Source organism: Pan troglodytes, chromosome 13 (assembly GCF_028858775.2).
Source record: "Pan troglodytes isolate AG18354 chromosome 13, NHGRI_mPanTro3-v2.0_pri, whole genome shotgun sequence".
NCBI lineage: Eukaryota > Metazoa > Chordata > Mammalia > Primates > Hominidae > Pan > Pan troglodytes.
In genome coordinates, this window is record NC_072411.2 from 65,282,822 (window position 1) to 65,427,000 (window position 144,179).

The 144,179-nt window shown below is 35.6% G+C and overlaps 1 long non-coding RNA gene and 1 other non-coding gene across 2 annotated transcripts; both read left to right on the forward strand.

Moving 5' to 3' along the window:
• The first annotated feature begins 24,820 nt into the window (after window positions 1-24,820).
• Window positions 24,821-90,720, forward strand: LOC107973711 (uncharacterized). Its single transcript, XR_001716104.3, has 4 exons — window positions 24,821-25,012; window positions 82,753-82,826; window positions 84,621-84,693; window positions 89,053-90,720. It is a non-coding gene; the product is annotated as an uncharacterized LOC107973711 (long non-coding RNA).
• LOC112208443 (U6 spliceosomal RNA) lies at window positions 54,548-54,649 on the forward strand. Its single transcript, XR_002942928.2, has one exon. It is a non-coding gene; the product is annotated as a U6 spliceosomal RNA (small nuclear RNA).
• Window positions 90,721-144,179: the final 53,459 nt, after the last annotated feature.

The window sequence follows — 144,179 nt, forward strand, 5'->3', positions numbered from 1 at the left end:
AATGCCCTTTTATTCAGTTTTCTGGCCTAAGTGCCCTCGGTGGAATCTACAGCACAATGTTGAGTAGCAGTGGTGGGAGTGGACATTCTTATTTTTAGAGTTAAACATTAGTTGTCATGCTCTTTGGATGAACACAATTTTTACCTTTACATAAAATACTAATTACCTGCACACAAATTCTGTTATCAGAAGTCAAAAAACCAAGGTAAAGAAAATGGCCTTGGACTGGTTTCATACACTAGGATATTTAGTCAGCCATCCCACAATTATTTACTGTAATATCTAACTTTCAATGTAATAGGCATCTCTGTATAACTGTCTAAGTTCTCAGGCAGCAAGCAGAAGTGTCTTATTCATTTTCTTAACCTTAACACCTGGCAGACCAGTACATAGAAAGTAGTTAATAGTATAATTTAACTGTGTTCTACACAATGTTGAGTAATATAGGAAATATAAAAGAAAATAAGTGAGATGGCCAGGTATGCTACAGATTATCTTTGGATATAATAAAAACTTTATGGGAGAGAGAGATAATTATAAATTATTTTCCTCTGGTAAGATTTTGTAGAAGAGGGAACTTAACCTGTGTCTCAATGGTGAGTAGAATTAGTCATGAGGGATGAGACTGGGGAAACTATTCAGAGAAAAGCTGTTAAGCCAGGCAGGGTCATATATTTGGAATTGGTTGAGGGGAGCAATGGAAGATGAGTTCAAACTGACTAGGAGGTAAATTCTGTGTTAGAAAATAAGAAGAAATATTTTTTAGACAAAAATTTTAACAGCTTTTAAAGTTTTTTCCATATTAAATAGAGGATTCATTTTCTGCTGTATGAGACTGCATGGAATCCCATAAAATTTGGGATTTATTCTGGTTTGATGTTTGTTGTTTCTCTGTGGAAGTATGTGTGCAATCTGGGGAGGTGTTGTAGCATAGTTAGTGTCTCTTCAAAATTTATATCATTTTATACTTTTTATTTTTTGTTTTATTATCTCACATGCTTCTCATTTGTTTGTGGTGGGAATACTTAAAATTTGTAACTTATTAATGATTTTCAAGTAGGTAAAACATTGTTATTAACTATAGTCACCATGTTATATAATAGCTGTCTTAAGCTTTTTCCTCCTAACTAAAATTTTGTATCCTATTCTGTCCCATTGGTCTATGTGTCTGTTTTTATGCCACTAGCATGCTGCCTTGATTACTATAGCTTGAAGATATATTTTGAAATCAGGTAGTGCGATGCCTCCAGCTTTGTGTTTCTCTGTTTGTTTTTGCTCAAGATTATGTTGGCTATTTGGGTTTTTTTGTGGTTCCATAAGAATTTTAGAGTTGTTTTTCCTATTTCTATAAAAAGTGGCATTGAAATTTCATTTTGATAAAAATTGCATTGATTCTGGAAGTTGTTTTTTATAGTATGGGCATTTAAAAATTATTTATTCTTCCAATCCGTCAATGTGGGATATCTTTTCACTCACTTGTGTTTTATAGTTTTCAGTGTACAAGTCTGTCACCTTCTTGCTTGCGTTTATTCCTATGTATTTTTTGTAGTTGTTATAAACAGGATTGTTTTCTTGATTTCTTTTTCAAATAGTTTGTTGTTAGTGTACAAAAATACTTCTGATTTTTTAATGTTTATTTTGCATTATTAGCCTTACTGAATGTGTTTATTAATTCTAACAGTTTTTTGGTAGAGCTCTTAGAATTTTCTATATATAAGATTATGTCATCTGCAAACAGAGACAATTTCACTTCTTCTTTTCCTACTTGGAGCCTTTTATTGTTTTCTCTTGCCTAATTGCCATGGGTAGGACTTCTAGTACTATGTTAAACAGAAGTTGTGAGAGTAGACATCCTTATCTTGTTTCTGTTCCTAGAGGAAAAGCTTTCAACTTCTCAACATTGAGTATGATGTTAGTTGTGGGATTGTCACATATGACCTTTATTATGTTGAGGTTCATGTTTTCCATACCTAATTTGTTGAGAGTTTTTATCATAAAATAATGTTAAATTTTGTCAAATGCTTCTTTAGCATCTATTGAGATGCTCATATGGTTTTTGTCCTTCATTCTGTTAATGTGGTGTATCACATTTGATTTGCATATATTGAACCATGCTTGTATCCCAAGGATAAATCCTACTTTATCACGGTAAATGGCCATTTTAATGTTCTGTGAATTCAGTTTTCTAGTATTTTGTTGAGGATTTTTGCATCTATATTCATCAGGGTTATTTGCCTCTAATTTTATGTTCTTGTCATGTCTTGTCTAGCTGTATCAAGATAATGCTGGCCTTGCAAAATGAGTATGGAAGTATTCCCTTTTCGGTGTCTTGGAAGAATTTGAGAAGGACTGTTATTATTATTTTTTATTTTTTTGGGAACATATACATGTAGGGGCAAAAACAATAATCCTATTATTTACTTCACCCTCATCTAATGCCTCTTAGTAATAAGCATGTTTTTATTATTATTATTATTATTAGACTTTAAATTCTGGGATACATGTGCAGAACGTGCAGGTTTGCTATATAGGTATACACATGCGATGGTGGTTTGCTGCACCTATCAACCCATCATCTACATTAGGTATTTCTCCTCATGTTTTCCCTCCCGTAGCCCCCCCACCCCCTGACAGGCCCCAGTGTGTGATGTTTCCCTCCATGTGGCCATGTGTTCTCACTGTTCAACTCCCACTTGCAAGTGAGAACATGTGGTGTTTGGTTTTCTGTTCCTGCGTTAGTTTGCTGAGAATGATGTTCTCCAGCTTCATCCATGTCCCTGCAAAGGACATGAACTCATCCTTTTTTATGGCTGCATAGTATTCCATGGTATATGTGCTACATTTTTTTAATCCAGTCTATTATTGGTGGGCATTTGGGTTGGTTCCAGGTCTTTGCTATTGTGAATAGTGCTACAATAAACATACATGTGTAGTGTCTTTATAGTAGAATGATTTATAATCCTTTGGGTTTATGCAGCCAACAAACATATGAAGAAAATCTCATCATCACTGGTCATTAGAGAAATGCAAATCAAAACCACAATGAGATACCATTTCATGACAGTTAGAATGGTGATCATTGAAAAGTAGGAAAGAACAGATGCTGGAGAGGATGTGGAGAAACAGGGACACTTTTACACTATTAGTGGGAGTGTAAATTAGTTCAACCATTGTGGAAGACAGTGTGGCAATTCTTCAAGGATCTAGAACCAGAAATACCATTTGACCCAGCAATCCCATTACTGGGTATATACCCAAAGGATGGTATTATTTTTTAAAAAAAATGTTTGATACAATTCAGCAGTGAAGCCATCAGCTCCTAAGCTTTTGTTTGGTGGGAGACTGTTTATTATTAACTCAATTTCTTACTCATGATTGGTCTGGTCAAATTTTCTTCATGATTTATTCTTGATAGGCTGTACGTTTCTAGGAATTTACCTATTTCTTCTACATTAGCCAGTTTGATGGTGTGTAATGGTTCATAGTAGCCTCTTAGGTTCTTTTGTTTCTGTGGTATCCATTGTAATATCTCCTCTTTCATTTCTGATTTTATTAATTTGATTTTTTTCTTATAAATGTTTATTTTATCTTTTCAAAAAATCAATTGCCTTATCATTATTTTCTGTTGTATTTATAATTTCTATTTCATTTATTTCTACTTTAATTTTTATTTTTTCCTTTCTTGAACTTACTTTCATCTTTGTTTGTTCTTATTTTCCTAATTCCTTGTGATGTGATGTCAGGTTGTTTGAGGTCTTTCTTCTTTTCTGATGTAGACATTTATTGTTATAAACTTCCCTTTTAGATCTGCTGTTGCTGCAGTCCATAAGATTTGGTATGTTGCGTTTACATTTTCATTTGTCTCAAGAGATTTTCTTATTTCTCTTTTGACTTTTCTTTGACTCATTGGCTTTTTAGGAGCATGTTGTTTAATTTCCATATATTTGTGAATTTGTAGAAATTCCTCCCATTATTAATTTCAGTTATATACCATTGGGATCATATGTACACTTACTATGACTTAAATCTTCTTGCATTTTTAAAGAATTGTATTGTGGCCTAATATATTATTTATCCTGGAAAATTTCCTGCTGAGCTTGAAATGATTGTGTGTTCTCCTTCTGTTAGGTGAAATGTTCTATATGGGTTTAATAGGTCCATTTGGTCTAAAGTGTACTTCAAGTTCATTGTTTCCATATTGATTTTCTGTCTGGATGTCTATTATTGAAAAAGGAGTACTAAAGTCTCTTACTATTATTGTATTGTAATCTATTCCTTCCTTTATATTTATTAATATTTGTTTTATATATTTAGGTGCTTTAAGTTTGGGAGCATATATGTTTACAATCATTATATCCACTTAATGAATTGGCTCCTTTGTCATTATATAATTGCCTACTTTGTCTTATTTTACAGGTTTTGATTTAAAATACATTTTGTCTGGTGTAAGTATAGCCAAATCTTCTGTTTCTCGGTTTCCATTTGCATTGAATATCTTTTTTCATCCCTTTACTTTTAATCTATGTGTATCCTTAATGGTGAATTAAGTCTCTTGTAGGCAGCATATATTTAGGTCCTATTTTTTATTGTATCCAATCAACTATTCTATGTCTTTTGATTAGGAAATTTAATTCATTTGCATTCAGTATAATTATTGATAGATAAACCCTTGTTAATTCCATATTGTTCACTGTCTTCTGGTTGTTTTGCAGATCTTTTATTTTTTCCTCTCTTGCTCTTATTTTTGCCATTAGATGATTTTCTGTAGTAGAATGTGCTGATCCCTCTCTTTTTATCTTTTGTATATCTACTATAGGTTTTGGCTTTGTTGTTACCATGAGGATTACATAAAAATCTTACAGCAGGCTATTTTAAGCTGATAACAGTTTAACTTCAATCATATATAAAAATTATATACTTTATTCTTACAATAAAGTAAGCTAGAAAAAAAGTTACGAAAATCATAATTAAGGTAAAATATGTTTACTATTTATTAAGTGAAAGTGGATCATCATAAAGATCTTGATTCTCATTGTTTTCACATTGAGTAGGCTCAGGGGAGGAGGAAAAAGGAAGGGTTGGCCTTACATTCTTGCAGAGGTGGAAGAAATTGGGTGTATAAATGGATAATTGCAGTCCAAACCCATGTTGTTCAGAGTCAACTGTATTCTGAATTTGACAATGTACTTAATTTTACCAGTAAGTTTTATGCTTTCATATCTTTTCATGTTACTAATTAGTATTGTTTTTCTGTAAGCTTGAAGGATTCCCTTTAGCATTTCTTGTAAGGCCAGTCTAGTTGTGCTGAACTCCCGCAGTTTCTGTTTTTGACGGGAAGCCCTTATTTCTCCTTCATTGCTAAAGGACATCTTTGCTGTATATAGTTCTTTTTTGGGAGTTTTTCTTTCAGCAGTTTGAATATATAACCCCATTCTTTCCTGGCCTGCAAGGTTTCTGCTGAGAAATCTACTGATAGTCGTATAGGACATTCCCTTGTGTGTAATAGATTACTTTTCTCTTGATGTTTTTGGAATCCTTATTTTGTCTTTGACTTTTGAGAGTTTGATTACAATGTGTCTTAGTGAAGATCTCTTCATATTTAATCCACTTGGGGTTCTTTGGGCTACCTTGATCTAATTGTTCATTTTCCTTTCCTGATTTAAAAACTTTTATGTCATTATTTCTTTAAATAAACTATCTGTATGTTTATTTTTCTCTGTCCTTTCTGGGACACCAATAACATAGATATAGATATAGATATAGATATAGATATAGATATAGATATAGATAGAGTCAGTTGATGGTGTTTCATAATTACCATAGGTTTTTTGAAACTTTTTACTTCTTTTTTGTTTTTTGTTCCTTTGACTGAATCACTTCAAATGACCTGACATCAAACTCACTGATCCCTTCTTCTGCTTATTCAAGTCAGCTGCTGAAATTGTCTTTGGAATTTTTCAGTTTAGTCATTGTGTTCTTTAGCTCCATTTTTTAAAATGGTTTTTGTGTCATTGCTGAACTTCTAGTTTTGTTTGTGCATTATTTTTCTGATATCATTTAATTGTCTATGTTCTCTTATAGCTCTCTGAGCTTCTTTGTTAAAATTATTTTGAATTGTCAGGCAGTTTGTAACTTTTCACTTCTTTAAGGTTGGCTATATTTTCTTTATTTAGTGGTGTCATGTTTCCCTGATTGTTTGTGATACTTATGACCAGGCATTGGCATCTGCGCATTTGAAAATGTAGGCACTTATTTTAGTCTTTATAGACTGGCATCTATAGGAAGGACTTTGACCAGTCAGCTTATCTAAAAATTCTGGACAAGTCATCTGATATGGTCCATGCATAGGCTTGCTGGTAAATTCTTCAGGCAGGCTGGCATGGTAGCTGGGTAAGCAACTAAGTGGGCCTGATGCTTGTGTCTGTGCAGTTTGGCCTGGAGCCTGGGTTCACTGGGGCATACCTAGTGCTTGAGTCTGATGGGCTGAGCCTAGATCCCAGATCCACAGGGGGATGGTCTGGCACCAGAATCCACTGAAGTGGGCCTGTGACTGGATCTGCAAGTATAAGCCGGAAGCCTTGATCCATGAGTGTTGACCTGGTGCTAGGGTAGGTCTTAAACCTAAATTTTTAAGTGCTGACTAGATGCTAAGGTGTGTATGGTGCCTGAGTCCACAGAGATAGCCTGAAGCCTAAGTCTATGGAAGCTGGTCCATGCTGGAGTGAGCTTGGAGCCTGATTCAATAGGGGGTGGCATTTGAGCCTTAACCTGTGGGGCACAGCCTGTGTTCAGAGGTATATTGGTGTGGGCCTGGACTCTACATCCACTGGAAGTTGGGGACACAGGGACCAGCCTGGACCCTTGGGCAGCCCTGGAGTTGGGGCAGCCTGGAACCTGGGTCATAGAGGCCAATACAGAGCTTGGGTCTTTGGGGGCTGGCCTGGTGCTATAGAGGCTGGTCTAGAGTTTAGGGCCATGATTATCAGCTTGGCTCTGGGCTAAGCTTGAAATCTGGGTCTGTGGTGTTGGGCCTGAATCCTGAAGTGGATTACAACCTAGATGCTGTGTCCACATGTACTAGCATGGTACCTGAGGCCATAGATACTAGCTTGACGCTGGGGTGGGTCTGTGGACTGCATCTGTGGGGCTGGCCTGGCATTGGGGCAGACCTGGAGGCTATTCCTCAGGTATTAGCTTTGAGCCTAAGGCCATGGAGGCCTGTGCCTGCCTGGTGTTGGTTATTACTGGGGTGGCCTCAGTGTTGAGGTCCTAGGCAAAGTCTGGTGCTCACTTCACTCTTTTTCCCATATGTAGAGAGGATCTTTTTGCTGTGTTGCCTGGAGATAGGGGAGAAGTAATGTAGGTAATGTAAAACTGTCTTTCTTACCATTTTCAATATGCCTTTTCTTATTTATGTTTAACATCTATATGCTGTAATCTCTCACCTTGTTTCCTTAGCTCTTGTGGAGGTATTTTTAAGTGTGGATAGTTGTTCAAATTAATGTTTCTGCAAGGGACAAATACTGGAAAGTCTTATTCTACCATCTTGCTGATATCACACTCTAGAACTTTAAAAAATGTTTATAAGTTTTCTTTGACTATTTTGGATTATTAAAATTATCTTGTATTTGGAGAAAAAATAATATTGGAGGTGTTTATTCTAGAGAGGAAGCATATGGTAATGCTTAGAACTTGGACCTTTTATCAGACTGCTTGAGTAAAAAGTCCCAGCCACTAACTGTGTGACCTTTGACAAATTACATAAGCTATGTGTGCATCAGTTTCCTAACCTATAAAATAAGAATGATGGTATTCATCTCAGGGAGTTGCATTGAGGTTTAAATAAGTTTATACATGTAAAGTACTTACAATACTGCATGTCATGTAGTATGAGTACAGCACAAGTATAAGCTATTTTAATATTTGTTTGAAAATAATAATTGCAGATGGTTTAAAAAGTTTAGAGAATCAACAAGGCATACATTGAAAATTCCCATCTCTGACTGAGTTCCTCTTCCAAGAGGCAACCACTATTTCCATATTTCTGTATACCTGTATTCATATCCAAGAATTGCATAGCTCTTTGTTTAATTTTTATGTCTCTCAGAACATGTTAGTGTTGTTCATATAGATCTTACACACTTCTTTTTAGACTTACTTCTTGCTGTTATATCTTTATGTTAATATTAAAAATGACAATCAGTCATTATGTTTTTTGATCCAATATATCTGCAATATTAAAAAAATCTATTGACTTATGTACACTGACTTTATAATCAGCCAATACACCAAATTCTCTTAATGTTTCCAACAATGTTCAATGGATTTTTGACTACCTTCAAGTAGAAGGCGTAAGGGAACAAATACCTTAATAAATTCTAATTCTTGTAATGTCTCCATTATCACTTTCATGTTTGATAATAAAATTCTATTTAGATTGCTAGCTTTCCTATGTATTCTCACCCCATCCTGTTGTTGTTGGGAATGCTGGCCTCCCAAGTAGACAAGTCATTTTACTAAGACATGGAAAAATATAAAACCTTATAGTGAAATTCATTTTAATTTAATAAACAGACAGAAATTATTATTTAATAGAGATTGTAACTTGTCCATGTGGAAGAGGGTCATTTGCTGCATATGCAGGAGACCATCCTGAGGGAAGCATAGTGTTCCACAATGTGATTGACAGAGATGGTCTTTGTCAGTTGTTTTTCTTCCACATATTATAACAAATTGCAGTTTTCAACCTGTAAGATAAAAAGTGGGTTAATTTTTATAAAAGCAATCCATTTTTATAGTAGTTTTGAATAACATGAGGAAGGCGTTGAAAATCTGTACTGGTTATCTGACAAGAAAGTTCTTAGAAGAAATGTGTGTTTTTGTTTTATAAAAGGGCAAGTGTTCCAAATGTGTTGATCTTTTCTATGATCACAAATGGCTTCAGTGGTATAATAACTAGCAAAGCTTATTTCCTAAAAAAGTAAACACAATTATTATAGCTTTTAAAATACAGGCATTTTATATCAATGAATAATAAAGAAATTTTATTTTGAAAGAATATTTTATAAGTCCATTCTCGCATTGCTATAAGGAAATTCCTGAGACTGGGTAACTTATAAAGAAAAGAAGTTTAGTTGGCTATGGTTCTGCAGGCTGTACAGAAAGTATGATGCTGACATCTGCTTGGCTTCTGGGGAGACCTCAGGAAACTTACAATCATGGGGGAAGGCAAAGTGGGGAGCGAGCACTTCGCATGGCCACAGCAGGAGGAAGAGAGAGAGGCAGGATGTGCCACATAATTTTAAATGAACAGATTTCAGGAGAACTCACTCACCATTATAAGAACAGTACAAACGGGAAACCCACCTCCATAATCCAATCCCTTCCTACCAGTTGCCACCTCCAATATTGGGGATTACAATTGATATGAGATTTGGGTGGGGACACAGGCCCAAACCATATCAAATATATAATGAAAATGAATTTTGAAAATAGATATTTGGAGAGGATTTATCTTTCTGAGTTTTTGTGGCCAAAGTGATATATCTCCCATAAAGATTTATACTTGTCCATATTAGAAAATAAATAAAAACATGGAAAGAGAATTTGATAACATATTTTGAAATATCCTAAACAAAGAATTTCAGCAATGTAGAAGCTACTTGTTAAAAATATTAAAATGCTACTCAATCCAAATATGCAACAATAATTGTTATTAAACAGATGGAAATTTAAAAGCAACATTCAAATGAAAATTTTTGTATATGTTTGGATAGAATTATAGAACTAGTACAGTGATTTTATAAATGCATTTATTGGCCAGGTGCAGTGGCTCACGCCTGTCATCCCAGCACTTTGGGAGGCTGAGGTGGGTGGATCATCTGAGGTCAGGAGTTCGAGACCAGTCTGACCAACATGGTGAAACACCGTCTCTACTAAAAATAGAAAAATTAGCCGGGCATGGTGGCACATGCGTGTAATCCCAGCTACTCAGGAGGATAAGGCAGGAGAATTGCTTGAACCCGGGAGGTGGAGGTTGCAGTGAGCCGAAATTGCACCACTACACTCCAGTCTGGGCAACACAGCAAGACTCCATCTCAAAAAAAAAAATGCATTTCTTACGTAATAACTTTGTGAGGTATTATTTTCAATTACAGTAACAATTAAAACCAAATACTAAAATAAACTGAATCTAGAGCCATTCTTTGGAATTGCTATACCTCTAAGAATTTAACCAAGATTTCAAAAAATAATGAATATCATCTAATTACATGCAGTTTACCAAAATATTATAGTTGATACTATTTGTGGAAGCAAAATATGTCTTGCCCTATTGAGAAATAAAATATTAAAATATTTCAATTATCTCTCATCTTTCTTAGCATTCTCTTTATATTTTAGAATGTATATTAAGCATAATAGTATATACATAATTTATATCTAAATACAAATATATTGAGAATGCTTGCTCAGATATTTTACTGATAGAAGTAGGAAATCTAAAAATTTCAATTGGTGTAAGGCACCAGTCAATGAGATCCTTATATAATGGAACCCTAGTGGCTCAAAGGATAAACATTTTTTCCAAACAGCCTAACTTACTGTCAGGAGATTCCCTTGCTTAGAAAAGACTATAGCTTATCTATTGTAGGTTAAGATAATAGGGTACTTACATTTCTCCACAAGCTCAGAGTAAGAAAAATAGAAAGAAAAGGCAGATTTTCTATGGTTTTAGTTTGACAATTTATTAGGCACTTATTTAGACTGAAATATTTGGCCACAGAATGACAAAGAAGTAATACTAATCTAAAATGAGAGAAATGTTAAAGAGAACTTTATATGTATTTTGACAAATAGCTGAGATTAAAAGATGACACCTGATATTAAAACAAAATTTTACATATGAAATGTAACATTCCATAGGATAATGGCAATATTATATGTATTGAGCCTGGGTCTCTCAGCAGGCATCAATAGGGCATTCCATGGTATTTCAAGATCACTTCTTAGTAAGAAATTATTGCTAATTAAGGATTTACTTTTCCATTAGACGTGGACATGCAATGACAGAATTACACAAAGAGGATCATAAATGAAGACTTCAATATTTTACCACTACAGATAGTGAAATTCTAAACTTTTTAGCAGCAGGTCTCATTATATGCATATCACCTTTGTTCATAAGCTAAACTCTTTTCTCTCTTTCCACTTAGATTGTCAGTTTCTTGAGAACAGGAAGTTATTTTTACATCTTGGGTAGCTCTGTATAGAGTTGAGATTTGCTCAAAAACCTTTGCAGATTAATCCCCATTTCCCCTAGTCTTTTAGCAAATTGTTTAGCAAACACAGTATTAAAATTTGTTACTTTGGAGTATCGCCTTTGAGAAGGTAAGGATTTCTTGGCGATGAAGTCCACATAAGCCCTATTATAATATAGTTGTTACCTCAAAAATTGCTATTATTTGTATTTCTGTCTAGATTTTTTAAAAAATGTACTTCTGTGCAGCTCAGTTTCTCTGGGACTTCATAGATTTCCTGGCAGGAAACATGTATTCCAACCTCTTCTTCACGTTGTCAGAATTGGGTTCGGAATTCTCATTGCACCATATCCAACACCAAGAAGGGTTCAGGGGCTGAGATGCAGTTAGATGCTCCCTGATTTTAGTTCTGCCAGCTGTGAAGTCGGGCTAATACCTATCTCACGGGGGTATCCAGAGGATTAAAAAATAGATTTTTATAAAGCTCTTTGGAGATCCTTGGATAAAACAGGCTGCTGAGGCACACAGTTTTCTTATCTCCCCAGTTGCCACGGAGTCTGCGATTTCCCATGGTATGTTGTATCAACTGGAGAAAAAGCAAGGGTGAGCTGTGGAAAATAGGAGCATTGGCAACTGGAATGGACAGATAGCACTAGCCCATGTGAACCGTACCGGCTGCCTCCTGGGAGGCTAGGAGATAGTCAGGATTGTAATTAATGGATGGAGATGTTGATTCTCTTTCCAGGATAAGTGTGGCATTGCAAATTGGTGAAATTACACAGTTGTATTCTGTAATTTTGTTTGACTAAAAAAAAAAATTAACTAGTAAAATAGCCTCTAGGAAAACTCAAAGGAAGCATAGCATCAAAATGTGTAATGTGAATAGCTTAGCATTGAACTTGAAAGGTATCCTGCAGTTAACTATTTCATTTATAGGCCAGGAATTTCTACAAATCAAGTTAAGTAAGCGTTTTTTACAAAGATCCTGCTGGGTTTGCCTATGGATAAAGATGTTGAACAAGGCATTGCTAGATGAAGAAAAGTCTTTAACTTATCCCATGGACATTGTTTTAAGCGTCAAAAGATGTGCCATATTTTGAAATCCTTTAATTCAAATAAGCCACATATTGGCTTTTAAAAAGCTATGAATTTCAACTATCTCATTTTATAAACACCTCTAAAAATCACATATTTCTCTTTCATACAGAAAAATTAATTAGGTATTTCCTATTGCTATAATATGACATAATGAAATTAATTTCATATATATATGTGTATATACATGGGTGGCAAAGTAAGATGACAGAAGGAATAATCCTTGTTCTTTCTTTTTCTCTGATGGTGCTAGAAATCACTGAAAGAAAATAAAAATCAGGGGCTAAATAAAAATATGGGGATAGAGAGGAAAAATCAATAAATACCTAAATTATTTAAAGAAAAGCTACTACCGAGTGTCTTACTGTCATGCATCATACCCTGGATCTGAAAGCAGACAGGTGAATTGTCTCCAGCCTGCATTGGTTTGGACACTCTCTCCAGCACGCTCATTAGCAGCTCCCAGTCTAGGCTCCCTGTTAGTAGAAAGGCAGGGATCACAGCAGGGAAGTTATATCTCAGGCTTCTCACATTCCTGCTCTATCTTAGCAAAGCTTTACAAAGCCTTTTCTGGCAGCTCATTAGTAGGTGCACTGATGCATAAGAGACAGTCATTAGAAGTGTTTTTCAACATTGGCTTTTGATCAGGTGACTAGTAGCATCGTGAAGACATTTACTTACATTGTTTTCCATAAGAGATTCTGTTGCTATATTGAGAATGACATATATAAAAATGTTGAAAACTAGCTTGACCTTTCTATGACAAAAGGGGAGGAGAAAAAGAAATTCCATTAGTTTCCTGAATCTTGCCTTTATACTGTCAACTATGACGTAATAAATGCGTGGACTATTCCCTCAGCAACTGCTCTCTTTTAGCTTTAATAATCTAACCCAAGTTCAAATCTATCATTTGATTTAGGCTTATGACAAGCGAACACTAGTGTGAACAAATAGAAATAAAACCCCATAAGCTTTATGGTAGCTCTTCTAATGCTAGGCATTTGTTTTTTCACCATACAGGCTGAATTTCCAAATAAGGGCAAAATCCATCCATACACAACCTAATAAAGCATTGTTAAAAAGTTAGCAGACCAAATTCAATGGCTGATTAATCTCTAAAAAGCACTTCCATTGTAAAAAAAAAAAAATGTTAAGGCTTCAGGGACAATGTTTTTGTAAGGAATAACTTAAGACACTGCATGTAGTGAAAACACGTGGTCAAATGAACCACTGCTTATAAAATAGCACTGACTTTGGCTTTCTTTTATGAGTGTTCTGTTTATAAAAATAAAGCATATTTTATGGCTGATTGTACTTTTTCTACTAATTGTTGTTTCCTTGATGATTGTCTTTTACCACCAATATTCTCTCCCCTTCTCTCCAGAACACGAACTTTATCAGGCCTCTATTTGCTAAGAATTTTGATTTTATCAGTTCATAGAATACACATTTAGCCATTAGTTCCTTGTGAGGGGAAGAAAATCATGTTAAGCACATACCCTGACATGCAACTCAAAAGGATGAGAAAGTTTCTTTGTCAAACTTTACTGAAACAAAGTGCATCAGCTTAATCAGGTCTGTTCTTGGCAATGTAAGAACATGACATGCCAATTACATAAACTTTCAACTAAGTGAAGACTCCTGCTGACTAATTCAGTGTTGATTGTTTTCCGCTACTTGGGTTTGAGTGCTTGTTAAGACTTAAGAAAAAAAAACAGGGGATGGAAAGAGGGGGTAAAATTGTAGGAATTCTCTCCTTCCGTCAAACACTCTTATGATTGCCAGCAATTAGTTAAGCTTCTTGGCGGTAAAATGACAAGATGGAACTTGACCAAACACAATGTGTGGAGCTCACAGGCATCTGCCCCAGCTGAAAGACATTACAATGTTTGTTAACCTTGCAGGTCATTCCTGATTCACTTCTGCAGACAGAAAACAAGATTTATATAACACAGATCAATACTGCCCTAAGACTTTCGCCATTGAGGATGCTAGATTGAGGCACTTCTCTTTATCAGTTTACCATGACACTAATGTATTTTGCCTGTTTTGCCTGGGCAGTGATGAATCTGTTGGCAAGAGAAAACAAATAAGTTTTGTTGTTGAGAGACACGTTGTCCATGATTTGTCTCAGCAGACATGCCAACTTGCTGGCCAATTCATTTCCTATTTAATTTAAGTGGCAGATCTGTCTTCCCCTTTCAGGTATGTCTTTTATCTACTGCACAACCACACTGGCAGTGCTCTGAGACAGTCTGCAGTGGATCTCTGCAAGGATATTGACACAGCAGAGCCAGGAACCAAATCTACTATAATTTTCAGAAGAATTTCTTTGCAATAGAGAGCTACTATCTAAGCCAGTGTCTGACATGAAAGCTCTTTTGGAGAATATTTTAACAGCATTTTACAAATATTCATGAATTTGATGTTACTGTCATATAATAAGTATATAGCAATTGTCCTTTTTAAAATCAGAGCTTATTTCATATGTGGATAAATATTTGGTTTACTTTGTGAAACCAAGCAAGTATTAGTTAATTATGAAATATATGTGGCATTATATGAAAATATATTATTATGATGTGCTGTATGAGGGTCCAGTTCCCAGTTTTTTCATTACCTCCATTAGTTTTACTCACCTTTAAGACACTACATAATATTTAAATAGCAGAAAAATAAACCTCAAGGTGGTTTATTTTAAAAGCAATGCTTATAAAGTTCAATTTTAAATGAAGCTGCTTTTAAAAAGAAGATAACATATCTATCACCAGGCACCCATGACACCTAACTAAATATTAATAGAAAAGCCATGGAAGAAATGACTTTACATTTCAAATCACGACAAAGCTGATGCATCAGGAAAATGTGTCCAGCGTGGAAACCATAATATAGGCACTCCTCAAACTCTGACAGTCCTCAAGCAATGGAACAGTTAACATAGCACAGCAGAGTCCACAAATGTGCCAGCTACATCTCTGTCAGAACACATTAATTATAGCAGTCAGTTTACCTTTCTCCTTCATAACATTTTTGATTAAAATTTCACACATTACAATGGTATGTGTCTTTTCTACAAGCTGTGAAATTTACTCAGTCATCAATGGGTTTGAATTTTATTTCTAAGAAGCTTACAGTACATAAAAAGTTGACTTATGATTCCTAAATAGTGAAATCAAAGCCAGTTTCTTTTGGAGAGACTTAGAATTTTATGCCAGCAGTGGTGTTGCCAAGCAAAACATTCATTAGTAATATTGTACCCCCAAAAGCAATAACTTCTCTCATAATATGTTGGCTCAAAATTTATAACTGCAAGGCTTAATTAAGCTGTAGATTATGGTTTGAAAGGTATAGTCAATGTAATGAATCCCTGAAGATGAAAAATAAACAATAAAAGATAATCAAAACATTTATCTATTTAATGGATTTATATAGTTATGTTGTAAATGTTATTTAACAGATGTGCAAATAATAAAATAATGCAATGATCATCGTGAACACATTCAAATCATTATTATCTAAATTGGCATACAATACTTCCTCCATGTTAACTCTTACAACTACAGAATATAAGTCCATCAACTTGAAATTCAATTATTTATAAGGATGAAGCACTATAGTTTTGGTTTCTATACTTTTCTGAATGGTTACATAATACAAGACTGTTCTCTACTTAAAAATCAAGGATTTATTAAAGTAATCCCAAACCAAGATTTCTCCAGTGTATCATCATTTATCAAGTCTAAAGATTTCATCTATGTCAATTATATCCTGGAATTACTCTTCTTGAGGGATTCAGTTTTTAATAACTATTTAAAAATTTGAAATATGCATATACCTATCTACCTCCCAGCTACATCGACAAATGTGAATGAAGTTTCAGCTACCCTGGAGTTGCTGAAGAATATCAAGCATTAATAGGTTTTTTTTTCACTTAAAAATACAATGAATGCCAAACATTTTTCTTACTGAAGCAAGTTTGTGATGAATTTAATAAATTCCTCAATGCCTGTGTTATATGAAAAATAAGCTTAAACACAAAAATGTGTAAAAAATAAGTACAAACACATTTCAGATTTTCTATTGAGCTTAAAAGTTCTTTGGACTTGAATGCCAGTGGGTATTTGTTGATCCTTCTTTCAGACAGGACACATTGCCAATCTTCCCATTATAAGAAGAACACACCTTTTGATAAGGAGCTATTTGGATCCTAATCAATGTCTTTGAATTTCAACAACAGTTTTACAAAATTTAGTAATCAATTTTGAAAATGGAACAATTTCAAAGGGAGAATATTCAAACACTAATGTTTGATAATGATGGCTATTATAGTATATCAAATTTAGAAAAAAACGCAAATATTTGGTTGAATGGTAGGCCATTGATTCAAAACCTCCTAAGTGAAAGACTGTAAATACCTTTTAACCTCCATGAATAATTGGACTTGAATAGTTTATGAGGTAGAACTGGTCACTTCCCGTAATACCTTCCCATTTATAGACTTTCTAAGAGTGGTCATCCACAGTAACACTCCCCTACCTGAACTAGGAATGAAAATGTCTAGGCAGCCTTCTCTACAAGTCACTGCCCAGTTTTCTGTGGAAGAAATCTTCCATTGTTAACCTAATTCCAAAAAGGTCACTCTAGTTAACCTATATTCTACATATTGAAATTTCAGCTCATTCTTTATTTTCTTTTCCTTGAACAAGATGAACTGCTAGTGACTATTCTCCGTAAACTTGAAGGAAAGTGGTAGGCTACCCTTCAGTCTTCCCTTCTCTAAATCATTTAATCTGAACTCCCTTTACCCTTCTTCATCAAGTATGCTTACAAATTCTCTGTTTATTTCCACCTTTTTTGTTCATATTTTCTTCATTTTTCCACATTTAGCTTAATGTGAAGATCTCAGATGTTAATACAGTCCCAACTTTAATACCACAGTGTACAAGCACTAAACTGGCCATAGAATACTAAGTTTAAACATATTAACAAGTATTAAAACACAATCGTAAATACAAATGAACTGCCATATATCCAACTTTCATATACTTTTCAAATATAATAGAGAGATTTACTTATCGAAGAGCAAGTGTTTATTAAGAATGTTAGCAGTCACCACAAACAGAAGTCACACCCAGACATTTACCAAGCAAAATAACCAACATCAATAATAATATGTGATATTCTTCATTTCCAAGAAAATGATACGTTTGGATATCATTGGGATAGGTTGGGGGAAAGAAGCTGTACATTAGCAAGGCTATTCTTTTGCTGTTCACACAGCACTAGGAAGGTATCATTTCCTGACTGCTAACTGTGCCACGGTCATTTAGGAGAGACACATCCTTTCCCACTGCTAACTGAACTTTGTTCTCCTTGGGAAATGTACACAGACTACTGCTTTTCCTTATTCTCACCAAGTTATACATGACCTGATTTCCCAATGTCCTATTCAATGAAATCCTGAATGCTTCCTTCTATTGCTTTGGTACCTGCAATCTTGGATAATGTGACTCAGATCTCCAACATTAGATGATCTAATAACACGTGGAAGCTTTGGTCCAATAGAATTTCAAGAGACTAGACTGGTTCCAGGACTCTCATTAAACCCAGGGCTTCGTCAATGAACTCAAAGAGATTACTATGGGTGAGTAATTCTAAAACTTTGATGTGTATCAGAATCACCTGGGAGGCTTGTTAAACCACACATTACTGAGCCCATAAATTCAGAGCTTTTAATTCAATAGGTCTGGGGTGGGGTTCAATAATTTATACTTCTAATAAGTTCCCAGGTGATGATAATGCTTGTGGTCTGCAGACTACACTTTGAAAACAATGGTGCAGGCTATTCCTAAACAGTCAAAATTCTAGAAGAGAGGAAAGTTTCAGGCCTTCATGGAAAACCAATGAAAACGAATTGAGTTTGTCTCTTCCTTCATTAAATTTCTTGGTTTTAACATATCCTTGGAGAATAATTTGGCCTCTAGAAATTCAGAATTTGTTTATGTCTTTGTGTTGTCCTCAGGGCAATATTTATATAGGTAAGGGTCAGTATAGATGAGGATTTAGTTTTACCTACATTATCTTCCCCTTTAGATGCCTTCCTTTCCCCCAGTTTTGTGTTATACCCCTACTCTCATAGAAACACAGAGGAAGCTACAACTCAGTAGCAGCATCTTCTGTAGATATGTGACTATGAGGACAACAAATGCCCTTTTATTCTCCAAACAGTTCAGGTAGCCAAGTAAGTGTCAAGAGTGCTAGCTTAGTCTTTCATTTTTCCTACAGACATTTATTAAACTTCTCTATTTTGATACACCTGCCATATATATTAGGTAGAAAGATCAGTTTGGGGTCTTAAATGCATAGTTTTGGTGGAGGAAACTGAATAACTTCCACTTGTATCACTTTACTATTAACAAACCATTTTTGCTTGTATTATCAAACGTGATCCCCAAATATCCCTGTGAGGTAAGAATCAAATTTAATTACTGGGATTCCAGTGTCTTGATTTAGTCTCATGAAATAGACTTAAGACAAGGATTTTCACACAAATAATTTATTCAGAATGTCATCTAGGAAGTATAGTGAGAGAAGGGAAAATCAAGACAGATACAGCAGGAAAGCCAATAAATTAAAGTGCATAAATGAGCAGGCTCCTACTCTAAAATACACAATATCAATTGGTCAAGGAATGATGATAATATTTTATCAGCAAAAGGAAGATTTTTAACATTTCTTAAATGCTCCAATAATGTTACTTTTAAAAATTAGCAATCGTTTTCCCCTGCCAATTTTTGCATCAAAGCTGACCAAGCCTCTCCCACTCTGGAATTTTAAACAAAATCTAATTAAATCAACAAAGTTCACTAGATGGGGTTAGGCTGTTTCCTGAATGCACATTACTCTGCTGCTCTGCCTGGAAGAGCTCTCAGCCTTGTTTTCGGCTGACTTTTTCTCCTTGCTGGCCCTTGATCACTCTTAATGATCCCCAGCTGTATCAGTTCCCTGCCTGCTTTAACCCCAGTTGGCCTGGCCTCACATCTCTGCGGCATCTGGAGGACAAATGAAGCCAAGCTGACCAGCACCTCCTTAATGCAGTCTCAGATAATAGGTGGTAATAGACGTTTAAATGATTTCTTTTGTTCTTCTATATGGGCTAAGAAAATTAATAATTCGTGCATTTTTAAAAAACTAGAAATTAAAGAGAACAATGCTGTGTGCTGTTAATCTGGTTGCTACAGTATCACTACTCCCCACCCCCTCACTCACTTTGTTACTTAAAGATGTTTACAAAACTGGCAACATACAGCAGTGTCTATGGCTGAAAGGTTGTAGATATCTGTTCCGAATTGGCTACAGATGTGCAACAGCTTTCTAACCTACTTATTTCTAAAACTGACTCTTTTCCCAGGACACCTATTTAGGAAATTCGTAGACCATATTAGTAGTAGACCATATTATTTTATTTTAAAGTAAGTAGTAAGAAAGTATCAGAAAAGCAAGTGTTAGACATAAGATTGGCAGGGAGGGTAAGCTTGCCATATTTGACTATCATCTCATTAGCAAAAATGAATCAGCACCATTTATCCTATGTACAAATATTAACAGATGTAAATTTTGCTAAAGACTGGTAGGTAGTCAGGCATGGTGGCATGCACCTGCAGTTCCAGCATTCAGGAGGCTGAGGCGGGAGGATCACTGAAACCTAGGAGGTAGAGTTTGCAGTGAGCTATGATGGCACCCCAGCCCAGGTGACAGAGCAAGAACCTATCGTAAAACAAACAAACAAACAAACAAACAAACAAAGGATGGGAGAGTTATTTGCAGTTAAGAAACTAATAAAAACTGGCTAGGCATGGTGGCTCATGCCTGTAATCTCAGCAATTTGGGAGGCCAAGGCAGGAGGATGACCTGGGGTCAGGAGTTTGAGACCAGCCTGGCCAACATGGTGAAACCCTGTCTCTACTAAAAATACAAAAATTAGCCAGTTGTGGTGGCAGGTGCCTGTAATCCCAGCTGCTCAGGAGGCTGAGGCAGGAGAATCACTTGAACCCTGGAGGCAGAAGTTGCAGTGAGCTAAGACCGAGCCATCGCACTCCAGCCTGGGCAACAAGAGTGAAACTCTGCCACAAAAAAAAAAAAAAAAAAAGAAGGAAGAAAGAAACTAATAAAACTATTAATAAGTAAATAGTCAACACTCACACAGACATACCTTGAATGTTATACATCTCAGCTAATGTCAATCAACTGCCTAACTTAGGTCAAATTATTAGTTTCTACTTGCACTGTCACACATTTCCCAACATAGATTCTCATTAGAAATTGTTATTGTTAAGAACCATTTATGTTTCTTAATACATCACCAACAAAAAGCAAACAGATACACTTTGTCCCTTTCCTTGGCTCAGGAGAGAGTTTTGATTTGCCAATAGTGTCATGAACAATGTAATCATCAACTTAAAAAATCAGTCTCTCCATGACTGGCTTAGTCTCAATATTAAAACATGTTTACAGAGAAAGGAGAAACGACAGACTTGAAAATAATGTTTTAAGGTATCATCCACTAACTTTTCAAAGAATTTTGGTCAGCATGAACAATGGTAATATAATAAACAAAACTTAAAATATTTTACCTGACAGATACTGTTAATGTTCTCTAGTCAACTGAATATTGATTTTTTGCAAAAATAAAGACACAAGTGTGTTTAATTCAAGTGTCACCAAATTTATGCTTTTATTTCACAGGAAGCTGCCCATGGTGTGCATCTATGTGTGTGTGTGTATGAAGTCTGTGCATTAGTGTTATTGTGTTGTATTCTAAAAGTATAAGTGTGTAGCTATACATATAAATACATACAGTATAAAGCCACATTATACTCTACTGGCCAAGACTGAGTTCCAAGGTATGTCTGTTCTTACTCGCTTTGAAAAAATCTTAGAGATTAGTATCTTCGAACTATGGTTTCAGCTGGATATACACTGATTTTGTGATGCCCTGTGAATTTATTTTTGTTACTTTGAGTTATGTGAAAAAACATGGAACCATTAAATAGTTATTGCATATGAGTTTAATCATTCCACTGCCTTTTCTATGGAAACCAGATCTTATTTCATATCCTTATGCCCCAAAGTCAATTTTGCACTTTGATATTTCTGCCAAAATACCCCTGTGAGAACTGAGTTGAAATCACCAAGAACAGAATTCAGTTTGAAGTTTTCACATAACTGGATGGCAGAAAATTTGCCTATAATCTTATGCTTATGATATCACAGTGGGCTTCTCTGTGAAAGATTATCCTGTCAACACTGATTTCTACCACTGAGGAAGAACTGGTGGGGTTTTTTTTCTCTTCTTCTTTCTTTCTTTCTTTTTTTTTCTGTTTTTGTCATTAATAGATCAAGGTTGCTTTGCCCCTAGCCTCTGAGATTTCATTCTTCTGCCCACTTAAATCAGGTGTACGATGCAAAGCACTTTAGGACTCTGAAATGCAAAGACCTATGTAAATGCAAGATTTATTCATTCACCATAAGCTTATGAAGGCCAATGTCTGAACTTGAATTGCTGAAAGAATTTTTGCAGCAAATGGTTCAGAGTGCTCTTCCCTCAGGTCTGCTGGGGATAATGTGTCCAAAGTAAATACCAAAAAGGCCTTTCTTCTACTGAGTTCACCACCTGAATTATTCTCTCTCTGTGAAGAATTAATTTTCTAAATGCCTATGAATTTCAAATGAGAAATTGCATGGTACAAATTAATAAAGAGTTTAGCTGTAGGGCAATCAGTAGCACTTTTTCTAATCACACTCAATATACCCAAAGTACTCTTTTAAGATTCTAATAGTTCGTCAAATGTATTCAAAGTCACATGGGCATGTCATGACACAAATACTTTTATCAGAAAAACAATTCTGAATTAATAAAATCAGAGACTTTCATTGCCAGGATGTGCATAGGGAGCCTGTGATGAATGAGAACGAGCAGCATGTTTGCCGAAAGCACAAGGGAAACTCTTACCATTCCCATCCCCTGAACACACTGGTGTCAGTGGATGTTCTGAGAAAGTTGACTTCACTTTTGCTTTGAGTTAAACATTTACCTAAAATGATATCCTTAACAATTTACGCAGCACAGGATTAACATATTTGCTCCTGCCTCTCTTCTTCTTCTTCTATAACTTCTACCTTTTTTTTTCCTCTTCCATTTTCTTTCTCTTTTATAACCTCAGATGTAAAGGAAAAAGTTAAATTTCTCAGTTTATGACACACTATCGTCTTCCATCTCTGTTAAATCTATTTGTTTTGTTCTTCATTGTCTACATTTTTCTTTTTCTTTTCCTCTTCCCAATAGGCATGCACTCTAAATATAAAGGTAAATAGGTATGTAAGAATCCTTAAAAAGATTGTTTTGAGTACATCAAGATATTACATTTATGTAATGACTATTATACTATAGTCCTTATTTTTTTTATTTTCTAGGTTTTGTATGTTTGTTTTTTCACTCAGCCCTAAGTTTTAAAGTTTTTTCTCCCTCTAGTTACTTCTAGTTAATTTTTTCTGATTGCTGCATTATATTTCATTCTGTGCATCTACACATTTACTTACCCGTCTCCTTATTGATGGACTCTTAGATTGCTTCTGCCCTCCCCGCTCAGCACACAGTAAACACCCTTGTATATATCCCCTTATGAACCTAAGCAAGCAAGAGTTTGTCTGGAGGACACTAGCAAGGGTAGGATTGTGAGGTCCCATGGTAGGAAACTTGCACAATGCATTTAATATGTAGTAGCATATTACTACAGGTAGAGGATCGCTTTCTTCTTCTTCCCTTTTTTTTTTGAGCCTCTGTATAGTGGCACCATCATGGCTCACTGCAGCCTTGAACTCCTGGACTGAAGTAATCCTCTCACTTCAGCCTCTCAAGTAGCTGGGAATACAGGCACACACCACCACGCCCGGCTAATTTTTATATTTTGTATAGAGAAAGGGTTTTGCCATGTTGCCCAGGTTAGTCTCAAACTCCTAGGCTCAAGTGGTACTCTCGCCTCACCCTCCCAAAGTGCTAGGTTACAGGCAGGAACCACTGTGCCCAGCTGAGGTATTGCTATTTTAATTTGCATTCTTCTCCTTACTAATAGCAATGTTCTATCTGCCCATTTTTCTAGTTTGTTTCCTATCTTTCTGTTTTTATTTCATAAGTTCTTTATTAAGTGTAAAATATGATCCTGTTTTGTATTTTTGGAGACGTGTGTAAGAAATACTTCATTACCACAAGGATGTTATCCTATTTGGTAGTGACATTACTTTTAACATTTACATGAAAGCTTGTAGATTAATATGCCTAAGTAATACTATCTTAATAATCTTATATTTAGACCTTCAAAATTTTATTTGCAAATTTTACTCTGATTTACTTATAAACTATTATTTGGGTCTGGAGCTATTCCATGTCTTTTTATTCGGAGGCTTCCATTCCAGCACTAACCAGTAACTACTTTTTTTTTTTTTTTTGAGACATGGTTTCATTTCTGTTGCCCAGGCTGGAGTGCAGTGACATGATCTCAGCTCACTGCAACTTCTGCCTCCCAAGCTCAAGCAATTCTCCTGCCTCAGCCTCCTCAGTAGCTGGGACTGTGCATGTGCACCACCACACTCGTTCATATCATTGGTTATTTTCGTGTTTATATTTTAAAAACAAGCATCTCTAAATTATATTCCCTGAGATTATATCTAAATGGTGATGGCAGGCACGGTTTTATAAAATCATCTTATAAGTGATTAGAAAGAACAATTTCATTTTTGACCCCTATAATTTCTTTCACAATGTATGAGAATTTCCTGCGTTTGTGGAGTTTATGACTCTTGATTTGAGAAATTTTGTATTCTTAAGGACATTAATTAAAACTCAAAATCCATACATAAAGGCTGGAAGAACAAAATTCGTAATAGTTACGAATAGTTTTACATTCACCCTTTCATTACTGTGGTTGTGACATGCTGAGACCAGCTGGGTCAGGGAGACCCTAACCCAGTGGCGCCAGAGGAATTAAAGACACACACACAGAAATATAGAGGTGTGAAGTAGGAAATTAGGGGTCTCACAGCCTTCAGAGCTGAGAGCCTCGAACAGAGGTTTACTCACGTATTTATTAACAGCAAGCCAGTCATTAACACTGTTTCTATAGATATTAGATTAACTAAAAGTATCCCTTATGGGAAATGAAGGGATGAGCCGAAATAAAGGGATGGGTTGGGCTAGTTATCTGCAGCAGGAGCATGTCCTTAAGGCACAGATTGCTCATGCTGTTGTTGGTGGTTTAAGAATGCCTTTAAGCGGTTTTCCGCCCTGGGTGGGCCAGCTGTTCCTTGCCCTCCTTCCCCTAAACCCACAACCTTCCAGCGTGGGCATTATGGCCATCATGAACATGTCACAATGCTGCAGAGATTTTGTTTATGGCCAGTTTTGGGGCCAGTTTATGGCCAGATTTTGGGGGGCCTGTTCCCAACAGTGACAGAGTGGGAGAATGTGATTAGTGAGTAGTTCTTTCCACCAACTTGAAGAGTCCCATCAATGTCCTGCTCTGAGGGATGGAGGAAGGTGGGAAGAGTCTGTGAAAAAAGAACAGCAGGAATTCAGGGTGAAGAAGATGTGGACTGTGTCTCCAGTGAGTACTTACTGAGTGATTTTCCCAATTGTGCATATGAGTTTGCTTTCATCCTTCCAAACACCATCACATGGATTTCCCTTGTGACAGCTAACATATAAGTGCAAGAAAAGTACCTGTGATGTGGGGTGTGATCCATAACCATTGCATACAACAAAGCAAATGGGTCCACACAGTAGTGAACTCTTGACCTTGAGTTTACTAGCTATGTGTTCTCATCAGTTGAGCAACCAGCCATGGATATATACAGGAAATGTGTCCTGCTGAACTTCAATGTCACTTCTTGGTCAGAACTCAACCTGAGAGATTAGCCAGACAAATCTTACACCAGAGAGCATGAAAGAGGGATAGCAATACAAGATCATTTTCAGATTTGGGATAGCAATACAAGATCATTTTCAGATTTCAGTTCATGTATATAACACTGACTAATAGCAGCTTCATCTCTTAGAGTATAACACTATTTGTGGTTTGTGAGTATCTAATTTGTTTAAAATCATTATGTGTTTTCAGTTTAAATTCATTATGTATTTTCAGAATCAGTTTTTTTCACGGATCATGGATGAAAAGTCATCAACAAATAATTTTTAGTAATAACAATATAAAAATTGTTCACAGCTAGATTTGTTTCATCAACTCCAAAGTGCTTCAGAAATTATAGATGAACCATGAAAAACATCATGATTTTATTATATTTTACATGTTATAAATATTGTATTAAATAATTTTAATGCAAATATAATTACTGAAATATAAAATATTATGAATATTCTCTCTTCTTACAAATGAAATTTAAATTACATTATACAAAGCAAATCACAATTAGACATATCTTTCTAAAACTAATTGTTGAGCAATATCAACATATATTCTAGAAGAGAAACTAAAATATACTATGGGAATAATTGTACTTTGAATAAACTAAATTTTATTATAGTGACATAGAAGACAGTGTTATTTGGAAATCAAGATATATTATAGAATACTCTTCAAATTTTCAAAGGTACAGTTGGTATCTTGACTTATTAAAATGGTAATAAAAATTGTGAGGCTTTTGGGAGTTCTTTCATTATATTATACTGCCTCCATTAACTGGAATACAGAGGAAATGAGGAATTCTTACTCCAACCAGAATAAAATCAAGTTAAGTCATGTTAAAGAACCATTTGTGTAAGACAGAAATAGTTAAATATTAGCTATTTTATATGGTTCAATGTAATAACTTTGGCTTTGATTTTTGTTGGCTATTGGTCACTTTCCTATTTAAATAAACATAACTTCTTACATACAAAACTTGTTTATTTTCATATAACTTTGTCTTTAAAAATCAAGTATAAAAGAGAGGATCTTAGTTAGTGAAGCTGTATGAAAGTTAATTCTAGCTATAATTGAGAGATTAATGTATCGAAATCCGGATAGAAACTAAAGAAATCATTTTACACATTTACAATGTTTTGTAACAAACGTGGAGGACTGAGTATTGGTATTTGATGTGAAATTTTTATTAAAAGTTCAAATTTGCAGATTTTCCAAGCTTTTCAAGAATATCTGAGCATTCTCTCAGTACTAAGTTTAAAAAAAGTTATGCACATAACACAGACAGGTAAGTTGACAGCTGTATAGAAAATATTATTTTATCTGTGTGCACATAAATGATTACTACATAAGTTTATATATAGAGTATGTAAGAAAAGTTGTTGTCAAGTAATGTAAACACATAAAGGTGGATAAAATAAGAGTAGATGACTTTCAAAATGGGATTTTTTTGCAGTATATTTAGTACTGTTCTCTTTCAAATGCTTTTTTTGTTTGTTGCTTTTGAGGCTGGGAGGTTTGGGGCAAGAAAGATCACGAAATAGAGGTGTGAAAATTCAGATAGCAGTTAATTAGTTTAGTTAGACTGTTAACACAAACATAATGGATTTTCAGCCTTTTCTCTTTTTTATCCTCTGACTTCAGGCAATTACACACCATCACTTCTTGAAGAAATTATTGTGCATTATTTCAGAAAATGGACTACTTGCACACTTAAGCCCAATCTAATTAATTCAATTTATTAAAATTGTTTATTCATCTTAAATCTAATTGAGCCTACTATAACCATAATTGAGCTCATTCATATAGTATTATCTTTGATGTCAGTGTAATTCATCTTTTCCCCCATTGGTACTAGTAAAAAAATGTTGGACAATATATAATTTAAAAACACTAATGTTACCAAAGATAGATTACGTGTAACCATTCTAATCTGCCTCTGCCTGGCTCTGAAAAGTAATCCACAATTGGATTTTGTATTTTATGTGAGTGTTTAAAATTTCTTTTTGACATTTTATGATTTACCTTTTATTTTTTTCTACTGGAAACATCAAAAAATTGGAACTGATTAAAACAATATATATTTTTGAAAAATAAGACAATGGGGTAAAGATGGGGACTTTCAGGAGTGATTCCTATTTCCTTGTATTATGGAAACGTGTATAGAAACTTTCCTTATTCAGCATAAGGAACTCAGTTATTACCAAGAATGATAACTCTACCTTGACTTTTCCTTTTTTTCTGAATTTCAAAACACTGCCTTGCTCAAACCCATTTGTATCCAGTGTTGTTGTTACAAACTCACTCCTAGAGATGGGTATGAAAGAGATGCCCTAACATTCCTGAATCTTAGGAAGTCTTAGACTTCTGCAACAATTCATTCTGGCAACATTAATTTATTCAACTTTGTTACTATCTAAATTTTTAGTATTTAGTTTTGGAGAAAAGAAATCATCTGAAATACTCCTCATACTGTATATGAAAAAAAAGAAATGCATAGTCTTACTGGGGAAAATGAACATGACATTTAAGTAAAGACACAAATATAATAATATTCTTGACATTACTACAACTGTCACATAGCTCTGAAAGAAGCACACTGTTCTCTAGTTTTCACAGTGATTGCATCAATAAACTAGGAAACAACTAAATATTTGCAACCAGCCAAAGGATACATGTATAATCCTTGAGAGGGAGATAAACATGGCCATCTACAACTAGAGATACCCATTACTTTATGAGAATCACTTTCTCTTGGCTCAAAGTGTCAATAAATCTTAGAATATTTCTAAGATATACAACAAATATAACTTATTATGGTTGGCTGGTTTTTCTATATACTAATATAATTGGCCACAATGATCAGGAGGAACTTTAATAAAAGGAAAAAAAATTACTCTTATGCATGCTCAGTGTTCCAAAGTATTTTTATCACACTATTAGAGGACTCATATGGATTATATTTCTTACTTCTGAAATAAATTACGGTTTGGGTCAGGAAGGAAGCAGTAGGACTAGAAAGGGTAAAACTATAAGAAACATTGCAGAAAAACAAATACTTGTATAAGACTAGGTGACTTACCAAGTCATATGCAGGGGATGAAAAAGGACATATGAGAGATGATTCCAAATTTTCTCCTATTAGAGTGTGCTTAAATCTACTTTCTTTCTCTTCCCCATTTGGAACTAGGCAGGTAAATACAGTTTAAACTCAATTTAAACTTCTGCATGATAATGTGCAAAGGCATTTCCACTAATTTTTAAAGGAGAAATTTATATATTTTATTTAAGGTATATTGAATTTGGAATGATGGTGTTACCACCAGCTGGATATATCCAGCAGGCAGGACTGAAGCTCAGCAGAGTGTGTGGTCAACCACCTCTTAGAGTTATGAGGAAGCAGATGTAACAAGACATTCAATAAGACACAGTGCCAAAGTTCACCGTCACTTTTAGGGCTATTAGTTACCTAATTTAAGGCTTCTTCTTGGATTAATATTATGCCAATGACTAATATATTATTACAATTTTTCTTTGATAAACAGACTTTTAAACAAAAAATAAATTATCCCTAAATACTTGATGTATATGAAAACCTTTGTCTAAACTCATATTCTCAAAAGCCAGGAAAGACACAATTTGAAAGAGTGTTGATAGTGACAAACTCAGTTATCTGAAAGACATATACAGGCTGCCCAGGTCTTGCAATCTATTACCACATACCATAATGCTGTCTACATTGACTGGGCCAGAAATACTTCATTTCACTAGATCACAATCTTATAAGACAGACTTGTCATTTTAATTTGTCACTCTTTGTCTCCTATATCTCATTGAAGTCTCATCTCTTAGCCAAGTGCCATAGGCTACTTCTCTTAGAAAAAAAAATCCCATCACACTGAATAAAAAGAGGAAAGTCAGTAAGAGAAAGTTTGTGTCTAAAGACGCTACTATAGATTCCATTCCCACAGGCATAGCAGGTGGTATAAATACAATCTAAACTGAGACAGAAAAATGAATTGTTGCTTCTATTTCCTGTCTCCAGAGTCTCTGGGAATGTTATATCTTCTTCTTCTACATAGCTATTGATTTCATCAATAGCTTATCATCCACAGAGCAAAGAGGAAGGGGAAAAAGGAAATAAGAGTATAGGAGGGCTAACGTCTGATATGTGGTCTGAGCCTGAAAAAAAAAGTGTAGCAATTTTGAATTAATAAGGACTAAAAGTCTACCTACTCTAGATATTCTTCCTGTTGATGTAAAAAATAGGTCATTATTTTTTATCAAACTTCCAACCGTTATCAAGAAGTGGCATACAAATATGAGGCACTTTTATTAAGCATTTGTGGTATTCAATAAACACAATATAAATATCTTACTGCATTCCACTGGCTCATTTCTCCATTCCCCTTCATGTAAAGTTAATTTAATTTTTTCCTGATCAATAATACCCTTCTTTCCTTTTTTATGCTTTGGAACAGCAATCATGGGTCCCCGCTGAGATTCCTATAACTCTTTAAAAGCGTCAGTTGGTTTCACCACCGGAGAACTGGAGATAGCACTATTTGTATGTTTAACATACATTCCTTTCATCAAAATTCTTTACTTCCATTGGGCTTTACTTGAAGATATTTTGCCTTCATATGAGGGATTTAATTCATGACAGCATTTGCCAATTTTTTTCTGCAGTGGAGAAGATGATTACAGAATGAGTACTTATTCCTCTGTCCCACTAGGCTTTCTTTTCCTCCTCTTCCCCTGCGTGATTCACTGCTTGGCCAGTGAACTCCCACACATTCAGCAAAGAAACAAGACTTCCAACATTACTGGAGACACCTGGGAATATGGCAGGGCTGTTAAAACTGGCTGGCCCTTTTCTCTAAGACTAAAAAAAACCTTCCAAAAACAAGACACATCCTCAAAATAAATCAAAGTAACAGCAACAAAAAAATGATGTCTAATTTTTAAACTATCTATCTAAAGTCTTTGTGCCATCCCTTACATTTCTTCATACCTCACTGAGAAACTCTTATATGGAGCCATAAAAATGAATAAAAATTAATGTGAAACGAAATGACTTAATGTCTGTGTGAATGCCCACTAATAGTTTCATAAAATATTAATGAAAAGTACATATTTAAAGCATAATTTAAGAACTAAAACCTAATATTAGAATAATATGTATTTAATTGTTCAGATGCCTTTCATATATGTGCTATTTGTCTTAAACTATATGCTTTTAGAGGTTAAAGACCACATATGTTTAACCAGTTCTGCATGCCATTAGGTGCAGGTAAGATGCATAAAAAGGGCTTTTAGGTGATGATCTGATACTAAAATTAAAAGTGTGTGTATTAACCTAAAGAGAAAATGAGTAAAATAATGAGTAAAGAGAAAATAAGTAAAATTAGTAAAACAGAGCTGGATATTAAAGACCAGAAAACAGGATTTGTTTCTAGCCATCCTCAGGAGCAAAGTTTTTTGGGTTCAGTGCTTCCTCTAGCTTATTGTCGTTCTCTCACTCTGCATCTGCCAGTACTGCAGCATTACTGAGGCCTCCTCTAATTTATACTTTTAGAATATTGCATGAGAGAATACTGTTATAGCAAGTTTTACCCTACAAGTATGCAAAAAACAAAATTAATAAATTGAATATTTAATATAAGTATGCACAGGGAGACATTAAACAAATGTTTCTTGATAAAGATAGCTATATATCTGCATGTTCACCTGCTCAAAGAACTATAGAAGCATCAGGAAAAACTAGAATATGAACCATGTTTCTAAAAAATGATAGAATCAATGCGTTGTACAAAAATGTAAGCTGAAAAAAGAACATAAAATTTAAGTTTTCGAATTTCTTTTACAGCACATATTATTCATTTATCAAATGAATCTGTTCAGGTGAAAATGATGACATAAACAATGAGCATCATACAATATAGAAAACAAAACAAAGTAAGTGAGTAGTCATCAAAATTCTGGATCATAAAATTGTAGAATGAAGGACTTAGGTTTTTTCCCTAGTATATGGTAAGACCTCACCTAATGTCTTTGATAGGTTATTGGAAACTGCTACTTTAGGCAAAATGATTATAATGAAACTAATTTTCCCATAGCCTAATTGATAAAAATGAGAGTTCAGTTCCTACAGCATATTTCTGGTCACAAAAACATCACTGAACTTCTAAAGACCCAAAACACTGCCAAGAGTGAACACTGAAATAAATGTGAGCTACGTATACATTTAAGAAAGATTAATTAAAAAAGTAAGACAATTACCCAATTTATGGTGAATCAGTGAGTGACGATAGTAATAGTGGTAGTGAGCTGAATCAAGGAATAAATGTTTGCGTCCCAAGAAAAGACACAAACAGACATGTGGAGAAGCCAAAACTCCACACAGACTGTGGCCCGCAGGGAATCCATCTTTCTCTCATCAACGTTACAATGAAATGATGGTGAACCAAATGACGTTATTGCAAAACCTGTGTAGTATACATTTGTTTAAATAAGTGCCATATGTAATAATATCAGTGTTCATTTGTAATGGATTTATTGAGATAAGTAATTTACATACCATAATAGTCACCTATATAAATGTACAATTTAATGATATCGGTATATTATTTATGCAGATGTACAAACATCACCAAAATCCAGTTTTAGAACATTTCTACTGCCCAAAAAGTTCCCTTGTGCCCCCTTTGCAGTTAATCCTTACTCTCATGCCCAAGTTCTAGGCAACCAATGATGTGCTTTTGTTTAAATATGCCTTTTCTAGACATTTTAAATAACTGGGATCATATAATACGCAGTCTTTTGCATTTGGCTTTTTTTACTGAGCATAATGATTTTGATGGTCATGTATCAGTAGCTCATTCCTTTTAATTGCTAAATAAGATTGCATTGTACACATACACCACATTTTATCCATTTATTAGTTAGTGGACATTTGGATTGTTTCTACACTTTAGTACTAAAGAATAATGTTGTCATGAACACTTGTGTACATATCTTTGTGTGGGAGTATATTTTCATTTCTCTTGGGTAGATTCCTAGGAAATGTATTTCTGTTTCATATGCTAAATTAATGTTTACTTTCTTAAAAACTGCCAAAAGGTTTTCTGAAGTGCCTGGGTCATTTTACATTCCTACCAGCAATATGTGAGAATTCCAGTTTCTTCATATCTTTGCCATCACTTGACATTGTGTGTCTGTTGGATTACAGCCGTTTGAATGGATGTGTCATAATCTCTCATTGTGGTTTTACTTTGCATTTTTCTTATGACTAAAGATGTTGAGCATCTTTTGATGTAATGTATGCTATTCACATGTTTTCTTTGGTGGAATTTCTATTAATATATTTTGCCTTTTAAAAATTGTGTTGTATGTCTTCCTTTAATTGAGTTGTAAGAGTTCTTTACATATTCTAGATACAATTACTTTATCAGGCACATGACTTGCCAAATTATCTCCCAGTCTGTGACTTGTCTTTTTATTTTCTTAATCATGTTTTTTGAAACACAGTTTTTAACTTTGGTGGTTTCAATATATCATTATTTTCTTTTATTATGGATCATGCTTTTTGCATATCTAAGGACGCATAACCCAAAATTATGAGGGTGTTTGTTCTATATTTTTTCTATGTTTTTTTTTAGGGGTTTTATAGTTTTTACTCATTTAGGTCTGAAGTCTATTTTTAATTAATTGTGGTGGTGTTAGAAGGAGTCAAAGTTTTTTTAAGTTATTAATTAACACATGTGGATATCCAATTGTCCCAGCAATACTTTTTTAAAAGGCTATCCTTTTCCCATTGACTCTTATTGTCATCTTTATTGAGTTCTCTTTATTTGTAAACTCTAAATTCTGTTGCATTATCTATCTTCCTTTCCTTGTGCCAGTACTACACTGTCTTATATGGTTTTAATAAGTTTTTAAACCAGGTATTGTTGTTTTCTAACTTTGTTCTTTTTAAAAGTTATTTTGAGGCAGGGAATGGTAGTTCACACGTGTAACTCCAGAGCTTTGAGGGGCTGAGGCAGGAGGATCACTTGAGGCCAGGAGTTCAAGACCAGCCTGGGCAACAAATCAAGACTCTGTCTTTACAAAAAAGATTTTAAAAATTAGCTAGCCATGGTGGCACACACCTGAGTGCCAGCTACTCAAGGGTCTAAGGTGAGAGGATCACTTCAGCTCAGGAGTTTAAGTCTGCAGTGAGTTATAATAAATCATACCATTGGCCGGGCAAGGTGGCTCACACCTGTAATCCCAGCACTTTGGGAGGCTGAGGCGGGCAGATCACGAGGTCAGGAGATCGAGACCATCCTGGCTAACACGATGAAACCCCGTCTCTACTAAAAATACAAAAAACACAAATTAGCCAGGCGTGGTGGCGGGCGCCTGTAGTCCCAGCTACTCTGGAGGCTGAGGCAGGAGAATGGCGTGAACCCGAGAGGCGCAGCTTGCAGCGAGCCGAGATCGCGCCACTGCACTCCAGCCTAGGCAACAGAGTGAGACTCCGTCTCTAAATAAATAAATCATACCACTACACGCCATCGTGGGTGTTAGGAGAGACTTCAATTTTTAAAAAGTTTTTAACTACACTAGCACTTTTATTTTTCATACAAATTTTAGGATCAGCTTGACGATTTCTATCAAAAGAGTTTGCTGGCATGTAATAGGAATTACAAAAAGTTTCGAGATCAATTGGGAGAGAATCGTCATCTTCACAGTATTGAGACTCAATCAATGAACATGGGAAAATCTCTCCAGTTATATCAGTCTCCTTTAATATTTCTCAACAATGTTTTATAGTTTCTAGTATATAAGTCTCTAATGGGGAATTACATTGAATAGATTATATATTTATATATATATATTACATATTTATATAAATATAAATGCAACAAATTTGTGTGGATTCTTTAGGATTTTCTGCATAGCAGATAACATCTGCAAATAAAGCCAGTTTTACTGTTTCCTTTAAACTTTGTATGTTTTAATTTATTTCATTTTTTTCTCATCTTATTGCACTAGCTAGAACCTCCAGTACAATGTTAAATAGAAGTGGTGAAAAAGTGGACGTCCTGGATTTGTTTACACTTGTAGAAGGAAAGCATTTTGTCTTCTACCATTCAGAATAATGGTAGCTGTAGGGTTTTTTAGATGCTATTTCTCATTTTATAAAGTTCCCATCTATTACTAGTTTGTTGAGCGGTTTTATACACATAGCTGATGGTTTGTTAAATGCTTTTCTCCCTCAGTCTATTTGATCATGTGCTATTACTTTTTTAGTCTGCTAATATGGGGAATTACATTGAATAGATTTTTAATATTGACTAGCTTTGTATCATGGAATAAACCCCACTTGTTTTGGATATGTGTGTATATATATTTAGACTTTTATTTTGAGATAACTCTAAGTTCACATGCAGTTAGAAAAAATAATACAAAGAGGTTTCTTGTACACTTTGTGTAATTCCACCAATGGTAACATCTTACAAAAGTAAATTACAGTACCACAACTAGAATATTGGCATTGATACAATCCACTTATCTTATTCAGATTTCTGCAATTTTAGTTGTTTTTATTTATGTGTGTGTTTGCATGTGTAGATGTTCAGTTCTATACAATTTCAACACATGTAAGTTTGTATTATCAAGCAGCACGGTCAAGATGCAGAAGAGTTTAATCACAAGGGTCCCTTGAGTTACCCTTTTATAATCACACTCAATCTCCTCCTTCCTCCCATTATGCCCTAACCCTTGGCAACTCATACTCTGTTCTCTATTTCTGAAATTTTAACTTTTCAAAGTGTTACATGAATGGAATGAATAAATTATGCAATCTTTTGTAATTGCCTTTTTTACTCAGCATAAATTTCCAAAATTCATCCATATTGTTGTAGTTCATTCCCTTTTACCTGAGTAGTATTCCATGGTAGATATGTACCTCAGTCTGTTTAACTATTCACTCTTTGAAAGAAATATGGGTTGTTTTCAGTTTGGGGCTTACATGAATAAGACTGCTAAGAACATTCATATACAAGTGCTTGTATAAACATAGGTTTTTATTTTTCCAAGAAAAACGCCAAGATAGCATTTTTCAGTTCAGTAATTGTATGTTTAAAGAAATTGCCCAGGAGAATGGCATGAACCCCAGAGGTGGAGCTTGCAGTGAGCCTAGATCGTGCCACTGCATTCCAGCTTGGGTGGGCGACAGAGCGAGACTCCGTCTCAAAAAAAACACAAAACAACAACAACAACAAAACAAACAAACAAAAAACAAAAAGAAAGAAATTGCCAAACTGTTATCCAAAATGCTTTGTGAATATTTTCTTCCAGTCTGCAGTTGTCTTCTAAACCTAACGGAATCTTTCAGAAAGCAAGCTTTTAATTTTTATGAAATCCAACTCATCAATCTATTTTTTTTTATGAATAGTAGTTTTGATGTCAAGGCTAAGAACTCATTACCTTGCCCTAGGTCCTGAAAATTTTCTGCTTTATTTTCCTAAAGGTTTTATAGTTTTAAATCTGAGAGTCTGTGAGATATTTTGGGCTAACTGTTGTAAAAATTATAAAGTTTAGAACAAAAATTGGGAGATTTTTCTATGGAGTTTCAATTGCTCCAGCATCAAATGTTTAAATGGGTACTATTCTCCACTGAGCCAAATTGCATTTTAAACTTCTGTTGTTTTCTACCACTTCAGTCAAAAAACTCTGTATAATTTCAATAGTTATCATTATTGAGGTTTATTTATTTATTGTTTAGGTTTATATATGAGGATATTGTATATTTTGTACCTGTTCTACAGATACTTGAAAAGAATATATATTCTGCTATTTTTAAATGGGCATTTTCTATAAATGGCAATTAGATCCTATTGGTTGATGGTATTATTGAATTCTGTATCATTACTGATTTTTATCTCTCAGTTTTCTATTATTTGTTGAGGAGAGTGTTGAAATATCGAGCTATTATTGTGAATGTGGCTATTTCCCCTTTCAGTTTTATCTCTTTGCTTCACACATACTCCTCTGTTGTTTGGTGCATTCACATTAAGGAATACTATGTTTTCTTTATTTTAACTTTTGTTTTCTTTTTAATTTTACTTTAAGTTCTGGGATACATGTGCTGAACATGCAGGTTCATATATAGACACATAGGTATATATGTGCATGGTGGTTTGCTGCACCTATCAACCCGTCGTCTGGGTTTTAAGTTCCGCATGCATTAGGTGTTTGTCCTAATGCTCTCCCTCCCTTTACACCCTACCCCCCCGACAGGCCCCAGTGTGTGATGTTCCCCTCCCTGTGTCATGAGTTCTCGTTGTTCAACTCCCAATTACGAGTGAGAACATGTGGTGTTTGGTTTTCTGTTCCTGTGTTAGTTTGCTGATAATGATGGCTTCCAGCTTTATCCATGTCTCTGCAAAGCGCATAATCTCATTCTTTTTTGTGTCTGAATAGTATTCTATGGTGTATTTGTGCCACATGTTCTTTATCCAGTCTATCATTAATGGGCATTTGGGTTGGTTCCAAGTCTTTGCTATTGTAAATAGTGCTGCAATAAACATATGTGTGCATGTGTCTTTATAGTAGAATGATTTATAATACTTTGGGTATATACCCATTAGTGGGATTGTTGGGTCAAATGGTGTTTCTGGTTCTATATCCTTGAAGAATCACCACACTGTCTTGAGCGCCTAGAAAACTCTGTTTTCTTAATAAATTGACCCTTTGTCATTATCAAATATTTACCTATCCCAGATAATTTGCCTTGTTTTGGAATCTGCTATATCAAAACAAGTAATATAGCTACTCCTATTTTCTTTGGATTAATCTTTACATGATGTGTCTTTTTTTTTCTTTTACTTTTAAGCTATTTATACCATTATATTGGAAAGAATATTATTTTAGATATGGTCTCAATTATTTTCACAATTTACACTTAATGTAATTACATTCGATGGTTTTATAAATTTTGCTTACATCATCTAACAGAATGCAGAACATTTAAGAAGAGTAAAAGAATATGTCATATTTATGCATATTTTTGTTCTATCTGTTGTTTTCTTCTTTCTTCCTGATGTTGACAGTGTATCCTTCTATCATTTCCTTTCCATTTAGAGTTTCTCTTTCGTCAGTAATTTAGGATAGGTTGTCTTAGAACCTGAAACTGTTTGATATCTTCATTTCTGAATGATAATTTCACAGCATTTTTTTCCTTTTAGCACTTGAAAACTATTGTGCTAACTTCCTCTGGTTGCCATGGTTTGTTTTTAAAAAAAACTGTTGTCATTTTATTTGTTTCTTTCCTATAGAAATTGTGTGATTTCTCTCTGACTAATTTCAACATTTTTTTCTTCTTTTTCTTTTCGGAAATTTGATATGGAGATGTCTTGGTATAGATTTCATTGAATTTATCCTCTTAGTGGTTTGCTCAGCTCTTGAAACTATAGATATACACTTCCTGGAAATTTGGGAGATTTTTTAGCTATTGTTTCTTTGAATACTTTTTTGGCCACACTTTTTCTCCTGTCTCTGAGACTGTGATGACACAATGTTAGATATTTTGTTATTGTCCCACATTTTTTTAAGATCTTATTCATTTTTTCCATCTATTTTCTCTGTTGTTTGGATCAAGTAATTTTTATTGTTCTATCCTCAGGCTCACTGATCCTTTCTTCTCTTCTTATTCTGATGTTGAGCTCATTCATTGAGTTCCTATCTCAGTTACTATATTTTTTAGTTCTAAGATGTTCATTTAGTCTTTCTTTCCTCTTCTATTTCTTTTCTCAAAGACTTTTATATCTTTGATGAGACTTTCTATTTTTTATTTGTTACAAGCATGTTCATACTTGCTAGTTGGCATTTTTTTGTTAGCTGCTAAAATTTCATTATCAGGTCATTCTAATATCTGTGTCATCTCAGTGTCCATTAAGGCAATTCCCACTGCTACTTGTACTTTTATATTTCTTATGACTCCCTAAACCCATTTTATCTCTAGGTATGGTTAAATTCTTCTCCCACGATCTGGATTTTCAAATTTTCCATGGGGATGTGTGCTCAGAGGTAGGTTTTTCCCTCTTTCACACTTTGGGAACTCACAGTTTTTCATCTGTTTCACAGAATTTGCAGTGGCATGCCACTTCTTTAAAAGGATCTGTGAATTCTTTTGGTTTTCCTAGTACATTTCTGGTGTGGTTCTCAGAGCAGAAGATCATGGCGTGAATCTCCATACACCATTCTATCCATCCATATGGGAGCTACACATTAGCCCTGTCTCCTATTCACCTTCTTTCAACACTGCTCCCTTTCCTTCTTTTTTTTTTCTCCTCACTGGATAATTTCAAATGACCTGTATTTGTGTTCACTATTTTTTTCTTCTGCTTGACAATTTTCCTATTGATACTCTCTATTATATTTTTTACTTCATTCATTGTATTATTCAGCTCCAGAATTTCTGTTTTATTCTTTCTTATTTTTATCTCTTTGTAGACTTCATCCTTTTGTTCATACATTACCTTTCTAATTTTTTCAAGTTACCTATTTATGTTCTCTTGTAGCTTGTTGAGCTTCCTTAATTCTTTTTTCTGGCAGTTTATGATCTCCATTTCTTTAAAATCTGTTACTGGAATGTTGTGTTCCTTTCATGGTGTCATGTTTTCTTAATTGTTTGTTTCTTGTAGCCTTGCTTACATGTCTTGAAGACTTTATAGACTGGTTTTGTGGGGGAAAAAAACTTCAGCATGAGTGGGTGTGAGAGTATTGGCTCAATGTAATGTGGTGGTTCTGACTCTGGTGAGGGAAGAGCATAGTCTCTATGTAGCTTCATTACCTGAGGTTAATATTGGCAAAGATGTCAGGGATCCTCAGTGGCCAAGGCTGTGGGTTTCTACAGAAGCAGTGAGGACTTTTTGGGTTTTTGGTGGCAAAGACTGCTAGGATCCTCCCAATCTCTCTCTCTCTCTCTTTTTTGGTTTATGGAAGATGTCATGGCCAAGAACATTCTTCTTGGCACCAGTTGTAGCTTCCATGCATGCTCACATTGGCAGCATCACTGGTGCCAAATGTGTGACAACTGTGGAGCGGTCATTGAGCCAGGGTCTTGAGTGCAGGCTCATGTGGAAGGATTGAAGCTCCAGGGTCCAGAGCAGCAGTGATGCCAGTACCCAGCATGCAAGCACCCCCACTGCAATGTTAGTAACAGTATGCAAGACATGGATGCTTATGAAGCAGTTCGGGTGTGGGGTACAGAGTGCAGGCAAACAAAGAGACATAGGTCCAGAATCCAGACATGGGAGCTCTCACAGTGGCAGTGGCTTTTCTTTCCTTTTCTTTTCTTTTCTTTTTTGAGATGGAGTCTCACTCTGTTGTCCAGGCTGGAGTGCAGTGGTGCGATCTCCGCTCACTGCATCCTCTGCCTTCTGGGTTCAAGTGATTCTCCTGCCTCAGCCTCCTGAGTAGCTGGGACTACAGGTGCCCACCACCACACCCAGCTAATTTTTGTATTTTTAGTAGAGACAGGGTTTCACCATATTGGCCAGGCTGGTCTCAAACTCCTGACCTTGAGATCTGCCTGCCTCCACCTCCCAAAGTGCTGGGATTACAGGTGTGAGCCACTGCACCCGGCCTAGCAGTGGCTTTTCTGTCCTAGGCATGGGCTGTCATGTAGTGGCCGCAGAGTTGGGGTCCAGAAAGGGGGTGTGTGTGGAACAACCACAGTTCCAGAGTCTGTAATGCAGATGGCCTGATGCATTGGTAGCTCTTTTGCCTGCCATGTGTGGGGCAGAGTAACTGTGAAGCCAGCATCTGGAGCATAGGTATACACAGAGTGACCATATCTCTAGTATCTAGGGCACATGCTAGCACAAAGTGGTAGTAGCTTCAGTGTTTGAGGCACAGATGCACATGGAAGGTCACAGTTCCAGGGTCTGGGGAGTATGCAAAGAGTGCGGGGTGTGGAATTGTCTCAGAGCAGTGTAATAGCGATTCCGACCCCTTCCTGGAGCTAAAGGGCAGAGTAGTGTTTCTCTGTCCAGGGGGTCTGCAGCAGTAATGGCTGTTAACTACTTCACTGGTAAAAGGTGATGATATCCTCTGTAGAGCAGGCCACTGAGGTCTGCACTGATGAACACTAAGGACACTCTGCAGGGAGTTCAAAGCTGCCACAGGTGATGTTGAGGACTTAGCAGCAAAGGCTGTTGGAGTCCTCTGCAAAGCAAGTCACTGGGCACAATAGTGGCACCCACCATATGGTTGATACTGAGAATTCTTACTCTGCTACTTTGTTCCTAGCCATCTGTAAACGTCTCCACTATGCTAATTTCCCCAGCAATCATCTCTGTGTGGTTATTCATTGCTTTTTGCTCCATTGTATTGCTGCAGGTTCTTAACTGGACTCTTGAGCCCTCCTAAGGCTATTTTCATTTTTTGATAGCTGTCTAATTTCTGGTTTTTGTGTGGTGGAATGAAAGCTGGTATCACCTACTCCACTATCTTGCTGATGTTCCCATCATGAATTATTTTACACATATCTAAATAATCATTAGAAAAGTGTTCTTTGTTTACCCTATTTCTATTTGTTGTTGCTTATCCATGTAATATAAACTGTTTATGCTATAATATTATTTACTTACCCCTGCATTTTGATTTTTAATAACTGTATAGTATACTCTTTTTGGATTTCCACATTCTATTTAAGCAATTCTCTGCAGGCATATGCTTAGGTTATTTATGATATTTTGACATTAGAAATAATATAATGATAAATATTATGTACACACTTCTTTGTGTATATCTCAATGACTTTTAGGATAATATTTAATACATAAATTAACAAGTAAAAGGTTATGCACATTTTTAGGCCTTTGATACATGTTGCCAAAGTGCCTTCCAAACAGGATGTATTAATTTTCACCCTACCAGCTATAGACAAATAATTCCCATTTTCCTGGACTAATAGTTCTATTGTGTATTATTTGGGAATTTTTGATAGTTGATTCTATTTTTTTACATCTCCTTCGCTGGCATTTGTTAAAATGACAAATAATGCTAAAAGATTATTGATAATGTCAGTTAAGAAATGTACAGTACTGAAAGAGCATATGAAAGCCCTGGGCATCTGCATGCCATTGTACATAAGATATTGATTATTTGTTTATTTGTCCATTTATAAAACATATTGTAGAAGGATTAAACTGTATCCTAAAAGATATAGTAACTTGTGTTATACTGAAGTATTTGTTATTACAGCATATGTAACAGATAATATTTGTTTACATTTTTAATTACTTAACATTTTCAGCCAAGAAAATCTCTGGGGATAATGCTTCATTTACAAGAGTGTCCCCGCAAAAGACAACATAATGTAATCACATATTACCAACAATTCCATGACAACGATGCAGTGGTTTTAAAATGACTTCCAAATAAAGGCTTAATTATAGCAAGCTATAAAAAAATTAAACAAGATACAATAATGGCACTAAAATTAAATTAAGGAAAAATAGCACAGTACATAGAGATGTGAATAGAAATGAAGATCCTGAAACTAAATACCTGGCATATTGTCCATTATGTTCTGAAATCCCATTGTTAGAGTCTAATTGCTCCTTCCTCAGAACTCACAATGTTGGGTACAAATGAATCATAAGGCTATACTCAATAATCAGAACTGATTCAATATATGGAAGAAAGAAGAATCTTGTTATTAAAAGTCATTCATACTTTTTTATTCTAGTGAGGCTGGTGGGGAGTGGAGTTGTGGGAGCAAAATTACATTAGTACAAGAGCAGGAACCACATCATCTTCTCCATTTTTTCAACATAACATGCATAACATTCACTAAATGGGCTGAAAGTATCTAAATGGCAACTTTTCTTACGGTTTGGAAACATTTTTGAATAATTATATATTTTAGTATGTAGATATCTGGTACCTCGTGGTCCTAAAATTTTAAATAAAGTGAGGGAGCCATGGTGAAAACAACTCATAAGAACTTGGTGAAGTACAATCAGGAATATATGATAGAAAGCAGAAAGTTATATCTTTATGTTAGTAGCTAAAACACTTTTTCTAATATGCATGACATATTTCTGCTTTATGAATGTAGAAACCTAGTAATATCAACCTATATTTTCACAAAGCTGCCCTTACAAAGCAAAATAAGTAAGACAACCCTTGTTAGTTATATTGGATTCAACCAACCCACAATATATGAGATTTGAGCTGATCTGATGGCACTCTATTTGTAAACTCAGTATTCTCACGGCAAATACACTTTAAGTAAAGTTCCTAATGATGTTTATTTTTAAAGCATCTCTGGAGTGATAGAAGAAGGTTTCAGACAATGTGAGGGAAACTATGGAAGAGGAACTTGTACTATAGTATAAGAGGATTCAAGAAAATGTTATTGGTTCAGCTGGATATATTCATAGGATATAACTAAAATGCAAACTCCAAAAGGAGGGCCAAAACTATAACTTAGAAAATCATTTGGCTGCAACTGAACTTGTTATTGCTTCTCAAAAATGCACAAAGCTGTTTTATACCCATCTTTTCTTAACTGGCTGATGACAAAGGTCCGTAAGAATTATCTCCATTTTATAGTTAAATAAAATTCAATGAAAAGCAAATGACTTCTCTGAGACATTTTTATCTTAGGCGAAACCAGAATACATGCTGCATTTATTCTGTTACTTGATGACACATGTTTGTAGCTCCCAGATTCCCTTGCATCACTTATTAAAATAAGTTTGCCAGGACCCAACATAGGCCTTTTGAATCAGAATCTTCAGGGACGGATTCTGAGAAAAAGCATTTTATTCAAGGATCCAGGTGATCTTTATCAAAAAGCTTTGGCAAACTTGGCAACGTGAGCTTAATGCCATCAAGATCAATGATTTGACCTTTATGGGAAGCAAGTTTAAAGTCAAAGTGTACAACCTCCAATTTGAGACAATAAAAAAGGCAAGATACAGCTTTTCTTACTCATAAGATCCCATCATCATTAACTCAACCTACAAGTACACATTTTACAAAGTTTGACTTTCCTAACTCAAAAATTCCTGCCTATGCAAACTGACCTAACAAGAAACAACATTCAGTTTTTTCCCAACTTTATCACTGAGAATAATACTACTACTAGCACTTATTGAGTATGTTCAATGTGTATGTTACCATTTTAAATATTAAATTCACTTAATAACTTTAACAACCCTGTAAGTTAGGCACAATTATTAATATTAACCCCATAAAGAAACTGAAGCAGATGTGGTTAAGTAACTTTCCCAAGATTATACCACTAATAAGTGCCCAAAGCACAACTTTGAACCAAAAGGTAATAGTGCCAGGGGCCATGCTTGTGTTCAGAATTATAATCTCTGATGCACCCAAATACCCTAAATTTTGTAGAAATAATTTAATTTCTCAAAAAAGAGAATTCTAAATGTGCAAAGAAACTTTTCCCAATAGAAAACACTAAAAAATTTTGGATAAAAAAGAATGTCTGAGATAGTGGAGAAAATAAGAGATTTCCTCAGAGGCAAGGAATCACAAGAAAGTCAATCCGCAGTAGCAAGGAAGCCTTGAAGCTTTTTGCCCTGAAGGCATTTGCTGACCTGTCCCGGTCAAAGGTACCATTATGAGAAAACAGGGCAGGGCAAAGTTAGGACCAGAACTAGTTAGAGGTAAGATAATCTCCTCGAAAAGATGGGACCCCCAGAAGTATAAAGCCTTCTGTCAGTGATCTAAGAAACAACCTACCACTGTAAAGAACACTTGCCTTTTTAGCTTTGCTTCTGGGTTAATTTAGCAAAAAATGAGGAGAAAAGTTTCCAAAAAACTTCCTAATTGTAACTCTATACTCAAAGGGTTTGGGAACTGGAATTCAAATTCCTATTTGGCCCCTGAAAATCTCAAGGCAAATGTTTAGTTTAAAATATACCTCAGTTAATTATTTCTCCAGGTTCCTAGTATAGGCATATACAAATCTTCTATGGAAAATCTATCTTTAAATCCAGTTCTCAAAGAATTACTACGGATAAGATTTCAAGACTTAAAACCACAGTTTCATAACTGAAACTGTTCCTAAAATATATGGTAAGAAGCCACCAAGAAAGAGTGAAAGCAGAAACAAAAAAACTTCACAATCATACTTACAAAGACTGAAGGTATGTGAACTAACAGATACAGGATATTAAATTAGAATATTTAACATATTTTTAAAAATAAAACATAGGGTCATTCATGTGATGAAGAAATGGACATTGGGAAGATTTGGAAAGATATCAAATAGAATATCTGGAAAAATAAGATGTAATTATTGTATTAAGAAGATCATGAGATAACTAGAAAGAACATTTAGACAAAGCTAAAGAGAAAATCATTAAATTGAAAGATTCTAAAAGTAGCCCAATATAAGACAGACTATGTAAAAAGAAACAATAATTACAGAGATAACTGGTTTTTCAACAAGAGCAACAAAGAGAAAGAAGCTCAAATATTGTCAATCAGCTAAATAACTGGAAATAGTGAATTACATATTTAGCAAAAAGAATATTCAAAGAAGAGAAAATAAAGATTTTTTTAATTAGGAAAATTGATCATGCAAAGGTAAAAGACTCTCATGAAACAAAATCCTTTGGAAGGCTAAGGCAGGAGAATTGCTGGAAGCCAGGATTTAGAGACTAGCCTGGGTAACAAAGTGAGACCCCAGATTCTAAAAAATATTTCTTAAAAAAACTAGGCAGGCATTGTGGCACTCACCTGTAGTCCCAGCTGGTCAGGAGGCTGAGGCTGTAGGACCACTTGAGCCCAGGAGTTCTAGGCTGCAGTAATCTATGATTATACCACTGTACTCTAGCCTGAGTGACAGAGTAAGATCCTGTCTCTTAAAAAAAAAAAAAAAAAGATTTAAAAAAGAAATTCTCAAGGATATACTTCCTTCAAGAAGAAATGTCTGAGAAAAAGAAAAGCAGTGGGAGTTGGGGGAGGAAAATGTTAAACTAGATATATTTACTCTATAAAACTATAATGAAAATAACTACTTTGTGGTGTTGGTATAAAATCAAGAAATAATAAAAATCCCATACAACACTAGCATATTAAAAAGCAGGTGATCAGATTGAAAACATTTAAATTCTAGCATTATTTGAGAGAATGATGAAGATTTTATTAACTTTAGATTTTGTTACATTTAACACACATGATTAAATATCCTAAATTAGTAAAATTTTAATGTATAACTTCCCAATTGATCAAGAAAAGTGTAAGAGCAAATAACTATTAAACGATGCAAATGTTTTTGACGGAGAGAATCTTCTTTTCTTCATGTTTTCTATTTGTTTCCATTTTGTGGATGTTAATCTTAATCAACATTTTTACTCTTTTTATTTTTATTTTCATTTTATTTTGAGACGGAGTTTTGCTCTTGTTGCTCAGGCTGGAGTGCAATGGCGCCATCTCGGCTCACTGCAACCTCTGCCTCCCGGGTTCAAGTGATTCTCCTGCCTCAGCCTCCCAAGTAGCTGGGATTACAGGCATGTGCCACCACCCCCGGTTAATTTTGTATTTTCAGTAGAGATGGGGTTTCTCCATGTTGGTCAGACTGCTCTCAAACTCCTGACCTCAGGCCGCCTGGCTCGGCCTCCCAAAGTGCTGGGATTACAGGCGTGAGCCACCATGCCCGGCCAAGTTGCTGTTATCTTGAGGTCATTACTTACTTCAGCATAATCTAGTTTATCCTGAGTGATTCAACAAAGAAGGAACTAAACTGCTATAATTTCAACTGATACGACTTTCCACAAAGAACAGACATGACCTATTACAGACAAACTATTGGAATTTAAGAAAGAATTGTCTTAGGTGAAAAATATTAGAAAGTTCAATATACAAATGTATGAAAGTTCAAATTTATGTAACAGAATTACTCAGAAAGTGTCATTAATATAAAAGTAAATTACAAAAGCATTTAAAAAATAAGGTACTATATGTAAATCTTGAAAAAGATATGTAAGAACATTATGTAGAAAATTAGAAAATATTATTGAAAGACATTAAAGACTTAAGCAAATGCAGAAGTACACCATGTACATAGATAGAATCAATTTTGTAAAAATAGGAATTTTTCCCAAATTGGTCTGTAGATTGAAGGCAATTTCAACCAAATAGTAGACTTTTTTTTCTAATGGAGGTTAATTAACTATTTCTATTATATATATGGAAGATTAAAGAGAAAGAGTATCCAATATACTACTAAGAAGTGCAAGATAGAGGACTTTGCTATTAAATATCAAGGTTAAGAATAAAGTTAACATGTTTAAATCAGTGTTACATTGATGCATGAATAGGTAGGCCAATGCAATACTGGAAGTAAGCACCAAAAGAGCCTCGTGAGTACATGGAGACTTAAGCAATGAGAGACCAGGATATTCAGATAGGTTGGAATAAATAGACCGTCCCATGATTGGTATAGTTATAATTGGTATCTACACAGAAATAAATAAAAACAAAAAAATGCTACTTTAAACCTACACAAAAAATCAATTACAGAGGAATTAGGAACATACATTATCAAAACAAAATTTTTTGTATTTTAGAGAAAACTATTATCTGGTTAGAAAGTATTTTTTAAATAAAACACTAAAGCTCAAAACATAAAGGAAATGCAAAATTAACCTTACTAAAACTTATATTTTATATTCATTAAATGACACCGTAAGAAGAAAAATGCAAACTATAAGTAGTACTGGAAGAAAGTAATTGCAAAACACTTAAGTGACACAGAATTAACATTTGTAATATATAAAGAATTCCTACAAGTCAATAATAAACTCAGGAAAATTGAGCAAAAGTTGTAAACAAACATTTTAAAAAGATAAACAAATAGCATGCCAATGTATTAAAAAATTATTAAACCTCCTTAGTAATCAGAGAAAGGCAAATTAAACCCATAACGATGTGCTATATATCATTCACTCACTCATTAGGTTGATAACAATGAAAACCTCAGTAAATATTAATGTTGACTTATTTAGAGTAGGGAATCTCTCACATAAGGCTGGAACTACTAAATAGCATAAAATGTAAAACAATTGGCATTAATTATCTAGTAAATTCAAATGTGCACATATCCTTTGACTCAGCAATTTTAATTCTAAATATATAGCTTAGAGCAACATATTTAATACATAAACACACACACACAGAGAAAGAGAGAGCGAAAGAGAGAGACAAACAAATGTAAGAATGTTCACAACAATATAGTCATACCAAAAACAAGCACATTTTTAAACCTGGAAACAATCTAGATATTTACCAGGAGTATAATGGATTAAAAATATGTGTTAAAAAATAGATTATTATTTGAAGTGAAAATGAATGACATGAGGATTTACAAATGGATAAATCTTTTTAAAAATAAAGTCATATCTCAGCACCACATCGCACTTATTCCAAAATTGACCACATAGTTGGAAGTAAAGCACTCCTCAGCAAATATAAAAGAACAGAAATTATAACAAACTCTCTCAGACCACAGTGCAATCAAACTGGAACTCAAGATTAAGAAACTCACTCAAAACCGCTCAACTACTTGGAAGCTGAACAAGCTACACCTGAGTGACTACTGGGTACATAACGAAATGAAAGCATAAATAAAGATATTCTTTCAAACTGGTGAGAACAAAGACACAACATACCAGAATCTCTGGGACACATTTAAAGCAGTGTGTAGAGGGAAATTTATAGCACTAAATGCCCACAAAAGAAAGCAGGAAAGATCTAAAATTGACACCCTAACATCACAATTAAAAGAACTAGAGAAGCAAGAGCAAACACATTCAAAAGCTAGCAGAAGGCGAGAAATAACTAAGATCAGAGCAGAACTGAAGGAGATAGAGACACAAAAAACCCTTCAAAAAATCAATGAATCCAGGAGCTGGTTTTGGAAAAGATCAATAAAATTCATAGACCACTAGCAAGACTAATAAAGAAGAAAAGAGAGAAGAATCAAATAGATGCAATAAAAAATGATAAAGGGGATATCACCACCAATCCCACAGAAATACAAACTACCATCAGAGAATACTATAAACACCTCTGCACAAATAAACTAGAAAATCTAGAAGAAATGGATAAATTCCTCGACACATACACCCTCCCAAGACTAAACCAGGAGGAAGTTGAATCCCTGAATAGACCAAAAACAGGCTCTGAAATTGAGGCAATAATTAATACCCTACCAACCAAAAAAAGTCCAGTACCAGACGGATTCACAGCCAAATTCTATCAGAGGTACAAGGAGGAGCTGGTACCATTCCTTCTGAAACTATTCCAGTCAATAGAAAAAGAGGGAATCCTCCCTAACTCATTTTATGAGGCCAGCATCATCCTGATACCAAAGTCTGGCAGAGACAAAACAAAAAAAGAGAATTTTAGACCAATATCCCTGATGAACATTGATGCAAAAATCCTCAATAAAATACTGGCAAACCAAATCCAGCAGCACATCAAAAAGCTTATCCACCATGATCAAGTTGGCATCATCCCTGGGATGCAAGGCTGGTTCAACATATGCAAATCAATAAACGTAATCCAGCATATAGACAGAACCAAAGACAAAAACCACATGATTATCTCAATAGATGCAGAAAAGGCCTTTGACAAAATTCTACAGCGCTTCATGCTAAAAACTCTCAATAAATTAGGTATTGATGGGACACATCTCAAAATAGTAAGAGCTATCTATGACAAACTCACAGCCAATATCATACTGAATGGGCAAAAACTGGAAGCATTCCCTTTGAAAACTGGCACAAGACAGGTATGCCCTCTCTCACCACCCCTATTCAACATAGTGTTGGAAGTTCTGGCCAGGGCAATCAGGCAGGAGAAAGAAATAAAGTGTATTAAATTAGGAAAAGAGGAAGTCAAATTGTCCCTGTTTGCAGACGACATGATTATATATTTAGAAATCCCCATCATCTCAGTCCAAAATCTCCTTAAGCTGGGAAGCAACTTCAACAAAGTCTCAGGATACAATATCAATGTGCAAAAATCACAAGCATTCTTATACACCAGTAACAGACAAACAGAGAGCCAAATCATGAGTGAACTCCCATTCACAATTGCTTCAAACAGAATAAAATACCTAGGAACCCAACTGACCAGGGATGTGAAGGACCTCTTCAAGGAGAACTACAAATCACTGCTCAATGAAATAAAAGAGGACACAAACAAATGGAGGAACATTCCATGCTCATGGATAGGAAGAATCAGTATCATGAAAATGGCCATACTGCCCAAGGTAATTTATAGATTCAATGCCATCCCCATCAAGCTACCAATAACTTTCTTCACAGAATTGGAAAAAACTACTTTAAAGTTTATATGGAACCAAAAAAGAGCCCGCATCACCAAGTCAATCCTAAGCCAAAAGAACAAAGCTGGAGGCATCACGCTACCTGACTTCAAACTATACTACAAGGCTACAGTAACCAGAACAGCATGGTACTGGTACCATCTCTCATGAATCATAAATATTATTACCTAGAACAGTGAATACTTCAGAAGGTTTTTAACTTACTTACCCCAGGTCCATCATAGGAATCACTATCCATGGCAGCTATAGCCTTGCAAAATGTATTTCTTAAATAATGAAACTTGGAAGTCAACATGACTCCTTGATCCATGGGATACAGAATAGATGTTGTGTTGGCAGGCATGAAAACAAGATTAATCTTGTACATCACCATTAGAGCTCTTGGGTGACTAGGTGCATTGTCAATGAGCAGTAATATTTGAAAGGAATTTTTTTCTGAGTGACAGTTCTCAACAATGGGCTTAAAATATTCAATAAACCATGCTTACAACAGATATGCTGTCATCCAGGCTTTTTGTTTCACTTATGGAGCATAGGCAGAGTTGATTTAGCATACTTCCTAAGGTGTATTAGTCTGTTCTCATGCTGCTGATAAAGACATACTCAAGACTGGGCAATTTAAAAAAGAAAGAGGTTTAATGGACTTACAGTTCCACATGGCTGAGGAGGCCTCACAATCATGGTGGAAGGTGAAAGGCATGCCTCCCATGGTGGCAGACAAGAGAAGAGAGCTTGTGCAGGGAAATTCCTCTTTTTAAAACCATCACCTCTCATGAGACTTATTCACTATCATGAGAACATCATGGGAAAGACCTGCCCCCATGATTCAATTACCTCCCACTGGGTCCCTCCTACAACATGTGGGAATTCAAGATGAGATTTGGATGGGGACACAGCCAAACCATATCATAAGGGCTCTAGGATTTTGGGGTAATAAATGAGCATTCATTTCAGCTTAAAGTCATCAGCTGCATTAGCCCCTAAAAAGAGAATGAGCCTGTCTTTTGAAGATTTGAAGCTCAGACATTGACTTTTCCTCTCTAGCTATGAAAGTCCCAGATGGCATCTTCTTCCAATAGAAAGCTGTTTTGTCGACATTGAAAATCTGTTGTCTAGGATAGCCCGCTTCATCAATAATCTTAGCTAGATCTTCTGGATAACTTGGTGCAGCTTCTACTTTGCATTTGCTGCTTCATCTTGCACTTTTATGTTATGAAGATGGCTTCTTTCCATAAACCTCATGAACAAACCTCTGCTGGCTTCAAATTGTTCTTCTACAGCTTCTTTATCTTTCTTAGCCATCATAGAATTGTAGAGTTAGGGCCTTTCTCTGGATTAGGCTTTGACTTAAGGGAATGTTATGGCTGGTTTAGTCTTCTACCTAGACCACTCAAACTTTCTTTATATCAGCAATAAGGCTGTTTGTTTTCTTATTTGTGTATTCACTGGAAGAGAACAGCACTTTTTTTTTTCAAGAACTTTTTCTCTGCATTAATGACTCAGCTGTTCGGCACAAGAGGCCTAGCTTTTTGCCTCCTCAGATTTCTACATACCTTCCTCACTAATCTTAATTATTATTCTATTATTTTATTTTTACTTTTGGAGACAAAGTCTCACTCAGTTGCCCAGGCGGGAGTGCAGTGGTGCAATCTCGGCTCATGGCAACCTCTGCCTCCCTGGTTCCAGTGATTCTCATGCCTCAGCCTCCCAAGTAGCTGGGACTGCAGGCGTGAGTCACCACATTCAGCTAATTTTTGTACTTCTAGTAGAGACAGAGTTTTGCCATGTTGGCCAGGCTAGTCTCGAACTCCTGATCACAAGGGATCTGCCTGCCTCAGCCTCCCAAAATCCCAAGATTACAGGCCTGAGTCATCACACCCAGCCTTAATCATTGTTAGCTTTTGAATTAAAGTGAAAAACATGAAACTCTTCCTTCACTTGAATACTTAGAGGCTTTTGTAGGGTTATTAATTGACCTGATTTCAATGTTGTCATGTCTCAGGGAATAGGGTGGCCTGAGAAGAGGGAAAGAGACTGGAGAATGGCCAGGCGGTGGAGCAGTCAGAACACATACGACATTTCTTAATTAAGTTTGTCAACTTATATGAGCACCATTTTTGGTGCCCCAACACAATGACAATATTAACATCAAATATCACTGATCATGGATCACCATAATAGATACAATGATAATTAGAAATTTTGAAATATTGTGAGGATTACCGAAATGGGACAGAGACATTAAGTGAACATATGATTTTGGGAAAATGGTGCCAATAGAATTTCTGAAGGCTTCCACAAACCTTGGATTTGTTAAGAACAACAACAAAAAAGCATTATCTGTGAAGCGCAATATAGCAAAGTGCAATAAAACAAGGTACACCTGTATAGGTTATGGCTACTGGCTTTAGAGCCACTACCACTGTCCAAACTATAGCTTGTGCAGCCTTAATCAAGTTTTTTAACTTCTTTGTCCTACAATATCCTCATCTGTATATTTTGGATTAAAATAAATTAAAAAAATTAATCTTAGCAAACTGCTTACTTACAACAATGCCTGGAAGACTGTAAGTACTGAATATTCTAGTTGTTTTAGAAGGAGTGGTTTTAAGACTTGCTATATTCCTGTAATGTTCTACATACCCCTTCTTGCTTTAGAAGGGATGATTTAAAAACATGCTGTATTCTTGTCAGAGAGCCAGGTACTAAAGCAGATTTATTATGAAGCTAATTAGAGTTGAATTTCAGGGTTCTGGACTTTCCAAGTCTCATCTACATTTTTTTATATTTTATTTCCTAAGAGCACACCCCAAATTGTATAACTCTGAGCCTGGTAAAACTTAGTTCCACCTCTGGTCAAGTTTGGTGGACCCATTCCAGATAATTATTCATAACTATACTAGGATAATTTATTTAGCTCAGTTTACCAAGATGACAAAAAGAAGAGTTGAGAAAGATTGAATACTGAGAAAAAAGAATTTATTCAGTTTACTGTATACAAAACTTTGAGAGTAACTGTTTTATTCTTATTCTATAAGAATAATTAATAATAGTTTTAAAATAGAGGAATCAGATTGCTTAAGCTCTTGAGTTAAAGACTGCAGTAAGCAATGATCCCACTACTGTACTCCAGTCTGGGTGACTAAGCAAGAACCCTGTCTCAGGGAAAAAAAAAAAAAAAAAGAGAAATGGATGATTATACAGGGAAGTTTTGACCACAATGAAGTGTATAAAATGTTATTATTTCAACTGATGACTACAGAATTCCTCTAAGGGATACAGCTATCTTTGAGAAAAGAGCACAAAATTTTTGGAGTAGTATGTGGGACTTCCAGACCCTGGCTGCCTAGCCCTAAACTATGAAAGAAAGAAACTGCTCTCTAGACATAAAAAGAATGGGAATTCCCCCAAGTAGTCTGCAAAAGAGAAATTGAGGAAGAGGAAGGGAAGAAGAAGAGTAGCTGCACATTGTACAAAGTGACTACTTCCAGAGAGCCTTCCAAATTTTCTTTCTGGAGTGATCTCAGCTCACTGAAGCCTCAACCTCCTGGGCTCAAGAGATCCTCACACCTAAGTGTGTGGAGTAGCAGGGACGACAGGTGTGGGCCACCACATCCAGCTAATTACTTTTTTAAATTTTTTGTAAGGATGGGATTCCACCATGTTGCCCAGGCTGGTCTCAAACTCCTGGGCTCAAGTCATCCTCCCACCTAGCCCTCCCAAAGTGCTGGGATTACAGGTGTAAGCCACCAGTCCTGGCCTCTCCAAATTTTCAATAAAGCCTTTAGAATTCATAAAAGTTGTGGAAGTGAATATTTATTTTTGGAATCTGAAGAAGCAGTTGAGTTCCTCTGATGAGGAACTGAGTTAGCTTATGAGGATGCATGGCCTATGAAAATGTAATCACCCAGGGAATACATACAAATCTCAGGGAAGGTGCCATAGTTTGTGTGTCCCCAGAAGCAGACACTGGGACAAGAACTCCAGTGCAAATTTTTTTTTGTTGTTATTGTTGTTGTTTGAGACAGAGTTTTGCTCTATTGCCCAGGCTGGAATGCAGTGGCGCGATCTCGGCTCACAGCAACCTCCATCTCCTGGGTTCAGGTGATTCTCCTACCTCAGCCTCCCGAGTAGCTGAGATTACTGGCATGCATCACCACACCCAGCTAAGTTTTGCATTTTTAGTAGAGCTGGGATTTCGCCATGTTGGCCAGGCTGGTCTCGAACTTCTGACCTCAGGTAATCCACCCAGCTCGGCCTCCCAAAGTGCTGGGATTATAGACGTGAGCCACCTCGCCCAGGCTATAGTGCAAATTGTTTATTCAGAAGGAGGAAAAAACCACCACTAGGCCAGGGAGGAACTGGGACAAAGAAGAAAAGGTAGTCAAAGACGTTCATTATTAAGCCATTTACCACTGTGGATGTGGACTTCATCATGTTAGGCAAGAGGAGTTCATGTAAAACACACCCCTCAGAAGTATTTTCTGAGGAACTAGGTATGTATATATAATTCTTTTGGGTCATTGTTTGAGGGCTATTCACAGAGGAGATTCCTTGGCACCTCTGACCCCAACAAATAAGATAAATATATGCAAGTGCTTGAAGCTGAAATTTGGGTTAGGGAATATGGGCAGGTTACCAACATCGTCTCCTCTGTGGACTTTGGACATCCATTGGCTCTGAAATTGACATGAATTTCAAGACAAGTTCAATAGATTTCTGAAGGTCAGAGAAACTCTCACCGTCTCCTGAATGGCATGACAGTATTTTATTTTGCTTTAAATTTGTCCTCACAAGGAATTGATTCTTTGTAAGAAAGACTTTATACAGCGCTGCTTTGGCAACATATATACTAAAATTGGAACAATACCGAGAATATTAGCATAGCCCTGTGCAAGGATGACATGCAAATTTGTGAAGCATTATATATACATATTTTTACAGGGTGACTATAGTCAATAATAAATTAATCATACCATTTAAAATAACTTAAAAAGTCTGATTGGATTGTTTGTAACACAAAGAATAAATGCTTGAGGGTGAATACCCTATCTTTCATGATGTGATTATTACACATAGCATATCTGTATCAAAACATCTCGTGTACCTCATAAATATATATACTACTATGTACCCACAAATATTAAAAATTAGAAAAAGAGAAGAAAGTCTTCATACAGATAGGGCTAGGGAATATGTTACTTGAGAGACTGATCTGTACTTTTCTCCTGAAACCTTCAGCTTCTAATGATTCTCTTCCAAATATCCGTGTTCTATGTCCAAAGCGTTTTTGGGGGGCATCTTAGGATGGTTTCTTCTTTGCATAATGCTATTAAACTAGTGTAAAATCTGTCACTCTTCAATTTTAATTACATAATCTTTTAAAATGGCATTTAATGACATCTAATTTATCCAAGAATTGCCTTTTTATTTTAATGCCGTTATTTCTGTTTGTTTCTCCAAGTCCATAATTTGCTGTACTGGAGTTTTATTCTTCTTGCTTTTGGAAAGAAAGACAAAAAATCCAGATGTAGTCCAAATATAAACTGTTCACAGAATTACATAGATACCATTCCATTCCCAGTATAATATATGTAAACACATGGACATCTCTCACTCCAACTCTAATTGCTTCAGAGCTTAGCTGTTGAACCATTTTAAATAGCATTGAGTGGTCTCTGCAGGCATCAGATGTGATATATGTAAGTATTCAATACATACCTATAGACTGGTACGTAGAAAGGGGAAAGACTATCACTTACTTCACTTATTTTGAAATGATACACAGGTTTAATAGAAATAGAAATGTGAATAAATTCAATAATTTGGGGGAATACATATTATTCTTTCAATAATTTCTTTAAAAGTTTTTAATTTTTGTTGTTTTTAACTCTTTCAATTATCTTTTTTTTCCCTCATAGTTTCAATCCGAGTATTGAATTTTCTTTGGGCTGGAAACATTTTAGTTCCTTTCCAAGTGAACAATGACTTCTTTTTCTTCTACCTTTTTAATGTCCACAATAGAATCTCTAATACTGGGGGCCATCCCAGCCTCCACGATTATGAAGACAGCACTGGTTCTCTTCCTTCATAGTTCCACAAGGGTTATCAACCTGCTTTTTCTCTACTTCAGGTGGAAGTGTTTCTTCTGAACCAATTATCTTCCTATCTTTGTCCTCTGAAGAATCGGTTTTCCACTCCCAGCTATTTTCTTTCTTAGGGTAAGTTTTATGTCTGGGTCATTTTGCTTATTTCTCTACCCTCTTAAAAACTGAATTCCTCTGCCTTAGAGAATTCTCAACTTCATGTATTATTTGACATGTTTAAAATTTCTTCGATTCTAAGGGAATTTTGTCTTACTGGTATGTGAGAAGCACAAAACAGGTCATCACTTCAGAAACACAGAAACACATGTTACCTAAAGAAAGAACCCACGGCTGCATTTTGCAGATACTGTAAAAAAAACATCTTGTAAGTGAATTATCCAACTACTGTGTTTTATCTTCCCTTATCCACTACTAGGTACAAATTCTGGAAATTATTGAACTCTGAAAACACTTCACCAATGATTATGAAGGAGTTATTCTTAACTTGACCATTTTTGTAATTCGTTGGCCATACCCTGATATTCATCTTCCTAACAACACTAAAGATGACTGACTACCTACAAGGAAACTGATTCTTTGTGGAAATAACTTGTAATAACTAAACATTTGTCTCAATAGCTTCAATTTTTTTAGGAAAGGTTGATAGTTGTCAAAAAAATACCTGATGTAGGAGGAAAGTGAAATGACACCGTCATCTAGAGAACTGGAAGGGAGTAAATGATGGCCTTTGACCTACCCTTGAAAGAGTTGTTCTTGTATAATACAATCAATTAAGAAGAAGGAGCCAGGGTAATTCTATGGGTAAATGCAGTCTTTCTTAGCTATGGGGCAAGGGAGTGGGGTTAGCAGGTGTGGGTATGTTGTAGGGGATTGCTTCATTCAGGCTTTTCCCCAAACTCCAGTCCCAGGAAGAGAGAATTCAAAACCAAGCAAAAATTGTTAAGGCTTCACTGGAGTATCTATCCACCTCCTCTGACCTGAGAGTAAAATCAAGAAAGCATATACAGCAGCAAATTTGGCAAGGGAAGGCCTTGGCCACGTGCCCTATCCTGGGCTAGCAAGAGTACTTTATCCTTTACCCTATACATATGGAATTGCTATGGTTTCTTCAACCCTCTCAGTTGAGGCATTGTAAGTGGAATATTTTAACAGCCTTCCTAGAGTGATGGGATTCAAATCAATCCAGAGAAGCAGTGTTACACCCTGTTATGTTTTGGCTGTGTCCCCACACCCAAATGTCATTGTCAATTGTAGTTCCTATAATCACCATATGTGGTGGGAAGGACCAGGTGGAGAGAATTGAATCATGGGGGCTCTTTCCCCCATCCTGTTCTCATGATAGTGAGTGAGTTCTCATGAGATCTGATGGTTTTATAAGGGTCTTCCCCCTTCACTGGGTTCTCATTTCTTCTCCTATCATCGTGTGAAGAAGGACTTGTTTGCTTCCCCTTCCGCTATGATTGTAAGTTTCCTGAGGACTGTCTAGCCATGTGGAACTGTGACTCAATTAAACCTCTTTCCTTTATAAATTACCCTGTCTCAGGTATGTCTTTATTAGTAGTGTGAGAACAGACTAATATACACCCACTCTGCAGGGAGGTCGGTGCAAAGCAAGCCAGGATAGCCTTGGATTGCATGGGCTACAGAGGGGAAAGTGTTGGTAGGTTGTAAGTGATTAGGCAGTGATTAGGTACTTATCGACCAAAGGACAGAAATTCAACTGTAGGGAATCCAGGCCTCCTAATGGTTGATACTCAGCTGTGGTTTAGGTAAAACTTCCTAAATGTGTTACTCTGCTTTGTTCAATGATAGATTCACTTATATTTCTTCTCCCTGCCCTGTCCCCGACCCGCAGCCCTCGGCATCGTTTCTGCACAGTTAAGCAGTGTCTTACTGTCTGCCTTCCAGTCACTCTATACCCATGTCCAATAAAGAGCAGTGACATTATTCAACACACTTACTGAGAGTAAGAGACTTTGTAGTTTATAACAGCCATACTGATATTCATGCTTATTATTTTATACAGTTACAGGTGATACTAAAACACTTTTCAGTAAGAAGAATTTGTTTAACATCTAACCATCCAATATTAACCACTGAGAATAGAAATAATAGTAAGAATAATAAAACATGGGCACTGCCCTCAAAGAGTTTATAATCTAATGGGGGGCAGGCAAGTAAACAAATTATTATAATGTAGTATGGTATTAACTTACACAGAGAGCAGAGAAGAAGGGCCTCTAACACAGACTTAAGGTAGAGGGATAAGGAATAGAGTAAAAGGAAATTATTACTAGTGCAGGATTCTTGGAGGAAAATGTGCCTACTTCCTGTTCACAAGGATGAATAGAAAATATTCAAAATGGGCATAAGATGACAAACAAGGCAGAGAATCCAGAGAAAACATGGTATACCCTGGGGAACTGCTAAGTAGGGCTTGAACACAACATACTGGATCAGGCACAGTTTGAGCTGAGTCAGGAGGGACAGGCTGGCATGGGATCATGGAGAGCTTTAGACCCCATGACCAGGATCCCAGCATCTAACAAGAGGGAAGATAGAGAACCAGTGAATGATGCTGTGGGCTGAATTATACCTGCTCCCCCAGTCCCATGGGGTGAGTCCTCACATCCAGTGTCACTATTTAGAGACAGGGCTTTTAGGAGGTAATTAAGATTAAATGAGGTCATAAGGGTGGAGTCCTAATCTGATAGGATTGGTGGCTTTATAAGAAGGGGATGAGAGAAATCTCTCTCTCCAAGTGCATGTGCCAAGGTAAGGCCCTGTGAGGACACAGTGAGAAGTTGGATCTGAAAGCCAGGAAGAGAGTCCTCACCAGAACCCAACCATGCTGACGCCCTAATCGCAGACTTCCAGATACAAGAACTGTAAAAAAATCGATTTCTGTTGTTTAAGCCATCTAGTCTGTAGTATTTTATTACAGTAACCTGCGCCTACTAAGACAAATGATGTCAAACAAGAGAGTGGCATGTGTGTCACATGATGTGTATTAAATGAAGAGTGTGCTTAGGGTAGCTAGTAGATTGCAAAAGGAGTAAAACTGAAGGTGGAAGTTCATTTAGGACAGTATCTACTAACCATCCAGATTACAAGTAAGGAGAGTTTCAACTAAGGTGTGGGCAGAAAGACTGAGTGAAGACATTGGAGTTTGCTGAACTTAGAGACACAATGGATGTTGTAGGTAAGCGTTTGAGGTTACAAAGTTAAATTATGTCTTATACTATGGTTTAGTTGAAGAAAACTTTTTCGACAAATTGTCCATTTGGTGTATAAGCCAGACCAGCTTAATCAGGCACAGGAAAGCTGCAGTGTGTCACAAAATGTTGAAAGCAAATGCAAGAGTGAAGACATCATGATCAACGACTTGCTGTGGATTCCCGTTCTTCTTAGAGGCTGTCTCATTCTCTCATGGCTCAGTGCAGAAGCCAGTGTCAATCCAAGTTTTAACTGTCTGAAAAGCTTGATTTCATTCTTGATGTTTTAATATTTTCTCCCTCCACTTTCGATGCTCCCCTGTGGGCTGTGCATCCCACTCTGAAGAAGACTGGCATAGCTGATGTTGCCAGTCCAGTGAGCTGAGTATGATAAAAAAAAAGGAGAGCACATTTTTAGGTGTTCTTTCCCTAGTGTGTGTCTTTGTCAACTTTGTCATAGATCAGTTGGCTCTAGATACATGGCTTTATTTCTGAGTTCTCTATTCTCTTCCATCAACCTGTGTCAACAAATTTTCTTAGTAGCCATAAACAAAGGGAAAAGTATTAGAAAATAATGTAGTAGGAAATAGAATAAGACTTCTGTAAAGTGTCTTCATGGGACAAGTGTCCTCAGAAATTCTCCATAAAAAGGAAACAAAAAAGATATGATGGCTTAAGAGAATAAAAGATACAACAAGAATGTATTCAATGTAATGTTTCCAATAGAATAAATTTAAATATATAAATATGTATATATAACATATGTATATACACACACGCGTGTATGTATATTTAACGCTAACAAAATACTATAAAATATCATTAGAGGATAAATCTAAAATATATAAATATCCAATAACAAACTAGTACATAAAAAGTACTCAATAAAATTAGGCACTTATAATTCTACATGATATAATTTACAGTTTTTGATTATTGTAAGTTAAAAATAATAGATTTAAGTACACAATACTTAAAGTTTCACAGGCATAACAAATTGGAACACAGACAGATTTAGAAATCATTTTACAACCACATGTAGAAATCATAGGATCACAAAATATTAGTGCTGAGAGGAATTTTAAAGAGCATTTAAACGTTCCTTTTATAGATGTGTAAATGGCATAAATCTGTTAGGTTTCCTCTGAATGGCCTACATGTTGAATGGAGAATTTGCCTCCCATGACGTGGTATTTTACTGGAGAAGAAAGAAATAATATACAGTAAAGTGAAGAATTGTTTGTGGTTGACTTAGAATGTTTTACAAGAAATAAGAAGGGCATGTTTAAATTACTTATAAGAGAAAGTGTCCTAAAGGCAAGAGTAATTTAACAATGGAATAGCCACCCGAAGAGGTCATTGAGAAAACATCAATAAGACATTCAGAAAGAGATTAAATATAATTCTAAAGGGAATAATATAAGTGTCTGGCAATAACATGCACTAGGTACAGAGGTCTGAATACAATGACCTGTCATTCTCCCCATAGTCCCTGTGTCCATGATTCAAGTAAAATAATCATGAGAGCAAATAGAGGTAAGGTGAGCATCAAAGGGGAAAAATTGTGAGACAAAATAAGATATGACTACCAGAACTGACGTGGTAGCACAGAAGAAAACAATTCTTTCTGAGACTAAAAGCTTTCTAAGCAGCATTCTGGTGGCAGTTTTGGCTGCTTTCATCTACAGGAGCAATGGCAAGAAACTCACTCGCCTTTCTGTCAAAATTCCCAGGATTTTATTTTATTTTTCCTAATCTGTAACAGAAGCACTGCATGCCTTTAAGTTATTATGCCCGCATCGTGGAAGGGATAGCCAGAGAAAGGAACTTCTACAAAACCCCAAATCTGGTCAGAACTAACATCCAATGCCCTTAGTAATTTACGAAGGTTTATGCTGGTAGCAATAATGTTACTATGCAGAATCATAAAATTAGAAAATGTTTTGTCTTAGTCTGTTCAGTCTACTATAACAAAATACCATAGACTGGGTCATATAAACAACAGAAATTTATTTCTCACTACTTTGGAGACTGGGAAGTTGAAGATCAATCACTGGCAGACTCAGTGTCTGGTGAGAGCTCACTTCCTGGTTTGAAGATAACTATCTTCTAGTTGTGTCCTCACATGGCAGAAGGGATGAGGGATCTCTCTGGGGTCTCTTTTTATAACTAATCCCATTTATGAGGGCTCCACCCTAACGACCTGATCACCTCCAAATGGCCCCATATCCTAATGGCATCACATAGGGGGTTAGGATTTCAACATATGAATTTGGAGGTGACACAAACATTAAGACCATGCATGTCTCAACTGAAAGTAACTTTAAACATCCATAGGCATAAAACGTCATGTAGGCCGGGCACGGTGGCTCACGCCTGTAATCCCAGTACTTTGGGAGGCCGAGGCAGGTGGATCACGAGGTCAGGAGATCGAGACCATCCTGGCTAACACGGTGAAACCCCGTGTCTACTAAAAATACAAAAAAAATTAGCCGGACATAGTGGCGGGCGCCTGTAGTCCCAGCTATTCGGGAGGCTGAGGCAGGAGAATGGCATGAACCCAGGAGGCGGAGCTTGCAGTGAGCCAAGATCGCACCACTGCACTCCAGCCTGGGCGACAAAGCGAGACTCCGTCTCAAAAGAAAACACACACACACACAAAAAACCTCATGTAATTGGAAAGCAGTAGCATAGGCTTGTTTATGCTCAATACTAAGGCGTGCATCTATATAAGAATAAAATCGCACACACCATTATCCACATCAGAATGAGCCAAACACACTCTAGGAAAATATAGGTGAACATTATCTCACTGTGTGAAAAATCTTTCTAAGCAGGAAGTGAAACCCAGAAACTATATGAGAAAATAATGTTGATTTTTGATTACATTAAAATTTTTAAATTTTGCATGTCAAAAATCAATACAAATAAGATTGAAAATCAAGTAACAAGGTGAAAAAATGAATTTGAAAAATATATTAAAGGCAAAAGTTAACACATGTACTATATACAAAGCCTTTGAAATTCACAAGAGAGGTAAACATTCAGTTTTTCCACATTGAGAAAATTTTCAGATAATCACTTATGTACTCTTGCATAGATACAAATAGCTGGTGAGCATAAACTTCACAAATCAAAAATGTGAATTAAATAAGATATATTTTTCAGTGATCAAGAGGTAAATATTCTTTAAAAATAACACATAATTTTGATGAGAATACATAAAACAAATAGCCATATACCATTGAGGGTATACAAAATGTATGAAAAGTTTCTGAAGAATAATTTGGGAACATAGATCAAAACCTTTGAATTTTGTATGTGTTTTCACCCAAAATTCTAAATATTTTTCAAAAGAAAGTAATTATGGCAAGAAAGGAATATTATTACAAGGATATTTATTCTGTCACTGTTCAAGGCAAAGCAAAATGAGATAACTTTGATAAAGTTTTCCTGGTGACCCCTGTGTGGCTCCCCGTCCTTATTCTCTAATTCCACACAAATCATTTTCACTAAACAACATGTCTAGACTTTTATAAGCCTTCAGTATAAAAGTTCCTCTCTGAATTTTATGGGATTCATTTTATATTGCTAGACTCTTGGGTATCTTTGAGAAGTGATAGAAGAAAAAGTTTACGTGCAATGTAAATAAATGCTGTACAATTAATTAACCATAGAAAAATAATTTCTAAGGTGCTGTTTTCCAAGACATTTTAAGAAAATATTTATGTTAGGTATACAAGTATCTAAGATATTCCCTGAATGGCAATAATTTTAGGCATATTCTTAATGTTTCCTTGTGATTATGTTTTTCAAAATAATTCAAGTTTAAGTTGCTTAAAAATAAAGCAGTATCAGAACTTCCTGAATATGAATTTGAAAACCCTAACTGAAAGGAGCATACAAAAGCCCCTTTGATGGCAATTAATTGAAAATAGTTTAGTGCTTTGGTATTTCCTTTTGGAAGATTCTACTGTTAAACATAAAGTAGAAAAATTTCTGTTCTTTTACCTTATATTCATGTTGTCACTTAACTCTAAGTGTTTAAATTATAAGACACTGAAACAAATATCATGAAAGGAAGAATAATCAATATAATTTTTTAAAGAGTATAGGATTTTTTCTTATTTCAAACATTTTTAAAAGAATGTTTGATTGCTTTATAAGTTTGTTTCTTTAATTTTATTATCAAATGGGATCTTGAAACTATGGTGAACACTTAGTTTATATAGCAGTGCATATTCCTGGGAAGGCATGTTATCAATCTTATTAAGGTATGATTACTTATTAGGTAGATGGCATATATAATGGGGTTTCATTGCCAAAAAAAATCTGAAAAGAAGGAACCTGTGGCCTTATTTTTATATCAGTTATTAAGTAATTAATTAAACAAATTTTATTGAGTTTCTAGTCTGATCTAGTCACCAGTTTAGGTAGGGAAGATATTGTTTCTGTCCAGAATGAGTTGAGTATAATATGAAGATGCTAATGAAATATAAAATTGAATAATTTTAATTTGAGTAATTATTACTTTTATAATGACATAAACAAAGTATATGGGACCCTACAAGGATTGCTCTGATTCATGTAGGGGTTTATTGAAGAAATCACAGAGACAATTGCCTTTGATCTGAGACCTGACATAGCAAGCTGTGTTCGTAAGAAGGTGGGTGTGGTGTTAACATCACAGCTTGATCAGGGACACAGAGATTTAAAAGAACACAGTAGGTTCTAGAAATGCCAGTAGCTTAATATTGTTGTGCCAAGAATGGCAGAAGACAGGACTGGACAAGTTAGGTGAAAAATGTTCTTGATCTGTAAAGGATTCCTATGCTCACAACCATGTTGTGGTGGTTGAGAGGAGGGCAGACAAGCAGCTTGGGCCGGGGACCAGCCACACCATCTCAAGAAGTCAGATATTAAAATCCTGTTCATCTCACCACATCTGTTTCATCTGAGGAATTGTCAGGCACTGTAGTTGGGAAGGTCTGCTGTGGATGATAAGAACTCACTGAGCAATAAGTAATAGAATTTATACAGAGATGTTTTCACTCCTTTCTTTGATTATGACTGCTAGGCTGAAACTTTTGGGTAGAACCTTTGGAATTGTGACCCACCTCAGCTATGCTTCACCCCTATTCTTGTGATTCCATAGGTTCTGTGGTAACTTCAAGCCATAGAATCAGTACAGGCTCTTGAGTAGCATTTCAGAGACGACTACTTGAGTTGGAATCATTGTAGCCCTAGAATAAAACAGTCCTATGTTCAAATCTTCACACCACCATTATTCTCTGTGTCCATTTTTTTCCTCTCTGAAAGTAGCTAAAATAACCTACTTTAACAGAGTAATTGAGGGTTATAAAAAATGGGAAAATGTGTCTGAGATTAAGTAGGAATTCAGTAAATGCTATTTTGATTATTCTGTTTCTCATTACTGGAGGGTGATGATAGATTCAACCTAGTCTCTATGTTATTCTCCAGGAGCTAGCTGGAGACCGTGGAGTTTCAGAAACTGCCTTACAAAGTGGGGCTTAAGTCAAGAGTCCTCTACAGCTGTGTAGCACCTTGACATTTTATTTTAAACAGAGTGAAAATGAAATATATATTATGTACCCTAATTCCCTAAGGAGCAGCTTTTAAGTCTTCTATCCCTACACACTAGCCTATGGATAAACAACAACAAAAAAATAATGGTGCAATATTTTTATTTTTATATTGTGGTAGAAACATCTTCAAAATTATTTGAGTATATTTCTAAATATACCTCTGCATTACTGTTTCTTTTCATTGTAATGAAACTTACAGTAGAAAAAGCTATAGAAGCATATTTTCATCAATCTGTATGATCAGATATATGTGACCATAATAGCCTATTTGGGTTGTTTCCCCCAGTCTCCACATTTCTTTCTCTTTCCTCTCAGGAAATATATATTTTATGGGCAGAAATGTGAAAATTTCATTAGAGTCAAAATGTAATAGTAGAAACATCCAACTGTACAGAAACACCCAATAGCAGAATGAAGGGAATCCTGACTCCAGAATCCTAACCACTGAAAAACAGCACGGGTGTGGAATGCAGAGTGAGGCATGCAGGCAACAACCAAACTCTCACCTTAAATCACAACATCAAAATAATCTCAAACAGATTAGAGGATTTGAACAACTCCCAGAATAAGCAGCTTATATTTCTGTTTCTTCTCCTCCAGGGAATACTTACTTGGTGTTTAAAGTTTATTTCATAACATTACTGCGTTTGTTCTCCTTTTTCCAATGTATGGCCAAAGCATCTATGGGCAGATACAAAATAAAGTACATGTCATTGAAACTACATTTCCCTTAAATAAATTGCCTCTTATGAGATAAATAATAGGAGAAATTATCTAAAAGGATTGTATTAATTCTTATAAAGAGAAGAGAAAACACAGATCAAGGGTGAAAAGCTATAGGGAGAATTTTAAGTTCAAAGACTTTTTTGTTAACTGTAGATCCCCTAAGTTATATAATTCATAGTTTTTTACTGCATTAAACAGAGACTTTGTAATTCTTTTGTACATTCTTGCCACTAATAAAAAAAAGATAACAACAGAAAACAAATAATTATGTGCTGTATTTATCAATTTATCATTTTATTCCATTTTATGGTACGTCTCCTATTATGGGAACTATAGATTTTGCACCTGGCTCTGCTTAAGACTAAGCTTTATAAGTAATATATTTTCCCTTTTTAATTAAAGGGAGCAGTTGTATTACTTGTGTGGGCTGAGGCATCAAAGAGGAAAGAATAGAATACATTCACAGAAAATGTTCTTACAATATGAAAGTTTAAGAGCCATTTTTAACCACCCTTGTTAACAGTGCATGTGTAGTTTATAAAGACTCATGTCTGGATATGACTAAAAAATAAAATTGCAAATTGGACACAAGTAGACAGAAAGAAACGCTGTAAATTACTGTGTATGTACAGTAATTACTCCAAGAAAATAAATGTTACTGTGACATTCTGGCCATGATCCCAGAAAATTCACAAATATTCCATTGTACTTCATTCTTTAACTTTAAAGATTGTGTTAATACTTAATTATATATTAATCAACAACATTAAAATGTGGGTTATAAATATTTTGGAGCAATTCAAACAATGAGCACTAAATGTGATAGAATTTCAGCTTTATTCTTCTCTGAAGATTCATGTACATGCACACAGCTCATCTCCTTTGTGGTTAGGGCAGAGTAGTATACTTTAGTGATCACTGATGGTGTGCTCTCTCTTCCCTTTGTTTTTCCCACAGGCATTAGAAAATATCAGATTTCTGATGATAGCACTTTGAGTCCATGTGTTTATCTTTTCCTTCACTCTAAATCCTATTGAAAAGTCTAGGGAAATATATAAGTGAGAAAGAATTAAAGATAGCAAACCAGATTAGATATCATCATTGAAGCTGATTAAGTAAATTGTCAATTAATGGACAATAATCTGAATTTTAACCCTGATGTTATGGGTTGAATTGTGAAAATTCATATATTGAAGTCCTAAAACTCAGCATCTCAGAATGTGACTATATTTGGAGATAAGGTCTCAACAGAGGTAATTAGCTCGTTAGTGTGAGCCCTAATCCAGTATGACTGGTGTCTTTATAAGAAGGAGAAATTAGACACAGACACACACAGAGGAAAGACCAGGGGAAGACACAGGAGAAGACGGCTACATGCCAAAGAGAGAACCTCAGGAGAAACCAATCTGAAACCTTGATCTTGGACTCCTAGCCTCCAGCCTCTGAAGAAATAAATTCCTGTTGTGTGATCTATCCCATCTGTGGTAATTTATTATGGCAGCCCTAGAAAACTAATTCACCTGTCAAAGGATTGACCTACCTCCAAACTAAGTGGAAGTGTTTCCCAAACAAAGCTCTAAAAACTCTGAAGCATAATAGTGGCTGGGAAGATGCCCTATAACCTTAACTTGGAAGGAGCTAAAAGGTAGCAGGAAAAGGTGATGGAGTCAGATTTAGCTGAGCCTGAAGCAAATGAAAGCAGCATTTGTCCTCAGATTTCATTTAATGTAAACACGATGGCTCCTAATATGAGAGATAAGGATAAAAGAACGTGAGCCCAGAACCTTAATAGGTGGCTTTGGGTTACCACAACAAAAATGAGTTAAAACAAACAATAAAAAAGATTCAGAACTTCCTGAATTTCCATAGCATTCCTGGTTGTCTGGCTACAAGTTTCCTCTCTGACTTGATACAGACACCACTAAAATCCAACCAGCAGATGCTGGAGGAAACTTTGGGGAGCATGCCCAGCAGATAATACATTGAAAAGCTTTGAGAATTGTGTGAGAACCCTATGCCTTAAGTGATTTCTCTCAATGTTTTCTTGGTACAGGGAGATTGCATAGTGGAGTGGAGACTGAGTGTGTTGAGTACAGTAGAATTCAGCATCTGATGCGACACACTCTACTCATCGACACGTCCAACTGTAGACTAAGCACCAACAGGAAAAGGGAAAACCACAGAATCAGAGCTCTTAAGAGGGAGTCCATGATAAACAATGACCATGAATGGTCTTTTAATTAATTTACATCAAAATAGTAGTGAGTAGTAAATAAAGAAAAAATATTTAAGAACAATGTATCTTAATGCTTTCTAATTTTAATTTTTAGATTCTAAGTCTTAGGTTCTAAACTCTTATTTCTAAAGCTCACTTTGAACTTTGCAAGTAGTCAATTGTAATTATTTTAAGGATTATTTAACTAGAAAATGTGTGACAGTGATATACTGAAATTGGTTTATCATAGCTCACAAGAATAAATTTATTAATAAATTATTTATAAATAATTATTACATTTAAATGATTAATAAATTGGTATTTAATATTAATGATAAATTAGGCATACTTTTCCTAATTCCACACTCAGTAGCATCAATGCTGACATCTTGAAATTAGCCATTGAAAAAATATTTACACAGTGAAAAATCAGCAAACTCTAAAAATCAGAGTTTAAAAAAAAAATTTCCTCCAGAAAGTCAGCAGTTAAGCATTTATCAGTATGCCACTGCATGCATATCTCTGTCACATATAAATATATATAAAATTTCCTATAAAGTTTGTAAATATGAAAATGGATAATCTAATTAGCTATAGTAATTAAAATATAAGATATCTAGGAATAAATATAATGAAAATTGTGCAAATATATATGAAGAAAGTCATAAAAAGTTACTGAAGGACAGAAGGACATACCAGGTGTTTGACTGGAATTCTAAATTTTATAAAAAAGTCAAATCTCCCCAAAAATAATTTTGTAAGTTTAATGTAATTCCAAAAAAAAAAAATCTATGATTTTGGAGGATTGATTAAAGTTTATGTTTTTCATTTGGATAAAAGATTTGCAAAAAAATAGACAAAAATATTTGGAGAAAAATAATAATGAATTTCTATGACCAGTAATTAAAATATTTTATAAACTAATTATATTAATGGGATTTATAATGCAGAATAATGATTATATGCTTGGAACAGTATAGAATACAGGAACAAGTACATAGATATTTAAATTTAATATATAAATATGGTGGCATTTCAAATCCATGGATGAAATGGTATATCCCTACATAAATAATATTGAAAGAATTGGCTACTTTGGAGGGGAAAAAACAGTTACAGCCTTGTCTCATACCACTGTAACTATTCTTTTGAAGAAGCAGAACTCATAGGTTGCAATTATAAACCAACTTTATCTTTTCTCCTTTAAATATACTCTGATGTCTGATAATATCTATTTACCCTTGTTGGCGGCCCTTCGAGACAAGACCCAAATGGTCCCATGTTGCGTGCTTTTGTGTTGAGGAGTATAATGGAGGAGCAAGTATCCGCCTCTGATGCATGAGAAACACTAAGGAACCTCTGTTTTGAGAAATTCTGAGAATGCAAATCAACAATTCAGCAGCAACCCATCCCTCATTCTAATATCAAAGAAGTTAGTGACCTAAACATGCTCTTGAAGTTACGTTTTCCATCATGCATCAGACACTGATCCACCACATCCTGAAATTTCAGAGGGCACTCATTGTACTTGCTAAGTGGTCTCCTTAAAGCAAAGGGAGATCCATCTATACCATTCCTCCCCCAGAATGATAGTGAGACTCGTAGTCTCACTAGTACAGTAAGAGCTTTAGTCTCACTAGTACAGTAAGAGCTTTATCCAAAGACCAGACTCTCCTTTAGTCAGCGGCTCCTGACCCTCATGTATTCCTGATGTGGTTGAGAGGTCAAAGTCCTGCAACCATTACAATATAAAACTGTATGGCTGCATATGTCTGGCCCTCTAGATACTTAAGAAATAAGGGATCTTTTATATCTTGGTGTCTGAACACCAACTTAAATTTTAGTATCACATTATATATATTTATGAAAGTAAATTCAAAATGGATTCAACATACCATGAAGTATTGAAAGTGTATATATGAAGACTTTTTTATAATCTTGAGTAAGAAAAGTGTCTTCTTACCATAAAGGGTAGAAATCAGAAAAAGATAGATTTAATTATATGAAAGACTACAGTGATGGATAAAGAATATTAAAAAACAAATTATAAACTTGAAAAAAATACTTGTAACATATATAACAAGTAAATGGTTAATATCCTTACCATACAAAGATTAGCACAATAATTGAAAATGGCAAAAAAGGCATAAATAGGCAAGTCACTAAAGAAATATGCATGGCCTTTCAATATGTGAAAAGATATTAATCTCATTAATAAATGAATGCAAATTAAAACAGCAGTGAAGATTTTTGTCTACCATGTTGGCAAATATAAAGATTGATATTTCTCAGCAATGTTAAGAGTATGGGACAACAAAAACTCTCACGCATTGCTAAAGAAATGAGTATAATTCAGCAACTTTTTGGATGGTAATCTTGCACAATTTATCAATTATGTCACATGTATTGCCTTCGACCCAGTGCAGTGATGCACTGCCCAGCCCAGCCCCCTTCAGAAATGTGGAACTATTCCCCCAGCTCCTGGGAGTGCTTCTACCAGATAGCCCTCAGCTGTCAACTGTCTTCAGGAATCTCTCTGGATGGAAAGAGCCACCTGCTCAAAGGCAGAACAGCCCTTCCTTGGGCAGACTGCAGCCAATGACTAATCAATTCAGGGCCAATCTACTCATTCCAACTTGAGGTGACTCTAAGAGGCCATTCCAGCTTAAAATTTCCCTGGGGGAAAAGCAGAGATTTCAGCTTTCCTTGAGAGACTGTAAGGCAGTCAATACATCACTAATCCTGCTTCCTCCCCTCCCTTATATCCCACAGGTGTTGACTTTACCAGCACTCCTAAATACAACTCCTAAATACGATCTTCACCTTCACCTCCAAGTATGCTATTGGGAAACCCAATCTGAAATAACCAGCTATTCTATATCTAAGACTTTATCATAAGGAAATAAGTGCTAAGTGTATAAAGGTGTAAGAGGCAGAATGCGCCTTCACAGATTAGTATATAAAAGAAAAAAATACAAGCTAAATATCCGGTAATAGGAGAGTGATTAAATACATTATAGACATCAAATCATGAAGTTAATAAGCCAGTTATAGAATAGTATACATTTGACTAAAATTTTAAATATCCCATGTTTAGATTTATGTTTATATATCCATAAAAATGTTTGGAAGGATACTTCAAATGCTCAACAGTGTTTATCCAAGTATTCACCTACTCATACAGTTTGTATGTGTGCCCACACCCAAATCTCATGTTGAGATGTAATCCCCAATGTCAGAGGCGGGGCCTGGTGAGAGGTGACTGGATCATGGGGGAAGATTTCTCATGAATAATTCAGCACCATGCCTTTGGTGCTGTAATATGGTTTGGCTGTGTCCTCACCTAAATCTCATCTCGAACTGTAGCTCCCATAATTCCCATGTGTTGTGGGAGGGAACTGGTGGGAGATCATTGAACTATGAGGACATTTTCCCCCATACTATTCTCGTGGTAGTGAATAAGTCTCATGAGTTCTGATGGTTTTATAAGGGGTTTCCCCTTTCACTTGGTTCTCATTCTCTCTTGCCTGCCACCATGTAAGACTTCTGTTTGTTCTTCCTTCATCTTCCACCATGATTGTGAGGCCTTTCCAGCCATGTGGAACTGTGAGTCCATTAAACCTCTTTCCTTTATAAGTTACCCAGTCTTGAGTATGTCTTTATTAGCAGGGTGAGAACAGACTAATACATGCTGTCTTCCAGATAGTGAGTTCTTGTGAGATCTCGTCGTTTAAAGTATGTGGCACCTCCCTCCTTTCTCTCTTGGTCCTGCTTTCACCATGTGATGTGCCTGCTCCTGCTTTGCCTTCCAACATGAATAAAAGCTCCCTAAGGCCTCCCCAGAAGCAGATGCTGCCATACTTCCTGCACAGCCTGCAGAACTGTGAGCTAATTAAACCTCTTTTCTTCATAAATTACCCAGTCTCAGTTATTTCTTTATAGCAATTCAAGAATGGCCTAATACAGAAAATTGGTACCAGAAGTGAGCCATTGCTATAAAGATACCTGAAAATGTGGACACAGCTTTGGAATTTGTTACCAGGTAAAGGCTGGAAGATTATGAAGGGTTCAGAAGAAGACAGGAAGATGAGGGAAGATTCAGAACTCCTTAGAGACCGGTTAAATGGTGTGACCAAAGTGCTGATAATAATATGGACAATTAAGTCCAGGCTGCTGAAGTCTCAGATGGAAAGGACTAACTTATTGGGAAATGGAGCAAAGGTCGCCTTTGTTATGCTTTAGCAAAGAATGTGGCTGCATTATGACCCTGCTTTAGGGCTCTGTGATAGTTTGAAATTCAGAGTAATGACCTAGGGCATCTGGCAGAAGAAATTTCTAAGCATCAAAGCATTCAAGATGTGATCTAGATGCTTCTAACAACCTATGCTCATATGCAGTAGCAAAGAAATTACATGAAGTTGGAACTTATATTTAAAAGGGAAATGAAGTGTATAACTTTGAAAAGTTTGCAGCCTGGCCTTGTGGCACAGAAAACAAATGAACAAACAAACAACCAAAAAATAAAAAATAAAAATAAATAAATTAATTAAATAAATTTAAAAAAACCTTTTTCTGGAGAGAAATTCAAGCAGGCTGTGGAGCTACTACTTGCTAGAGAAATGTGCATAATTAATAGGAACCTAAGTGCTAATATCCAAAACAATGGGAAAAAGGCCTCAAAGGCATTTCAGAGACCTTCACAGGGCCCCCTCCCATCACAGGCCCAGAGGCCTAGGAGGGAAGAATGATTCCATGGGCCAGGGCCAGGCCCTGCTGCCTTACACAACCTTGGGTCACTGCTCTCTGCATCGTGGCTGCTCCAGTCATGGCTCAGAGGGGTACAGCTCAGGCCACTCCTTTAGACAGTGCAAGCTGTAAACCTTGGTGGCTTCCATGTGGTGTTAAGCCTGCAGGTGCACTGAGTGCAAGAGTTGAGCCATGGGAGCCTCCATCTAGATTTCAACGGCGGTATGGAAAGGGCTGGGTATCCAGGCAGAAGCTTGCTGCAGGGGGAGAGCTCTCACAGAAAACTGCTACTAGGACAGTGTGGAGAGGAAATGTGGGGCTGGAGCCCCTACACAGCATCCCCACTGGGGCACTGCCTAGTGGAGCTGTGAGAAGTAGGCCACCATCCTCCAGACCCCAGAATGGTAGATTCACCAACAGCTTGCACTGTGCACCTAGAAAAGCCACAGGCTCTAAATGCCAGCCCATGAGAGCAGCTCCAGGGGCTGAACACTGCAAAGCCACAGGGATAGAACTGCCAAAAGCCTTGAGAGCCCACCTCTTACAACAGTGTGCCCTGGATTTGGGACATGGAGTCAAAGGAGATTATCTTGGAGGTTTAAGATTTAATGACTTCCCTGCTGGGTTTTGAACCTGAGTGGGGTCTATAGCCCTTCATTTTTTTGGCCAATTCCTCCCTTTTGCAATGATAGTATTTATGCAATGTGTATACCCCCATTGCTTCTTGAAGCATCTCTTTTTTGATTTTGCAAGCTCATAGGCAAAAGGGACTAACCTTATTTCAGATGAGACTTTGGACTTTGGACTTTTGAGTTAATGTTGGAATGAGTTAAAACTTTGGGGATTATTGGGAAGGCATGATTGTATTTTTAAATTTGAGAAGGACATGAGATTCAGGAGGGGCCAGGACAGAATGATATAGTTTGTATCTGTGTCCCCACCCATTGAAATGTAATCTCAGTGTTGGAGGTGGAGTCTGGTGAAAGGTGACTGGATCATGGTGGCAGATTTCTCATGAATGGTTTAGCACCATCCCTCTTAGTACTGTCCTCATGATAGTGAGTGAGTTCTTGTGAAATCTGGTTGTTTAAAAGTGTGTAGTCCACCCACCCCTATTGCTCTCTCCCTTGCTCCTATTCTGGTCATGTGATATGACTGCTTCCCCTTCACCTTTCACCATGATTCTAAGTTACCTGAGGCCTCCCCAGAAGCCCAGCAGATGCCAGCATCATGCTTTCTGTTCAGCCTGCAGTACTGTGAGCCAATTAAGCTTCTTTTAAAATATATTATCCAATCTCAGATATTTCTTTATGGCAAAGCAAGAATGGACTAATTCAGAAAAATAACACCTTCTAAATTTATTTGTTTTATTTTATTGTTGTTTTTGTTGTTTACAGAAAAAAGCCATTTAGATATTTGCAATACTTGGTAAACAAAAGCCAATGGAATCTGTTAATAAATACAAGTTGAATGTTTATGCTTGAATCTCTCTTTGGATAAAGAATACGACATGAAAGTGCCTTTTCTAACTTTCATGACCTATGTAATATAGCTGCTGGCATCTTCATGCTGCATGTTCATAAAATGTTTTGATTTCCTCAATAGAAAGGTACTCTGTTAGGACAATTGCTTACATTTCTAAATAAATGTAATCACTCTTCATTTCATATGCTCCTTATTCAGACATATTTGGAGGCATCAACAGAAGATGAAAGGACACAAGACCATGACTTTAAACATTTAGGTTCAAATCCTGGTTCTATCTGCAATTAAGTATGTAACCCTAAAAACATCTCGGTGTCTCTTTCCTCATCACATGTGAGAGGATATTTGTGAGAATTCATATCTTCCTTATAGCTGCAACAACATCTAGGAAGATTCTTCTCTAAGAAGAGTTCCTTATAGCTGCAACAACATCTAGAAAGATTCTTTTCTAAGAAGAGTTCCTTATAGCTGCAACAACATCTAGAAAGATTCTTTTCTAAGAAGAGTAAAGTGATATACTAATATAAAGATAAATGGTAGCCCATGAGATTTAAATTGTTTTTGCAGTCTTGGAAATCTGTGTTATCCTACCTGTCTCCTACACTTATCTATATTGGGAATCCTCATTCAACTCCAGATCCCATATAACATCTGTGAGCTGGGTGGTTTAGTTGAGCCAGATAGAGGAGTAACTAGTAGGTCCAGGCAATAGAGTACCAGTAATATTTCCAGGATGTAAAACACCCATGGCTAGGAGACAGGATTCTAGTATGGGCTCTGCCAGGAATTTCTGATATGGCCTTTACTATTCATTTGCCTCTTAGGACCTCTTTCACTAAAAATAGTAAATACACACGTATGCACATAGACACATAGTTACATATATATACACATTCACATATAAATGGTTCAGAAAATAATAAAGGCATAAAACAACATAATCTAAACTTTTCTTACAGTTCAAGAACACTTGAATAAGTGAACAGTATAAGTGAATAATATAATAATATCAACTTACACATAAATATTATATTATTATATATTATGTTGTTTTATGTTCTCAGGCATACTGCTCATCTTACTATTTGTATTTAATTTCCCTGAGCTTTAGCATCTTATTGAGTCAAATATGGGCCAATAGTTAAAGAGAAGATCTCTGGGTTTTCTCGAGACTCTAAAATCTCAATCTCTGTTTATGGCACATATTTCAGACTGTTTCATGTGCTGTGTGTGTGTGCGTGTGCGTGTGTGTGTTGTATCTCCCCTTGACATTTAGCCCCAAAGTGATAGACCTCAAGCGGGGAGTCATTCATTCATTCATATATTTAGTAATTTGATGGTTTATTTTGTGTAAGTCACTGTGGTGAATATAAAAGTAAGACGAACGTCTTGCTTCCCTAGACTAACATTTAATAGGTAATATACAAATCGTATAGAAATAATGACAACATAAGGTAGAAAATAATATTTATGAGTAGTGAACAAGAAGTGTGAAGTGTTTTGGACATTCAGAGTAAGGATAAAATGCTCCCACATAGGGGAGCTCACACATGGAAGGTTTCATCAAGAATATGGCCTTTGAACCAAGCCTTAAGGATGGAGAACAAATCATATCAAAATTATTTGTATGTGGACAAGATAACAGAAAAAAATCAAGAGCAGAAGGTCTTACATCCAGAATTTCTCCCTCCTACTGGCAAGTCAAATCCTAAGTAAGTTGATATTTATTACAGGCTTCAGAAATTTCTTGTCTTTTATTGGTAGTAAATCTAGTGAAAATGTAGTTTACTGGGTTTTTTCTTTGGGCTCACTTTTCAAAGAACACTATTTTACAGCCTAATTGATTAGTATAGAAAATCTAAATATCAATATTACTTTAAAGTTGACCCCATGGTCTCTGAATAGGTGCACTTATGCCTTATTGATAAGACTCTCAATAATAAAACTATTTGAACGTGAAACACATCAAACATTTTAGCTTCTTTCCTGTTTTATTGCCTCAATAGGCAAAAGTCTCTATACTCAATAAAACAAATCTGCTTTTGTTTTTATTGCCTTGTCTTTGAAATTGTGGCCCTTTGTCTTACAACCAATGGTGGAGTAGTTACATAGGAAGAAAAGAAATGGTCGTATTAGAGTACAATGCTTATTTGCTAGAAATAAACAAGCCAATTTTAGTAAAAAAAAACTGACCTAACTCTGTGCTAAGATCTTCAGACTTAATAGCCATTCCAATTCTCTCTGACATTTAAAAATTATAAGGCACAGCAAAAAGAAATTCTTAAATGTCAGAATCCTCATAATTTCTTCAACTTTTGCCACTGAATTCTTAACTCCTTCCCCAACCCCTACGCTGCCCCCAGCCTGTGAGTATACTGGGGCAGAAGAGAAGCTAGAAGAGGTACCATGTATATAGTTCTGCTGGTAGCAAGGCTGTTCAGACTGACATATACCACCCAATGCAATCCTCAGGCCAGGTTCTCTGACAGGCTCCTTCAGAGTCATTTCACTGCATCACTGGGCCTATTTTAAAGGTGGAGTCAATGGAAGAAGAAAGTCTGAGAAACTGAGATACCACTATTCTCTTCCCTACATTTCTTTTTCATTAATCCATTAAGGTAACTATTTTTAGCTACTGCTGTGGTGCCACATTTGTCTTTAGTGAATTTTGATTCAAAAGGGACCAGAAATCATATGGTGATTATAAATGAGATGTCAGAACAGGGAATGCAGTAGTAATAATAAGAAGACAGAGGAGGGAAATTACAAGTAGAAAGAAGACAAGAAGGATGAAGAAAAGGAGAAAGAGAAAGAGAGCAAAGAAAGAGATATAAGGTTTACTACACACTTAGAAAAGGAAAGACACACTGGTGTCTTGTATAAATTGTGACCATAACGCAGTGAGGATGGCATTGGTACACGTTTTACATACAAATAACCAGTGATTGAGGCTCAAAGATGTAAAGAGCTTACCTTCCATCATACAGCCAACAAGTGGTAGAACTAGGATTCAAAATCCCACACAGTTTAATCAGTGAGGGTATCCGCTTCTCAAAAGCTGTGGGAGGAAAGTAGTATCTCTAATGAAATGGTATTACGTTTAGAAAAATTTGTGTAAGTATTCTATGATCTAAAAATACTAATGCAGTCCACAGGATATATTGAGTATCTATCAGTATGATAATACCTCTTAATCAATACTTGCTAGTGTCATTGTCAAAGCACTGAAATAAAGGTGGAGATATTCTCTTTTGCTTTTCTTAATATTTTATGTGAACTCCCTTCTTATAAATTCCTATTTTTAAAACCACAAAATAAAGGAGGCCCCTATTCCTTTTTTCTTCTATCATATTTTCATATACATTCTTGGAGCTGGTGTGTGTGTGTGTGTGTGTGTGTGTGTGTAATAGATATGAAACAACGTCGCACTTTATCAATTATTATTGTTGGTTAACATCTCAGTCAATCTCATTTTCTCAGTTCTACCTTCTGAGGGATCCTGCTTCTTTTTTCAGGGTTGTTGCAGTTTTCATTTCTTTTTTTTTAACATTTATTGACTGTCAACAAAAAAGGCTTTATTTTCTACCAGTTTCCTCAATTTAGAAATACAATAATTATCGTGATGAAGAGTATTGGTTAACTTTCCACAAAAAGGAGATTTTAAAAAGGAATCCTTATTTTCTAGTCAATAAAACTACCCTTTTATTATAACAATATTTTCCCTTAATTTTTAAAATATTATCTAATCAAACAATTTAGAGAACCCTGATTTGAGGGTGACCCTTTATGTTAATGGAGAAATTTTATATTGGCTTGTCAGAGGTAGACGAACTGTGTGCTCTGTAAATTCTACTGTAATTGTGTCCATTCTCTGATTTTGCTTCAGTTTGGTTGTTAGCTATAAAATTACTGGTAAGTAATAAAACACAGGTCAAAACTATTAAACTCTTGTTGCAAATATTACCAAATCATAACAGGGAAATATCATCTGAAAGCCACAATTGCTAGCATTTACCTGTAAAATATGGTTTAAATAATAGGCCTCTTTTTTTTTCTTTCTTGGTTTGGCTTATTAAGATTTTACATTTCTCCTATAACTTGCTATCCAAATGAAAGGGACTGTTTCTGGAAACCACTTTGGTCGATTCTGCTTGATAATAAATAACCTTTAATTATTAAATATTCATAGAGGGTTTTAGCCATTTTATTTTTGTCTGGCAAGGAATTGCATGCCATATAACCATGTGTCTCTAAAGTATAGTGAAAGAAGATGAATGCTTGTAATACTCCCTGTGGCTAATTCTTCCTAATCCATTGCCCTTCTTTAAAAAAGAACAGTTGTGATCTTATTTATGATGTTTTAAGGCTCCATAGAGCTCTTACAAATGTTCGCTGACTTGTAGTTCTGTGTGAGGCTATGGTGCTCATGCATTGGTCAAAACAAACAGGAGCAAAACAGAAGGGCACAGAGTGGGGCTTGGTCAAAACAGGGAAGAGCAAAGGTAAAACTTGTATTGTAGTGATTATGTTGCCTTTTCTTCTCATTACATGATATCTCCCATTAGTAAAAGCTTACTCGACCAAATATTTGTTCCACCCTCCTCCTGTGATCTGACATCTCAGTAAATTTATGGCCAGCATTTCTCAACATGCATTTCTAAAGAACAGTTGGTTCAAAGAAATACTAGCAGATGTTACTTGAAAAAGAGTTCTGAGATCAGATAAGTTTGGGAAATACTAAACTATAGAAAGTTAAACAGGTTTCTTTTCTCAAGGGCTTCTTAGAGTTTTTGGTATGATAATATTCACTGTGAATCCCCACGAAAAGCATATAGATTTGCAAAACTTCCAGAATGCATTTGTCCTTTGAAACTTTTTTCACAGAATATGCTTATGAGAATAATGTTCCAAAGAACCTAATTTAGGAAACACTGAACTAAGTAACTGTAATGTGACTGTTGAGTGCTCCTTATATGGGAGGCAGGTAGAGGAGTAGGTAATTGGAAAGGCTAACTCTTCCTCTAAAACAATTGGCCAAAATACAAAACGAACTTGAAACTGTCAAAGGAGAAACAATTGATACAAAAATGGACACTTTTCATGGAAATACTTACTCCAAAGTTGTATAACACTCTCTTCACATAGATAGAATTAGCTTCATTCTAGCCTCCTGAGGTCAAACTGGTCACAAAAATCATGGTTTCTGTCTAAACTACCTCGAAAGATAAAGTTCTGTCACTGCAGATATCTAAAAATAAACTGAATGATCAGCTTAAAGCAAGGTGGAAGACATTGGGATTTTGGTTAGATCAAATACTTTAAATACCCCTTCCAACTTTGACAGTCTATGGTTCTAAGGGTATAGCTTATTATTATAAGCTATAATCTATCCCTACAGAAAATGACCAAGCCACAACTGGTAGTACATGTTTTCCTTAGAGATGATTAAGACAGTGCCAAAACGGGTTATTTTGTTTCTTCAAAATGGTTTAGTGGTGTTAATGGACTGAATGCTTGTGTACCCCAAAAATTCATATGCTGAAATTCTTTCCCCCAGTGTGATGGTTAGAAGATGGGGCCTTTGAAAAGTAATTAGCATGAAGGTGGTGCCCTCCTGAATGGGATTAGTGCCTTTCTGAGAAGAGAGGCAAAAGAGATTATCTTTCTCTCTGCAATGTGAGGATACAAGAAGACAGCCATCTATAAACCAGGAAGAGGGCCTTCATCAAGAACCGAACTATGCTAGCACCCTGATCTCAAACGCTCAGCTTCCAGAAGTATATGTTTCTTGTTTAAGCCACCCAATCTATGGTCGGTATTCTGTTATAGCAGACTAAACTAACACAAGTGGCCATTACAATGGCGGATGCTAGAAATTCAGGAGGCATTCACAGAGTGCATCTACCCACACATATTAGCAAGGGAAAAAGGTTTATATATATTTCCCACATCATGTAGAAAATCTCAATAATTCTTTGCTCTAGAAATCTGAAAGGCTTCATTTGCCTCCACAAATTATAGAACTGAGTAAGTGTTCTCAATTCATGTACTGCAAATATAGAATTTTATAATAATCTATCACATTACTATACAAACATGCTTATTTTGAAGGTGAAATAACTATCATCATTTATAATAGTCTCATGAATGATTACTATTTATTTAATATTCATAAATTTTTCAATGTAAAATTATCTTTTTAATCTATCTGGTAGGGAGAATGACTTAATCTGGCAGCATCTTTAGTCCTTCAACCATTTCCTGTTTTCTATAACCAGGTTCTAATGTTAAAGCATTCCACAGTCCACACACTCTACCCAGGGGTTAACCAGGAAAACAAGTTCAATGTTGTGTGTATGCTTTAACTGTGTATGTTTCTCTCCATCCAAAAATCTACAGCATGACTGGAAGAAATTATTAGGTCATCTCAACTAAACCAATGATGCCTTTCTTCTTTTATATTTTTTATTCAAGCCCTATAAATATCCTAATTACCTATTTGAGGGGGATTACATCTCCCTAGTTTATAGATCTTCCACAATGTCCCTCATTCCCAAATCATGTCTTAAAATTCAGCCTCAGAGTATTTTCTCCTCAAGTCTTGTATAACCTTTATCATCTTGTCACATTATTTAATGACATAATAAGATTTAAAAACATACCATATGTGTGTATGTGTGTGCATATACACACCTACTTAAGCTCTCCTATTATCTGTGTAAGTGCTAGTAAGGGTGGATTCCTACCAATTTTCTTCTCCAATGGGTGCACACCATTGCAAAAGAACCTAGAACTAGGAGTTAGAGGACGTAAATGGGACCAGTTGTTTATCCTCTCTGACATTCAGCCTCTTCATCCATAACTAATGGATGTGAGCCAGGAGCCATAGCTTGCATTAAACACTTGCTTAAAAATCTAGTATATACTTTTCCTCTTGGATTTGTCCAATTATTTTATTCCTGCAAGTATACCCTAGGCACTCTTCTAGACACTTAGGGAGGCCCGAGCTCATTGATCTAACAAAATAAAGATGAATGAGAAATAGAAGCTCAGGAGCCAGTGGGTCTTCCAGAATAACAAGTCATCTTTTTTTGGTCAGGGAAGAAAAAGAACTTCCAGCAACAGTTCCTAGCATAAACAGTAGTATCAGCATGCCAGAACCAAGTTGTGTTATGTCAGGCTGCCACATCAGACATTGTGCTTTATTTCTCCTTTAAAAGACTGACTGAATGGGTCTTATCAGTCTTCATCAGAAATGTCCACAGTCCATGCTACCTCTCTGCTCCATCCTAACCAAACATACAGTCTGTATCCAAGTCAATGGTTCTATGATCATAACAATTTTAAGCCCATAAGCTTAAGATAGTAATTAATCTAGTAGCTATTTAAAGGGAGTTTTGTTATATGGTGCATTAAGTCAGGGAAAGGCAGGTACACGAGGGATTCCCAGAAGTTTCCTCTATGTACATGTATTTACCTCAAAATGCTGTAATTAAATTCAATGAAATACATGTGTGAAAATCCTTTGAAAACTACAAAGAACTATATAAGCATATAACACTCAAAACTACCTGACCCTCATTATCCACAAATGTTTAAGTGCTAAGTCATTTTTCCATAATTTCTTAGTAGATATTTTTAGATCTATTTGAAAACACACTAATTCCTTTAGTTACTAGAGAATAAGTCTTTTGCATTCGTTATATGCAAAATATAATTCATATATCCATATAGTTGAGGCAGGATTTTTTGCTCCACAGTTCAGCTAAATCCAGGTTTTTGTCTCACGACCAGGAAAAATTAGGCATGCAGACACATTGAAAGCAAAAGGAAAGCTCTCAACTAAAAGAGGGGTCGTGCATGCAGGTTCCCCCCTCACAAATTGAATACCAGGCCACCACACATGAGTTGAAGGGGCCAGGCTCCTCCTCTCCATAAGGCACAAATTCCTGGTGGCTCCATGACATTCTCCCAGTGCATATGCAACCCTTAGTCTGAGCCACCCCACATTGATTTATTTCAGCTTACTGCGCACGTGTTAAGGGATGGAATTTTTCACTGTGGTCATGTTTAGGCAAGCCCTCTGTGCACAATGACCTGGGCAGGTCAGAGGTTCCCTGAGGACCCTTCCCTATTTGCCTAGGCATTTGGCTGTCTCTTGCCTCTATTATAATGACATACTTATCTTCAAAATATGCTGCTAAAATTTTAACAAATTCCTTTAGTCATGAACTGCAAACTTAAAAAGTTGCCAGTAAAACTCACTTCCTAAACGATTGTTTTTAAATAATATTATTTTAAATTTTTCAAAATGTGCTTGATGTGGATTGCATTCTTTGTAAAATAAGTAATGACTTTCCATCTATATCTGAGTTTTCTATTGAAGACATTTGAAGTTAACAGAAAATATAAGGAATGGGTTATATACTTGCTTCCAAATTTGTCATTGTTAATCTGGCTATAGAAAGTTCGCAAGGTCCATTTATTTTCCTATTACCTAGGAAATGCCACAAGATACGTATCATGTCATATTTGTAATTTAAATATCTTTATAGTCAAAAAATAAAACTATTGTGTGACTTTTTTAATGAGTCATGGAAGAGTACTGCATTACAGGCACAGAGTTCTATTAATGATTATATTATTGGGTATTAGATATAGGTAATTGTCATCATTTTCACACAAATACACAAAAACATGTTCATGCCCTATTTAATTACTTGATTTATCAGTGGACATTTAATAAGTGCCAGTCTAGATGCTGCCATGGGAACTATATCTCCCAGAGTGTACAGCATACAAAAAAAGATTGGCAGTGCACAAGGAAAAAGAGTAATGGTGGGTGTTAGGAATGAGAAGCTCAGGAAGATTTTCATCTGAGATACTACTATGATCATAACACTCCCAAACTCCCTCTTACATTCTCTCACTCTCTAGATATCTGGTTTGCACAAAAGAGAGCTGGCACCATCTAATTTTTGTGTGGAAATCCGAAGATGTCCTAAGGGCATGTGAGTATATGTCAGTCAGAGTCAGGTCAGAAAAACAGAAACAGCATTTCGATAGGGAATTGATTAACTGGGCACTGGAGAACTGGACTTTTAACAAAAATACATGGAGGTAACACAGACATAGTAACTTTAGGGAGAAGCTAACTCCCTATGGATGGGGAAATAGAGAGAAGAGTTTGAAGGAACCAGATTTAGAAGTTTGGAGGGTGAATTGTATAAAGCTGGGTCCCCTCTGAGGAAGAAATGCTCTCCATGTAGTGCTGATGATTCTAAGTGAAAGTAACAGTGCTGGTTCTAGGAATACAGGGGGAAAGCTGGAAACTCTAGCCAGTTTCCAATACTCAAGGTGAAGGGTCATTGCTAGGGTGCTGGTCATAGGAAGTCATGTAAAACATGTCAGAGCAAGTTCCTTCTCCGCCCCCCAGTTTTATAGTATCAAGTTAGTGTCCCCTATTAGCAGAACTTAGCAGAGAAACAGCTTGGAAACGAGAGGTGAAATTTGCATGGTCTTAGTCCCAATATCACAAAGCACAATACGGAAGAGTAGGTTTCAAGCTAATCAGCACTGGGAAACTGAGAGTATAGATTTGAGGGCTGGCAGTACATCAACCCACCTGGAGTGCTGTTGGTTCCCCCAGCTCTTCCCTCTGTCCCCTACTCCTAATCCCTAGGGAAGTATGTGCCCCCTCCTGTTACTATCTCTGTGTTCACTTCTGTATCTTCCTGTTACCTTTCCTGCCCTCCAATACCAGTTTAAACAATTGTCTACTTGAAATTTTCATTGTTATGTTTTCCTGACAAAGACAGACTGCTTGACCTTCTCTTGCTCTCCTAACCTTACAAATCCCATAGGGTCTACCACTGGGTGGTGCCAGCCCTGGTCAAATGCTGTGACTTATGCTGACCTGTTTGCCTTAAAACCTTCCCTCCACCTGGGCCTGGATCCTGCCCAGTTCTCTTAACTAGTGCCTGATGCAGACTTCATTATCTCTTAATTATTCTGACTAGGTAATCCAACCTCAATTTACATCCTGTGTTTCCATGGAAAGCCATGTTACTTCTAGCTTGATGGATTTCATTACTGATCAAGGCCTCACTTAAACAAGTGACATGTCTCATGGGAACTTCCAAAGACATTCATCAGAGAATTGCACTGTAGCCCTATCTAGCTGGCTCCTTACCATACTATTTGGAAAGCTGTATGTGGGTGGGTATGTCCTTGCACAGTGGAAGGATAAGTTAAGATAAAATATTAATAATTAACAAATATATATATGAAATAAACTGGTTGTTACTTAGCTCATTAGTTCACATGCATTATTAACCCATTTAATTTTCAAAATAACCTGTGAATTAGGTAATATTTTTACTTTACAGAGGAAGTTTAGCAAAATGAAGGAGTGTACTCAAAGCTGAGCCCAGATACAAACCCAGCCCTTTGTGGTTACAAAACCTTTTCATCTGCTGACTTCTTGCTTTTCAGTGGAGTACCAGGGTCAGACTTCAGCCCACCTGGAAACTCACTAGCATAACTCAGCTGATGTGAAGATGAAATATTGTCCTCGTATCCTAACTGACTGCCCCTTTCCTATATAATGATTGGGAATTCAATATTGACCCAATTCAACAAAGATTTTTTGAGCCTTGTCTATGAGGCAGGCAAGTGGTAATAATAGATAATAAACTTACTGAGGGCTTATTGTGTTTGGGGCATTGTTTCAAGAACATGGATGTCTCATTTAATGTTCTGAACAACTCTAAGATAGATCCATTATTAACAATCCCATTTTACAGATGATGCAATTGAAGTCCAGAGAGGCTAAATGATGTGGCTATGATGTCACAGCTAGGAACTGGCCGAACCAAGGTAAGAACATAGGCAGCATGACTCTGAAGCCTATAGTCTTAACTTCTATGCTATATTTCATCTTGTGTAAGAGGCTGAAGAGGAAAAAATAAGTAAGACATAGGCAAGAAGACCAAACACATCTAGAAACATAAGTAATGTAATAATCACCCTTGCAAAGGAATACAGACTATAGAGAAAGTAGCAATTAGTTTTAGAGAATGAAAGACAATAACTTTCGAGCTAGTTCTTAAGTATGGATTTCAGAGTTTTAGGAGAAAAATCAATAAGTCCTGGTGATGGGACACAGAAGAGAGATGGATGTCCAGGATGGCTCTGTGGAGGGGCAGATCTAAGAAGGTAGATGTGGAGATTAATTTTAGACAATGTACGTTTAAGTGAGTGATAAGAATTAGGCAGCACCCCCACCTCCCCACCCCCACAAATAAAGGTCTAGATTTGAAGATAGGAGTCAAAACTACATTATAGATTGAAATTTCCATTACACAAGTAAGAGGTGTCCATAGATGTGATAAGTTGTCCTAGAAAGAGTAGTAGAAACAAAGAAATAAGGTTTTTCTCACTTTTTCTTCTGGGCAGTTACCTACTATGATCAGCAGTAGGGTCAAGATAAAAAGGCATAGAACAGAAAGGAGAAGGCAGCCTCTGACATCAGGAACTGGTGGCCTGATATTAACATCTGAGCCCTGATGTGTTGCTATGAGCTGGCCTAGTACCATCAGCCAAGACTTAGTTCTCCTGTTGAATACAAAGGGTTTCACAGAACATCAATATCAGACAAGGCCACTCTGTGATCATGACAGAACTAGGCAATAAGACCACTCTGTAATCATACCTGAAAACAAATCATGAACATTTTCCAAACCATAAAAATGACCAAATATCTCGCTATCCTAGCTAATACTAGTTACTACTGCTTCTTTACCAAGTACAGTTTTAGTCTACCCTGCAGTTAAATGAGAATTATGGAAACACCCAGCCATAGAATTGTACCCACCTATTGACAGTACCCAATCCAGAGCAAACCTTCACTTACTTGGATCCACCCACAGATCATGCAACTAAACTCTGAATCTCATAAATCCTTTCTAACAACATCTTACTGGATACCCCACAGTTCCTGTGGGCATATTTTCCTTCATGACAAAGAGTAATAATCACAACTTAGTCAAGTACAGGTATTTTCCTGGTAGTCTTTTGCTGGAGGTCATTGAGAGTAAAGAGAATTCCTAGATATATTTTCCTATTTTATCTGCTTTGTTTTAAGTAAGAAATTAAAGTATTAAACATTTTGCATTGGTACTCTTTTTGACTTGATTTAAAATAGTCAATATGCACTTAGCTATACAACCTATTTATTGACAAAATATCTGTTTGGGATGATTATTTCACTGTGAAAGAAAACTCAAAACAGTAGAAGCAATAGAAAATCTTACTAATCTAATGACATAACTTCTCAAAATGCTTGTCTAAATTAATACATGAAGGCCGGGCGTGGTGACTCACACCTGTAATCCCAGCGCTTTTGGAGGCCGAGGCAGGAGGATCTCGAGGTCAGGAGATCGAGACCATCCTGGCTAACATGGTGAAACCCCATCTCTACTAAAAATACAAAAAAATTAGCCGAGTGTGGTGGTGGGCGCCTGCAGTCCCAGCCACTCAGGAGGCTGAGGCAGGAGAATGGTGTGAACCCAGGAGGTGGAGGTTGCAGTCAGCTGAGATCACGCCACTGCACTCCAGCCTGGGCGACAGAGCGAGATTCCATCTCAAAAAAAAAAACAAGCAAAAATTAATACCTATAATTGATCTTTAGTCATTACTAATTTCAAACACTCAAACCCTAACCATAATTTTTTAAATAATAAATTCTTAATAGGTCTGTACACAATAGAGCTTCAATTTTTTGTCAGACAGGTGAAATAAAATTAGTTACAATTAGCATGTCTTGTTGAAATTGTCAGCCATTATTGGTTTCCCTCTGCTAATATTTTACTACTCTATTTTTGTTTCTATCATTATATATGAAAAAGAATATTTACATAAGAAATCTGGGCTGGGCGCAGCGGCTCACGCCTGTAATCCCAGCACTTTGGGAGGCCGAGGTGGGTGGATTGCTTGAGGTCAGGAGTTCAAGACCAGCCTGACCAACATGGTGAAACCTGGTCTCTACTAAAAATGCAAAAATTAGCCGGGCGTGGTAGTGGGCACTTGTAATCCCAGCTACTCCGGAGGCTGAGGCAGGAGAATGAAACTGCAGGGAGGTGGAGGTTGCAGTGAGCTGAGATCACACCACTGCACTCCAGCCTGGGCAACAGAGTGAGACTCCATTTCAAAAAAAAAAAAAAAAGAAAGAAAAGAGAGAGAGAAAGAAATCTGGCAGACCATGAATCCTCCTTCTTTCAGTAAAGAGTTAGAAAAATCCCTTACTTTTCGTTGTTCTTTGACATGATATAATGTAATCAAATGTGACTGACGCAATCTAACAAATCTAGACACAATATGAAATGCCACAGGAAAACAAGGGAAAGCTACTATATTTATCTAGGCTGAAGAGAAACAAAACTTATCATGAAACATAAAAACAAAGGCTTTGGAAAACGAGCAAATAATACACTTCATGGAGTTTGTTCAAATATCTTATATTCAGCCTTTTTGAGATATATTCTATGATGGATATTATATGAAGTTTAGAAATTTTTTTCCCACTTGAGAGTAGAACAAGATGGGGCCTTTTCAGTTTTTAAACCTGTTTAAATACAGTGGGAACCAGTGCTTTTCAAAAGACCTCTCTTCTGTGGTGTTCATGACTCGAAACCTGTGATTTCTCATAGGTTCCAAGGTAATTCTAAATGGACTACACTTCAGCTAAGCTGTTTTTCTGAGACTGTACCCTGCCTCTGAACTGTGCTAAAATAACCTTGCATTATCCTAATTAGGATTATTCACAATACACACATATTGCAAAGGGCCATTTTCATTTTCAATTAGTTGAAAAGGATTAGTTGCAGTCATACACATATGGTCCTGAATGCTATTATTATTAAACTCAATATTTTTTATTGCTGTTAAAATTATACTCCTTACCAATATAACTTAGCTAATGGAGTAAAAAGATGGTCTCTTCCTGACAAATCACTCTCTTCTAAAGAAAATTGTGAAGGTAACAATACCTAAACGGAAGAAAATATATGTGTGGTAAAGAGGCTGTTTAATCACGAGTAATGGCAAACCTAAAATTAGTTCCAATTAAAAGAGAAATGCATGGAAACTAATCTGAACGTAGCAGATAAAGGGTGGCATGAAGGAGAGATTATTAAGCAGCAGCATATAACAGGACCCCAGGTGCAGCACTTCCTCATTATACCTATTCTTGAGCAGCAATGTCCTGAGTGTACGGTAAACCACCGCACCCCCATCCCCCGAAAAAAAAAGAAAAAGAAAAAGAAAAAAAAATACTCCAAGGAATAATTTTACACGGTTGCTACACTTGAGATGAACAAGTACATGTTTTTTGGAAGAAAGACCATAGCAACTTGGTTTTTACTTCCAAAATACAGCAGCATGTTAATTGCTTGATCAGCCAAATGAAACTAAATGTAATTAAGACTAGTGTGGGGTTAATTTGATCCATAATTATGTTATATAAAGTAAATGAAAATTGTTTCTTTCCTAAATTGCAATTCATTAAAATTACAGATATTAAAATAAGATACTATAAAATTACATGAAGCATGTACACATTAATAGCCATTAGTAATAGCTTGATATTTCTATCTAAGCAACAGTTTATTGAAATGTCAAAAGGTGATATTTGACCACTCACATGACTGATTTTTTTACTCTGTTTTTCCATACTTCTAAGAAATATTTCTTTTCTTTTTCTTTCTTTTTTTTTTTTTTTTTTTGGCTAATGAAGCAAAGTGTTCTAGTCTTAGTTTGTTTTTACCATTTTTCTTTTTTTTTTCAAATGTCTATAATCTGCTAATAAAAGTACAAATCAGTTCTCATTGAACCTTTATTAAAATAAAAACACAGGTACTTCATATTCAAAATTACATAGAGGTATGTACATTTCATAAGATGTCAAATGCATACAGTATAAGTAAAGTATTTGGGAGATTTTTGTTTTCAAAACCAGATTCTGAATCATTGACTAAAATGATAGTCATACTATATGTTATATTTATGTAACATTTGGGTTTTAAGCTGATAAAACATGATTGGGCATAAAAACATTAACTTAAGAAAAATGAAAGGAGGTAACATTTATTGTATGCTGTTTTGAGCATTGTGCTATGCACTATAAACAACCTATTTTTATCCCCTTGTGAAGCTGGTGTTATTGTCTCCCATTAACAGGTGAGAGAACTGAGGCTCAAGAGATTTAAGGAGCTTGCCTGAAGTCACCGAGCTACTTGTGCCATTTACTGTGAGGTGGGGGAGGAGTTCTTTTCTCTTAGACATGATGTCAAAACATAGAGAAGCCAATTAATTTGCCTGATACAACAACACAGTATTTTAATTCCAACCTTATATTCTTATTCATTGAAGATAATGTGTTTATTTCTGTGAAACTAAAAAACAGAATGTCGTAGCATATTATCTTCGTGCCCATTCACATGATATTAAATACAAGTTAGCCAAATAATCCTATTATTTTGAGTCCCTAAACATCTACAGGGCCTACTTAGTGGTGGAGAAAGAAATACAAATGGCAAGTGGAACTATCTTATTGAATAGTAATAAACACCTTACATGGAGTTCCACTGAGTACACATAGAAAAGGCCTATGTTTTAGGGTAAGAAAGCGTAGGCTGATTATTATACTGTTGAATTGGAAGGAAAGGAAGGAGTGAGGGCTGGGAGAAAGGAGTGCAAAACAGTGGAAAGTGTTTCTAGATTCTGTTGAAGAGCACTGGCCTCCCTGTATGTGATAATGCTTTTTACCTTTACTCCCTTCAGGCTTGAGGAAAAAAGTGATGACTCGAAAATTTGATGTTATTGTAAAGAAAAAGCATTTGTAGTAGAATTTAGGTACAACACTCAGCAATAGCAGTCTATCAGTTACAGAACCAGAGATATTCAAACCAAGTCTAACTGGAACTTCAATATACCACAATATATTTATTTATTGCTATGAAGCAAGTTATCTGCACATTCTTGAGAATCATATACTTTCTTTGCACAATAAACTGTCACTATATTACTATTAAAAATAGTATGCAAACATTCACAAACAATTCTCTGTAGTTGATTGCACTGTACTAATGACAACCATCCTTAAATATTTTGGAAATCACCTGCATTTCTCTTACAGTTGAAGCCATGTTTCATAAAAGAAAAGATAAAACAAACAAATCATACTTAAGAAGTTGCCAGAACACATTATTTACAGTAAGCATGTATGCTTAACAAACCAAATATTTAATATTTCATGCATGAAAAATGGGCAGACATCACAGTCATTAGTATTCCAGGTGAGGCAGAACATGCAAATTTACTCAGCCATTAAAGAATGAGTCATATGCTATTTAATATAACAAAATAGTTTATGTATATTAGAGTAAACAGTGAAAGCACAATAGAAAAAAATGGATTTGATTCAGATGTTGAGCTGCTATGTAAACCAATTATCTATCCGGAGGGAAACAGCTCTGTCTACAACTACTTAGGCTCTAGGGCCTATTACAAACCCTGGAGTGGGCTGTTGTTTCTGTTCTCCAGGGAATTTACCACGTCACACTAGAAATAGCTGACAATAATTAGAAAGCCTGCTTCTGCCAGTATTGCACACATTTTTAATACCTTCCTAAGTATTATGGGAGATAATACACAAGGTCTTTAGAATTCTAGTCATGCCACCCAAGCCATGGAAAGGACAACTAGACAATAGCCCCAAACTGGACTGTGACAGGCTAATTATTGTGGCTTCATTATAAAACCTCTTTTTACATAGGTCACCTGGGAAGTGTAATTAAAAATGCATTATTGGGGTATTTTTTATTGAAGCAATTAAATTAAAAAGCCAAAAAAATAATTATATGAGGAGCAAATAATAATGTTGGTCAACAGCGTTTATCTAAGAAAGAGAGAACACGTTAGTGGTTCATTAGCAGTAAATGTGTTAACGGGAATCTGTTTGAAAAATGAGCCATAGAATGGCTTTTAAATACGGAGATTAAAGGATTTATAATGTCAAGTTTAACACAGAAATTATAGATAGTATTACATAACTATGAGTAATAGCACCTTTAATCTGACTTAGTAAAATGATTTACATCATACTTTGTGCTGCTTCAATTGTATGAGTATTATACGTGCTACATCTCAGCTAGATAAGTTGCCTTATTTTTTTAACACACTTATGGATCTGTTCTAATTATATGGTACATCTAAATAATTAGATGTTAAAATATGTATCTTCCAGGGCAGAATTTTTGTCTTGGATATCCATTCTATGTAAAGATACCAAAACATGACACCAATTATTTAGGAAAAATTTTATAAAGCTGTAAATATATCACATTGAACTATTCCTCCCTGTCTCAAAATTCTATTGGTACTTCTCCCCATCATCATTGTTATTATCACCATCACCACTATAATGATCGTAATCACTAATAATGAATGTTTATTACTTGCAAGGAACTAAACATTGCATATTGTATAGACTTTTACTTTCAATTCTCTAAATAACCTTAGGGATTAATAATTTATCTCTGTTTTTAAAATAAAGCTAATCAATTATACAGATATAAAATATAGGTAGGTAATGTATTATCTATCTATAAAATGCAAACTCTTCTTCAATAGACTATCCTACAGTAGTGACAATTTTTACTTTTATGCTACTGGAAATCTTCCATACTTTAAGCCTACTTATATTTACTGAGTATTTTTCAGATAAATAAAAGCGAGACAAACAGCTACTAAGTCAGAATTTCACATGGTATTGCTTTGTTCACTTAGGAGAAGAAAATCAAATTCAGAGAGGTAGAGGAACATCAATTATGGAAAGCTGTGAATGCCAGAGTGAATAAATAAGTGGATGAATAGGTGAAAGACAGAACTTGAAAACATAAGTTTATTGGTATACATGGAACTCTTGATTCAAGAAAAATATTTCTATGGTTGACAGAAAAAAAGTTTCTGTTTATTTTCTATCTTAAGATTGAGTGTTGGTCATGAACTAGTTATTGGCTAGTGAGTCTACATTACATCTTGGCGTATTATGATTAATTTAATTAATAGTTTTAGTATAATAATGCTGGATTAGAATTTTTATTAGTGTTAATATTTTTCATATCAGTAGCTTCCATTCTTGAATATCTACTGTAAACCAGGCCTTGTGCTAAAGACTTTACATGCATTATCTCTAAGCGTCCACACATCACTGAATGAAATTATTCTCATTTTAGAGATGAGAAACTTGTAGTTCAAGAGGTCAAGTGACTTCCAAAGTCACGTTGCTGACAAATTGAGAAGCTCAGATTTGAGCCCAGTCTATCCAATTTCAAATGCATGCATTTTCCAGTATTACACTTTCATTAGGGAAGAGTTTATAGAAGACATTAACGTAATTTTGGATTTTTTTCTTTTTCATATGTTGTAAATCTTCCTTAACCCCAAATTTAAATTCATTCAAAATGTATAAAGCTCAAGTAACCAAAACCATTTTCTGAGTACTGTGTGTTGATAATTGAGACTTATCAGGAAAGCTGTAACACATGATTTTGAGTTCTTTAAGAAAAAAAATAGATGATTAGGCATCACTGTGCATTCTGATTTAAGAATATGTCTTTAGAGTGTAGTTATTTAAAATTAGAAATCAAAAATCTATGAGTGATATGCATATGTTACCTTGGCTATTTATGCAAATCAGTACTCCATGTCCTCAATATTGAATACATGGAAAGATACTAATTTATGGAAAGATGCTAATTTATCATTTGTCAAATATTACAGCATAAACACGGAACTTTTACTGTGAGTACATATTTTAAACATATTAGCTTTTTATTGTCCTATGTTCTAATAGTACATTTATTATTTATTGTAGTAGCTGCTCTAAAATTTATAAAACAAATTGCATATATTGGATGTTGGAACATTACACGCTAATTGAATCAAAAGAGGGAACTACCATTCACTAAAAAGGTCCTCTTTAGAGTTTTCCTCTGGAAACCTCAAACTAATATATATGTCTTGGAGTAGGATGATCTATAAATTAGAACAGGGTTTAGGAATGTAAATAGAGCAATGTTAGACTTTTGAAACATATGGTAAATTTTGTTTTAGATTACAATGAAAGAGAATTAAAAAGCTTTTTCCCCTTAAGATAAATAGCTGGTATTTGTAAAATCAGGTAACTGAATAAACTTTGGATCAGTACATTCTCTAAGCATCTAACTTCTCTTTACTAGACTGTTCTAGCCTCCTGTAACCCACCTGGGAATAATATACATTGCTTTAGATAGTCACAGATTGCACGGATGTTCAAAGAAGAGTACTCAATGCATGAAGCACTATAGAAAGCACAAAATTAATTGTAGAAAACAATTAATTTTCAAGGATTTACACCAAAACCAGAAATATACAAAAGTTAAGGTGATGTGTTTATCACATCTATCACCCGACTCTATGCTAATGTTTCATAAACATGTCCCAGGACCTACTCAGTACACCTGGGACATGAAGGATCTGATGTTAGTGTAACATTTTTTGAAACAACCATTGACACCTTGTCCCATTCATTTACTGTATTTATTTTTCTTTGAAGTAGGGGATCATTTCTGATCACTCATTCAACACCTCAACTTTATTTCTGCAACTTTTCTCTTTGACCTTCAAATTTTACCAGTTGTCAAAATTATTTTTTATATACTGGCTCTGCTTCCCAGACTTACATAAATAGAAAAAAAAACTAGCTCTTGCTACATACCCGATAATACATGCAATGTGTTTTATATATCTAATTTAGTCTTCACAATAAGCTATGAGATAGGTACAACTATTATCTCTATTTTCCAAATTAAAAAAAAAGGCTCAGAAAAGTTAAGTAATTTGGATAGAACCACACAGTTCAAAAGAAGTGGAGCTGGGATAAAACTAGATTTACTTGAGTCTAAACCCTTGTTCTTTTTCATTATGTCTTACTGCCTCAACTAGACTTCAAAGAAACCATCTCCTTTCTGGTACTTTTAGGCAGACATACTAGTAACAGATTCCATTTCTTAGAATCCATTTTATAGCCAATGCTGATTAGGAGAGGTTGCCATGCTCCCCAAGCTCAATTTTCTGTCTGGAAGGTGAACTAAACTAATTCACTTCATGAGTCTTACTGAATCCCACAGCAATATTTGAGATGTCCAGGCTGAATCTAGGACTCTATGATTCTTGTAACCTTGGTGGGTCAAAGTTAAGAAAGTATTCAATAAAACAAAACAACAAAAAAAACTATCATTTTAAAGCAGCAAAAAGTTTTTATCTGACAAGAGATAGAGATTTCAGGGAAGATTAGTTGTGAGAAACTCACCCAAATGGTCCTTTAAATATGAAATAGGATCCAAAGACCTTCTTTGGAAATGGAAACCAGAACTCCTCCAGGTGCTAGATTATAAATACTATCTATGCATGAGACCAAGAGAGCTTTGGAGAAAATATGTCTTCTCTGTGAGGCCCAAAGGTTTTGAAGAGATGTCATGATATTTACTGAACAGGATTTAAGAATTGTAAGTGTTAGAAATTGATGGATCTTTTCTTGTAAGAGAATCTATGAGACCTCAGACAGAAGTGGAACTTCATCAAAGTTCAAGCTATAAAGTGAGGCACAAAATTAAGACCAAAAAAAAACCAAAAAAAAACCCCCAAAACCAGTTTTCCCTCCTCTAGTCCAGAATCTTGATGTTGGAAGTCCATTTTAAAGTGCCTTTTTTTTTTTCCCAACACATGTCCTATAGAAAAGCAATTAATTGAAAGTTTTTAAAATGTGAATTATTTGTCTCAGGTTTTCTTGGTATAAATTCTATAATCTACAAATGATGATGAATATACTTCCTTCTTACACTTAGTTTATATATTTTTCCTTGTGTTATCAGGTTTGCTGTAATGGCAAGTCATTTAAAATTACATGAAACAATGAAAACAGTGAATTTGAGCACCTTCTAGAAGAAAGGACTTGAGAAAGAGAGGCCACAAGGAAAGTGAACAGCTAAAATGTGATTATGTACTATGATGGTGATGGCTAGGACTACGGCAACAGCTACAGCAATCACAAAGAAAGAATATTTCTGAGAGGTTAAAGAATTGTTTGGCCTCAGCGATATGAGAAAATAATGTTAAATTTGTCAAAAAACAAATCTGCATTATGACATCAGAATAACCAGAAAATTTATCATATTTTAAAAGTAAATAATATATTCACTTAATTAAGGTAAAAGAAATTGACTAAAATTATTAGTTTACAAAGAGTATCTAAAGATTAATGAGAACAATAAAGATAAATTAACAGATATTAATATTTAAATGTTCTTCTGAATCTCCATGTACTGATATTTAACTTAATATTATCAAAATAATTCTTAATATTTCATATGTTCACATTATTTTTCCAGTTTCAAAGTGACTTTACATATATTGCCACACTTGATTCTCACAATGACCCTGTGAAATAAATAATAGCAGAGATATTCAGCATTCCTAGCTTTATAGACCGTACACCACCATCACTTACATTATTGATGTTCATATTTTCATCAATCATTTTATCACTCAGTTCTGTGGTTTCTGCGTGAACTTAAATATATTTTCAGTACCAGCACATCAGATTTATTTTACTGAATGTGGTCTACTATCTACAATACACAGATATTAAATGTCAATTTATTAAGTTACATTTTTTTAATCTATGAAGATTTTTTTGACATTGATGTTCTATATGATGGTTATAGTCTATTCCTAAAAACTGATATGGATGTTTGTGATATGATATGATATGATATGATATGAAACTGCCAAACTGTTTTCCAGAGTGACTATAAAATTTTACACTTTCACAAGCAATGTATCAGTAATCCAGCTTTTCTGCATCCTTGCCAGCTTTTGATGTTGTCACTATTTTTTATTTTAGCCATTCTGACAGGTGTGTAGTCAGTTCTCATTGCAATTTTAATTGACATTTCCCTAGTGATTAATTTTGTGAAACATCTTTTTCATGTGCTTACTTGCCATCTGTGTATCCTCTTAGGTGAAATATCTGTTCATGCCTTGTGCCCATCTTCTAATTGGATTGTTTGATATTTAATATTCAATTTTGAAAGTTTCTTATATATTTTATGCACTAGTTATTTGTATAATATGTGATTCCAAATATTTTCTCCCAGTCTCTAGCTTCTCATTTCTTCATCTTTACATGGGATTTGGCAAAGCAAAAGTTTTCTAATTTTGATGAGGTCCAATTTATCAATTTTTTCTTTTGTACTCTTGGGCATTTATCTGAGAGAAATGAAAATATATGCTTACAAAAAACCTGTACACACATTTTCATAGATTGATTTGTATTTATTTATTGATCTTAATGCAAGTCATAAATTAAAATAGATTTTTTTGTTCCAGAGCCTAACTCCAAGAACAATCTCACTCATTTCTCATATTGCTTTTCATCATTTCTATAACAGTTGTCTATCACATGAAATTTAGTAATTTCCCAATATATTTAACAAAAGATTTTGTATAAGTAATGCATGGTTTCTGGTCATATGGACAATTATTTTTGTTTATAGCATTTCTTTCTAATATAACAACTATATCAATTCAATAATAGCAAGCATCTACTATATTACCAATGATCAAAAAAAGTTCAATATATGATTTCCTTTAGCTGTTTAGTTCATTTCAGAGTAGGGATATAAGTGAATCAGTGCAATATAGTGTGATAAACGTTTTGGTAGAAATGAATCTGGCAAGGTGATGAGAGAAAGCATTACAAACCAACAGTTACTTTCATCTGGTTCAGTTGGTACACAAGTTTGGGTGGAAAAGAGTATTTCAGTCCCAGAAAAAAGTATATAAAAGTGTAGAGGCACCAAGTAATATGAAACATTTGGGAAAATGCAAGTCATTGGCTCTGCCTATAGCATACAGGGTGAGTTGGGGAGCTGTGGGAGATGAGGTCTGTTAAAAAGTTATGCCAGGTATAATGTTAGCTTATTTGAGATCTTTCTTCTTTTAAAAATGATAAATATTTGAGGTGACGAACATGTTTATTAGCCTGCTTTGATCATTCCACAATGTACGTATGTATCAAAACATCACTTTTTACCCCACAAATATATGCAATTATTATTTGTTAAAAAATAAAACTTTTTAAAAAGGTATAAAGATCAAATTTTATTCTGTAGTAAAAGAGAAATCATGAAAATATGTTTTGAGTGTGGCAAAGCTAATATCAGATTTAAATTTAAAAAAACTACCATTAACATGGAGATGGAATTAGAGAAAAGTGAGATTAGAAGCAGAGACAATAGCTAAAAGACTATGGTCAAGACCATGTGAGAAATATGGGATGTATGGACGTGACAGTTGTGACGATGTGTTGAGAAAATATTTAAAAGCTATTTAGAAAATAGAAATGACAAGATTGGTGACATATTTTACATGTGTAGTGAGGAAGAGAAAGGGATCGAGAAAGACTCACTGGTTTTCTGACTTGAGTTTCCAGTGAATCTATGGTTCTTCACTTGGATAGAGAATGCAGGGAAAGAGACAGTCTTGCCTAAGGAGAAGGAGAGTGTGGACGGTGGATTTGTTTGAGACTTGTGGAGTTTGAAACACCTCTTGGACATGTAGGTGCTCTAGCCAACACCTCTTAAATTTGAATGTGCATATGAATTATTTGGGGATCTTGCTAAAAGGCAGGTCTTGTTTTAGAAGCTCTGTAGTGGGTCTCAAGGTTTTTCATTTTTAATAAACTCCCAGGTGATGTCAATGTCATTGATTCTGCAGAGCATACTTTTTAGGCGACATCTTTAACCCTAAGTGCCAAAAGGATACCTGCTGATGATAAGGTGAGGTTTGCAGAAGGAAAAAAGAAAAGAAAGAAAAAGAAAACAAGAGGGCAAATTGGGGCAGGTAGAGCAGAGAGAATGAAGAGGCTGTGTGAAAGTTGAGAAGAAAGATAAAGTAAGGAGAAAAGAGGTGCTGATAAGTATTAGTGTGTCAGCAGAAATCACCTTTGTTGCATTTTAGTAACACCTATACCAAAGGATGCCTAGCCCTCCTCTATCTAGAAAATATTATCAAGTTATTTTAAAAACTTGTTAAAGCCTGCCAGAGCATAGGTATCAAAGAGTCAACGTGAACAGGAGAGATGTGAAGCCTATTTTTCAGAACTCAAAGCTTTAATTTTATTTACCCAATGAAATGAATGCTATAGAAGGATATACTTGGTACATTTACAACAAGATTGTCAATGCCTAATAAACAGTAATATTAAAATCAAAATAAATCTTTTAATTGCCAGGATGAAAATAAGGGAAATTGAAGACACCTAAAGCTATTTCTCATACTAGAGAATTTTAGTTTATAGCTTAGTTTGTTTTGTTTTGTTTTGTTCTCAACACCAGGCTACATTCTCACTGGCTTAGTAGTTTTTAGTGTGGTCCTGCCAGAAAGGTGGTAACCTTCATGACCTCTCCAGGTCTTTCCAACCCTTGAATTATTTGGCTGTTTGCTCCTCTGTTTCTCCTTTTATCTGTCCAGGCTTAACTTGTCTTTTTCTATTGCATTCAACTAAAGAAATACTAAGCATACTACATTTTTGTAAGCTAATAACTGTTATTCATTTTCATTTAATTTTTTTATCAAATTGTTTCAAAGTGTTTTTAAGTATATCTTTTAAGGAGAAAATAACCAAATGCCCATAAATATGTCTCATTTTAAGAAGCATGCACTGATCTATATAGTTGCTGTCTAATCATCTAACCATAATCATAGACAAGGAAATTACTAGGTTAATAGGAGAAAATGATAATCTATCAGGAGGGAATCAATAGTATGTTATTTTTGGCATTGTCTTATTCAGGTAATTTTGTTCTTTCTAACATGTTTTCTGGTACTAAATTATGCCACAAGTTTAATTTTTACTAGGAAAAATATATATAAGGTAACTAACCTATAAAAGAAGTCCATACTAAAATGTAATTATGATTACTGAGACATTCTAGCAAGGCCATAAATAACTATTCCAGTTTTTTATTCAGATGTCTCAAAGTGTTTTACTATTTCACAATAATTAACTCATTAATCCTTATATTCTCTGTGAGGTACAGATAAATAATCTGATTAATTTTATTTTGCTGATGTTATTTTCTTTTAAAAAACAAAAATGATTATCATAAAATGACTTGCTACACCCTTGTGTTTGAGGGAGGGGAACTAACAAATCTTGACTCTTTAGTCATCACTAAGACCATTTTACTATCAAGACTCAGTGAATAAATTTCTGAGAAGTGAAATTGACTGACAGGCTTTTGTTGTTCTTATTGTTTAAGCAGACCATGCTGTCAGCAATATTTCTTTCATAACTCGTTTATTGGGCTTTCTTTCTAGGTTGCCCCATTACCAAATTTTTCTCCTTGGGCATTCTTCCCAGTTGAACATTTTCCCTTAGTATGATCACAAATTGAATGCTTTCTTCAGGGATGCGTATCTTATTGTGTAATATCAAATTTTATTCCATATTGTCTAATTTTACTTTAAAGTTAAATTGTTTGTTCTGCCCAGGGGTCACTAAATTGAATATTACCATTTTTATTCCCTTTCTGCCGTGTGTGTGTGTGTCTGGGTGTGTGAAAATCATTCTGGTTAGATTTAAGAAGGAATGATCTACCCCAAACCACTTGTCTATACGATGTATCTCTGGAGCATAACCTATTAGAATGCAAATTTGATTTTTTTAAGTTGTAATAATCTAATTACTTCTTCGTATGCAAAATTCACTCTCTTCTTAGATTTTTTAAATGTGGTGACTAGATAAGAATATCAATGAATTTAACTTTTAGCCAAATAAGTCTTTTTTTTCTGTTGTCAGAGCAAGCCATTCTAAAGCTTTAGCTATTAAGTGTAATGATTAATTACACCTAATAATTTAATTGTGAAGATAAAGAAACTTAGAAAGTAAGGAAAATACGGAAGAGAAACTTTGCGTGTGTATATATAGGGATTGAATTCAATTAAGAACGGAAAAATAATCAGAAGATATGATGAAAAAAGCAATAATGATGTGGCATTTCTAATTACCATGGAGTGGAATACTGGAAAGCCCATGTGAAATATCTTTTTCCCCCTCTCCACATCACAGGGAATGTAGAAAATTATCAGAAGGGAGCATCTAGTTACTTCCTTTTGGGGGGTGGGATGAGATGGGGGGAGTATGTAGTAGCTGTTATTCTGTATTATATTTTTTTAAAGTAAGTTTAAAAGTGCTGTTTATATTGGGCTTACTCTGTTGTTATATCAATTACTCCAGCTATTGGAAGTCATGTCTTAATGAACTATAGTTATGGATAGTTAGAGAGAACTTACTCCCACTAATCATGTTTCTATAGTTCTTTCTAATAAGTTTTCAACTATACACATACCTGTGTGTGAGTGTATACAAAAATAGTTGTTCATCAATGCCAAACAGCAAGTCATTTCTTGCCTATACTATTACATGTTGTGATGTTTAATTTTATGTGTCAGGTTGGCTAGGCTGTGATAACCAGTTGTCTGGTCAAACATCAGTCTAGATGTTCCTGTGAAGGTATTTTTTAGATGTGATTAACATTTAAATAAGTGGGCTTTGAGTAAAACAGTTGTTCTCCATAACATGGGCAGACTTCATCCAAACAGCTGAAGACCTTTAGAGCAAAAGAGAGTTTCCAGCTTGCTATCCTGGGGAATTCAGAATTCAAGGCTGCAACATCAACCCATACCTTAGTCTCCAGCCTGTCAGTCTGCCCTATGGATTTCAGACTTGCCAGTCCCTACAACTGTGTGAGTCAATTTTTAAAAATCAGTCTCTTTCTCTCTCCTCTCTCTTCATTTTCTTCCCTGTTTCTATGGAGAATCCTCACTAATACACATGATCAAAAGGTGATTTTAGTGTCATAATGCAAATGATATTCACTTTTGGATTGTTTCACTCTAGATGAGAAGAGGAATAATAGTCTATGTTCATTGCTCTGTGTCAGATAACATGAATAGAATCATTTCAAAATAATTTGTACACAGATCGTGTTCTTACTGGCATCCTCTAAGACTAGATCCTTATCTAATGCCTAAATTACCTACCTATCTTATTCTCCCTTCTACTACCTATATCAACAGGTTATCCTAATAGTGACATAAATCCGAAAGTTCTATAGTAGCTAAATAAAATAAGTTCCGACCTGCCCAATGCCTAGTACTAAAAGCTCTTCAGAATTCGAGCTGCACAATTTGTTATCTTCTAAATTCCCAGCATCAATTTTATAATCTAGTAAGGCCAAATTATTCATTGTCTCCAAAGATGTGAAGCTCATTTGTGTATCTCTTTTTTTCTGCTTTTTTTTCTTATATTCTCACTATAACGATCTTACACTGCTCCTCCATCTACCTAAATCCTACCTGATATTGAAAACCTAGCCTATGGTTCATATCTGCCTGAGAATTCCCAGACTATTCTAGTTCACAATGAAGACCCCCTTATTTGAATGTCATAGCATGTCATGGACTGTCATAATCTCATGAAATCACAGATTTTTTAAGGATATCAGAAGTCATCAATTCCAGCCATTATCAAAACCATGAAATATCTTTACAACATTCTCAGCAGTGGTCTTTCACTCCCTCCTCTACACCTTCAGTGATGAAAAATTCACTACCTCCTGCCCATTCTATTTTTATGAACAGCTCTAAATACTAGAAAAGTATTCCCATAAACCATATTTCTGCATTGAAAGAAACATCCAGGGAATGAAATGTTTTCAATGAGACAGAATTTACAATATAGTATGTCAACCTATAAACCACGATAGTATATAAAAATTATTATCTGAGAGTAAATAGTAAATTTTGTCCAAAAATATCAATTGAACAATTTATATAGTGAGGTATTTGTCTCCTTTTTGCTATTTTAATATTACATAATGACTTCTAACTATACTGCAGTCTGGCCACAATAATATGCTCATCTGGACAGATTTTTTTTAATTAATCACTTGCTACTTTACATCTCCCCTTGTCTTCATTGTCTACCAAACTAGATTAAATCTCCTTCAGGTCAGACACTTAGAGCCCTTGTTTTTCCATTTGCACCTAGGTCAGTGTAAGGAACATCAGTTGTTCTCTTATAATTACTGAATTAAATTTAAAAACTGACTTAAGTACGCAAAATGTACACAGCAGAAACCATATTAAAGTCCTTTGTAGAATCCAATTTTAAGATCAAGCATAGATAAAATATCCCTTGCCATTTGTTTTGCTGCATTCCCCCTTAAAAATATATACCTATCAATAAATGGTGCAGTTCTTTATTCAAGAAAAAAATTTGATGGCCTTTTCTTCTTGATTGAAAATGTTTTTGGAATGAAATTGACAGATGCAGAAAACAGTAAAAATATTGTATCAAAATCTTGAAGTAAAATTATGAAACAAGCCTACTTAGCTATCTATTTTCAAATGAAGAGGCAGCTAGAACTGAATCCTTGGTTCCAATCTGTAACCTTAAATATAAGTGGTTCCTATGTAGTAACCTCTTGATTCCATCCTCTGCTTTACTGCATTGTCTTATAAATAAACCTGAATCTAGTGCTTCTGGTTTTGGAGAACATTGTATAGCATGCACATTTAAGGTTGTTTTTGCTTGTTGATTGTTTTTATCCTCTCTTGTGTATCAGAAGGGAATTGAGGGAGTCATTCTTTGTATATCTTCTTTTCCCTCTGATAATCTTGCAGGCTGGATTGGTTAAAAAGAGAAAGATATAGAATATATAGAAAATTGTTTTAAAATTGTCTAGTTGAAAAATATTCTAAAAGAATAAAATTAGTTTAACTGTATCAGACAAGGAAGAGAATAATTAAATGAATAATAGCCAGGATGATTGACAAGATGACATACTAGGTTATTGTTCCCATCTCTAATTTTAGTTTGTCCAGGGGATTTTTCGTACTGCAATTAAAACAAATCTCCTATGAGTTAAGCATTTTTTCTTTTATGTACAGCTGATATGTAAATATTTCTCAAAATGTCCACCGACAATATTTCTGCCAATATAGCCAATCAAGTTTCATTCTTTATTAGTCTCCAAGGAAACCGCTACAGTTTCAGCAATAGACAGCACAGAATGGAAAGAAAACAGAATGTTTTAAAAAATACACTTCTGTCATTATTTAATCAAGAAAGCTGGATATGTGCAATTTTATTGTATGAGGACCACCTTAAAACTCACTAGGCTTCCTATAGGTGAGAACACTACTTAACTTTATAAGTTTTTATTTTCATAGAAAAGGGATGTTGCAGAAAAGTCTTAGCCTGGTTGCTCAGATATGAAAAATGACAAGTATATTTTGGCAGTTTTGCTTATGCCTGCCTCTTCTCAGCCACATTCTTTTTTCAATTCCACTATTCAGCAGCATAACCACTGTTTTTTTTTTTTCTAGAGAAATCATTACTTTGGAATTGTATCTCCTATACAGACACTTTAGATCTGCTAGTACATCCAAAGTCTTACGTTTTTATTCTCCTATTTGACTCTAACTCCATAATCCCATCTCTCAGTAGTTTCCCTAAATTCCCAGTGGGGAGAAAAGCATTTGCCCAGCATTTCCAATGACAAAAATGATTATCTTCCCACTAAAATCTCAAGTACACACACAAGAAGATGAGAAAGTAGATCCTCCTAGATGTCCTGTCAGGAAGCACAAGCAGGCCTTGTGTACTCTTGCTACCATCCAGTATTCAGTTGTTCCTATGTTACATGTGTGTGTATATGTGTGTGTGTGTGTTTGTGTGAGTGTGTACATGTGCTGTGAAGCATAGAATGTGACATAAGCAGATAGAAGACAAGTGCAAAGAGACTTCATATGAGATAATCATACCATCTTTCCATATTCTCACTGGCATGTAACTGTGGTAGCTGCAGTGGCAATCCCTTTTGACTTTTGCTGCCCTATACCAGGTGAGAACTAACAACAGAGCAGCCATAAAGCAGCACCACTTTCCTTTCCACAAGTGCAGCAAGGAAGACGCAGCGCCCCTCATTCCCACCTTATGACAGCAGTACCTGAAGAGTAAAGTTTTTTTTTACTCTCTGGGCCCTCCTCCAGGTGAGAGCCAAGAACAAAAATAACCTCCTGCAGCAGCAGCAGCAGCAGCAGCAGCAGCAGCAGCAGCAACTCAGGAGGCTCTCAAATGCTTTGTCTTGCAGCTTTGCCACTAAGCCAGCCAAGAAATGGAAAATGGGCAATAGCATAGAAATCTAAAACCCCAGCTTTCTTTCCAGAACACCAGAAGGGGAAATCCTTAGAAAGAGAGACTGGGGACAGGATCACTGAAAGGATGCAGCTGGAGAAAGGAACTTTTTGGATCTGTTATTAAATTCTGAGATTACCCCCAAGCTGAAATGAACATGAATGAAAGCAAAAGGCATCAATGCAGCAATGACTTAAAAACTGAATTACAGAGTAAAACACTGCACAGGTTCCAGACTCACCCCAGGGTGATGGATGTATAATCAGGGAAGACCAGAAACAAGTTTTGGAAAGTAGTCTGACATTGGAACCAGAGGCCATAGAAGAAAAGTTATGGACTTGAAATCTATAACTCACTGAATTGACTGCTTACTTAAAAAAAAAAAAAAAAAAAGAAAAAGACAGAGAGAGAGAATGAAAAAGTAATATTTTCCAGATGTTAACAAGACCAAGAGTCTTATAATAAGATAGAATTCCCTGTTTAAAATTTTCAAAATTTTAGGATAAAATCCAAAATTACCCAATGTACATAAAACCAGGAAAACCTAAACAATTTTTAAGAAAAAACACAATCAGCAAATGTCAACCCCCAGACAACTCATATGTTGAAATTCTCAGACACAGAATTTAGAGCACCCTTTGTAACAATGATGTAAGAAGCAAGTGAAAATACTCTTGAAGCAAATAGAAAAAATAAAAGTTCTCAGCAAGGAAATAGAAGCTGTTTAACAAAACCAAATAGAAATTTTAGAAGTAGAAAATATGATTTAAAAAATTACAAATTCACTGAGGAGTTCAATAGTAGAATTGAAAGAATTAGTGCACTCAAAGATAGAGCAATAAAAATTATCCATTTTGAAACATATAAAAAAAGTTTTAAAAAGTTTAAAAAAGAGTTTATAAATGTGACCAGAGCCTTAGGGACCAGACTATATCAAAGTCTCGCATTCATATCAGAAATGTCTCAGATGGAGAGGAGAAATTTATTTGTATAGAAAATATATATAAAGAAATCATGACTAAAACTTTTCCAAATTTGGTGAAAGGCAAATTTACAAATCATATAAGCTTAGGAAACTAAACCCCAAACAGGATAAGTTAAAAAAAATCAAAAACAAACAAACAAAACTTAATTCAGCCAGAAGGGGAAAGAAAAACACACAGTACCAAAAAATGAAAATATGAATAGCTGCAGATGTCTCACTGGAAACCATGGAGGCCATAAGACAATGAAATAGCATTCAGAAAGTGATGAAATGAAAAAAAAACTGTCAATTCAGAGTCTTATATCCAATTAAAATATCCTTCACAAAGTAAAACAAAATAAGATCATTTTAGGATGAAGGAAAACTGAAAGAATTTGTCACCAGTAGAGCTGCTTTAAAAGAAATGCTAAAAGAGGTTCTTCAAATGGAAAGGAAATAATTAGAGAGAAATCTAAAACATCAGGATTGTAGCAAGAGAGACAGAAAGGGCAAATATCTGGTTGAATAAAATGTACGGGATAGTCAGAGTATATTTCTTTAAGCCAGTGACATTTGGGCAAAACCTTGAATGAAGCAAAGATGTGAACTATATAGATATCTGGATGAAGCACTCTCCAAGCAGATAGAATAATCAGAGCAATGCGACTAGTCGGAATGCTTTTCTAGAAATACAAAGAGGCCAGTGGGAAAAGTGGTCAGAAATAAATTAGAAGTAAGCACGAGTTTTTCTCATTAATTTAGATTATTTGTTCAATAGACAGAAACTTTTGAGTCCACATAAGAACTTTGGATTTTATTCTAAGTAGAAGCAGCATTTGAAAGGTATTATGCAGAAAGGGATATGATTTAATTTACATTTCAAGTACACCTGTCTGGTTGCTATATGATGAACAGACTGCAGAGGGGCAAGACTGAAAGCAGGGACACCCTCCAGGAGTATTATAGAAGTTGAGGCAAGGGTGATGGAGGAGTGGATTAGGTGTGTAGCATCAATGTGGTTGGTTTGGGATACATTTTGAAATTTGAACTGACAGGATTTACTTAAAGATTAGATTAAATTATGAGTGTAAAAAACATCTAAGAATTGGCTCTACATGTTTGGCCTACATAATTAAGCCAAAGAAAGTTTAGAGGGAGAAGATTTTGGGGGAAGTATCAAGAATTTAGATTTAGAGATACAAGTTTGGGATGCTCCTTGGACATCCAGGTGGAGATGTCATGTAGGCTGTTGGATATATGAGTTTGAAGTTTAGGAAATAGATCAGATAAAGGACATACATTTGGAAATTATTATTATATAGCAAGAATTTAGAGCAAAGGGTAAGATCTCTTAACAAGTGATAATAAATTGAGAATACTGAGGCCTTGCACTCTCTAATTTAGAAGTTTAAATTAGAGGATATAATAGCCAGCTTGCTACTTGGTTACTGATGTTTTCAATATGTGAGAAAGTTGTCAATTAAAAATCTAACAACAACAATAATAGGATAGCAAACACTATAGGAATAGCTGAAATGTGTGGTCTAAAATAACAATGTAGTAGAACAGAGTAAGTTGTTTACATAGAATGAACCCTTGATATCATTATACCAACCTCAAATTAGCTTAGAAGCTGTCTGCAGGTTTTGTCCAGGAATCCCAGGAAGACCAGTCTTCATAAGGCACTCACCAATCACACCACTATGTAAAAGGAATGAAATGAAGCACTTTTAAATATATTAATCACAACAGTTCTTCAGGTAAAGTTATTCGTACCTAGGTAACAAAGCCAGACTCATTAAGGCTAAGTCACTTGCCCAGCATCGCATAAAAATGATTTTTAAAATGGCAGAGGTCAGTAGAAGGAGAGATTTAAAAAAAAAAAAAAAAGGAAATGAAAAGGCAACTGGATGAAAATCTAGCCTATTGAAGCAGGAAAGCACAAAGAAGAAAGAAAAAGTGGGGGGTAGGGGATGTGAATACTTATGCAGCTGGCATTTGCTGATGTTCAGAATTACAGATTTATATGTGGTTTGGCTCTGGATAAAGAACTCCGTTCCCAGACAAGTTAGGGTTTGTGTGGTGGTGAATCAGGCCTAGTGGGGAGAGGAGACTGAAGTGGCCCCACATTCAGGTTTCTCAGAGCTGGGTCTGGAGATGTAAGAGTGGTTGGAGCAAAGTTGGGCCTAGCTGTTATGAAATCATATTCAGCATCAATTCCAACGTGCCCAGGTGGACAGTCCAAAACAGAATTAAAACAAAACCAAACAAAAAAGATCTTTCCTGTGAATTAGTTACAAGCAAGTAGTCATAAAATGGTTGCCTGAAGGTGTAGCCTCAATTGATCCCTGAGGCAGTGGCTTGTGAAACACATCACTCTAATAATCTTGCCTGCTTTACTCCTGGGCAAGGAAAAGTTGTTTCAGATAGAAAGCAGTGCTAACCAGTGCCTGGAAGAGTAAGTAGGTACTCAATAAATACTTGTTTAAAACTAAATAAGTAAGTGAGTAAATTAAAAATTGCCAGACTGTGAGCCTCAAGATCTGTGCTTTAAGCGTATTTAATCTCCTAATATGTGGGTTATCTTGGGCTGATTATTAAGTCTCATTTTTGAAGAAGTCAAACAAATTTACCAATCAAAACAAAGCACCCATTGATTAAGAGAAGCAAGTGAAACTTTAATTATGAAAATACTGAATCTGAATCAATACACAAATAGAAGACATTATATTTATTATTTGGAATCCATTGAAAAAAATATACAATGCCAGATCAAGGAAAGATAATGGTTTGTGAGAAAAATCTTGGCTTTAGTAATAATTCCTCCTGGAAGAAAAAAGTAATGGGAATTAATTATAGTTGATGAAGGATTAATAAATATGGTTTATGTTACGAATATCAGAATGTTTAGATAATAGTATAAAAAGGAAAACAAAACACACTTTAGACATTTTTATTTCCAAATTTTTTCTCTGCTTTTTCTCCTATAAAGGAAGTGAGGCATAAAATAATACTGTGGTAATTGGCTTATCTCAAAAAGTATAATATAAAACATACTAAAGTGATATATACCAAGTGATCTCTGATAGTTACATTATACCTCTCATATTTAATTTATATTTCCCCCACAAGTTACCCTTTTCCAACCTTTACCATTTATAATTTATCATATTTCTAATGAATTGAATCTCTTCAGTTATACATGGTTTCCAGAAATGCTTGGTAACAATGCAGTTGTTTTCTGCAGAAGTAGTTTTTGAAAAACAGTCAGAAATTCCTAAACATGCTTCTAATAAGTGTCTTGCACCCTCAGAGATGTCTCCTGAGCTGTTGTCTAAGTTAACACTGAGGAAGAAGATTTAATGGTCTGTCTCTTGAGATTTTTCTGTTGGTTCTCAGGAATGAAGAAAGTTTACAATAATGCCTTTATTAAATGCTTGTGTCATGCTTTGTTACTGTTGATGTTTTAAAGAAAGACAATTTTCCACAATTCATACTTAATTATGTTACACATAATTGTATGTGTAACAATTATCTTAAGAAAAAGAGAGGAATTTCATTGAACATCCTCTCAAGTTGTAAATAGACTGTTATTTATGCAGATACATAAACATATAGATTCCAAACATGCTCCCTCCATTATTAAAAACACTAAATTTCACTTCCTCTAGGAAAGATACTTCTTGCACTAAACTGCATGACATTTGACACCTACATATACTACAAATATCTCATGCTGTCGTAATAATTTCGTTTTCTAAAATTACTTCATCTCCATTACATACATTGTTTTTTTTTTCATCGAAATCAACATTCCTAATATTAGATTGCAAGGATGAAGAAGATAAGAATTTACGTCAACCATGCTATACATAAAACCCAGCAGATCATGAGAATGGGAGTGACTAATCCGTGCTTCAGCGTAACTTAGAGGCTTAGAACTGTATCCCACTCTATGGCGCAAGCATGTTACTTGGCTTGGGCCAAGGACCTGACTCAACCAAGCTCCCATCCTTTGAAATGAATATTTGTGAAATTTCTGTAAATGTCACCTATGAATCTACAAATTGCCCCCTGAAAAAGACATTGCATTATGTCAGTTAGATTTATTAGGTTGCAAACAAAGAAAATGACAACCTAGCTTGAGCAGAAATGAAATTTATCAAAAGGATATTGTGTAGCACACAGAAAGTATGAGATAGTTGGCCAAGCACACTCAAAAAAAGCAGCGACCATGTTCCAGGTAATAGGAAATAAACAGCAATCTCTCCTGGAAGGCAATGTTGTTGCTTTTTAAATCATCATAACATTTAACTCAAAATTCATATTCCCAGAGGAAAGAGTCCTATGGACCCACTTCGGCACATCATTGGTTAGAGGACATCAAGTCCCTTGATTTAACGTTTTCCTAAGTGGACTCATAATGAGGAAGAGTTCTTAGGCCCAAGAACAAGGGTCTATTATTAGATAGATTCGATTACATTAATTATAAATTAGATTATCTTAAATTGAATTCAGAAGAGAAGAGTTGATTCTAAAAAACAGAGGAAATATAAACATAGAGCCTTTCATTGGCCATCTAATATACCATATCAATAGACTTTTAGTAATATGGGCACATTTTTATTAAATTTAGGATTAATATTACAAATGAAAGTTCATTTTCAAGGAGTGGAAAATAATTGTGCACTGATCAAGGGAACTGGTGATTCAAAAGAAATTAGGTTCATGTACATACTTGTGTTTATTGATTTACCCTAAAGTACTGAAAACAACCAGAGGAAATATTTAGGTATACTGGATGTGCTAGGTTTTTCAAACAATTGAGAAGACTGGTGTGCTGTTTGTGACAGTAAAGCCAACCCTAAACTTCAGTGGCATATAATGTTATTTTACCCAACAAGTTTCTCCTCCAAATTGCCTCTAAATTCCACCACCAGAGAACCACTGCTTTGGGCTGAATTTTGCCTCTCTCTTTCATTTATATGTTCATTTGTTTGTTTGTCAGCACGCAAAAGCCCCTCTTCGTTACAACCATCTATCAGGAAGGCATTAATGTTGAGTGCTAGTTAAATGCCCTTCTTCCTCACAGAAGGCAGCAAGGACATCTGGGGTGGGGCAAAGTTCATAGTCAACCAGAGGAACTGAAGAGGAACAGAGAAGAAAAGTACTGGAAACAGGGAGGCTCTCCCCACCCAACAGCCACTGCTAAAATTTTTTCAAGTTGTAAATAGATTGTTATTTATGCAGATACATAAACATACAGATGCCAAACATGCTCCCTCTCTTATTTGTGTTTACTTAAATACACTAAATTTCACTTCCTCTAGGAAAGATATTTCTTGCACTAAACTGTATAACATTTGACACCTACATATAATACAAATATGTAGGTATCAATTCAATCAATTTAATAGATTTCAGTCGATTAAACTGCAAACTTGTTTCAATATTTATTTTATATAAAATCTATAGCCCTTGATTTTTATACAAAATCCCTCCCCAAGTTATTTAAATCTTTATTTTGCTTTTGCTTAAAATACAGACCAACTATTTCCTGGAGCTAATTAACCAAGACCTGTTACACATGTTGGAGACTTGACAAATCATTTGCTTTCCCTTACCTCAATTATGTCAGAACTTCTTTAATTTGACTTCAAATTATTGGCATTATTATAAAAATTATGAATTCAATCAGAATTATCTCATTGTTAATATATTGTAATATATTAATATTGTATTAACATATCTGCATTTATTAACATATTATGGTCTTTAATATGATAAAACATAGTAAACATTTCTAAAATTTTTCACCTATATCAATCGCAAAACTTAAATTTCATTACTTTTCAGTATGTTACAAAATACAATTTAACATTGTGGAATAGCCTGAATTTCTTACGGCAAAATTTTCTTTGGGTCACTGAATTTAATTAAAAGAAGGTAACAAGCTTGCACCTAAACACACAGAGCATGTTTAAGACTGTCTTCGTAATGCTTAAACACCTTCTTAAGAATGAACAAAATATGCAACACCTTATTTGTGTACATGATCTTTCTAAAAATCTCTTTTCACACACTGAATCAACTGATTATTTAGCTTTGTCATAGTAATGATATTTTATTTTTTTGATATATATATAAAACCCAAGATAAAAATAAAAATACTGTATATGTATATATATACATAAAGAACCTCTAAATAATACTTCTCAAGAGTAAAGACATCTGGGTATGCATAATTTTGAAGTTTAGTCGGGTAGTCCACAATATGCATTGTTCAAGTCTTTACAGTAAATCATATGTTGACAGCAAAGTAAAATTTCATTGTAAAAGCAAGACTAAGAAAATAAAAGTTTAGCAACAGTTATAAAGTTCCAAATAATTTTAATGTAACTTTTAAGTTCGAAGGGGAGCGTAACTATTTACTGATGGAACATTCCAAACTGCATCGCCCCAGGGCTGAGAGGCAGCGCCATTACCTATTGTAGTTTTCTTCCGTCTGTCTCTCACTGTCTAGATTTTGATTTCAGATTTGTCATTTTCTCTTCCTGAGCAGTACACTTTTTTGACAGTAGAGGGCACTTTGAATTTAGAGAAAGCTCGAGAAATCTCTTCCTGAATCTTCATTCAGAGAGCTTTTGTTTGACTATAAAGAAATAAAATACAATTTTAGTCTACATTTTAAATGATGCATATTTTTAAACTATGTGATGCAGAAGTTTGTTTCTTTTATATGAATCAGTTTTTCATTTTGTTATTTTATAAAAATACTGTAATATGAATTTCATGCAATATTGCTGTATCTAGAAAAGATTAGTGATTTAATAATATAACAAATTATGATCAATTCATGAGTCAATAAATCTTTGATTTTTCTCTAATGAAAAGAGACAATAAGGGATAAAACCCTATGTATACATTAAGTGAAACCTCAAAAAAACCACCAAAATCCTAAAATCGAAGAATAAAAATATAAAATATCTAAATGAAATCAGAGACACAAAAATTATATTAACCCAACTCACCACAGAAATATAAATGCTTTATTCTTCTTCTTTTATTGAAAACATATTCTTAATGAAATATAAATTTGTATTTAATCTTATATATCATTTTATAAAAATTCCTTAATAGTACATTGGAAAAAATATTCAATGATCTATCTGACAATCAATTCACTTGTCTTTAAGAAATTTTTTTCAAATTTTTATAAAATGCTTCAAAGTGTTGCTGAAATTTATGTAATTTATCTAAATGTAGTATAATTGTTTTTCTAATATAAATTAATAACTTGATCACATTTATTAATGTGACTATACAATCTTACTTGTAAATATTCCACTCCATTTCAAATAATCAAAATATAAAATTAATGCATTTTGAAATTTCAAAATAAACTGTTACTTCTTTAATATTCTTTTGTTACCACATCAAATAATTACCTCTTCAAATTTAAGGCACGAAGTTCTTTAACATTAAAAAAAAAAATGTATTTCCCCATTTAATTGAAACCAGTTACCCTATGTGTACAAATTGAAAATTTGAAGTTTAACTTCAAATTTGAAGTCTAGTAGTTTCTGGCCTATGGAGAAACCCTCAGTTTTGCCTTTAAAGAGTTTATACTTAAAAACAGAAGAGGAAAAACATAAATCAATTTAATTTTCCAGCAAGTGAATAATGTGCCTAAAATCCTCGTGAAAAGCCCAAGTACATAAAGAAATACATAATTTAATGGGAGAGCTAAAGTTAACGTATGTGAAATATTATAAGCTTTTGGATAGAATTTAGCAATCATTATAAGATAACCTTACTGAAGGTAAACAAGATGGCTCTAAATGCCAAAAAAAAGTACAATCAGTTTTGCCTAAGTATGTAATAGAAAGAAATCTACACTTTTAAGAAAGGTTTGTTGATATTTGCTTATCTAAATAAGGAAAATAAAGTTGCATGCTTCCACTCACCCTTTCAAAAATGTGAGAAAAAATAATATAAAGATGTATGTCTCACATATGACCTTGCCCTGTGTAATTTTCATAAGTGAAAAGCAGATAAACAGCAATTGTCACTATTCTAAACACACAGCAGCGTTCCATAATATTTATCCTTACTCCTTCCCTCATTTATTATTGCCGGTAAACTATGTATTTGTCACTAACACTAGCTGAATAGATTTGAAACAGTAAGTGTAACAGGCTCAAATGGACAGAGCCTATTATCTTTTCCCTTTTCTCTCCTGCCCTTTTATGGCCTATAACTTCATTCAATCTGTAGCTACATTTATGTTCCTTTTACAACAAAAAGGGTCATAATGCTGTCTCTGATAATACTGAAATTGCCTAATTTGTTCGTCTTCTTTCAACGCCTTGGAAATGGTCACCCTCTCCAGTTATGCCTGGGTTTGTCCCCATCAACTTTGAAAATTAAGGTCCTGTTTAGTCACTGGCAATCGCACCACCAAAACGCCTTCGGGCATTTTGTTCAGCCAACAGGGGGATAGAGGCCGAAGAGGCCCAGGTCTGGCTGGCTCAGGAAACGCACTCCGGAAGCCGCAGGCCCACCTACTACTACTAGAACAACCCCGGGTGTCATTCGCGTGCCTCTCGGTGCGGTGGGGGCGGACAGTTGCGCCAATCCCCGAAGCAAGGGAGGGAGCGGCGGGTCAGCTGACGCTGAGAAGGCGCGAGTGAAGGAATGAGAAGAATTTGCTTGCTCAGAAGATGGGAGCGATAGGGACTCCCTACTCTGACTCCTGGCGCGGACAGGCGTAGGGAAGAAGCCGAGCCTCCCCACAGCTGTTGCCACTCGGGCTGTCGCCGCGGCGGCCGCTGCTGGCTGCCGCGCCGCTGGGACTGAGATGACTGTGGCTGGGCCGGCCACGGCAGCTGCTTCTGCCTTGACTGTTGCCCCTGACCCTTCTGCTGTTTCTTCCTTGATTTTAGCATCAGCTTTTTCTTCTTCTTCTTCTTCTTTTCTCGCCCCCCCCCCCCCCCGGCAGCGCCTCTTGTAAAAAGCAGAAAATAGCCTCTACATTTGCCAGAGAGCGTGGGTGCAGGGAGGGGAGGCTAAGGTGGAGTCGTTAGGGTCTCTAACGAGGCTTGGTTCCTGGGGCCCCTCCTGTCTTTTCTCCCGCTCCGGTTAGCATTTTCCTTCCTGCGGTAGCAATGCTTTGTCAGCCTCGTGCTGGGAAGAACTCCCGCGTAGTCTCCTCCTCCTTTCCCACTTTCAAGGAGGCTTCACCCCTTCATCCCCTCCAACAAGGAGAACAGTATCAAAGGTACAAAAGGGAAGTAAATTCTCCAAGATAACTGTATATTTTGCCACACAAATTTGAACTGGGTTTCGCGTAATAGAAAACAGATCTTTTCAAGTCCTGGGACAATAAAATAAAATTCAAACGGATGGATATGGCGGGTTGGAGAACAATCAACAGCTAATTTGGAAGAGCACTTCTTGAGGATTTTCCTGACCTGCCCTTGCATGTGACTTCCCTTTTCTAAGATCCTCTTCCCCTTTCAAGGCTAAAAGCTGGGTATGATTCAGCTCATAAAAATATGTCACAGCAATTGGAATTTACCCTTTGACCTTCTACTCCCTCACTGCCACCTCCTCTACACACACACACACACACACACACACGCACACACACAGTCTGCAGTTCACTAACTAGCTCTATTTTCACTAAACAGATGGCCGCGTTGCTGATGAAAACTGCCTTTTTGTACAAGATAAAACTTCTAAAAATCTTTATGATAGGACCTATTTACAAGAAGAGCCGAAAGCCACATTTTTGATGATGCATATGTGAATTCTGAGATAGTTTGATAAATAAACAAAGCAATAAATAGATTTTATATACATAGGCACAAAAAGAAAACTGTCAGTAAATAGTCATCTTCCTTTAACACCATTCTTCTTTCTGAAATTTGTTTTTGTGGACCAGTTATGAATGATCATATTCAGTATTTAACATTAAGGAGCATATTATTTCAGGGATCCTAGTGGCTAGATTTAAAACATGCAGGAAAGGGGCAGAAAACTGAGTCTAAAATGTATGAGGAGTGTTTTCTAGTTTTTCCCTGTTCACCTTTCCAAATAATTTTTCCTTGCCTTTGTGCGGTGAAAGCCCCATTACCAGCTATGAAAAAAATAGTGCTAAGTGTTTTGTACAATTTCTTGTGTGTGCGAAGCTCAAAAAGCCGAGAAAATGGGCAAAACACTGAATCAGGCCACAAGGGCCAGTTCAAATGCACAGAGAGACATTTTTACTGCATAATTTGAACTATTACTAAATAAAATGCTTTCTTCCTTGGAGCTTAGCTAAGTACTAATTTTCCAAAACATGAATACGACTTCTGGTGAAAAGTTACAAATAATTTAAATGCCTGACTACAATATTGTGCCCTCTCGAATTAACAGTGTTCCCTTGGCCCTTCCCTACATACTGAAAATAGTGCAGGCCCTCAAATCACATTTGAAAAACTTAAAATGTCCAGGAAGTTTTTGAATCCAGAAGTTTGAGAACATCATGGACAAATTTAAACACAGTTTTCTCCATGAATATGGTGACTAGAAATGATGAATTGAAACCGTTTCTGGCAATTCATTACCAGATGCCTAAGAAATGACTAACTGTCACATTAAAAAAGAAATTGACAGCCAGGAATTAAGTCATTTTTAACACTGATGTGATTGTGATTTTTTAAAGACAATTATTTCTCCCCTCTATGTTTGAACATGCTGATAATACTGACATAGTTAAATTCAGAGCAAAGAACATATAATAAAAATAACTATATAAAGCATAAGAGAAGGTGTTTTCTGAGCTCGTACCATTTTCTCCATATCTAGAGAAAAACCAAGTTTCCTTCAGCAATGAACATTTGCTAATAATATTTTTATTTGGCAAAGCATAGAAGGTGACCATTTAACAATATCCATTCAGTCTTTAGGTAACAACATTTTCTCTCTGTTGTTTCTTTACAATGATCAAATTTCTTTGAGTTTCTTCTTTTTTATACTTTCACTTTTGTTTAAAATTAATGGAGCTAAAAACTTACAGATAAATTCTGCAAATATACCTAGACACTCTTTATCATTGTAAATAGCTTAGTGGTGATCTGCCATTTTTCATGATAACTGGGCACCAACTGCTGGTTAGAAATATTTTTCATGGAATTCTTTGTACTTTAAATAAACTACTACTTCAAGATCTGCCATGTGTCCCTCATTCATCTTTAGGGCACAAAGTTACATGTGCCTTTTTGTGAGCTTTGATTTTGAAATATTTGTCTCATAGATGCAATCTCTAGCAATCTTTTAACTCAGTGCAAGTTTATTAATGACCTTCAGCAAGTTAAGGCAGAAATGTGTATTTTAAAGGTTTATTTTATGATTCATCTAATGCAAAAAATTAATTTTGAAAAATTGAATCTGCATTTATTTTCTGCTCTTTTGACCCAGTATTAAAAAGTCTCCATGTGCATTTCACATAATGAATATCACAGAAGGGGAAAAATTGTTGTTTCCTTTGGCATTTCTCATCTGAGGTGGTAGAAAAATATGCATCTGCTTTTCCCATGGAGAGGGAGATAATATGATAACCTTCTGATTATATACATAAGCAAAAACTGATCAGTTTCTCTTGTGGTTCATTTTTTAAGGGCAAGTTCCAGTTGGATTGTGCTAATGCACATATTCATGAATCTCTCCAAACAGGATTCACTGCTCTCCAGGGAACCCTTGAAGTATGCATCATTGTTTCAATGAAGTATCTTCATTATAAAACATAGAGCCTATAAAAGGTGAATACCATTTGCCACTGCTTAATATAATCGCTGGTCTGACTTTCTTCCGCTATTTTTTTTTCCTTCCTTGCTTCCTTTCTTTCATCCTTTCTTCCCTCTTTAATTATTTCCTTTTATGTTTTCTTTCTCTTTCTTGTAACAAATAGAAAAAATGACAAAGAATCATTAGAAATATTAAAAATTAGATAAAATAAGGAAATGCTTTTGTTTTCAAAATCAAACTTAATTTCTTTCGAAATGTTATATAGATGGGGTATGAAATTTAACTAACACCCCCCCCAAAATCCTTATATTTGTGCAAATGTTTTATTTGAAACGAAGGAGCTTATGGAAATTTTTAGTCTCTGCATATGCATAAGTTTTTTGTGTCAAAAAAGTGAGGCCAAAGGTGAAAGGTATAGTAAGTAGGTAAACATTTTTAAGACAGGCAATGAAAGGTACTATAGTCACAACAATGTGATGAAAACAGGCACACAAATTCTTCATCTCATTGGGATTATTGCAAATGGAACAACATCTTGAACTGGTCAACCTTTTATTTATGTATGTTTGCGCCAGATATATATCCTAACATTTCTCCTTTTCTTCTCTTTAGATTCCTTCCAGACAACCTGAGATTTAGGGAGTTCTCCTAATGTGCATGTTACAAAGAGGCCTTTATTAGAGAGGACATGAATGGAGTTCTGAGAAAGACTACAAAAGCCCGACACTGCAATTGGGTATAATGGGGTGCTTTATAGGGAAGGAACACTGTCTTTTGGGTATGAAGCACAGTTTAATACGACATCTATTGCAAGGAAACAAAGGAGTTATGTAGCTCACAAATTAGGGTATTCACATCTAGATATACTAGTGATGGAGTATAGAGAACTTGGAATTCAGTGTAAAATGATCTTGTCATCCAACATAGTACTCAGTGGAATGTGGCATTCCTTGGATGTAAGTTGTGTAGTCATCAAAATAGATTGTACAAATAACAAATAACTGTCACTTTGTGACTCTATAGCAATTAGCAACCAAAGATAGTAATTCTTAGTGGCACTAAAAATAAGATGAGACATCTATGATTAAGCAGGAAGTGACAAATGCAATTCAAGACACTATATATTCCGATTTTCTTAAGTCTCTCGCAGAAAATTAATAGAGGATAATATTTTTAAGAGGAATAAGGGGCATAGCACATACAACATGGAGCCAGTGATTTATTGTTGAAGTTTAAGTGATCACTTCGGACAGTCAAATCTCAAATCTTTACTGTCTGACATGCCATGAAGTGGTGGAGGGAGTGGAAATTGAACAAAGATTCAAGAACACAGCAGCATGCTATAGGAACTCTTTATCTAGTGGACAAGCCAATAGGCAAACTATAGTAATATTCTCCCTCCTTGCTATTGAAATTAGCTAGTTCTATGTTGCTAAATCGACTGAATTATGTTCCATCCTTGATTTACTGTGGTGGTTGCTAACACTTGATACTGTTGACCACACACTCTCATTCCTTGGCTTTCCTACCTTTCACCTTCATAATTTTGCCCCAACTCATTTTAGCCACTTTTACATCCTGATTCTTAGACTCCTTTTCCTCTGCCTACTCATTAAATAGAGGTATTCCTCTAAGTTCTGTCCTCAACCCTTTGCTTGTCCCATTCTAAACTTCTCTGGCTGGGTGACCTCAGCTATTCTTGTGGCTTTAATTATCTATCCTCTGAACCTGACTCTCCAACCCTAGCCCTGATCTCCCCCTCTGAGCCCACAGTTAAGGAAGCCCACACTTTCCTGAAAACCACCCAGATACCCCACAAGCACTCTAAATTCAGTGGGTCCAAAGCTGAATGCATGTTATCTTCCCCCATCTCCCACATTGAACCTATTATCTTTCTCCTGTGTTTCCTTATCTTAAAGTGGTATCATCACCCAAACTGTTGCTAAAGTCAGAAAGGTATGAACCATTCTTTTCTTTCATGTCTTACTACCAATCAGTCTCTAATTCTTATCCTAAATCTACAGATTTATCTCCATCTCCATTACTACTGCCTTGGTTCAAACCACCATGATCTATCATTAGGATTGTTGCAATACCCTTCTAGCAGATCTGCTTGTCTCTAGTCATACTTTCTTCAAATACTATCTCCTCAGTGTTCTTTCTAAAATACAGGTCTGGCTACAAATACAGAGGTATAATGTGTTATTTAGGGTGAAGGAGAAAGCTAAGAAGATACATAACATTATGCCTAGTATGATCTTGTGAATATTCATCTAATCCATGAGCAAATCCTGCTGGGTTAAATAATATTTTCTGCATGAATTATTGCAATAGTTTCTGAATGATCTCATATGTTAGCCCTTATTATCCTAGAGTCTATTTTAAGAGAACAGAGAAATACTGTTAATACTTAAGTCAGATTTTGTTGACCATCTACTCAAAAGCCTCTAGTGCCTTACATTTCAGTCAAAGTAAAATCAAACTCATAATGGCCTAAAAGGACCTACACGACAAAGCCCCCTGTGGTGACCTATCTCACTTCATCCTCTACCATTCTTCCTCTAGTTCATCAGACACTCAAAACTTAGCAACATAAATGAAGAGAATTGTATAGGTTAATGTCAAGGTGATCCTGGGACCACTTCCAGGCTCTGCAGCTAGCCATCTGGCTTGGAACTTTAAGCAAATTATTTTATCTCTCTGAGCATCAGTTTCTTCATGTGTAAAACTAGAATAAAATGCCCATTTCAAAGGGTTGTCAATGGTATGTAACAAGATATATGCCTGCCATGTAAAGGTGATGTAAAATTTTATTCTTTTTCTTTATTCAATCACCTTTAAAACCAATTCAATAAGGAGCTGTTATTTTGAACTAATACACATTCTTCTTGAAAACAAAGAGTCATAATTAATTTATAAAGCTAATGATTTGTATTATAGTCTAAAGTAGGGATCGGATTTCAAAATAAATCTTTGTAGTTTATTTTATCCTCAGAAAAGCCATTGAATTGCCTTCATTTATTACAATATTGTTACAATTGTAAATTTAAAATGTATATAATTCTGTTATCACTTATAATCTTGTGAGAGTTTTCCCTTTTTAAAAATTTTCTAAAAATTTTAATAAAAGAACAAAATTCTGACATAGCATATTGAATACATATGAATTATATTGGAATTTCTTCAATAGATTGCTAAAATATATTCATTATACCCTGGAATAACTAAATTATTTAGGTTAAGGAATTTGTAGCAATGTCATGAGTTTCATGCCATACATTTAGAGGGAAAGAAGGTAGGGCTGTGTTCAAATCATAACACCAGCCTTTACTAGCTTTGTGACCTTGGGAACATTATTTAACCAATCTGCACCTTAATTTCCCATCTATAAAATGGAGTTAATAAATACTACCCACTTCCTAGGAGAGTTCTAAGGATTAAACAATATATACAAGTAAGAGAACACAATAATGGTAGTTAACGTAGCAGAGGTAATGGTAATAATCATGGTGGTTGTAGTAATATTAATCTCCCTTACAAGAGTAGGATTCTTGAAAAGAATGTTGAATGATCTTGAAAACCCAACAGGTTGGGTTTTGTGCTTTGATTTATTCTGACAATCTCTGTCCTTTAATTGATGTATTTAGACCAATGAGATTTTTCCTTAACATCAGCTATACTCTTTTTTTAAAAACTTTTTTAGTGGTTGCCATACAATTTGCCATATACATTTACAACTAACCCAAGTCCACTTTCAAAAAACACTATACTGCTTCACTGATAGTACAAACACACTATAATAACAAAACAATTTTCATTCCTCCATCCAGTTTTTGTATCATAACTGTCATCCATTCCAGTTATACATAAATATATAGAGATATATAACCATGTATAATTAAGTACATTTTTGCTATTATTATTTTGAACAAACTAATTCTTGGATCAATTAAGAATAAAAATATAAAAGTTTTTGTTTTACCTTCACTTATTTTCCCATACTCTTATTTATGTAGTACAAGTTTCTGGCATACATTACTTTTCTTCTCTCTGAAGTCTCTTTTAACATTTCTTGCAAGCCAGGTCTATTAGCAACAAATTCTCTCATTTTTTTTTTTTTATCTGAGAAAGTCTTCATTTCTCCTTCACTCTTGAAGGATGACTTTACAGGGTACAGAATTCTAGATGGGTATGTTGTGGTTGTTTTTCTCTCACAATACTGAATATTTCACTACACTCTCTCCTTGCTTGCATGGTTTCTGAGGAGAAGTCTTATGTAATTGTTATCTTTGCTCCTCTCTAGGTAAGGTATTTTATCTTCTGACTTCCTTAAATGCAATGTTCTTTGTCTTTGATGTGATATACCTAGTTGTAGGTTTTGGGTTTTATTGTTTTGTCCTCTTCTTGCCATTTATTCTGCTTGGTGTTTCTTTGAGCTCCCTGGATCTGTGGTTTGTTGTGTGATATGAATTTGGGAAAATTCTCAGTAATTAATGCTTTACATATCTCCTCTGTTCCTTTCTCTTCTACTTTTGTTATTACCATTCTAGATATGTTATATCTGTTGTAGTTGTCCCACAGTTCTTGGATATACTCTTTTGGGCTTTTCCCATCTTTTTTCTTCATGCTTTTCCATATTGGAAGTTTCTATTAATATTTCCTCAAGCTCAGACATTTTTCCTCAGCCATATCCACTCTACTAATGAGCCCATCAAAGGCATTCTTCATTTCTGTTACAGTGGGTTTTGTCGTTGTTGTTTTGTTTTGCTTTTGAGACAGGGTCTCACTCTGTCACCCAGGCTGGAGTGCAGTGGTGCAATCGTAGTTCACTGATGCCTTGAACTCCTGGGCCCAAGTGATCTTCTCGCCTCAGCCTCCCAACGTCCTGGGATTACAGGCATGAGACACCACACCTGGCCTTTTATAGTTATTTTTGTCTTTGGTATTTCTTTTTGGTTCTATCTTGGAATTTCTATCTCTCTGCCTACATTGCCCATCTATTCTTACATGTGTCTGCTTTATCCATTAGAGTCCTTGGCCTATAGTCATAGTTTTAAAATTCTGAGTCTGATAATTTCAACATCCCCGCCATATCTTAGTCTGGTTCTGTTCTTTCAAACTATATTTTTTGCCTTTTAATATGCCTTGTAAGTTTTTTTTTTTTTTTACAGCCAGACTTCTTGTACTGGGTGAAAGGGACTGTGGTACATAGGCATTTAGTGATGTGGTGGTAAGGTATGGAGAGAGGGGGGGTGTTCTATAGTTCTATGATTATGTCTCAGTCTTTTAGTGGGCCTGTGCCCCTGAACTGTGAACTTCACAGGTACTTCTGAGTCAGCCCCAACTTAGATGGGGCAGGATAACTACAGTGGGTAGGAATTGGGTCTTTCCCTTTTTCCTAGTCATTTAGACTCTGACAAAATCCCAATAGTTTGGCTCTGAAAAAATAGTTTCTCTTGAGGGAAGTCCTTGTTAAGAAGAACAGAATGTCCTGTCATATTTCAAAATGATACCTTCTCTCTTTTCTTGTCTGAAGCATGAGGAAATTTTTCTCCAATATTCACTGTGAGAACCTGGTTAAGTTCCTGGAGGTAAACTCACTCAAGTGTAGGGCCTCTTCTATGACTGGGGTCCCCTGGGTTTTTTTAAATCTCAGGAGTGTCTAATCTTCACCTCTGGCCATTCATCAAGGACAGTTCATGTTGTCTTACCCCCAAAACTAGTTCTTAAGGAGGTTTCTGCTAGGGGGCTTCTGCCCTAGTAGTTGTGATTATTTGTATCTGCCTGTCTGTCTCCAATTTTGGGGGGAGCAGTTTGCCTTGTGACTTCATCTCCTTGATGGACCAAGAGCTGTTATTCCATTTGTTCAGTTTTTTTACTTGTTGTTAGGATGGAGTGATAATTTCTATATCCTTACATGCTAGCCTCGAAACAAACATCACAGCTGGTTTTTTTTTTTTTTTTTTTTTTTGAGACGGAGTCTCGCTCTGTCACCCAGGCTGGAGTGCAGTGGCGTGATCTCGGCTCACTGCAAGCTCCGCCTCCCAGGTTCACGCCATTCTCCTGCCTCAGCCTCCCGAGTAGCTGGGACTACAGGCGCCTGCCACCACGCCCGGCTAACTTTTTTTGTATTTTTAGTGGAGACGGGGTTTCACCGTGTTAGCCAGGATGGTCTCAATCTCCTGATCTCGTGATCCACCCGCCTCAGCCTCCCAAAGTGCTGGGATTACAGGCGTGAGCCACCACGCCCGGCCCACAGCTGCTTTTTAGATAAACTTCTGGAAACATTTGTTCAAACATTTGTCTCGCTCTGTCACCCAGACTGGAGTGCAGTGGCGCGATCTTGGCTCATTGCAACCTCCACCTCCCAGGTCCAAGTGATTCTCCTGCCTCAGCCTCCCAAACAGCTGAGATTACAGATGTGGGCCACCATACTTGGCTAATTTTTGTATTTTTAGTAAAGACAGAGTTTCGCCATGTTGGCCAGGCTGGTCTCGAACTCCTGGCCTCAAGTGATCTATCTGCCTTGGCCTCCCAAAGTGCTGGAATTACAGTCATGAGCCACCGCACCTGGCCTCAATTACATTTCATAAAGATAATTTTAGAAGAAAAAATGTGCTATTGAGTTGTATTTTATTTTAATTTTATCTAGTTGCAGTTTTAATATTTATTGAATAATGATTACAATTTAAAGTGATATTTATAACTTTATAATACCAATCTCAGATATAAAGCAAGTCATATCATCATGCCATCATATTCCTTTACTATTGGTCATTTCTTTACTATTTTAGTTGAAAACAACAGAAACTTTCTCTCATTATCTTAAACAGACAAGGAATTTATTGGAAGGCTGTAAACACAAATAATATCCAGAAAGACTGGGACACAAGGCCTGGCAAGAATCCAAGACAGGAAAGGCACAGCCCAAATCTTCTATTTCTGTTTAGAATGTCACCTAAGGACACCTAAAAACTACAGAGGATAACACTGCTAAATCCTTAAGTCCACCAGATTTTCTATAAAAATAACCCTGATCAGACTGATTGCCTTTGTCACCTGCTCACAAGATTCAAACTCTCAGGTAGAAACACCTGACTAGGCACACATAGCTCACTTGTCCTCCTCTCTGGAAGGAGGTAGAGGTGAATTATTTGCCAACACTTCTACCATTACCATTGGGTTCCCATGCATTTGATTATGCCTTCCTGTCCCAATTATAGAGACCAGAACTAAGGAGCACAGCCAAAACAACAAATGCCTCTGTACTTTTTTATTTGACCATGGGGAAATAAGTTGGCATTTCTAGTCTAAATAAATAAGATGCTGAAATGTACAGAGTCCACTCTTGGCATAGGATTTGACATAAACAGTATGCATTAAATAAATGTTTGTTGAATTGAATTCTGTGTAAATAGAGGCAGTATTACAAATAATGAAAAATGTTGCAAACTGTGAGCGTCATTTACATTTGCCATTGGAATTTACTATGTGATTTTTATAACAAATTCACCCCAATTGTGCTTAAACTAGTAAAAAACATAAATCTGTATTAGTAATAAAAATGAAACTAGCAATTCTCTGAGCTTATACCACCCAGTCATCATGGAGGAAGGTAGCTCAGAAGCCTGCTGAGTGGCATTAACCATTTACACCAAGCTTGTTCAACCCACGGCCTGAGGGCTGCATGTGGCCTAGAACGGCTTTGAATGTAGCCCAACAAAAATGTATAAACTTTCTTAAAACATTATGAGGTATTTTTGCAATTTTTTTAGCTCATCTGCTATGGTTAATGTTCATGTATTTTATGTGTGGTCCAACACAATTCTTCTTCTTCCACTGTGGCCCAGGGAAGCCAAAAGATTGGACACCCCGATCAACACAGAGATAATCAAAGGCTGGTTAACCAAAGATTAAGACATTTCCAAGAGTTTATTGTGGTTGGAAGGACCTCTAGAGTCAGAGGTTTTGGCACAACTTTGAAGTTGCTTATCATAAGCTTTTTAGAAAATATCTGAACTTGTTCGGTCAGAAAATTGGGCTGTAAGCCCCATGATACTACATATTTCTCATAAGGTATCAAAAGTGGATAGGTTTAATTTAGGTTGAAAATTTTGCAAGAATGGCACTTTTTACAGTATTGCAGTATTTCTAACTGCCACCTATCCTAATCCCAGGCCATGCATGTATAGCTTCATGAAATGTGCAGCATCAAATAAATTACCAGGCTTTTTGAACTTTGAAAAGTGACCAAAAAAAAAAAAAAAAATAAGAAAACTCTTGACTTGAGAGAGTTAAAGTTTAGATATTCCTTTAGAGTTAAGCCAAATTGCCCAACCCTTATCACAGTGTAGCTACCCAGTGTGAAAGCCTTAAATAAATAAGTTATCTATGTAAGCTTGTCGCTTCAATTTTTATAAGTGTTCTTTTTGTCTCTGGGCCCATATACCATATCACACTTACATCTCTGTCTTTCTATGCTACAGGCTACAAACTGTATTACAGTAGAGTTTCAAAACTGCCAGGCATCATGAGAAAGGTAATATGCACATAAGGGAAAACCACAGGAGCTTATATCTTTCCCTTGTATCTCATTTTCACTGGTTCTTCAAGTTGTTCTGTTTGTACACCCAGCCTATACCATAGGGCAGCACCCTGATGTCTGTCTAAAGAGTCACTTGAAGAACAAATAGCTAACAGCTAGTTTGGACTGTAAATCAATATGCCCCTGCACTAGTAAGGTCTATTTTGCATTTGTTTTTTAACTGGGATTGAAGTTTAAAATAATTTCCATGAGAATAAGAATTAGAAACTCTCATCATTAATCAAATGCATTTAATTATAGGATAATAATTGCTTCCAATAAAAGAAAAATATGAAAATATTTGAACTTTAGCGGAGGATGAGTTGGGAATATTCTATCAAAAGAAGAAAATAAGGATTAATGAATCTAAGATAAGCTAAATTTCAAAAAGAAGAGAAATTGTAGTTATTCATTTCTTGCAAACTTTCTAGTTATTTGTCATGGTGCAAGTAAAAATAAAGGCATGTAGGAAGCATTCAGTAATTTGTATTGAGCACCTATTTTGTGCCAGGAGCTTGTATTCTGTGCTGATGATATTCAAATAAAAAACCAGTCTCCACTTTCAAGAGTTCGCCTTTTACTGTAGGGAAACAAAGATAAATATACAAATAAATAAAACATACTTCATTTTAAAGAATATTTTCTTTATAGGAGGTGTGAATTATTTTTTTAAAAGCTGATATTATTCAGAATTACATATTTTAATGTTTTCATAGAATTAGCCAAGTATCATTTTATTCAATTTAACTTTGGAGAAAAAAAACAATCTCAAGCTCTACAAATCTAGGTTCCATACCATTTTGCATCATCAGGGCTTGGGGGTTTGTTTGTTTTGGTTTTTACCTGGAAACCAAAAGAGAAATTCCATGTCTCCTCACATTTCAGAAATCTTTTGAGTAACAACAAGATTGTATTTTCATATCTTTCAAGAACAACAACGGTTTAGTTAGTAATAGACAGTTGACTTAGATACAATCCGGTCCTTGCCTGGGAGATTCTATCAATAAAGAGAAAATGAAAGACACTAAGAAAAGGTGTATGACTCACATTTTGGGAAAGTAGCTGTTGTTAGTTTCAATTTTCTTCAATTAGGATGGATGTTAGTAAGGATGTTAACCCTGTCATTCTGGCTTAAGTCCAACTTGGGTAATTACATTCTGCCTACTTAGATTTTCTCTGGGCCCAAAGACATTCTTCATTCCCACTTCACACTGTTTTGTGATATTGCTGCACATAGCTAAATAGATGCCACATTTAACCCTGGGGATGGTGGCATCTCTGTGGTGAAACCTTGATCCTTCTGCAAAGTATCAGTATAAATTCACTTTTAGGATAAAGGTTTTAGAACACGTAATGTAATAAAGTAAAAGAAGCCATATGGCATTCTTCACTGAAGATACAGGGGAAAAAAAAATCCAATAGAATGAATTGTCTCTGACAGGGTCTCTGCGGTAATGGAAGATTCTTTTAGCTGGGCCTGGCTGCAAATGTAAGATCATTATCATCAGATCTTTAAAATACCAAAAGCAAAATATGAAGAGATTTAAAGTCACCTTTAAAATCACCCCAAAAGTTCAGTCTCAATTATCTACAATCAATGTCATTCTCCTCGACTAGAAATTGGTACCAGAGAATAAATTCTAAAAAGAGGAAATTTTAAAAGTACAATTGATGCTGACAGTTTATCAATGGAAGTGCATTGCTAAACCATGCTCATCTATGCACCAACCCTCTGTTTATTTCTCTGCTCCACCTGCTATGCACTTTTGCCACATTTTTGTAGGGACATCAGACATTGCTCAAGAGTAACCTTTACTACAAATACTTAAAACCCTTCCTTCAGGATTACATTTAGAGATATGCATTGAGCTCCATGTACTGTAAGATGGCAAACATTTTTACAAACATTTAAAATTCCCAAGGAAAACAAGCTTCTCTCTGTAATACCTATGAATAAAGCCACTGAGGTTTTACATTCCTTAAATTTAAACAACTCCATTTTAATGATAATAAATATATGTACACCGTTATACAATTACCCATATAACATGATTATCGATTTTAAGACATATTAAGTAAAGTATTGACAAACTGACAAGAAAAAAACATGAAATGCCAGTAAATAATTGGACAACGGATCAACACAGGTGACTTATAAAAATAAAAAGAGGCTGGGCGCAGTGGCTCACACCTGTAATCCCAGCACTTTGTGAGGCTGAGGTGGGCAGATTGCCTGAGGTCAGGAGTTCAAGACCAGTTTGGCCAACATAGTGAAACCCCATCTCTACTAAAAATACAAATATATATATATATATATATATATATATATATATATATATCTGGTTGGGCATGGTGACATCCACCTGTAATCCCAGCTACTTGGGAGGTTGAGGCAGAGGAATTGCTTGAACCAGGGAGGTGGAGGTTGCATTGAGCTGAGATCGGGCCACCGCACTCCAGCCTGGGTGACAGAGCGAGACTCCGTCCCCCCAAAAATTAAAAATATAAATAAATTTAAAAAGCACAGGAAATTTATAAAAGTAGAAAAGGATACATATTTAATGTCAGGAATTACAGGTAAATAACTAGCATAAAACAGTTTTTGGCAATTAAACTGTCAAACAATGGCAACACTCAATATTGAGGATGCAATGAAGTAAACACTAATACGTTGTTGGTTAGAGCGTGAGTTGGTACAATCCTCTTGGAAAACAATTTGATAACCTTTAACAAGAGCCTGAAAACGTCCTTTTCCTAGTAATCCCATCTCTGGGAATCCATTTTAGAAAAATAATCCCTTAACCAGATGAAGTTTTATGGAAAAAGATGTTTATTGTATCAAAACACACAATTGCAATCAATCAATCAATAAGTAAAAGGAACATTAAATGTCCAACAATAGCCTCCAGAGAACTTATATTTATTTGAGGAGATAAACAATAAATAATAAATGCAATATATAAGTTATTTATATAGTATGTTAGAGGATTATAAGTGCTAAAGAAGGAAAAAGAAAAAGTAGGGCAGGGTAGGAGGGAATGGAATTGCTAAGGAGTGGCAGGCTGTGATATTCAGTAAGGTAGTCAAAGTGGGCCTCATTCAAAAGGTGATATTTGAGCAAAGCTTAAAGAAAGTAAGAAAGATAGCACCACAAACACCCATGGAAAGAGAATTCCAGGCTAGAGGTAGAGCCACAGCAAAGGCCCTTAGGTAAGAACGTGCCTGTGATGTTCAAGGAATGGCACAAAAGTCAATATTGTCCACGCAGAGTGAGCAAAGGGTAAGAGGAGATTAGTAAGGCAAAAGATAGGCAGAGCATGGAGCATCTGGGGCATTGTAATGGCTATACTTACACTTGGAGTGACATGGGGAGCTGGAGATGTGAGTTTTGGGCAGAAGAATGCCATATTATAACAGTGTTGATCTAGCTGCTGTGTTGAAAATAAAATGTTTCGGGCAAGAGCAGAAACAGAGAGGCCTGTTAAATAAGATATTATGGCTATGCAGGCAAGAGATGATGGTGGGTTGTATCAGTATAACAGCAGAGGAAGTGATGAGAAGTGATCCAATTATTAAAATGTTTTACTATTTACAATTTTACAGTTATACCCCAAACCTCAGCATCATGCAGTATACCCATGTAACAAACCTGTACGTGGACTCCCTAAATCTAAAATGAACGTTGAAATTATTATTAAAAAAAATTGGAGACAAAAGTCAACAGAATTTTTTAATGAATTGGATTGGGGGAATGGGATTAAAGGAATCGGAAAAGTGAAACTCATAGATGACTCTAATGTTTTTGACCTGAGCAACTGGGAAATCAAAGTTGAGACCCATCAAGGATGGGAAGGCAGAAGGAACAGGATTCAAAATGAGAGAGATCAGGAATTCTGTTTTAGGCATGTGATGTGAAATGTCTATTAGATATGGACAGGGAGGTGTTGAACAGGTAGTCAAATATATTAGTCTACAATCCACAGCAGAGGCCTAGGCTGGAGATACAAATCTAAGAGTCATCAGCTTACAGTAAGATTATGAAGTGACAACTCTGGATGAGATCACCAGGAAAGTGGGTGTACACAGAAAGGAGAAGTGATCCAATAACAGAACCCTGGGGTTCTCCAGTTCTCCAGTATTAAGAGTTAGAGTAGAAGAGGAAGAATCAGAAAGGAGCAATCAATGAGGTAGGAAAGAATGCATGATGTTCCTGAATTTGAATGAAGACAGTATATGAAAAAAAGCAGTAATCAACTATATTAAGTGATGGTGATAATTAAGATGAAGACAATTGATAATGGGGTTTAGTAATGTAGAGGTCACTGGAAACAGATTAAAGCAATGCTTGTGAAGTGGTGGGAATGAAATCTTGTTTAGACTGGGTTTAAGATAGTATGGTAAAAGAAGAACTCGGCCATTGATATCAAAGGCAATCACTTCAAGAATAAAGTATTTTTATTGTCTATGAATAGCCCTGTTAGTTACTATCTTTCATTCTATTTTCTTCTGTTTCAGCTAGATTTGGAAAATGTATGCCTAAGTTGCATAATGGCTCTAACACAATTTTATTTAGCTCCAACATAGAAGTATGTAAAAAAATTTCTGCCTAAATTTCATGCCCTCATGATTAGTAGTTGAATTTACTGCAGTGTCACTCATATGATCTTAATCAGTATTATTATTAGAAGAAAAACAAAATACAATTGGCTTTGCCCATTCATAAAGCTTGAAGCATTTAACTATTCTTATTTAAATATGCTGGAATCCCATTTCAACATTGAGCCCTGTGTGGAGCTTTGGTATTAGGACTCACTTCTTAGGTTTCACATCCATAGAGGAAGTGTGGCAGAGGAAGGTAAACCCTATTCTGCAGAGGCTGCCCTGAATACCCAGGTATCATCAAGCCAACACAGATGGAGTAGGGGAAATTCTTTGCCAATTCTAAAAAATTAGCATTCTAGGCCAGACGCAGTGGTTCATGCCTGTAATCCCAGCACTTTGGGAGGCTGAGGTGGGCGGATCACCTGAGCTCAGGAGTTCGAGACTGCCTGACCAACATAGTGAAACCCCATCTCTACTAAAAATACAAAAATTAGCCAGGCGTGGTGGTGAGTAATCTCAGCCACTTGGGAGGCTGGGGCAGGAGAATCGTTTGAACCCAGGAGGTGGAAGTTGCAGTGAGCCGAGATCGCACCATTGCACTCCAGCCTGGGCAGCAAGAGCGAAAGTCCATTAACAATAAACAGAAAAAAAATCAGCATTCTTAGGTATGGCACTCTCACCTCAAATTTACCCCACCTAGTGTCCCACCAAATACTTTAAATAGCCTCTAACACTTCAGCAGTGATCAAAAGGAGGCCATTGATTCAGTTCTTAAAAGCAGTGGGGGTATTGCTGGGAATGAGTAGGACAAAGTAGCAAAAAAAAGAAAAAAAAAAAAAGAAAATTATAAAAGGAAGAAATTTAAAAGAACAAACTAAGGATACTAAAACATTAAAAAAAATTTACCTACTTAACAGCATGGCGTGTGACCAATCCTTCCAAAACTAGCTTATACACCATCACTAGAATTCCTATTCTCCTTATAGCCTCCAGCTCACTTCCTTAAGTCGCAAGGAAGAATTTCACAGGCATGATACGATCTTTATTTACTTCTGTTTGACTTTATTCTAAAAGGTATTTGAGGTACCTGAAGTAACATGACAACACCAAGATGGAAATCAAAATAAGGCACAAAACAAACAAAAACACAAAAATAAAGGTATCAGGGCAAAAGGAAAATCATATAAATCATAATTATTCTAATGATAGGTGTTTCATGTGCCATGTACTGTTAGACACTATAAATAAATCATCTTATTTAATCTCAGCTACTCTGTAAGGAAGGTATTTTTAGTTTCTTATTTTGGGATGAGAAAACAAAAACTTAGAAAATTCAACTCACTGGTCTAAGGTCACAGGGCCAGCAAATACCAAGAGTTGAGATTCCGGTCTCTGGTTGGCTGACTCCGAAGTTGATACTCGTAACCATCTAGTGGTTAGGTGGCCTAAAATGTCCATCATAAAGTCTTGTGCAATAAGAGGGTTGGGATGATGTTTGGACTAACATTCCCAGTGGCCAGAGCAATGAGGAAAACAGAACAGCTACAAGATGCAAATTGAGATTAAACAAACAAAACTTTAACTTAGCAAAAACAAAATCTTCACTCCTGTCCCCCCATACATCTCTTCATGTATTCATGAAAAGGGTATGTAGAATGTAGTAGAGTCTATACTCGACAACATCCTGTAGCAAATACAGGATCAGATTCTGTACATTTGTTCATCAGGTGTCATGATGTAAGCCAATGCAAAAATTCAAAACAGAATTCCTAAATATCATTTGTTGTAGGTTGAAGAAGCAGCAAGGAGATAGTGCAAGCTTGTTATGGAGATCTCTGATGCTTTGGCTGGGTCCAAAGGTAACATTTAGAACATCAGAATGTTTCAAGAAGTGAGTCTCAACTGGTAGCACATTTCCTCACCTGCCTGCCCACCCCACTACAACCAGGTAGAATAATCTGAGGAGGGAAGCATGAATCATGAAGAAGCATATTCAGGATTAAAATATTATTTAATATTCATAAAATTTAAAGCACATTCTCATATACTTATAAAACAATACCTATGGAATGTAAAGCTAAGTTTTTAATTGACAGGAATATGCACAAAATATTTACGCTCAATAGAAAAGGTTTTGAGACTCTGGGAATGAATGTTTATTAATGAGAGCTTAGATTTTTAAAACATTGTGAAACACTGATTTTGATTAATAGACAGACCACATAATCTTTGTCTGGTACTCAGTGCAGCAAATATGAGAGTATATTTCTGGTAGGAAGTTGGAATGCTGAAATGTTATGTTGCTGATTAAGAGCAGATATGTATGCTTTAATAATTAGACAAGCTGAAAATAAAGTTTTTCTCCACTCATGAACCTTATTAAGCTTAAGTTGGGCTTGAAGATAAATAAATTGTCACCAATATTCACATAAAATTGGGCAACAAGAATGCCTATGAACAGGACAAAAATTATTTTTAAACAGTCCAGGGTCTTCTCTAAAGACAAGTGAACATTTGCACTCTTGCATATTTTCTCTTTCCAGATTAACATCTTGAGAAGAATAGTCATATTTAGATAGCAGTTCTGTTGATCAATATTTGGGAGCATGACTATTTAAAGAATACTCTGATTTTATAAGACCTCATTGTCACTTAAAAATGCATTTTCTTCCCTAACTTTTCTTTAAACAGAAATTATTCTAAACCTCAATGTCTTCATCCTATTTTGCAGACAGTGTAGTTTTCCATTCTGTACAGTTCATGGAAATAAATCTGGCAAACCTGGGGAAAAATCAGGTAATTTTAAAGAATTTTTTAATGTTTTCTCGCAGACATGGACAACTTGAAGTAAAAAACAAGTTCATGAAAGACAATAACATTACCTTAATCTGCTAAGATCTAGGCCAATAGATTTGTTTCTTGATTGTGGTAGTACTAAACAGACAGTGGCAATGTACCCACAAATCCTTGTGTCTATTTTGTTTGAAGAATGAAACAAAAAAATGCTTGGAAGTTTGGTAATTTCAGCACTAACTCTCTTTCCATAGACCATACATTTCCAGCCCAGAATCCAAAGGCCAATTTTCTTGCTATATATACCATTCCCGCTTTGAATCTTCGCCGATAGTGCCTAAGCCTGAATCTGAGCCTGGTTCCCTGGTCAGAAGTTATAGTTTTACTTCCTTTGGTGAGAGTTACACAAGAAAACCACCAGGGTGGATGGTTAGGTGGTATTACTGAGCAAAAAGGTCTCCTGGATCTTACATTTTCTCAGTGGCTCCCTCAGCCATTAGCAGTTGCTCCCACTACACATGCATGTCCACAGCTTCCCATGCTTCTCCAAACAATGGCAGCCTTTACAGAATTCTGTCTCCAGGAATCCTTCACTAAGTGAAATAGACTCCAGGGCCTTCAAATGTAACAATTCAGAAGTAAATCTCAAGTTTTATTTAATTAACAAAATGTATTAAGCATTTATGCTTTACTAAGAACTCCGGGGCAATGCCAGTGTCATATAGTTTTTTGAAGAAGTTGTCACATTACATTTGATTTATAGATAGGAACCAAATTTCTATCAACCACAGTGACACATTTCTAGTCATTCTCCGGTATCTGTTTGGAGACTACACTGGCATTTCCATATCTCCCTCCTGGCACTGATCAAATACAAGTATCAAAACCAGACTTTTTTCTTTTGTCATGCCAGTGGTAACTCGCAACTGTGAAATACCTCTGAGCCAATTATAGTTCACCAACCTAGATTAAAGCTAAATTCATAGTTACTACACACACACACACACAATTCCCTTCCTAAATACAATTGCTCCTTGTTGTGGCACATGAATTTTTAACATCATGTTAGAATTTTCTAACATCAATATCAAAATTTGTTCTCCCTGTGTTTTTGTCCCAATGCCATATTCTTTCTCTCTCTCTCTCTTTAATTTTTACTTTAAGTTCTGGGATACATGTGCAGAATGTGCAGGTTTGTTACACAGGTGTGTGTGCCATGGTGGTTTGTTGCACCTATTGACCCATCCTCTAAGTTCCCTCCCCTTGCCCCCAACCCCCTGACAGGCCCTGGAGTGTGTTGTTCCCCTCCCTGTGTTCATGTGTTCTCATTGTTCAGCTCCCACTTATGAGTGAGAACAGGCAATGTTTGGTTTTCTGTTCCTGTGTTAGTTTGCTGAGGATGATGGCTTCCAGCTTCATCCATGTCCCTGCAAAGGACATGATCTCATTCCTTTTTATGGCTGCGTAGTATTCCATGGTGTATTTGTGCCACATTTTCTTTATCCAGTCTACCATTGATGGGTATTTGCATCGGTTCCATAACTTTGCTATTGTAAATAGTGCTGCAATAAGCATACGTGCGCCTGTGTCTTTATAGTAGAATGATTTATATTCCTTTGGCTATATACCCAGTAATGGGATTGCTGGGTCAAATGGTATTTCTGGTTCTAGATCCTTGAGGAATTGCCATACTGTTTTCCACAATGGTTGAACTAATTTACATTCCCACCAACAGTGTAAAAGCATTCCTATTTCTCCACAGCCTCGCCAGCATCTATTGTTTCTTGACTTTCTAATAATTGTCATTCTGACTGGTGTGAGATGGTATTTCATGGTGATTTTGATTTGCATTTCTCTAATGGCCAGTGACGATGAGCTTTTTTTCATGTTTCTTGGCCACATAAATATCTTCTTTTGAGAAGTGTCTGTTCATATCCTTTGCCCACTTTTTGAGGGGGTTGGTTTTTTTTGTAGATTTGTTTAAGTTCCTTGTAGATTCTGGATATGAGACCTTTGTCAGATGTGTAGCTTGCAAAAATTTTCTCCCATTCTATGGATTGCCTGTTCACTCTGATGATAGTTTATTTTGCTGTGCAGAAGCTCTTTAACTTAATTAGATTCCATTTGTCAATTTTGGCTTTTGTTGTAATTGTTTTTGGCGTTTTTGTCATGAAGTCTTTGCCCATGCCTATGTCCTGAATGGTATTGCCTAGGTTTTCTTCTAGGGTTTTTATGGTTTTGGGTTTTACATTTAAGTCTTTAATCCATTTTGAGTTAATTTTTGTATAAGGTGTAAGGAAGGGGTCCAGTTCCAGTTTTCTGCATATGGCTAGCCAGTTTTCCCAGCACCACTTATTAAATGGGGAATCCTTTCCCTACTGCTTGTTTTTGTCAGGTTTGTCGAAGATCAGATGGTTGTAGATGTGTGGTGTTATTTCTGAAGTCTCTGTTCTGTTCCATTGGTCTATATGTCTCTTTTGGTATCAGTACCATGCTGTTTTGGTTACTGTAGCCTTGTAGTATAGTTTGAAGTCAGGTAGTGTGATGCCCTCAGCTGTGTTCTTTTTGCCTAGGATTGCCTTGCCAATTCCATATTCTTAAGATCTGTCAACACTTTGCATTATCTTACGATCTAGGAACATGCTTTATAAATATATTATATATCAACATTTGCCCACCTCCTAGACTTTAGGAGAAACTAAACCATGTTAAGATTTATTGTAGCATCGTCTGATGACACTGAAATCAGAGGCAGACTGCAGAACCAATTGAGAAAATATAATTTTTTATGGAATTTGTTATAACAATAGTGTTGTCTGATGGCAATCCTTTCTCCTCATTCCAGATTCTAATCATTTGATTGTCTCAGTGGGAAAAAGTAAAGACCCATTATGTGGATCAAGGTGTCAATAAACCTCTGCAGTAAGCACCAGTATGCAGTCATGCATCACTTAATTATGGGGATATGTTTTGAGAAATGTGTCCTCAGGAGATTTCTTCATTCTGTGAATGTCAGAGTGTACTTGCATAAACCTAGCTAGGATACCCTACTATACATCTAGGCTATATAGTATGGGCTATTTGCCTCTGTGCTTCAAACCTGTACAGCATGTTACTCTACTGAATACTGTAGGCAACTGCAATGCAATGGAAAGTATTTATGTATCTAAACATATCAAAACATAGAACAGGGACAGTCAAAAGATGATATTGTAGTCTTGGGAACCACCATGATAGATGCAGTCTGTCATTGACTGAAATGTCATTATGCAGCAGTGCATGTCTATATTTGGCTTTTCAATGCATTTCGTCTATGACCAGACACCTCTGCTATCATGTGCCATCTTCTTCACACCTTGCTGAGTATCTTCCAGGAATAATCTAACTCATCTTAGGGTTCTGCTCAAATAACTCCTCTATTCAGCAGCTTTCCTTAAAGGCCAATTCTCCCACAGCTCCTCAAACAAAATTAACTGCTTCTTCTGTATTCGGACAATACATTACATGGAACTCTATTTAAAGCACTTTTTACACTATGTTATGTCTCGCAACCAACACATATCAATATTCTCATGTTCAGGAAGCTCCATGCTGTTGTAATGTGTCTGAAAGTAAGTAGATTTTTTGTTTTTTCCTTGTAGACCATGAGGACAGTACTATGTCTTGTTATCCTGGATTCTTCATTGCCAAGCATCATGCTTACTATAGGCTAGGAGCTCAGTAAACATTTGTTTCTACATTCTCCCTTGCTGGTTTTGCTTACAAGAAAAACAACTGTCTTGTCTGACCTGTATTATTTATTCAGCATCCTCCAAAACTATGGTGCTATATAAACTGAGCAGAGACAGGGCCCAAAATGTAGGAATAATGGAGAAAAAATAGTTATTTCCCAAAATGTAATGGATTATTTAAAAGACCCGTGAAAACAACATATGTGCTTTGTTATTTGTCCTGCATTGTGCAGACTTTCTAGAGCTTCATTTAATTATTTTATAAGAAATATTAGCAAATAACAATTTATAAAAGGAAGAAGTTAGTGAGTTTCAGATCCAAAAAAAAAAAAAATGAACTGAATTAGTTTATATGATGGCATTCTCTCTTTAAATAAATATTAATTATTGACACCAACCTCTATATTACTGATCTATTACATAACAATGATTACATATATGTGTATGTGCCCACCAAAGATGTAAGTAATACTGATGAACCAGCAGATATGGAACATTTACTAAGGTATAAAATTGAAATTGCTGTGATATTAAAGCCAGAGGTAAAGACACACATGATTAGCCACTTAGAATATTTTTTGTCAGGATTTTTCTACATAAAAACTTTCCCACTGGATTCATTTCTGAATATTCTTTTAGTCGGTAAAAAAGAGAGTAAGAGATCAAAGTTCTTATAAAATGCCAAGAATTATCTGTGGCATATATGCCCCCATTAGATTCTGCAAGGTGACTAGATTAGTTATTAACATAGTTCGAAGTGGTGAACCGAGTAGGAGAGGAAGTTCTTTTGCCAATGTGACATGAGCTGAAGCTTTGAAGTCTATATTCTGAAATTCTTCACTCTACAAATTATAAAGTGGTCCTTAAGATATAACTCTATCTATGTGCAGATATATTAGAGTAGAATTCAACACTAACTTTACTTGTCTACAGACTTCAAATATTATAGTTTTATTGTACTTATTTTATGGTAATGAGTATATGTAAATGTTTATAGTGTGTGTGTGTATATATATATATATATATATATATATATATATATATATATATATAAACAGGTACATGGTGATAGTATATTTTAATATGCTAATCTTTTTTGTCCAATTCACCAGCCCACAATACTCATAAAAATTGTCAAACTTGGCTGGGCGCGGCGGCTTACGCCTGTAATCTCAGCACTTTGGGAGGCCGAGGCGGGTGGATCACGAGGTCAGGAGATAGAGACCATCCTGGCTAACACGGTGAAACCCCGTCTCTACTAAAAATACAAAAAAATTAGCTGGGCGTGGTGGCAGGCACCTGGAGTCCCAGCTACTCGGGAGGCTGAGGCAAGAGAATGGCATGAACCCGGGAGGCACAGCTTGCAGTGAGCCGAGATCGTGCCACTGCACTCTAGCCTAGGTGACAGAGCAAGACTCCATCTCAAAAAAAAAAAAAAAGTTGTCAAACTCTACCAACTTATCAACATCTACATGCAGATTAGTTTTTAAAAATATTTTCTTTTTTTGTATTTTACTTTTCTCTTTTTATTTTATTTTTAAATTCAATTTTTATTTTAATTATAGGTGGTACACATACAGGTTTGTTATATGGGTATATGGCACCCAGGTAGTGAGCATAGTATCCAATAGGTAGTTTTTCAACCCACACCCCTCCTTCCTTACCCCCTCTAGTCACCCGCAGCGTCTACTGTTCCCATGTTTATGTCCACATATACTCAATGTTTAGCTCTCACTTATAAGTGAGAACATGCAGTATTTTGTTTTTATTCCTGCATTAATTCACTTAGAAGAATGGCCTTTAGCTCCAGCCACATTGCTGCCAAGGACAAGATTTCATCCATTTTTATGGCTGCATAGTGTTCCATGATGCATATATATCATGTTTGCTTTATCCAATCCACCACTGATGAGCATCTACATTGATTCTATGTCTTTACTACTGGGAATAGTGCAGTGATGAACATACAAATGCATATTTTTTGGTAAAATTATCTATTTTCCTTTGAATACATAACTAGTAATGGGATTGCTGGGTCAAATGGTAGCTCTATTTAAGTTCTTTAATAAATCTCCAAACTACTTTCCACAGAGGCCGAACTAATTTACATTCCCAACAACAGTGCACAAGCATTCCTTTTTCTCTGCAGCCTCACTAGCATATGCTGTTATTTTGACTTATTAAGAATAGCCATTCTGACTGGTGTGAGGTGGTCTCTCATTGTGGTTTTATTTGCATTTCTCTGATGATTACTGATGATGAACATTTTTTCATGTGTTTATTGGTCACTTGCTTGTTGTCTTTTGAAAAGTGTCTGTTCCTATCCTTTGCTCATTTTTTAATGGGGTTGTTTTGTTTTTGTTTTTCTTGTTGATTTGTTTAAGGTCCTTTTAGATTCTGAATATTAGATCTTTGTCAGACGCATAGTTTGCAAATATTTTCTCCCATTCTATAGGTTGTATGTTTACTCTTTTGATAGTTTCCTTTGCTGTGCAGAAGCTCATTAGTTTAATCAGGTCCCACTTGTCAATTTTTGTTTTTGTTGCAGTTGCTTTTGGGGACTTAGCCAAAAATTCTTTGCCAAGGCCAGTGTCGAGAAGGGTATTTCCTAGGTTGTCTTCTACAATTTTTATCTTTTGAGGCCTTACATTTAAATCTGTAATGCATCTTAAGTTTTGTATGTGGTGTAAGGAAGGGGTCCAGTTTCAATCTTCTGCATATGGCTAGCCAGTTATCCTATCGCTATTTATGAATAAGGAGTCTTTTCTCCGTTGCTTGTTTTTGTTGGTCTTCTCAAAGATCAGATGGTTGGAGGCATGTGCTTTTTTTCTGAGTTTTTGATTCTGTTCCATTGGTCTATGTGTCTGTTTTTGCACCAATAGCATGTTGTTTGGTAACTATAGACTTAACAGCATATTTTGAAGTCAGGCAGTGTGATGCCTCTAATTTGTTCTTTTTGCTTTGGATTGCCTTGACCACTGGGTTTATTTGTTTGTTTGTTTCATATGAATGTTAGAATAGTTTTTTTCTAATTCTGTGAAGAGTAATGTTGGCAGTTTCATAGGAATAGCACTGTGTATACAAATTTCTTTGGGCAGTGTGGCCATTTAAACAATATTGATTCTTCTAATTCATGAGCATGGAACATTTTCCATTTATTTGTGCTGTCTCTGACTTCTTTCAGCAGTCTTTTGTAGTTCTCCCTGTAGAAATCTTTTACCTCATTGTTTAGCGTATTCCTAGATACTTCATTTTATTTGTGGCTATTGTAAATGAGATTGTGTTCTTGATTTGACTCTTGGCCTGGTCACTATTGGTGTATAGAAATACTACTGACTTTCTTACATTGATTTAGTATCCTGATACCTTACCAGAGTTATCAATTCTAGTAGCCTTTTGGTGGAGAATTTAGGGTATTCTAGGTATAGAATCATATGGCCATCAGAGATAGTTTGACTTCTTCTTTTCCTATTTGTATGCCTTTTCTTTCTTTATCTTGCCTGATTACTCTGGATAAAACTTCCTAAAATATGTTCAATTATATAAATAATATAGCATTACTAAAAGTTTTAAAAGTGTATGTAAATGATTACTGTTAATCCTACCAACTCAAATACAATTATCATTTTTGTTCAAGTCCTTCAGGTCTTTTCACCTTATACATGTTGGCATAGTTTTAATCATTGTGTGACTATGCCATTTTTCATTCTTTTCCTCCACTTCAATATTCCCATCTTGCTGTACAGTTTGTAACAATATTTTTTTTTCTGCTATGGTCCTTTTTCTTCTTATTTTCTATTTACTACAAAAGTGCATGGTAGTTGTAAAATGAATAAATAAATAAGAAAATGTATAAAGAAGGAAGTAAAAATCCTTTGAAATTCCGCAATCTGGAAACAAACAACCACAGACAAAACTTTTTTGAATATCTATAATATCTTATGATTTTTAAAGAATGCAGGTAGAATACTGACTTTCTCAGGTTGGTTAATTGAAATGCAGCCTTTAAGGATTTTTTACTTATTACTTGGAATTATGCTGCAAGTACACTTGTGGAGGGATCCCACCAGGCCCACCACCCCAATGAAGAAAGCAAGGGAAGGAAGTGGTTCTTTTTACAGAGAGTTGCTGTGACTCTTACTACATGCATTGAGTAAAACTAAACTTGCTATCCAGGCCCACATAAATGTAAAATGGATTCATGCACAAACCAAAAGGAGGAACTTGGGAGCTGGGTCTGGGAAAAGACAACAAAGTTTGTTAAACCTTAGAAGGAAAATAAAGTGATGAAAAAGCAAGCAGCTGGGAGAAAACACTTTATATGGGTTGGTCAGAAAAGGCCTTGCTGAGGAGGTGACACTGGACCAAGGCCACAATCAGCCATAGGGAAAACCAAGCAATGTCTACTCCAGGACAAGTATAAGGCACACATCTGCAAAGTTCTGGAGCTGAGAAGAAGCTTGAGCTCAGTGAGTGTGAGGTGAGTTGCATGATACGAAGTTAGAGATGGGTTCACAGAAAGAAATTTAGATTTCATTCTCAACGTGGATAGCAATTGAATGAATTTAAGTAGAGGGGTGTGTGTGTGTGTGTGTGTGGCAAAATCAGAGTTATGATTTTACAAATTCACTTTGTCTGCTTTATGGAAAATGTTTCGTAGTGAACAAAAATAAAAGCAGGGAGACAATTTAGGAAGTTCTACTTGTCAAGAGATGTGGTTTAGACTAGGGTTATAGCAGTGGAGATGCAGGGAAGGGAGCCTGGCTTCTGCAAGATTTTCTAAGTGATTATAGATTTTTATCCCCCTAAAGGTTTTGAAACTCAGAAACCACAGAACAGTACCATTAAAAGAATAACCGAGAAGCTAAGGTTTCTTACAGAAGGTATCAGAGGCTTGGAACATCAAGGAAAGCCCAGATACTATCATGCATAGAAGGATTCTGGACTAACTCATGAAAAGTAAATGAGGCTGCCATGTGGGAGAAATGCAAGGAAATTTTCATGTTTGAAGGCCATGAAATAAAATAAGTAACACACTTTAGTTCTCAAAAAATATTGCACATGTGTGTTTGTGATATTATCCACTGCAGTATTCCCTCAACACCATTTTTTCAGCCCAAATCATTACTATGTTATCAACGTGTCCTCTAAAATAGGACATTGTCACTACTGTGCATTACTTATTGCTTAACAATTGCACTTGCTACAGAGGAAAACTAGGATCCTAATCATGGTGGCTCCGATCATTTGAAGCAATGGGCTAAGAATGTCACTCAAAAGTGTGACCTCATTACTGGAGACTTTGCTCCTAAGTTCAAGGGAAGTTGGGGCTGTGTAGACTAATTTCAAATTAACAAGCAGAATGACAGGGCACCTTTCTAGAGGCTTTACATTGGCAGTGTGGAAGAAAGTTAATATCATTTAGCTCTATTTCAGAAGGTATATTGAACTTGGTTTTTTGAGGCTGATTATACAGTCAAATAACCAGTGTCTTGGCTTCTCTCTTTTCATAATACTAAAAGTAAAGCATTCCACTTTTCTTTAAAAGCCTGATCTGGACTTCATATTTATGTGTGATAGCTCTCTTGGTTGAAATGAACATAGCTCACTCTCTTCACTTAAATATGTTAGCAATTTGTTTTAAGAATACACACAGAAATAGCAAGAAGTTCCACCATATTGCCAGGCCTTGGGGAGACAGGAATGTTTTCACGATCCAAATGTAACTGTAGTTGTCTGAAATCTCTCTAGTAGTTCAGAAGAACTTTACAATGGTCTGCAGAAGTAGGCACTTATTGATCTGTATTTTAATGGCAGTATTACTTTTACATCCCTTCGTTATGCTTATGTCTTTACCCACTGCCAACTGATTATTTTCCTATATATCTGGCTCAGATTTCTGAGAAAGAGAAAATGGCTGGGCTTGCTAATTACTATAGCACATGTCTGGGTAGAGCTTACATTAAAGGACAAATCATAGCCACTAGCTAGTTCATTCTTGGGATTAGAGGTCTACTCTATCCCCGTCAGCTATATGTTCAGGCCCATAGGGTCAAGTACAAAGGTAGCTACAAAGCCTGTTTTTCAGCGAAGGATTTTGGCAGAATGATGGCTATTAAACTGTAGCATACATAAAAATCACCTAAAGGGTTTAATTTCGATGTCAACTCCTGTGACTAAATGGCAGGCATTCCTCTTCAGTAGTTTTGTGGGAACCCAAGAGTCTGCTTTCCTAATACAGCCTTTTCCTTTCAGCTCAAATAAGAAAAATTACAATAAATTATATTAAATAGTTGTGTTTCTAGGTCAAAGCAATTAAATATTAACAAATGCATATGGTTCAACTTAATCAGAAGGTATTACCCACATAAGATTCTTCCTCAGCTGTTCCCTTACCACTCACTCATCTTATTCTTCAATATTTTCAAAACCATTTGTGCCATACTATTACTTATAGATATTTCCCCTTATCTTCAATACTGTAACTCTATACACATACTCACACACGCAACAATGTTCCTGCCCATTTACTTTGCTGAAAATTTAATCCCTCCAAGAATTATTTCAAGAATACTTTTCCTAATTCTAAGCACTTATATGTTATTTGTCATCATGAATGCATTTTTGATGTGTGTTCATTGTATACAATTTCATGGTCTTCAGTTATTTTCTTTGCATGCAATCTGTGTTTCTGATCATACTTTAAACCTTTTTAAAGGTGTGAACACATTTTCTATTCCTTTGCCAAAATGTAATTCTCCTCACTTCTTGTCATTAGCAGTGTGCCTGTTCAAGAAATGCCATTATTGAGTTGACTTAGGACCAGAGAACCAAAAAGCGATTGAATATTCAAACTTACAACTTTTGTAATTTGTAAACATTTATACATTATACTACTGGTTAGAAACTATTATGAGAGTTGTAGAGAGAGAAGAGGCTGGAAACACATACCTGTGTTTTTCTTACTATAATTACTGTGATTTTATATAGTTTTGTGATAGTGCGACGTGGATTGGCTATATTGATAGATTTGTTACTTATGATTAGCCTTTCAAATGCTATTTGAAAATCATTAGGGTTCAGTACTTGGTGAAGCTTTCAAAACTTCACCTATTTCAGATGATATCGAATTTCTAAATACAGATAATGATTTACTGCTTAAAAATACAATTAGCCTGTAGTTAAATCATGTAGTTCTGGACATTTTCAGTATTCCCTACCTAGGAATTTTCCAATAATATTTTCTAAAGCTGATTTTTTTAGCAACTCCTGCTTAATCTTTTATGACTAAAGATTATATTATAGAAAATTTTGAGGGTGAATATTTTGGGTTCATGATCACTCCATTTTTCAGACTAGTGCCTAGGGGAAAACATACAGTTAAGTAAACTGTGTGAGTCTGACTGGGGAAAATAAAAATACTTCTGTTCAAACATGGGTTATCTCTTTTCAAGAGAAGCTCAGCTTCCTTATCAAAATTTTAGGTAAATAATGATTATGTTAATGCAAATGCATTTAAGAGCTCTC